Raw genomic sequence first — 144,179 nt, 5'->3', positions numbered from 1 at the left:
CCCACAGAGAGCGAATTTTAAACAACTCAACACATGTCATTCTAGTCTCTTGCAAACCCAAGAAATTAATTGTGTTATTAACACACAATTCTTTCACCCCATCCTCTCTTTTTATACATAAGAATCTCGCAAATATTAAGGGTCATACAATTCATGAAACCTGTAAAACACCCATACTAATTAGTCTCTGTTTGAAATCTGCTTTTGCGTTTTCCACATCATATCCCAACACCTTACCTAATTCAATAAATTTATACACCTCATCACAAGAATTCACTTCAACATTAGGGGTAATTTTACATAACAAACAAACAAAATCTATGCTTCTAGTTCTTCTGGCATCAAATATAGAATTCTGGAAAGACCCACTACCCCCATTCAAAGATTCCAAGGTCTCGAATTTCCCCCCCAAAACTAGGGGGTTTGGACAAGTCTGATCCCTGATCATTGCAAAAGTTTTGGTTGGTTTCTAAGCCATCTCCATTACTATCAATCGCCTTAAACTTGTCCCAAAAATCTGACTGTTGATTATCTACCCCACCATGGTTATCATCAGGACCAACACTAGCCTCCGCCTCCACTGGAACCTGCTGAGGAGATGCCGAAATATCCCTCAAACCCTCTCATTCAACAATTATTCTAGGCTGATTCGGTTGTTGTATTTCCTTAGAAAAATCTGCCTCTTTTTGACCTTGTTCCGAAGAACATTTTCCACCTGATACCTCTTCTACTAACCCTTCCTGATAACCATCATACCCACCTTCAGGATCATAGTCATCATACACCGAGTTGTCTTCTAAATTTTCTCCCGATTCATCACAAGATAATCCATGCATTTGATCATCATCTTGAATAAAACTTTCTTCATCCTATACATCAGGTTCCCACGGGGCCATCTCCTTTACAAAAACCTTGTAGTCTTTACCATCTAAAGTCATTACAATAAGTTCTTGAATATTTTCTAATAAACCCGTCTGAATATAACCTTGCCCACTGACATGCAATTAGACTCATCATCATCAGTAAAACAAATTGTACCCCTAACCAACGCAATCTTCTTTAACACCACACGATTCCAAGCACACAACGAAAGCCCATGTATTTCCAGCTATACTAATCTATGAGTCACCAGAAACTCTTTACCAATTGACTTAAATTTGGGGCAAAAACATTTTGAATTCCAACATTATCAGGGAAAGACTTACATGATTTCACTGATTCAAACATCACCCATACCCATAACCTACCAACATATCGAATTTTAACATTAGCAAAGCCTTCTTCCCGACATAATTTTATCAAATTAGGAATAACAGTAGCATCTCTTACCTCAGCAAGAATCATAGCTTGAACATCAGTCAATCCAGTTAATTCTCTATTACCAATCACCACTTTCTTCTTAATTACCTCTGGCATGGGTTTAACTGCATGGATTTACTGGTTCCTTCACCTGTCACAACCTTCATGTAAGATTTCCCACGTGTTAGACTTTAGCAGCAACAATAGGGACTTTTACACCAAAATGGAAACAGGGACATGAAAGCAACCTGTACAGGGGACAAAATATAGAAGGGCAAAAATGGAATATCTATGCAGCTTTAGTAATCTGGACAAGGAACAGAGTTTTCCAAAGCTTTAGAGGCTTTTCTTATTTAACTTGATAACAGAGAAAAAAGGTGACACCAGTCACGTACATAGCTAGACTATTTAAACAAAAAACTTGCATGAAAATAGGAACTAACTGATACTAGCTAAAGACCAGGTATACAGATACCATGTGGCTTTGATTTATTCTTCCTAACATAAAAAACGTGCATATTCAATAAAGATTACTGAATTACTTTTAACATTCTCCCCTTAATTCAGAATCTTGTGATTGACTTTACTCCAATCAAGTCTCTCATTTCTTCATACTTCACCCTTGCCATTGACTTTGTAAGAATATCTGCTTTTTGCTTTGTCCCACACACATGACTGACAACTATTTCCCCATACTATACACATTCTCTTATAAAGTGATACCTTATATTGATGTGTTTGCTACGCCCATGGAAAACCGGATTTTTCATTAAGTCAATAGCTGACCTATTATCTACAAATAGGTCAATTGGAGGTACCTTTTGTCCAGTGATTTCAGTAAGGAGTCTGCGAAGCCATATGCCTTGACAAGCTGCCTGAGTTGCAGCCATAAACTCTGTTTCACAGGATGACAAGGCCACACTCCGTTGCTTTTGTGATGCCCATGTCACTAAGTTCCCATTCATGTAGAATGCTATTCCTCCTGTACTCTTCCCATCTTCCATGTCCTTTCCAAAATCACTATCAGAGTACCCAGTGAGGGTGACCTGTTTTTCACCTTTGGTAGACTTCAATCCATAGTTCAAGGTACCTTTGATGTATCTGAGAATTGCTTTCACAGCTTGGAGGTGTTTGACAGTTGGCTTTTCCATGAATCGATTAACTACACCGACTGAAAAGGAAAGATCAGGGCGTGTGTGTGTGAGGTACCTGAGTGCACCAACTATGCTTCTATACTCTGTAGGATCCACCGGTTCTCCTTCTTCATCTTTAAACAATTTTAGCTTGTGTTCCATGGGGGTTCTGGTTGCATTACACTCCATCATGCGTGTCTTGTTCAAGATGTTCTTTGCATATGCCTCTTGCTTCAAAGTGATTCCCGTCTCATCTTGGTTGACTTCAATTCCCAGATAATAATTCAGCAAACCCAGATCACTCATCTCAAATTTGGCTTTCATCTCCAATTTGAAATCACTTACATCTTTTGGACAGTTGCCTGTGACCAGCAGATCATCCACATACACCCCCACTATCAAGATGTTGCCTTCTTTCTTCCGTGTGTAAACAGAGTATTCTTGAGAGCACCTTGTAAAACCCAAGCTTTTCAGGTACTTGTCTAGATAGGCATTCCAAGCTCTGGGGCTTGTTTTAGTCCATACAAAGCTTTTGAGAGCCTGTATACCTTGCCTTCTTCTCCCTTTTTCTCGAAACCTTCAGGTTGCATCACGTACACTTCTTCATTCAACCTTCCATTCAGAAAGGCCGATTTTACATCCAAATGATGCACCCACCATCCACTTGATCCTGCGAGGGCCAAGATTACACGTACTGTTTCAATTCTGGCTACTGGAGCAAAAACCTCCTCATAGTCGATGCCCTGTTTCTGTACATATCCTTTTGCTACAATTCTTGCTTTTTACTTTGAAACTCTCCCATCTCGATCTCTCTTCACCTTGCAGACCCATTTTAGGCCAATTGCTTTTCGCCCTTTTGGAAGAGGAACCAGGGTCCAGGTTTCGTTCTTCTCAATCGATGCCAGTTCTTCCTTCATTGCCTTGACCCATTCGTTTCTTGCCTTCGCTTCTTGATACGTGTTTGGTTCTTCCTCATTGCGGATCATCAACAGTTCTTCAGGGGGTAATTGAATTTCTTCTGTAGCTTCGTATAGGTCTGTGAGTAAACGATATCGTTTTGGAGCCCCACCGCCTGTTGAGCTTGAGGCGGTGTTCAGAGACGAAGTTGGAGTCGCAATCGTTGGGGTTATTGGCGAATTGGGTGAATAGGGCATACCCGACTGGTTTGTGGACTCGCTTCGTGGGCTGCCGAGTAATGGGCTCACTTGAGGTGAGTTAATGGATTGGTCAGCTTCGATCCAATCGTCATTGTTAGTTGACTCGTTTGACCCGACACCATAATGAGGAGTATATGGGTCCGGATCGCTGTTATCTTCTTGAACGTCGTCTTCTTGCAATTCAGGCTCACCCAAATCATTAAGATCGAATCCTTCCACTGTGAAGGTCATACCTGGAATTGCTTTAATCTTGGCTTTCTCCCCCCAATTCCAGGTTTGATCTTCTTCGAACACCACATCCCTACTTACATATATTGATCCCGTATCGGGATCCAACAACCTGTGAGGTTTCGATTCTTTTTCTGTTCCCAAATATACTACCCTCTTGCTTCTGTCATCTGATTTCTTTAAGTGATTATTGGCTATCTTCATATGCGCGATACACCCAAAAACCCTTAGATGACTGACATTTGGCTTTCTTCCCGTCCACATCTCGTACGGCGTGATTTCTTTGAGGGCCTTAGAGCTTATTCGATTCAAGATGTAAATGGCATGGCTTACTGCTTCTCCCCACAATACATCAGGTACTTTCATTGTTTTTAAGAAGCGTCTAACCATCTCTAATACTGTTCGATTCCTCCTCTCTACAACCCCGTTCTGTTGTGGGGAGTAGGGTGATGTATAATGGCGGTTTACTCCAGTCTCTTCACAGTACTTGATAAATTGATTTGAGAGAAATTCTCCCCCTCGATCTGTTCTGAACATCTTTAATTTTTCTCCAGTCTCCACTTCAACTTTTGTTCTAAAATTCTTGAAAGTCTGAAACGCCTCATCTTCTGATCTTAGCAGGTACACCCACATCACTCTGCTGTAATCATCCACCAGAAGCAAGAAGTACCTGTTTCCAGCTGGTGTTGGTGGTGAGACTGGTCCACAGAGATCACCATGTACAAGTTCCAATCTTCTCTTTGCCCTGAAGTTTGTACATGAAGGGAATGGATGCCTGGTTTGCTTCCCCATGAGACATCCCTCACAAGGCTTAGATGGAATCACCATCTTGGGAATTCCCTTAATCAAACCTTTATCAGCCATAAGTTTTAATGAGGTAAAATTTACATGTCCTAACCTTGTGTGCCAGAGCCATGTTGGGTCTTTCATTTCAGCAACTAAACATCTTGAATTAACTTCTTCAAGTTGAATTTTATAGAGACGATTCTGGGATTTTTGTACCTTCATCAACAACCTTCTTGTGCTGTCATGAATCCAAAGGAATGGTTCTCTTATCTTGATCTCATCTCCACCTTCAGATACCTGGCCTAGGCTTATAATATTGCTGCATAAATCAGGTATATAATACACCTCTTCCAATCTTCTTTGTTCACCATTCTTGCATTTGAAAACTATTGACCATTTTCCCTCAATTCTGACTCTGGATTCATCTCCAAATTTAACATAACCTTGTATTTCTTTGTTCAGGTTATGGAACTTTCTTTCATCACCGGTCATGTGATTACTTGCCCCTGTATCAAGGTACCATAACCTTGATTGGTTTGACTCTCCACCTTTTGTTTTTAATTTCGGATTCACATTCTCCTCATTTAAAAACACTTCACCCATTTCTTGTCTGTTTTCCAGGGACATCAGCAGTAGCGCAGGTTCGTTGTCCTATTATATGAGGTTGTTCTCATGGACCCTCTCCTTTCTTGGGTTTGTGCATTCAGCTGCATAATGCCCAAACTCCTGGCAGTTGTAGCATTGGATGCCGCTCTTGTCTTTACTACTAGATGCCCCATTGCTGCCTTCTCGTGGGCCACCTCTTCCACGACCACCACGACCTCTGCCCCTGCCTCTGCCTCGTCCACGTGAGCCGCCAAACCCTCCTCTTTGTGATTTGGACTTGCAGTCACCATCACCCTTCTTCTTGTTCCTCTCTGACCACTCTTGGTGTGTCAAGAGAAGCTTTCGATCATCACTTTCGGTATGGCCCTTCATTCTTTCTTCATGTGCTTTTAATCTTCCAATTACTTCTTCTATTGTCATTTCATCTAGGTTTCCAAATTGTTCCAGGGTCGAGGCCAATTGCAGGAATTTGGTCGACACTGCCCTAAGCAGCTTCTTCACTACATAGGCTTCTTCTACGGTATCACCCAGAGTGCGCATGGAACTGACAATATTACTAACCTTCACGGCGAAATCATCTACTCCTTAAGACTCCTTCATGGTAAGTGATTCGAACTCTGCCTTTAAAGTTTGAATCCTCGCCCTTTTTACTCTGTCTGCCCCCACAAATCTTGTTTTTAATGCCTCCCATGCTTCCTTGGCCGATTTCTTGTCAGCCAATGACATTAAAAGATCTTCAGGTATCCCTTGGTAAATCGCTGCTAATACCATTTTGTCTTTCTTTGCATCAACAGTTGTGTTTGGAGTTCTGGGCTCTACTGCATCCCACACACCATGAGCCTGCATGAAGACCCGCATATTGATTGCCCATGGTCCATAGTTGGTTCTTGATAACATTGGATAGTGGAGAGTAATTTGACCAACTTTGTCGCCATTCCCATTCTTTCCTGCCATCTCTTCACGAGATTGATACTTGGGCATGCACCAGAATCTTTGCTCTGATACCAAGTGTTGGACTTTAGCAGCAACAATAGGGACTTTTACACCAAAATGGAAACAGGGACAGGAAAGCAACTTGTACAGGGGACAAAATATAGAAGGGCAAAAATGGAATATCTATGCAGCTTTAGTAATCTGGACAAGGAACAGAGTTTTCCAAAGCTTTAGAGGCTTTTCTTATTTAACTTGATAACAGAGAAAAATGGTGACACCAGTCACGTACATAGCTAGACTATTTAAACAAAAAACTTGCATGAAAATAGGAACTAACTGATACTAGCTAAAGACCAGGTATACAGATACCATGTGGCTTTGATTTATTCTTCCTAACATAAAAAACATGCATATTCAATAAAGATTACTGAATTACTTTTAACATTACGATCAGTACCTTGGTTTTTTGGAGCAAAATTATTGTGATACATTGATTTCTTTGTCTCGTTATACAATGGTCTTTGACCTTCCTTCCTCTTAAATCTAGCTACAGAAGCAAAGACACGATAATTGCCAAACTAAAGATCACATATTTTTCTCTCCATCTCCTGTTTATCCTTCACCTTTATAAAACGAACAAACCCAAACCTTCGACCTATATTTGATCATTTTTGTGAGATATATGCATCAACAACCATTCCTAATTTTGCATAACGATTCCACAGTTGTCTTGGTTGCAGATCATTCGGAAGATTAGTCACAAAGAACGACACGGATAATCTCTCTACTGAATCATTATTGTTATTACTATAATGCTCCCCCTTCCTTCCATCTTCCTGACTATTCCGATCACCATGCCGACAACCCACAGTCCGCCAGCCATACTCACTATTCAAAATCATCTTCAGTTGCAACACATTCGCAAAAACATAAACAATAACATGCAGTCAACGCCTTGAAACTTACCCCCCACCCCATCGAATGTAACATTATGTTTAAAATAAAATAAAATAAGTAAATAAATAAATAAATAAGCCCTAAAATCCCAAGCTGCATTTTTTTATATTTTTATTTTAGCCCTAAATCCATAATAATTTATTAGAGTATTAGCGCAAGGAATTAAATGTTATAAATTCTGGAAATCGGGCGTTAAAGTGTAACTTCCAGACTAGTTATGAATAGATTTTTGGAGGCTGGGGTTGTTTGGTAATTTTTGGACTTGTATTGAAAGGATTTTTGGAATCAGGGGGCTATAGAGTAAATTATGCACTTAATTTGAAAAAGAATGGGGGAAGGAGGGACTAAAAATGTAAAAATGAAAATTTGTTTGAATGGTGGAGGCGGGACTAAAACCCGACATCCCCTTCCCTTGCCTCCCTTTTTTCTTCCTCGAACCCTAACCCTAAACCCATTCTTTAGCCACCACCCTTATACCTCCATCCTCCAGCCGCCGCCACCTCCTAGTCGAAAACGTGGACCGCCAAGCACCACTGCCGCTACTCTCATTGCCGACGAAGACGAGGGTTGCGAGCCCGACACCGTGACTGTGGGGAGATCGGAAGAACGAGACACGTGGCCGCTGTGCCTCTCTCTCCATTAATGGCGCAACCCCCTTCCACCCTCTTTGCTTCTTCTGTCGTTTCTTCGCGTTGCCGTTTGTGACATCCCCAAATTCACAGTCGTTTTAAAAATTTTATTTATGCTTATTTGAAAATCAGAGTATTCATTTTAAAGAATAATATTGCGGAATTTGCTCACAGAAAACATGATAAATATACTATCAAAGCATTTTCGAAGAAATGTATTTTTGTTTATATTAAAACTTTGGGATGTCATCGTTAATACATAAACATAAGCATAAACAGACCTTACATTCATTTACACTAGTGATTTACATCTCCTTTAATCTCTCAGTGTAATATAACTTCGTATCGACACCTGTGATACAAATAAACTGAGTGGGTCAGGTTGGGAAACCTGATGAGTACATAGGGATTTCAATCCCACAATGTTATATCATATATACATTTTTGAACTCACAAAATATACAATTTCATCTTATATAAGCATCTCTTATCCCACCCCATTGATGCTTACAAGGACACGATCCATACTCTCGGATCTAAAATTAACCTCTTAACTTAATCCATAATCCCGGATCAAGTATGTCTAATCCATGCTCTCGGATCAATAATCGTGCCCATTCCATGCTCTCGGAATAGGGACAATTGACTATATCTCAATCCATGCTCTCGGATTAGTGACAAATAACTATGTCCTCTCCATAATCTTGGACTAAGGATAAATGACTAATTCTAATCCATGCTCTCGGATCAATGACAAGTTCTAAAGTTCTACCATCCGTGTATATTTCACTCGCACTCATAAGGAGATACTACCTAATATTTCTATTAATTAATTTAGGTTTACTCTATATCTTAAATCATAATATATTATCAGATATGCTCTTAACACGTATTTCAGGCAATATCAACTATTTCACACACAAACATATATTTAATACTTTAATCAATACTTGTATTAAAATCATGTTCATGAAAGGGACTATGCACTCACTTGTTAAAGTGATGATTCCAAACTCGAGCAGCGCTTCGCTTCTAACAATTATATTTTTCTTCGACGAAACCTAGTATCATTACCGCTAGATTTTAGTCTAATATTTATCACGACTATTTATGAGCGATATTATTTTATAAGTGTTAAACAATACTTTTCAACCACTATGTAGAGACAGGGGCCAGACATGAAACACCGGAGGGCAGGACCATTTTGGCATTATAGCACTTCTGAAATCCAACAACCCTATGCGGCCCCTCAAACCAGATTCCCCGTACCGCGAGTAGTTAAAAGATATTATAATAACACTTTGTATATTATATTTTATAATTTATTTATTGTTTATAAGTTCATAATAACGATATTGAACTTAAACATAAGCTATACTTGAAGTAAGGTAATCATAACTCACTTACCGGGAGGTTTGGCTAAGAACCAGGCTCTGCGGGGGCAGAACTTCCGAGCTGAAAGCTCTTCTTCTCGGAGTCTTGTAGCGCTCCGGGGCTTTTCCTCTAGCACCTTGAGTACTAGGGCTTTGGGAGGGTTTTGGGAGGCTTAGAGAGAAGTTAGAGAGAGAAGTGAAAGGGTTTTGGTGTGAAAAATGAAGGCACTCTCACATGGTACTTATAGGCTGGAATTGGGTCAAACTCGTCGAGTTTTGGCCTCCAACTCATCGAGTTGATGCCACATGTCACCATCTAGTGGCAAGGCGTGGGGAAAAAGCAATGTCTCAGATCACACCACGTCACCTACTTCGCAACAACACCCTTCTGACTTCTAAATTCTGTAACTTTCGCATACGAGCTCTGTTTTTGACGTTCCTTATATCCACGTGTAGGTATTGACAATATCTACAAATCTCCTTTTCACTCCATCGGCTAAGTCTCGAACGATTTTAAATTTAACAGTATGAGAAGATTACACTGCTAACGACCGTGTAAAATTCATAACTTCTACATACGGACTCCATTTTCGACTGTATTTTTATTGTTGAACTCCTATTAATGAGATCTTCAATTATCATTTAGGTTGTGTCGGCTACAATCGATCGATCTAAAATTCGAATTTCGGGTTGTGTACTGCTATGCTAAATCTTAGAAAATCATAACTTCCTCATACGATGTCAGATTTGGACGTTCTTTTTATGCACGTTCTCGGTTTAACGTATACTAAAAATTTCATTTAGATCCCTAAGGATAAAAAGTAATTTATCAAAAATTCACTTTTCACGTTACGCGGCGCCGTGCCGATTTAGCCGTAAAACTTCGACATGTCATAACTTATTCATTATAACTCAGATTTCGGCATTCTTTATATTTACGGAACCCTTGTGACATATACTATAACTTGGTTAAGATCATTTACTATAAATAATATTCTATAAAAAGTCAAAATTTGACGCTTATTGTCTCTAAATTGACTAGCCTGAATCTGCTGGCGTTACACCATTGCAGCCATGCGGCTGTTCCGTTTTGATGTTGCTCTCCAAACACTGCATGCTACCACGAGGGTGGCTGAGTTGTGTGCGTGTTTCAGTGGGTGCTCGTGTTTCATGTAGGTTTGTGTTTGTCACTGCTACAAGTCATGAGGTGTGTGTGCGTTTTGATTGGCTGGAAATCGAAAAGAACCACCATGGCAGCCATCCATAGTGGCTGACGCACTTGATGCCTTTTTCTGCCACCACCAGCCACCGTCTAAGGTGGTTGTGTACATGTAGTGGTGGGTGTGTGTGTTTTTCCGTGTGGTTGTTATAGTGGGAATTATTGGTTGGGTTTTAACCCAAAACCACCACCGCCGCCATGCGTAGGTGGCTGCCGCCACAGGCGCTGACCACCACTGCCCGAGGTGGCAGTGGGTGGTGCCCGACTTATTAAACATTAAATTACCTAAACATCTAACTTTAGTCTGAGTGGCATGAGTTTGGGGTTGGTGTGACATCCCCAAATTTCTCGGCCATAAAAGATCGATTTAATTTATGCTTTTAAAATAAAATCAGAGTAATCTTTTTAAAAGATGTTGCGGAATTTGTCCCCAAAACAAAACATGATAAAAATTTATCAAAACATTTCTTAAAGAAATATATATATTTTCATTTTATATCAAAACCTTGGGATGTTATGTTCCGATACAGATCAAAAGCACAAACAGTACATTATAAGCCTTACAATAGTTATTTACAACTACTGGCCTATAATCAAAAAATCTCTCATCATCATCCGACTATGCTCAGGGTCCACTACTTGTAATATAAAAAGCTGAGTGGGTCAGACTTGGGAGCCTGGTGAGCATATAGGGTTTTCAACCCACAAATACTAATAAATTTATTAAATTCATCAACCAAAAATAAATTTATTAATTTCAACAACCAACAATAACCCTGATTATCCATTCCCGTTATCCTCACTTTACGTCCCTAAACACCTATCACAAGGGACCTAGCCTAAGGATCATCATCGGGATAGACACTACTGCTAAGGGAACTCCTCAGCCATACATGTCCTTAAGGCAACCATGGGGGGATGGAGTACACCAATGAACATATAGTTCACCAACACCTACAGGTTGCGAACCTGCTAGCGTTCCACTGGACTGTCTAGAAAGGTCCGTGGTCGTCATCTATACTCCGCTAGATGACTACAGCAACAACAACAAGAACAACAACATCGAGGCCTCTCATCATTTTAACACACATAACTATTTCATCTACCCATGTTTTACCCAACATATTTGTAGATAAAAATACATATACAGTTTAAAACTTATATAAAACATCTATTCAACAGTCATCTCAAATAAACAATCAATATAATTACACATAGCACGTATTTTATAGAAAATATTTCATATATATGTGTAAGATGAAAGTGACTATACACTCACTTGATTTAACGATAATTGGGCAACACTTCATTTCCTAAAACGATCGTTTCCGATGAAACCGGGAGTTTTAATGAAAAACTGAGCCTTGCAAAGATTGAGCTTCAAACCGAAAAGATAAATTTCTCGGGCTCTTCAGGCACTCCGGAACGTGTTTCAGGTGTTGGGTATAATATCGGGGCTTCGGGGAAAGTTAGAATGATAAAAATACGAATTTAGGGGTGAAAGATGTGAATTTTCCAAATTATCATCGGGAGGGTTCGCACCCTTCTATTTATAGGGGCGAGTCCGAAGATCTACAGCTGAGAAGGCTCCACGCGGCAGCAGATGGGAGGCTCGGATCCGGAGGGGAGGGACGCGCGTCGGATGCGAGGCGAGGCACATGGCTCGCTTCGGATCAGCCACCGGTGCGAGGCGCGTCGAGTTCTTACTGGGCCGCACCTTCGGTCGAATCTGCAACGAGCACGTGGCGGACACGAGGCGGCCTGCAAGCGAGGGTGACGTGGCCGAAGTCTGACCATGCGGAATTCCTCAGTTTTAGTGATTTTCTCGAATTTTGTGTCCCGAACTTCTAAAATCCACAACTTTCGCATACGAGCTCCATTTTCGACATTCCTTATATGCACCCGTAGGTAAAATTATGCTCTACAACTTTCGTTTAGACTCCGTCGGCTAATTTTGACTTTATTTTTAATATTATTATTTTTAACAAACCGGGACAGGAAAATCCGTTAAAAATTCATAACTTCTTCATCCAATGTCTGTTTTCGTCTATCTTTTTACCGTTGTACTACTATTGATGAGACCTTCGATTCTCATTTAGGTTGTGTCGGCTAAAAATCACTCGATCTAAAATTCGAGTTTTTAGCTGTCTACTGCTAAGTTGAAACTTAGAAAAATCATAACTTCCTCATATGAAGTCAGATTTGGGCGTTCTTTTTATGAAAATTCTCGGTTTAACGATCACTAAAACTTTCATTTAGATCACCAAGGCTAAAAAGTAGTTTATCAAAAACTCACTTTTTACGTCATTCGGCGCCGTGCCGGTTTTGTCGCGGAACTTCGACAGGTCATAACTTCTTCGTTATAACTCGGATTTCGGCATTCTTTATATATCCAGAATCCTTGTCACGACCACTACAACTTCCTTCATAGATATTCGGTTTATCTAATATTTATTTTCGACGCTTATGTTTATCCTTAATTCATTAAATTATAATAATTAAGCATAAAACACATAATTCACATAATAATCACATTATTCCTCTTTATTTCTTCAAAATGAGTTGCAAAGGTTGACCTAGACTATTATATCATCATTAATTCCTAGCCTAGAAACACGGGCGTTACAGTTGGAAACCCTAATTAGGGTTTAGAAAACCCTAATGTCAAGAAAAAACCCTAGTTTTGGAGTTTTGTTGGGACCCACGTTAAAACTATTAATTAAACCTTAAATTATACTCGGTAATGCCCTATGGTTAACTTAATGCAGTGTTGGACTTAATGAATTAAGTCCTTAATGGGTTTAGTGTGCAACACCAACCCTAGTTATGATTTCATGTAGAAAACCCTAGAATCGGGGAGCTCTTTTTTGGACAATGATCGGGCACGTATTTGGGCTATTGATTGAATTATTATTTCACCCGAGAATGACTAAGTCAAACCTTAATCAGTCCTACCCTTATGTGATTAATTCCTTAATGGGTTAAGTGTTCTTACTTAACCCTAATCATCATTTTATGTGGAACTCTAATCGTCATTTCATGTGAAATAGTCACTGTTGCAAGTGACTATAATCTGTGATCGGGTATGGACTCTAGTATCTTCATGTAAGTGATTGGAAGTGAGTTGAAGCAGGTAGAGTTCTTCGTTGCTACGGTGGTCACCTAGGAGCATATTGAGGTGAGTTTCGCCTCATTGTACCGTGGGTCGAAGGAACCAATGGCGACCCACTAGTTTTGGTTATTTGTTAGTAGAGGGATGCCTTAGGGACTGTATTGTTGGATTAGGTGTCGAAGCCCATAACTATTTTGGTATGTACTTGACCCGATTATGAGCATGATCCTTTTGGGTTGCCTTCACCATAGCAATTGATAGGATGAACTAAGGAGAAAGAGGATTAATTATGATTTATTAATATATTATATGAATAATATATTGAAAGAGAAATCATATTGTTTAATTAATATTAGTCAAGAATTAATTAAGAATTAATTTTTTTTTAAAAGAGATTAATTAAATAAAAGGGACTGATATTGCAATTATATGATAGTTGCAAATTGGGCTATAGATTCCTAATGGAAAGGGCATTGGACGAAATCTATGGGAAGCCCATATGATTTTTGTCCAAGGGCTTTCTAGAGGGACTTCATGGGTTGCTTAAGGCCTAAGCAGAGAATTAGGGTTTCACCTGAAACCCTAGCAGCCCTCACAACTATATAAGGACCCCTAAGGCTCCCAAACACGTGTCCAACCTTCTAAGAGAAACCCTAGGACGATTTTGGTGCCTCCTCCCTCTCTCCTTGTTCATCTTGTTGCTTATGGTGTTTGTGACTCCGTTAGAGGTGCAACACTTAAGGCACTAAGCTTTCAGAAGTCAAGATCTAGAAGGTTTGTGATTGTTATTGCTACATCACAATCAAGGTAATGATTCTAACCCTAATCATATGTCAATTTCAGATTTGTATGCTAGTCAATTAGGGTTTATTGCTTTGGTATTCAATGTTGTATGTTTACTTAGAAAACCTAGATCAAAGCAATTAGGGTTACATGAACACCATAGGAATGATGTTATGCTCATAACCCAACAGTAGTATCAGAGCCTAAGTCATTTTCTAGTGAATAGATGCAAAAGTGAACCACCAAAGATCTTGAAAAACGAATTTTTTGGTTTCTGTCTGGTAGACTCGCTGAGTCCCTGTATGGACTCGACGAGTAGGTCCTACTCGACGAGTTCCAAAGTGGACTTGATGAGTCCAAGGATCTGGTGCTGGGAATTTCGATTTTCTAGCCAGATTTTGTTGAGGATAATTGCCAAAACTTGTTTTTCTTGCCAAAATCCGATTTTTTAAGTTTGGAATGGTTATCCTCATCAAAATTGATATATTTGGTTAAATATGGATAATATATGATTATTATTAGTCAAATATTTAACCTAGTAATTTGTAAAATGTTTCAAATTGCACCCTATAGATTTACAGTTTAAATTTGAACTTAAAAGTTTTAGTTTTTTGAAATTTAAATGGTTAAACCCTAATGTTTTGAAAGGTTTCAAAACTTGCCCTCAAGTTTTGGAATTTAATTTTAATTAAAAGGTATTAATTTTGAAATATTAAATTCTAAAACCCTAAAGTTTTGAAAAGTTCAATTTACACCCTTATGGTTTGTTGATTTAATTAAGAGTTTAATTAAAAGAGATAATTAATAAATCATAATTATATGGTTTAAGATTAATCAAATTAAAGGTATAATTTATTAATAAGTTTAACCCACTTAGTATTTTAAAATTATAAAATACGCCTTATACTATATAACATTTAAAGGTTTAACATATTATATATGTATAAGTAAAGAGTCAGTCTTGCGGTTAGTAGGCCTCATTCACGAAGCTGGTCTCTAAGGGGTGTTTAAGGAAATTTCCTATAAAATGGCGATTGAATGGGTATCCACTCTTACCCACCGCACTCTTGACTAGTGGAGGGTCGTTAGTCGGACATGTAGGATAGGACACAACCTTCCATTATAAGTATAATGTAATACAAGTAACTAAACCTTTTATAAATTCCCAAATCTTAGTTACTTTAGGAAAAATGTGGAATTGATGCTATTCCATGAAATTACACTTTGCACCCTTGCCAAGACGTTAGTGGAGCGTGTGTGGTTAACCGGCACACTAATTTGAGTCTAGCGAAGAGGGCAAAGGGTGACTCGATGTTTGTCATAGATCAATAGAGCGTGTGTGGCTAACTGTCACATTGATTTGTTGACTGTAACATTGGGGGTACCAAGTATATTTGCATGGTTATCCACACCTTGTTTGTGATCCTCGGCATCCCAGTCACAAACTTAAAGGGCATAATCGAGATTTAAACATGCCATTGAAAAGTTCAATGAATCTCAAAAGATCTAGGAGTTTCAATTCATTGAAAACCTAATTTTCAATTTTCGTTTTTCATGGTGGAAATTGGCAAAATCGTCATTTACCTACCTTCAAATATTCTGCGATTTGGATTACGTCATCCCTCTTCCAAATTGTAGAATATTGTGTTGGATCCTAGCCTCAATATTTCATTTGGGTGCTATATTGAGGATTTTATCAATCAACTTGAATTTCTCCCATTTTTAGATGTCAAAATCTAACAACTATGGTCTTCCTGAATCCTTTGGAAAAAGTTTTCCACATGAAAATGATGTTCCACGATTGGATTATGGAAATGGAAATCATGCTTCACTTCCTCCACCTCCTCCAATAATTCTCCCTGACCCACGTGTTCGAAGACTTGAAAAGTTCAAGGTCACTCAATCCCTATTGGCAAAAAGACACGAAGGTGGAAAGTCTATATGTTCTCATGTCTTGGCTATGAAGTTGCATATTGACAGATTGGGAATGTTGGGTGTCGAAGTCTCTAGGAAGCTGGATGTTGACTTAGTTCTTCAATCACTTCTTGAATCATATAGTGAGTTCATTAGAGAGTACTATATGATAGACCACGACGTGACCCTCATTGATTTAAATTATTTGCTTATTGCTGCTGAATCAGAAATGATTTGGCGGACTGGTCAACCAAAATTGTGTGGTAAATCAATGTCCCAACCTTCTATGGACAATGGCAACATTGGAAGTCCAGAAAAGTTTTCTCTACGCAAGAGAAAGGCTAAGTCTGAGATAGTTCCTTGTGCCATTCCCAAAGAGTCTGTGTGTTTCTACTACCAAAAGATGAGGCATTCATCACGAAGCTGTCCTAACTACCTGTGAGATCTAAGAGATGGGAGAGTCAAGATGTATGACTCTGCTTCAGGTAAAATCCACTATCTAACTCTATTAAGTTCCTATTTGTAGATTGTTAATACATGATGTGATGTGATTACATTTTTATGTTTTGTAGGATCGAAGAAAAGAAAGGAAGCTTAAAGGAAGAGTGAGCTGAGTCTGATCGCGAAGAAATGGATTTCGATCGCATGATTCGATGATCAGATTTTTGAGCTTCTGCATAGAGTTATGATAGATTGCTTAGGAATATATAATATCATAGTTTTCATTCGAATTTGCGTTGTAAGGACAAGTTTTCCGCACCTTTTATAAATAAAATAAAATTTGAGTTTTGTCTTATTTATATCTCCTTGCAATGTCATTTGTGAAAATTGATGCCTGTGTGTTTCTATTATAAGCAATATGAAGTGGATGTGATTCTTAGTTGTGGTAGTGTCGTAATTTTATAAGTAAGGAAAGATTCCCATCGCCCAAGTTTCAACTGGACAGAAGCTTGGAATCATATGATTTGAGTCATGTGATGTATGGAAATCTTGGTACTTAGAAAATTAAGATTAATTCCTTGTTCACATAAGTATGTGAGTCAAGTGAAAGACTAGGAGATCTGGTATGCAATTTTGTGCACTGGTCGAGTCCACCACAAATAACAATAAGATTATTCGTCATGATTTACTAAAAGTATAGTAAATGTGGTTATGCTTACAAGATTAAGTGTAATTCTGAATCATTGAAAATTTTCAATGAATGGCAGAACGGATAAGAAGAATCAATTAGGCAGAAAGATAAAAGTTTCTCCAATCTGAAAATATGGGAGAGTACTTTAGTATCATGTTTTATGACCGTCTTATTGATTATGAAACCATATCACAATTGATCCTCTAAGGAAACCTTAGTGCACTAGTAAGGTTAAGAAGAGGAATCAGAAATTGTTGAAATGGTTAAATCAAAAGGCGAATCATACTTTGTTCCAAAATCAAGTCTTAGAGTCGTACTCCAAGATTGTGACTTGAGTGACATCATCTTAAGAAAAGGTTGAACAAACTCATCAAATGTGGAGTAGAAAAATGGTTTTCTTACTCTTGCACGTTTGAAATTGGTAAGTTGTGATGTCTTGGATAAGACAAAGACCAACCAATACCAATTGTGTGTAGGTTTTGTCTTGATAAGAATCTGCACTAACTCTTGAGTATTTGTTTGTCAAGAAATGTTTCTTGAAAAGAGAATCTTATATGTCAAGAGGTTAGTGGGAGTCTAAATGGTCTTGAAGAGTTTCAAGAACTAATCAAGAGTAGAACTATTGTTAATCACTAGCACACGACTTGAGGTTTGCAACCTATCGTGTTGACACATTCTTGTTTCTGTGCCCATTCCATTTAAGGTTGACTATGCATATGAGTTCTATGAGTTCTCATTTGATTTCATAAGGCAGAGCACCTTGATCCGTGAAAGCTCATTGACCAGTAAGGGTGAGCTGGTCAACGACTTGGAAGACATGGTAGGCCCTTGTGCTGCCAAGTGGCAAGAAATTAAGAAGGAACAAGTTCTATCCATAAGAGTTTGGATTTGTCACAAACATTATCTTATGATTATGGTTATGACAAATTCACATGGATAGGAGCACATACACCATAAAGTCTAAGTGTCATAAGGTTTCTCTCCTTCATGAAAATGATTGTTAGGAAACGCTTTCACTAGGAAGATTTTAAGGAGATAGCAATTGTAAGAATTGCATTCTTAAATCCGATCATGATTACGTCATCTGTATTCATGGTTCGAATTGTGAGATTTGGCAATTAGTCTAAACATTTAAGACTTATTGCTATAAGTTCTGAATTAGTTTAGACATACATATGAGCTATCTAAGGAAAGGTGTATGAGTTTGAGAAGCTTAGATAAAGGCTTATCGAAGCATATCGTATTAGAAATATGAACTTTGGAAGTCAATAAGTATTGATTTCTAGAAGTCCAACTGTTTTCTGAATACGTGTCAAAGCTAGTGGGAGCATAAATGTTATGCTAGTATGGATATAATTATCATGTTAGCGGGAGCATGATTATTATTTTACATGTTACATGTTAGCAATATTAATTATAGAAAAACAAAAGTTTCAATTCGCAAAGGTTCAAGGGTTGAAAAGTTGTTTTGCTATAATTAAGGGAGAGAATATTATACTTCATTTCAAAGTCTAAAAGCTTGGATCGAGAAATTTTAATCAAATTTAGTCAAAAGAGATATATTGATATTATGTCGAAAAAATTCAACATAAAGGAATTCTATATATGGCAATATTATAGCAAGAAACTGGTAAAGTATCACGTTTTTCATTATGAATCGTCTCCCATATGCTTCACGTATAGGATCGATTGCATGTGCTGTAATATTCGACCGTTCTAAATTTTCTGAATGCCTAGGGCATTAAGAGGGAAAAAAGACTAGAACCGGATATGATTAAAATAATTAAACAATTGTCAAGGAAAATCTAAGGTTCAACAAGGATTGGTCACTTGTGGGCAGTTGGATGTATAGTAATGAATGGACCATAATGACATTATTACGATTAGTTATGATTCTATTAGAATGAGTTGTCATATGGAAAATATGGAAACGTTTCCATAAATGGGAGTTGGATATTAAGAATCTATGTCTAGATAAGAAACTTTTATGCAAGAAGGATGTTCAAATGAATGTACTTTGAATGTGAGACTTCATATCTATGGAATTGCCTTGTAACAATCTCTAATAGAGTACTTTGTAATATCATTGGCATAGTCTTGGTGGCTTTGGTGCTGTGACATTACAAAAGGATCGTTTCATAAAATGTTAGAATCTAACATATTCTAATAGTGGCAAGAATTTGGTATTCTTACACTTATAAGGATTAGGAGTTGTGAAATGAGTATCGTTGGAAATGTGTTCAACTGATCTATTTCACAAAGTAAGGACCATAGGTAAACATAGTGTACATGCTTGGAGCATGGGACAAATGTTGTTATAATTCAAGTAATAAGTTGATTATCCGAAACATTATACAATGAATAATGTGTAATCAATATGGTGACTAAATAAAAGGTGTTTTATTTATACTCACAAGTTTGAGGCCATATTGGATTCGATTATTCTTGTGTTTCACATTGCATGTTTTGACTTCCCGAATAATAAGATTATTCAAACACCCACAGTCGATAAATACTTTAGAAGTAGGTATTGAAGCTAAACTGTCATGAATTGGGTTGTAGACTGTCTAAAGTGTATTAGACATAGCAAAAGTTTGCTACAACATTCATGAGTGCTTATGAATTAAGATTTGAGCATTGGATTAAACCCATGCTCACTTGAATCACTTCATGGATTTTATCACGAGTGATTAGTGAGACGATAATATCTTATATTCTTGAAACCGAGACATGTGAGTTGTAATTTAAAAGTCGGTTGCACATTGATAATATGTAAACGCACTAGTAACTTGGTATTATAAAACATATTGTTGTGTGTGATTTGATGAGTATGTACAAGCGAGCATTTGAGTCGAAGTTTATCCGTTCCTTTTACCTAATGTGGGATAAAAGCGATATATGTGGGCCCCTCGATGATTTAGTGATGACACCCCTAAGCGCTTGGCTAAGTCGGGACTCAATTGATGTGTTCAATTGTAGTCTATTGCCAGTCGTCATAAATCGGAAATCGGGAAACAACACATGAACAGAGAGTATGATTAAATCCATGTCTCAGTTCATACGATATCTAGAATGGAGGAATATATGATCCCTTATCTAAAGGACGCGTTACCGATAAGATTAGAGTTGACAACGACTTTTGAAAGCTACGATTGCTGATCAGGTTCTGAAGTCATATGCAAAATTGTTATTAGACTTATCCAAGTGGGAGACTGTTGGATTAGGTGTCTAAGCCCATAACTATTTTGGTATGTACTTGACCCGATTATGAGCATGGTCCTTTTGGGTTGCCTTCACCATAACAACTGATAAGATGAACTAAGGAGAAAGAGGATTAATTATGATTTATTAATATATTATATGAATAATATATTAAAAGAGAAATCATATTGTTTAATTAATGTTAGTCAAGAATTAATTAAGAATTAATTTTGTGGTTAAAAGAGATTAATTAAATAAAGGGGACTGATGTTGCAATTATATGATAGTTGTAAATTAGGCTATGGATTCCTAATGGAAAGGGCATTGGACGAAATCTATGGGAAGCCCATATGATTTTCGTCCAAGGGCTTTCTAGAGGGACTCCATGGGTTGCTTAAGGCCTAAGCAGAGAATTAGGGTTTCACCTGAAACCCTAGCAGCCCTCACAACTATATAAGGACCCCTAAGGCTCCCAAAAACGTGTCCAACCTTCTAAGAGAAACCCTAGGACGTTTTTTGGTGCCTCCTCCCTCTCTCCTTGTTCATCTTGTTGCTTATGGTGTTTTGTGACTCCATTAGAGGTGCAACACTTGAGGCACTAAGCTTTCAGAAGTCGAGATCTAGAAGGTTTGTGATTGTTATTGCTACATAAAAATCAAGGTAATGATTCTAACCCTAATCATATGTCAATTTCAGATTTGTATGCTAGTCAATTAGGGTTTATTGCTTTGGTATTCAATGTTGTATGTTTACTTAGAAAACCTAGATCAAAGCAATTAGGGTTACATGAACACCATAGGAATGATGTTATGCTCATAACCCAACATGTATATGGTCATGTAGGATATACTGAGGACTCTTGATCTAAGCTCTCTTACATGTTCATTGTTTGGTTGTGGATCTATAGTCGGATCACCTGTTCGGGTGACTATCTCACCTCTGAGTATATATGGCCATGCATTCCTTGGATTGTGGATATTTAGTATGATGCTATGATGTAGTGATTTGTTAGTTCTGTGTTCTGGTATCAAGTATGTTGCTATGCTATAGTGATATGTTAGATCTGTCTCTTGGTATTGAGTATGTTGCTTTGCTGTAATAATCTCTAGAACTGTATGTTATATGTGCTTGTTGGTTATCATCTATGGAGTACCTTTAGGGACTGTCAGTGGTCAAGTAGGATAGCCTGAGAACTCTTGGTCTAGGCTTTCTTGCTTGTTCCTTGTTTGTTTGTGTCTCAAGAGTAGGATCATCTATTCGGGTGGCTATCTCACCAATGGTTACTTATGGTTACACATTCTATGGAGGTTAGTTGGTAGCGGGACTATATGCTGTGAGAGGAATAGTAGGCGGTAGTGAGCTGTATGATTGTTGTTTGCATGTATTATGTGCTTACTTAATCCTGATTATTTATATGTCGACATGTTGTGTTTGGTTTGGGTTGAGGCTGGTCCTGCTTTGTGTTGTAGGCCAAGATACCCAGTGCGGGCTGCCTGTAAGCCGTAGGCACAGAGGCTTGTGAGGAGCGGTTAGGTTGAGGCGGTAGGCCAATAAACCCTGGTATTCTGGCCCAGATAGACTGGAGGTCTGCGAGGTGGTCCAGTCAGGCCGAAGGCCCGAAGAGTTGCCGTTATGCACGCTTGTATATTATTTGGATGGGGTATTTTGGGGAAAACTCACTAAGCTTGTGCTTACCCAGTTGTTTATTGTTTTAGGTATCATCGGTGGTCATGGGAAGGTGAAAGCGAGACTGTACACACTCATTATCAGCATTGAAGATTTCACGTTTTCTATGATACTCTGATTTTTAATGAATGTAATTTGGAATAAACGTTTTTTCTTAATAATGGATCTATAAATTGAGAAGTTTTACCTTAATAAAAATGCAAAATTTGGTTGTGAAAAAATGAGATGTTACACAGAACACCTGGGTAAGATCCCGCCAAAGAAACCAGCCGACAATTCCACCGGAATTGAGAAAGTCAACGCCGCCGATAGAAAAGTCAACGATCGCAATTAAAAAATATAAGAGTTTTAACATTCTAAAAAAATATATAGTGGTTTTTTACAGGTTTGCTCTATATGTTCACAAAAATCTAAGAATTTTAATGTACTAATAAAATAATATGGTAATTTTTTTAAAGTTATATGAAAATATATTGAATTTTTACGTGGTAGCATGTGAATTTATCTTTAAATATTTTCCTCATTTCGAGCTATGCAAGTGATAGTGGTATCACTTTCCAACGAATAACATTTAAAATGATGTATATTTATATGCTTAAATACACACTACAAAAATAAATGACAGGCTATTTTGTATATTTTGTATTATTATTGTTTTTGTTGATGCCTATAATTTACTAAAAACATTGCTGACGCAATCCAGAATTCAGTCTCTGTGGAGGCTTCAATGGTGATCGAAGCATTGGTCAAACAAACTTAAAACATCGTGGAAACTTTAAAAGTTTATTATATATCTATATAACCGGCAAAGCATGAGACTTTCTAATTAAAACAGGCTCAGCCACCTTTTCAAAAACGGCAAAAACATAGCCACTTGATGAGAACTTTGAATGTTGAAAATTCGGTCAAGTATGAATGTATGATAAAATATATATTCAAATATGGGATTAAGCATATATTTATGGGATAACATCTATAATCTATAATATGAAATATATAATGATATGAAGTTATAGAAGATGCAAAATTTTATCAGTGACATATTAATGGTAATATATAATTGTATAAATTCATAAAATGTAAACATTGATAGGGTTTTATACGGAAAAGTCTCGTTATTTTTAGAAATTTTTTGATAAAGTCCTAAAAAAAACTGAACAGAAAAGTCTTATTATTTTGGGAAAATCACATAATCTGTAATTTCCTGTTAAAATATAAAAAATGATTTTTTCGTTAATTTGGACAAAATGTTAAAAAATCAAAACTTTTCAATTCAAAATTTTTTTAGGACTTTATTAAAAAATTTCCTAAAATAATGAAATTTTTCTGCATAAATCCCAACATTGATATATAAATTAGTAAGAAAATAAAAGGTTATTGCATAGATTGATAAAAAAAATAAGAAAAAGTAAAACATTGTTTTCATAAACATTTAACCATCTTACACACATAATATCAAATATAGATGGTCATATTAGACCACCCACATCTTGCAATGCCACTAAGCTAGTTTTTAATGCCATTTGGATTTGTTCTGTCTATATCTGCAAGGCTTGCAAGTCTTGTAAGTAATTTTATATTACTATTTTAATATATCAATCACCAGTGTTGATTTTTTTTATAACTATTTTAATGCCACTAATGAATTATGCTGAGTTGACATTTTTTTTGCAAGACATTAAACATCCACCGGTGTGGATGCTCTTAGGGTTGAGGGAATAAAAACCATACTTTTTGCCCTATTACATCCGATGTTATTCTTACCACAAAAGTGGGATTTCTTTTTGCAACAGAGTAGGTGTGATGCCACACTTTTTTTTAGAATTTAATTTAATAAAAAACACCAAATTTCATTAATCCAAATAAGGAAAATACATACTAAAATTAAAATAACTTAAAAAATGAAAACAAAAAAAAACTTAAAAAAAACACAAATTAAATAATTAAAACATACTACATGAAGTCTTCATCCGAAAACTTGTTTCCAAATCATCTGGGGGATCCAAATTGATATTAATGTGTTGAATCTCGAAAATATGTTTTACCAAGTCCATGCGAAGATTGTGAAATGTTTCAATGCTACGTATCTCTGTTCTCCTATCCATGTACTCATTGCTATAAATTTATGTTGGTTGTGTCTCAAGGATGGTTTCATACTCACCATATACACATATCGCTATTCCTTCATCTTCAATAATCATAGTATTCAATATGATACATGCATACACGACTGCTTGAAATTTCCCCTTACCGATTTTTTTTTTGGTTTTTTATTATGTACAAATGTTTCTTAAGAGCTTCAAAGACTCGTTCAAAATCCTTCCTAGCTCTTTGTCTTGAATTTTTTTCGTTTAGAATTATTTGGACACGAAAATGAGTTAACAAACACAACATACTCATGATAGATCTCATCAACAAGATAATAATCATACTTACATGGCATTCCATGCACTTGAAAAGAAGAATCTGATGTAGATTCGTCATATATGTTATTAAATATAGGTGAACGATTAAAAACGTTGATGTCGTTAATCAAACCGGGAAAACAAAAAAAAACATGCCAAATTCACAGATCATGTGACGTCACCGCTTCAAGTACGACCGTTGGGTGAAAATGATCACCTCAAGTAAATTGACCATGGTGTGAGGTATAGTTGTAACAACCAAAAAAAATTCCGTCACCAACCACCGTTAGGATATAGTAGGGAAAGATAAATGTAATAGCTTAATATTCTAATGTTTGATTTTATGAGTAAATATAATGAAATATGTTGTTATGTTTAGAAATAATTTGACGTTTAGGCTCAAAAATAAGCATCCAAAAAGTTGTACAATCTTTTAAAGCAGTTAATATATTCGGAAAGTACTTGTCGACGTGATTCCAAGGATATAAAAATAGTAAAAATCGGACTTCGATTGGAGGAGCTATGATTTTTGTAAAAATAAAATCAATCGCGTAAATAATTAGTACGACGTCGAAACGGTACATAGTAATTGGTTATGTTTTGACTAAAGTTATAAAAAGGAGAATAATAGTACTCCTCGAGATAAGGACTTTAGGAAAAAGAACACCGAAAACGGGATCCGTATGAGAGAGATATGATTTTACTAAAATCATTTTACTTTTACCTCCGTTAGGCAAAAAGATGAGAGTCAAAACTAGCCAAAACAATCAAAATGAAAGTTGTAGTACTAGTTGAGAAGATCACATAGATATAAAGAGGTTAAAGATTAGAGCTCGGATGCATAAGATATAGATTTTTCAAAATCCTTTTTGTGCGCGCGAGGTACGCGCCATTGCGCGACTTGCATCTAACACCAGATTTGATCAGACTGCGAGTGACGTGGCCCATGGAGAGAATGACACGTGGTGACTCCCGGATGGAGCCATGATGATCACGCGCGATGCACACATGCCAAAACCTCAGGAATAAATAGCAGGGCCTATAATCTAATTCTACACACTAAAAAACTCTCTCTCACTCCCTTTTCTCTCGAGCTGCTGCAATCCCGAGGTGCCCCGGAGTCCTGAGCCCGAATCAACCGTACACCAGTGGTATCATGCATCGAGGATGAGTTTCATAGCCCCACTTTTACGGTTTTAAAAGATTTTCCAGGGGGGATACATGCTGTCACACCCCCAAACCAAGGATGGCGGAAACGTCCGGGGGAAGAGGACTTCATGTATAGTATCACAACAACGAGTATAATAGTGCTCAAAGTAAATAAAACCATCATAAATATAATTGAAAAAGTTATACCATAGTATGTTTTTACATGTTTCAGTTCAATTACACTATGATGACAAAAATGAAATGTTTGACGATTTAACATCCCATCCTCAAAAGCTTGTTGATTTCCTGTTTCACTGATTTCCTCAGAATACAAGTAGTTTTGGAAAGAGTGTCAACAATTAAGTTGGTAAGTTCATAAGAGTTTTATTTGAGAAAGAAATCGTTTTCCTTGTTAAAAGCGATAGAGTATGATTCCAGAAAATCCAATATTTTCTTTAGTAAATGTGACATGAATGCTCCTATGTTATGCACTAATGTACCCTAGAAAGATCTGTAGATTCCTTCTATAATCACCCAGTGTATATAAGTTATATAAAATTTTAGTTAAATAAATCGTCGAATATAGTGGGTCTGCCCTAGATCCACAACCAAACAAGGAACAGGAAGTAAGGCAGGCCCACCAATTCTAAGTCGATTGCGACTAAATTCATATATAACTCTAACATGTACACTTTGCCATTATAGCTGAAGTCTAACAATTCTAGATGAAACAAAGTTTTGATATCATGAAAGCCATTTAGTGTAAACCTGGTACTTTATAATGTATACTTCAAGAAAAATCCCTTATTTTCCTTATAAGAAGTCATGTAGTCTTAAATCCCAAGACCGAGAATATGTGAGTGTTTTATACTTATAACGTTCAAGTAGTTTTAAATAGATAAAACCCCTTTTCAAAATAGAATTTTCCCTGTAAACTGGAAAGATTGTTAACTCCCTATGTGAGTCGTTATAACCATACTATGACGAGAAATAACCTGCAACAACGTTTTTCAGACGTCAGGATCTTATGATTCTTGTCACCCGCAGACCTGCCGGTCCGGCTGTAGCTAGCAGCGAGGTGTGGGGTGTCAATCCCAATATAGATCTATACACAATTATCACGCTCTCCCTACAAGAGACTCTGGTTATAACTTACAGGATTTTGAGCCCGTACCCTAAGAGTATGATAGAGAATGTCTCACAACTTACGTTAACTAGTTTACATATAGTTTGAGTATAAAACCTCTATTTTGATGGAAGTGAAATCACCTTTTACGGGATAAATTAGTGATATGAAATCCATAAACTATTACTATTATATTTTATCATGTAGTATATGAAAACAAAAACCATTTGTTTTGAGAGTAAAACTTTTTCCATGTAGTATGCTTTTATCGAAAATTTCATAAACTATACTTATTATAGTTTATTATATGTGTTCGAAATGAATGGAAAAACCTTAACATGAATGATTAATTTCTGTTTATGATAGTAAACTAACAAGAATGCATCCAAACATTTAGAAACTTATTGTTATGCACTTTGCTCAACATACTTCAAAGTGTTGTTAATATGGTAAGCTATGTAACTAGTTTTTACTCTTTCTGCACTGTTTTGAAATCATCATAGAAAAATCATACGAAGTCGAAAACTAACTCCGTAAACTCTGAGAGTTTAGAAAATATGTCTAGTTTATTCATGATTTTTATTCATGATTTTTAGAATTCTCTAACTTATGTGAAAGTGTTCATAATCACAGACTGGTCCGAATTCGTTTCTGAAATGATAGGAAGTTTTGTAAAAATCACCATAAATCGTAGAAAAATCGTATGGAGATGTGCAAGTAGTCATTTTAAAGGTATAAACCTGAACTACTTGCGTATAAAACAGTTTGGAAAAATATTAAGTTTAAGTTGGGTAAAACAGTTCGTGAACAGGTCAAAACTTTTCTGTTATAAGCTGTCAAGTTAAGTTTTGAATATGTTTTGGTGTTTTAACTTGTATTCCCCCCTGAAAACTGAAGAAAACTAGAAAATGTAGGGGTATGAACTCACCTTATGTGATTCCTTGAAGGATGGAAGGTTGAAGATGATGAGTTTCAAGTCAAGAACACTTGATGAACACACGAAGTTTTGGATGATCCTAAGAACGATTTCGTGTTAATATGTGTGTAGATGATCCAAGAGTGTTATGAAAACATGTAATAGCACTTGAGTTAGAAGTAAATACTTACCAATAAGTGAATAAATGACTCAAGAACACATCAAAAGTGTGGCTGAAAGTTGAGAGAAAAGAGGCCCTCTTGATGGTTTGAGAAGTGTATAAGTTTGGAGATGATCAAAATAAATCAAGAAATCCTCCAGTGATTTCTTTATATAGAAGGTTGCTGGAGCAAGTTGCAAAGATGAAAGGATGTTTGCCTTGGGTTGTGTGATGTGGATAGGGTTGGGCTAATGAGGAAGTGACACATGGAGGCAAGTGGGCACACTTGACCCACTTGTGATGTAGAATACTTTCCTTAATGAGTTTTAATTAATAAATCCTTGAGAAATGAATAGAATGTGAGTTTAGGGAGTTTAAAATGATAAAAATATGAATTTGGTGAAAAATCCCCGTTAAAATAATAAAAAACGGGCTTAAAACGCTAAAAGTATTGAAAACCGGGTAAAAGTTGAAAATATCCGAAGTTCAGGGTCGGAGGTTCGGTCCTAGCCATTAGAACCGAAGGTAGGTTCGCTTTTCTGATGAGAGCCGAGAGGTTGGTTTGGTCCGAGAGGCTTACAGGCGAATGTGTCACATGGGCGGCGAAGGCGAAGCGAGCAGATGGAGCTTCGGTCCGAAGGGTCCGATGCGAACCGAAGGTGCAAGGAGCCGAACCCGAAAGTGCAAAGAGCCGAACCCGAAGGTGACTTCGGTCCCATAAGAGGCTTCGGTTCCTTATTAGGGTTTCGGTCCTATATGGCTATTTTTCAAGAAATCTTTCCGTTTTGCGTGATTTTTGACCAACTTAAGGGTCGGGATGACCCGGATGACTATAAAAAGTTTGAGAGAGATTTTGGGAGAGATTTGGGAGAGATTTCACATACTTAGAGAGATTTCACATACTTAGAGAGATTTAGGAGAGATTTCACATACTTCTAGAGATTTGGGAGAGTTTTCACAGACTTGGAGAGATTTGGGAGAGATTTCACATACTTGGAGAGATTTGGGAGAGATTTCACATTCTTGGAGAGATTTGGGAGAGATTTCACATACTTGGAGAGATTTGGGAGAGATTTAATCTTAGCTATTATTTTCGCATAATATCGTAATGTAAGGTTCGTGAACCCCGTTATACTTCGCTTATGATTGTTTTAAGTCCCCGAGAGGGTCCTTAGTCGTGTTTTGAAGCATTTAACTCCCTTTTTAGGGTTTTACATTGCTATTCACATAGAATATCTGAAACACTTGAATTCTTGGCATGCCAACATACATTTTTACAAAATATCTTTTCTTATACAAGTATTGGTTAAGCTTGACCGGTTTGACATTGTTGACTTTGACTTGAATTTGACGGTTGTCATACATGCTTATTAAACTTCTTTATCAAAATATATTTTATAAATATATTCGTAGTTTATACATATAACATGACATGATATGATAAATTGCCGGTAGAAATTCTGCCTAGTCTTAAGCAATGATATTATGCCTAATCATTATGCTACCCGATATACTAGGAAAAGATTATACCTAGATGATATGCTGACCGATTTCCTAGAATAACATAGTAGCTAGAAGTAATGCTGGCCGAATCTTAGGATAGACATTATACCTAACTGTTACTCTGCCATAATATCCTGGTATATAGAAAATCATAATTGTTGTATATCTATATATATATATACATATATATATATATATATATATATATATATATATATATATATACACACACACACAAAAATATTTATGGAATATTCGCTCATTATAATTATCTTATATATATATATATATATATATATATATATATATATATATATAGTGATAATTATGGAAGAACGTAAGGATAAGCAATGTACTTAACTATACCATAACCTATCCAAGAAAATCCATAAAAATATAATTATTATATATAAGATTAAGTATATATGAATAATTATGGTATCAAAGAAAGATTATAAGGAAAAGATAAAAACGATAATCATACTTAAGATTAAGTCAACATGTAACACTTGAATTAGGGTATGTTTCCTTTTAGCTCTTTTTATTTCAAAATATTGCAATTTGGTGCTTGGGGTAGTATGCGAGGCGTACCATTGGGTACACTTAGCGTACTGGCTGAGAAGCTAGTACACGGGGCGTACCACATGGTACACTTAGCGTACTAAGGAGGGGTGATCGTGGATCTGAGGCCTCGTACGCTAGGCGTACTAGGGGTACGCTGGGCATACAAAGGGCTTAATGAAACTCTAGTTTTTGGGGTGTTGCACCCTATTTAAGCTCCTTAAGTTCCTAGGGATGGTCTCTTTATCAGCCTCCCATGTCCTAAAACCTTAATCTCGAACCCTAATAGCATCTTTGAGTGTTTTTGAGCCTTGGTCTTGATTTTGGTGGTTTATGCTCCTTGTAGTGAAAGAAGAAGAAGTTGGTGGACTCATTTTTTGGAAGGAAGCTTAGAGATCCAGATTTAGCTCCATCTCTTGGTGACTTTTGAGGTATAAAGTCCCAACCTTGATCCTTGTATGATTAGATCTTTTCATGTCATGGTTTTTATGCTTTTGGTCCCTTTTGGGTTAGTTTGATGAGTTAAGTCGTTTGTGGTGCTTATCCTTTTAGAATTGGGCATATTAAAAGATTCTTAAGCTTAAAGGTGCAAACGTTATGGTGTTTATGGTCTCATGCAGACATTAAGCCACCTACTAAATCCTTTTGAGCTTTAAGAGTCTCATTAAGCCATGCATGCACGTAAAGTTGGCAACTTTATGTGATAAACCATCTTAAGGAAGTCATATCTGAGTTTAGATTGGGATCTTAATCAACTAAGAGCTAGAAAAGTGAAGGTTAGCCAAAATAGGGAGTACGATGGGCATACAAGCAGGTACGCTTAGCGTACAAGCCCTAAAGCGAGTACGTTGTACGTACGTGCTACGTGCTGAGTACGCCCGCGTACTCAGCCAGTTTGGGCTTCAGTGTTGAGGGCTTCTCGGTGTTGGGCTAGGTTGGGTTTGTGATGTCTTGGACCTTGTTGGGCCATCAGGATTCTCTTGTTGGGCTGTTTGAATTTTATTGGACTTCTTGGTTGTAGGCCCATGAAAGGGGTTTGGGCTCAATTTGGAAAATTAGGCCATATTGGGCTTTGAGTGATTATTATGGAATTTGGGCCTTGGTCATTTGGATTGGGTCAAGTTATGGAAAGCGTAAAAAGTTATTTTACCCTAGTTTGGACTCTCAGTCTAGGTCAGGATCCGATTATTTATTAGATGATTGTTTTGTGAATGATAGCGTGGGGATTTTTAGCGGGCCATCAGCCATAGATTCTTTTTGTGAGATTCAGCAGTGAGATGCGAGTTTCCTTACTGTTTTTAGTGGGTCGAAGGCACCAATTACGGCCCATGATTATGTTATGTTAGGGTGCTAGATGTCTGCATGACTCTTGTATGTGATATGTACTTGTATTCTTACCGGGCGGTGATTTGATGTCGGGCATATTTTGTATGCTATGTATCTTTTTCTGATTATTGCATGTGTATATGTTTATATGTATGCCGGGCGGGGCTCATTATATGTTTATTTATGTATGTATGGTATGTGGTATTTTGGAGAACTCACTAAGCTTTGTGGTTATGGCTTCCAGTTTATGTTTTAGGTACTTCTAGTTTTAAAGGGAAGAGCTCGGGATGATTGTAGAGCACACACCACTCGATTCCGCATTTTGTTATTTAGTCTGATTTTTATGATGTAGCGATAAGCTTTGATAACCTTGGTTTTATGATAAGGATATGGTTTGATGTCTTATTAATCTAAAAATGAAAAAATTTATGGTCTTATTTTTGGGACGTTACAAGTTGGTATCAGTGCCTTGGTTTGAGGGATTCAGACATACTCTCAGGTGTTTCTGAACTCAAATTGAGGATTTGGTAAAGTTTTTCAAAAAGAAATGTATTTTTAAGGAAATAGTTTTCTAAGACAAGAAAGGGTGTGCTGCATGCAATCTGCTGAGCTCAAGTACGTTTCTCCCAAATACCCATACATGTTATTTAATATAATTTGAGTTATGAATCTGTGAATCGCATGCTAGTTAGGGCTAAGGATCTGCTCAGTGTTTGCATGATAGAATGCTAGGAGATATGCCTTTTATGCCTATTGTATGAGCTTGTAGACTTGCATGCTAGTTCTGGTTAGTCAGTGATAGATTCGCCTGATATGTGTTTCTTGTAGCCTAGGAAGCATGGGATGCTAGTTTGGGTATAATTTGTATGCGTAAGGCAATCGACAACAATATTGGAAGTTCCTAGCATGAATTGTAGAATATGGGATTGGATGTTCTTTGGTTATCATATGGGTTGGAATGTTACTACACAAATGTTGCTTTTTGCTTTGTGGGACTCTTAGATGATGGGAGTTGGCTGCTAAGTGAATATGTTAAGTCACATGTGACAAAGGTTGAATAATCTCAGAGCGATGGATTTGACCCTATTGCACAACTCTCGTTTGAGTCTAAGTGTTGTAGGGATGAATCTGTTACTCGAAGGATTATATACGCTTTGTAGCATGTTATTGTATTCATGAGGTATGCAACTGACATTATGGGGCGTTCTTAAGCAGCTGATGACAGGGTGAGGTCGGGAACCTAGGAAAGCCTAGGAAGTGCTTTGGTAGGTTTCGTTGCGATTTTTATTGATCATGTGGAGTATCGGTTTGAGAAGGTGACTTAGAGGATTTGGGATGATTCCTGAGGAAAGTATGGATAGGTGTGGAAGGTAGTATTAGGCCCGTACAACTGAAAGCACATGATCCATACTCGAATCGGGGAAAGTTTCGAAGAATCTAGGGAGCCTTTGGGATGAGGATTCTTAGGCATGTTCTGATCTTTTGCATGTTGTTTTTCTGTATGGTGATGAGCACTCGGGAAGGAGGTTCAAGTTCGGGTTTAGGCTCAGGTGCAGGTACTGAGCCGATCGATGAGCACATGCGGGAGTTCATCTCATCGAAGATTACCTAAGATATTTTGGAATGGACTCCTGTGATATTTAATTCAGTCAAGGAAGGGATTTTGGAGCTTTTGGATAGTCATCTCGGGGCTTTTCAGGCCGAGATTGTAGCGGGGCATTTGGGGGCTCATCTAGACCCCAAAGCTTGTGGAGCCCTAGAATCCTTCAGGAAGGAGGATCCTATTGTTAGTTCTTGTCATTTGGGAGCGGAGGTGGGTTATGCACCATGTTTTCAGGAGGGTCGATCCCATGATTGGATTGCCGCGGATGTTTCACGAGCCTTATGCGAGGAGTTACCCAACACCGTTGGGCATGTCACTGATAGATTGGTCGTCGGGTTCAGGGGTCGGACCTTGGCTGTTCAGACGGATGATAGGATGGTCGGGGCAACCTAGGGGTAGGAGATTGATTTGGAGCACCCGGGGAAGAGGGAGCCAGAGCATGTGCAGACAGTTGGGGGTCCGGCGAAGAGATCCAAGATTCAGATCAGCGATTGAGGGGCCAACAAGGCTGGGGTCAGTGCAGCACGTATGGGATGCAACACAATGGGGTTTGTTGTTCTAGGGGAATGGGATGCTACAAGTGTGGAAGGGTTGTCCATGTCAGTCGGGATTGCCCTCCGGGGGAAAGCCCGTTATGTTTTCGCTACAATCAAGTGGGCCACAAGAAGGTCGACCGTCCGATGTTAAGGGGTGGAGCAGTGAGTGCACCTGCTTTAGTTACTTTTTGGATCTCTGATGGTCATGAAGGTAGGGCAGGAGCCATAGCTGTGAGGAGCCGATGATTGGACTATCATTTAGGAGAGGCCATGGTTCCATCAGGTGATATTGCGGGTATGTTATCTTGCCTTCTTCTTGATTATTATCAGAATTTATATTGCTCTGTAATTTTGTATTGGTTGGGTAAGCATTATCTCTGGTTTGGTTCTCTGTTTTTGTTTGGGTTATATTATCAAGAATTGTTATATGTCATTTTGCATGCCAAGAGTCATTAGTGAGTAGTATCTTGCTGAGCGGATTTCAGTTTGTTCGGTTGATGTTCTGATTCATTGGCGGGATCAATTCAGGGGAATCGTTTGGGAGGTCTATGGTCGGATTGGTTGGTCAATTCTCCAATGAAGTCAGAGTTTAATGGTATCGGATTTTTCTAGTATGATCGCCAGTTGTCTATGGAAGAACCTTTGAGTTCAATCACTACCGTTGCTAGGTAAGGAGCGGTATCAAGAAGATGGTGGTGGCAGTTGCATGAGTTGTTTGGTCATTAGAAGTGCCAGGGGAATTTTATTATCGCATGGGTTGTAGAGGGTTAGAATTCAGAGATTCTTTGAGGATGGGAAGTTGGGGTGAAGATTCGCTAGTTCAGTGCAAGGGTTATGGTTTTAGTCACCAACATAAAGGACTTAAGGATTTTGTGCGTTATTATGGGAGGTGATTGGGTTATCGGGCTTGCTGAGATTTCAGGAAGTATCCATCTGGATTTCAAGAGTTGGGTGATCATCGAGATTGGCTAGTAATGGAACGCTAGTATTGGTAAGCACATGTCATAGTCGGTTCATGTTATATGAAGAGAAGATGGATGGGAATTCATCAAATTTTGTGGGTTGGGAGAGCTTTGAAGAATCCAAGTGGGGGAGAATCGATCAGAATTTTCGAGAGTTGGATCGGGTGTGGAACTAGGGCAAGTTTCACATCCCAGTCAAGAGGAGAGACGACCCAAGTGGCCGTTTGGATTGGAGTTATGTAAGTTGGGAGTTCAGGAAACTTCCAACAGTTGGTCCGCATCTTCTTTGTGAGGTATAGCAGGCTTATGGATGGAACCAGTTTGAGGGTTGTGTTAGAACATCGCTACCTGTTCTTGTTTGATGAAGGCTTTGGGGTTCGAAGCATGACCCGAACACCTGATTGGAATTCAGTCGGATACCGGTTCGACTCAGGATAATTAGGGTTGAGATGGTTCGAATGTGGTAAGACCATAGGTGCTGACCATGGATAGTTAGAAGTTTTATAAGACTATAATGGGATCGTAGCATTCACCAGTTTGAGGTAAACTATTGTTAAAGTGGTCATGAGTATAAAGGAGGATCAGTTCGTGCCTTGAGCAAGATGGACAAGATTATCGGAGAGCATTTCTCTGTGTTAGGAGGAGAATCATTGGGGCCCAAGGCGGGGTCGGTCCTGTGTAGCTCTAGATGGGTGGGACCCGTGGGCGAGGCCCATGTATTTATGGAAATGAAGGTGGGACCTGGTGGAGACCGTTAGGTCGAGGTATTGGATCTTGATTTGCAGGGTTGAGTATGTGGTTAGTGAGTAGCGCAAAAGGATGCTTAGGTTGGGTAGCCTTGTCATTTGGACTCTTAGGAACCTAGTGGTTGGACCAGGTGCGAGACTGGTAGTTTCAGCTATGGTTTGGGAATCTTTATATCCCGATTTAGTGAGGGGTTGCCGTGAATCAGAAGGTTTAAGGTGAAATTCAAGTGTAGATCCTTGGATATCGGGTTATAAGTTATATACCGAGTTGGTTTTTGGTGGGAACTTGCATTGGGAATTGTAGGTGTTTATGTGCAAGGTCTTCATTCATTAGGATATGACTTAAGGAATATGTGTGCCAAGGGTAACAGTTGAAGGGTTCAGGGTTAATGGATGTTTTCAGTTTTGTCGATAGATCAGGCTCTTGTGATTATGTTTTGGATTGGTTCCGCTTGGGTGGGGGTAAGGCAAGTATGGGATTTCGGGATCTTTGCATCAGTGTGTTGGTTCAGCAGTTAAAGGAAGCAGTGTCTTGTTCAGCACTAGAAGGTTTATCTCCCAGTTTGTCTCGCGTTGTTCATTATATTCATGGAATTGTTATCATCAGGATGAGCCTTCTCTCGAAGGAATATCTAATTCCCTTGGTCAAGTGAAAATTTGTCGGCAGTAGGATATGGTCTGTAATTCTGTTTTCTAGTGGGAACCTCAGGTAACCACAAGTTGGTTAGTCATCTTGGGACACAAGTGGAATGGAATTAGCAATAATTCAGTATGGGAATTCTGTCAGGGAGTCAGGCCAATTCAAGACTTCAGATTACAGGTTAAGTAGAAGTTGTTACTATGCATGGGATTGTTTTAGGCTGATAAAGGATTCGTTCATCATCGGGTTTGGAGAACCCTGCTAGGGTTGGTTCGGTTTCCATTGGGTAGGTGCATTGGCAACACCGCAAGGGTTCGAAGTGGACTTAGGAGCCGGAAGATGAGATGAGGGAGTATTATCCGGAGTTATTTGGGGCAGCGGACTTCGAGGACAAAGTCTGATTCAAGTGGAGGAGAATTGTAACACTTGAATTAGGGTATGTTTCCTTTTAGCCCATTTTATTTCAAAATATTGTAATTTGGTCCTTGGGGTAGTACGCGGGGCGTACCATTGGGTACGCTTAGTGTACTGGCTGAGAAGCTAGTACGCGGGGGATACCACATGGTACGCTTAGCATACTAAGAAGGGGTGATCGCGGATCTGAGGCCTCTTACGTTGGGCGTATGAGGGGCTTAATGAAACCCTAGTTTTGGGGTGTTGCACCCTATTTAAGCTCCTTAAGTTCCTAGGGTTGGTCTCTTTATCAACCTCCATTGTCCTAAAACCCTAATCTCGAACCCTAATCGCATCTTTGGGTGTTTTTGAGTCTTGGTCTTGATTTTGGTAGTTTATGCTCTTTGTAGTGAAAGAAGAAGAAGTTGATGGACTCATTCTTTGGAAGGAAGCTTAGAGATCCAGATTTAGTTCCATCTCTTGGTGACTTTTGAGGTATAAAGTCCCAACTTTGATCCTTATATTATTAGATCTCTTCATGTCATGGTTTTTATGCTTTTGGTCCCTTTTGGGTTAGTTTGATGAGTTAAGTCGTTTGTGGGACTTATCCTTTTAGATCTGGGCATATTATGAGTTTATTAATCTTAAAGGTGCAAACTTTATGGTTTTATGGTCTCATGCATGCATTAAGTCATCTATTAAGTCCTTTTGAGCTTTAAGAGACTCATTAACCCATGCATGCACATAAAGTTGGCAACTTTACGTGATAAATCATCTTAAGGAAGTCAGATTTGAGTTTGGATTGGGATCTTAATCGATTAAGAGCTAAAAATTTGAAGGTTGGCCACAATGGGGGAGTACGTTGGACGTACAAGCAGGTACGCTTAGCGTACAAGCCCTAAAGCGAGTACGTTGCGCATACGTGCTGATTACGCCCTGTGTACTCAGCAAGTTTGGGCTTCGGTGTTGAGGGCTTCTCGGTGTTGGGCTAGGTTGGGTTTAATGTCTTGGGCCTTGTTGGACCATCAGGATTCTCTTGTTGGGATGTTGGAATTTTATTGGACTCCTTAGTTGTATGTGAAGAGTTTTGAGCATTCTAACACTCCTATGGTGTACATGCAACCCTAAATACCTTGGATCTATGTTTTCTCTATTATACAAGGAAACTTGAACTTTCCAAGGTATTACCTTAACTAGCATACAATCTTTGATACTTGGGTAATATGAACAAGTTATAAGACATACCTTTTGATGAAGCTTGAAGTCTTGATCTTTAAGAGCTTATCCCCAATAGTGTGGAGGCCTCAAGTGGAATCACAAATCACCAAGAACACCTTGGAAAAACTTGAGAGAATAGTAAGCACACTAGAAATGACCCACTCTTGTATCCTCACACACTAGTGCCATTTCATGTGCCAAGGACCTCTTTATATAGTATGGAGGATTAGGGTTTCATCCATGTAAACCCTAATACCCATGCCCTTTCATTTCCATAGGATCCATGGGTTAAAAATGATGGGTTATGAGCACTACAACATTCCTATGGTGTACATGCAAACCCTAAAGCTTTGGATTTAGTTTGTCTAATGAACATGCAATAATCATCCAAAGCCATAAACCCTAGATCTAGCATGGGATAATCAATATTAACATAAGAATAGGGTTTAGATCATACCTTGATTGTTATGTAGTAATAACAATCTATTCCTTCTAGTAATTGGCTTCTAAAAGCTTAGAGTCACAAATGTCACTCCTCTAATGGCTCACAAACACCAAGAGCAAGAGGATGAAGAAGGAGAAGAGGAGGAGAACTTCAAAAACGTCCAGAAACCCTCTTGAAAAGGTTAGCACGTTTTTGGGTCTCAAGGGGCCTTTAAATAGGTAGACAATTAGGGTTATCTAACAAGGAAACCCTAATTTGACTGCTTAAGCCCTAAGCAGCCCATGGACCCCTTCTGGAACATGCCTTGGACGAAAATCATATGGGCTTCCCATAGATTTCGTCCAACCTATACTCCAAGGTGATCCATAGCCCAATTGCAATTATCTTATAATTACAATTCCAGTCCCCTAAGTTTAATTAATCTCTTTTAGCCACAAAATTAATTCTTAATTAATTATTGACTAATATTAATTAAACAATATGATTTCTCTTTTAATATATTATTCTCATAATATATTAATAAATCATAATTAATCCTCTCTCTCCATAATTCATCCTATCAAGTTGCTTTGGTGAAGGCAACCCAAAAGGACCATGCACCATCGGGTCAAGTACATACCAAAATAGTTATGGACTTAGACACTAATCCAACAGTCTCCCACTTGGATAAGTCTAATAACTATTCTGCATATAACTTCAGATCCTGATATGCAATCGTAGCTTTCAAAAGCCGCTGTCAACTCTGATCTTATCATATACGCTTCCTTTAGATAAGGAATCATATATTCCTCCATTCTAGATATCATATAGACGTGAGACATGGATTGAAATCATTCTCTCAGTCTATGTGTTGTTTCCCGATTTCTGATTTATGATGACTGACTAATTGAACAAATCAAATTAGCCCTGGCCCGGCCGAGCACTTTCCTTTGTCATCACTAAATCATCGAGGGGCCCACAGATATCGCTTTTATCCCACATTGGGTAAAAGGAACGGATAAACTTTGACTCAATGCTCGCTTGTACTTACTCACTGAATCACACACAACAATACGTTTTATAACACCAAGTTACTAGTGCGTTTACATATTATCAATGTGCAACCGAATCGCAAGATACAACTCACACATCTCGGTTTCAAGAACATAAGATATTATCGTCTCACCAATCACTCGTGATAAAATCCATGAAGCGATCCAAGTGAGCGTGGGTTTAATCCAATGCTCAAATCATATTCGTAAGCACTCATGAACGTTGTAGCAAACCTTTGCTATGTCTAATACACTTTAGACAGTCTACACACCAATTCATGACAATCTTCTTTCATACCTACTCCCAAAGTATGAGCGACTGTGGAACATTCAAATAATTCGATTATTCTCAAACAACTCAATTATTTAGGAAGTCAAAACATGCAAATTGAAACATAAGAATAATACTAATCTTATATGGCCCCAAACTTTGAGTATAAATAAAACACCTTTTATTTAATCACCATATTGATTACTCATTATTTGTTGTTTCGGTTAATCAACTTCTTACTTGAATTATAACGACAATTGTCCCATGCTCTTAGCATGCACACTATGTTTACTTATGGTCCTTACTCTGTGAAATAGTATAATTGAATAACATTTTCAATCACACTCATTTTACAATTCCCAATCCTAACCACAAGTGTAAGAATACCAAATTCTTGCCACTTATAGAATATGTTAGATTCTAACACTTTATGCAACGGTCCTTTCGTAATGTCATGGCACAAAAGTCACCAAGACTCGGCCAATGAAATTACAAAATGCTCTATTGGAGATTGTTACATGACAATTCCAAACACATGAAGTCTCACATTCAAAGTACATTCCTTTGAATATCCTTCTTGCATAAAAGTTTTTCTAATCTAGACATACAGATTCTTAACGTCCAACTCCCAATCTGGAAACATTTCCATATTTTCCATATGACAACTCATTTCAAATAGAATCTTATCTATTCATAATAATGTCAATATGGTCCATCCATGACTATACTTCTAACTGTCCACAAGTGACCAATCCTTGGCGAACCTTAGATTATCCTTGACAGTTGTTTAACTAATTCAGTCAAATCCGATTCTAGTCCTCTTTCCCTCTTAATGCCCTAGACATTTGGAAAATTTTAGAATGGTCGAATATTACAACGACATGATACTTTACCAGTCTTTTGCTATAATATTTCTATTTGCCATGTTCTCACGATTCGAACTATGAAAAGGGATGTCGTAATCATAATCGAGTGTGAGAACGCAACAAATATTTCCATATATATAGAATTCTCTTATGTTGAATCCTTTCAACATAACATTCATATATCTTTTTGACTAAATTTGATTAAAATTTCTCGATCTAAACTTTTAGATTGGAAACGAAGTATAACATCCTCTCCCTTAATTATAGCAAAAACAACTTTTCAACCCCTGCAACTTTGCAAAGTGAAACTTTTGTTTTTCTATAATTAATATTGCCAACTTGCAATAATGATCATGCTCCCACTAACATGATGATTATATCCATACCAGTATAACATTTATACTCCCACCAGCTTTGACACGTATTCAGAAAACAGTTGGACTTCTAAAAGACAATACTTATCGACTTTCCAAAGTTCATATTTCCAATACGTTATGCTTTGATAAGCTTTTATCTAAGCATCTCAAACTCATACACCTTACTTTAGATAACTCACATGTGTGTCTAACCAATTCCAGAACTTATAGCAATAAGTCTTGATTGTTCAAACTAATTGCCAAATCTCACAATTCGAACTATGAAAAGGGATGTTGTAATCATAATCGAATTTGAGAATGCAATTTACATAATCGCTATCTCGTTAAAATATCTCTTAGTGAAAGCGTTTCCTCACAATCATTTTCATGAAGGAGAGAAACCTGATGACACTTAGATTTTATGGTGTATGTATTCCTATCCATGTGAATCTGTCACAATCATAATCGTAAGATAATATTCGTGACAAATTCAAACTCTTATGGACAGAACTTGTTCATTCTTAATTTCTTGCCATCAAGGGTCCCACCATTGCTTCCAAGTTATTTAGCAGCTCACCTATGCCAGTCAATGTACTTTCATTGATCAAGGTGTTTGCCCTTATGCATTCAATTGAGAACTCATAGAACTCATATGCATAATCACTCAACTGGATTGACACATAAATAAAAAATTTTCAACACGATAGGTTACAATCCTCAAGTCGTGTGCTAGTGTTTAATAGGTTTACTTCTTGATTTGTTCTTGAAACTTTTCAAGATCTTTTGACTCCCACTGACCTCTTGACATATAACATTCTCTTATCAAGAGACATTTCTTGACAAAACAAATATTCAAGAGTCAGTGTGTGTCTTTATGAAGACAAACCTACACACAATTTGGTTCTAGTTGGTGTTTGTCTTATTCAAGACATCACGACTTACCAAAATGTGCAAGTGTAAGAACATTTCTACTTAATATTATCTCACTCAATTCACAATCTTGGAGTATAACTCTAAGACTTGATATTGGAACGAAGTACGATACATCTTATTAACTTAACCATTTCTACAATTCACCATTCCTCTTCTTAGTCAAACTAGTGTACTAAGGTATCCTTAGAGGATGAATTGTAATATGGTTCCTACAATGACCAAGACGATCATAAAACACGATACAAAAGTACTCTCCCTTCTTCTTAGATTGGAGAACCTTTTATCTTTTTTGCCTTCATTGATTCTTCTTATTCGTTCTGCTATTCATTGAAACTTTTCAATAATTCAGAATTACACTTATTCTTGTAAGCATAATCATATTTACTAGACTTTTAGTAAATCATGACGAATAAACTTATCGTTCTTTGTGGTGGACTTGACCAGTGCACAACATTGTGTACTAGATCTCCTAGTCCTTCACTTGAATCACATACTTATGTGAACAAGGAATTAGTCTCAATTTTCCAAATACGAAGGTTCTCATTCATCACACAATGCTAGTTGCATGATTCCAAGTTTCTGTCCTATTGGAACTTGGGTGATGAGAAACTTTCCTCATTTGGTAAACTTCTGACATTACCACAAGTAACATAGCTAAGAATCAAATCCATTCACAATATTGCTAACAATAGAACTATTCAAATACCAATTTTCATAAAATCCATCGCAAGGAAATATAAATAAGATAAATCAAAATTTATTTTATTGCGGAAAAATATTGACCTTACAATGCGATTACAAATGAAAACTATTTAAATATTACTTAGCAATCTATCCTAACTCAAAAGTAGTAGCTCAAACAATCCTATCTTTGAGTCATGCGATTAAGATCCATTTCTTCATGACCAGATTTAGCTCACTTCTTTCCTTTTAAGCTTCATTTTTCTTTGATTCTACAAAACACCAAATGTAATCTTATCACATCATGTATTAAGAATATAAAAAGAACTTAATAGAGTTAGATAGTGGATTTTACCTGATGTAGAGTCATACATTTTGACTCTCCCATCTCTTAGATCTCGCAGGTAGTCAGGGCAGCTTCATAGCCAATGCCCCCTCTTTTGGTAGTTGAAACATATGGATTCTTCTTGGAATGGTACACGGGACTATCTCAGACTCAGCCTTTCTCTTGCGTAGAGAAAATTTTCTGGACTTCCAATGTTACCATTTCCCATAGAGGGTTGGGATATTGATTTACCAGACAAGTTTGACGACCAGTGCGCCAAATCATTCCTGATTTAGCAGCAAATAAGCAAATAAGTCAAATCAATAAGGGTCATGTTGTGGTCCATCATATAGTACTCTCTAACGAACTTACATATGATTCGGGAAGTGACTGAAGAACCAAGTCAACAACCAACTTCCTTGAGACATTGACACCTAACATTCCCAAACTATCAATATGTTACCTTTTATTCAAGACATGAGCACATATAAACTTTCCATTTTCATGTCTTTTACCAATAGGGTTTGAGTGACCTTGAACTTTTCAAGTCTTCGAACACGTGGGTCAGGGAGAATTATTGAATGAGGTGGAGGAAGAGAAGCATGATTTCTATTTCCACAATCCAATCGTGGAACATCATTTTCATTTGGAAACCTTTTCCAACGGATTTAGGAAGACCATAATTGTCAGACTTTGACATCTATAAAACGGGAGAAATTCAAGTTAGTTGATTGTGTCCTTAATAAAACACCCAAATGAGATATTAAGGCTAGGACCCAACACAATATCCTACAAATTGGAAGAGGTATGCCGTAATCCAACTCGCAGAACATTTGAAGGTAGGTAAATGACGATTTACCAATTTCCACCATGAAAAACGAAAAAGAATTTAAGTTTTAAATGTATTGAAACTCCTAGATCTTTTGAGATTCATTGAACTTTTCAATGTCATGTTTAATCTCGATTATGCCCTTCATTTGTGACTGGGATGCCGAGGATCACAAATAAGGTGTGAATAACCATGCGAATGTACGTGATGCCCTCAATGTTACAATCACCTAATCGACGTGCCGGTTAACCACACACGCTCCATCGATCTATGACAAAACATTGAGTCACCCTTCGCTACCAATGCCAAACCCAACTTAGTGTGCCGGTTAACCACACACGCTCCACTAATTGTCTCGACAAGGGTACAAATTGTAATTCCATGGAATTGCATCGATTTCACTTTTCCTAAAGTAACTAAGATTTGGGAATTTTATAAAACATTTAGTTACTTTATTCATTATACTTTTAATGATGAGAGGGTTCGCCCTATCCTACCCGTTCGTCTAACGACCCTCCACTAGTCAAGAGTGCGGTGGGTAAGAGTGGATACCCATTCAATCGCCATTTTATAGGCAATTTCCTTAAACACCCCTTATAGACCAGCTTCGTGAATGAGGCCTACTAACGGTAAGACTAGCAGTTTAAGTTATACATATATAATATTAGACTTTTAATGTTACATATAGTGTATGGTGTATTTTACACTTTTAAAATATTGGTGGTTTAATTTTATAAATTACACTTTTAATTTAAATTAAATATAAACCATATCATTATGGATTTATTAACTTTCTTTTAATTATACCTTTAATTAACTTAATAAAACCATAAGGGTGTAATTTGAACTTTTTCAAAACTAGGGTTTTAGAATTTAACATTTTAAAATCAAACTTTTAATCAAAATTTAAATTCCAAAACTTGAGGGCAAGTTTTGAAACATTTCAAAATATTAGGGTTTAACTATTTAAATTTCAAAACTAAAACTTTTAAAGTTGAAATTTAAAACTATGAAACCTAAAGGGAGAAAATTGAAACTTTTCAAATTTTATCAAGAACATTCTAGATCAACAATTCAAATAAGGCAATTAGCAATTAATTTGGGTAACTAATTTTGACCTAGTGCAATTACTTGCAAGACAATTCACCAAATAACTAAAATAATTATACATTATCATATAAGGCAACAAATATTTTATTAATCGGCAATTATCTACTATTTTGGTAAGGATATTCACCTAAAATCAATAAAAATCGGATTTTACTAATTAAAAACGTTTATGGTAATTATCCCAAGCCAAAAAGGCAAGAGAATCGCGAAATTAAGCTGACAGACCCTTGGACTCGTCGAGTCCACAATGGAACTCGTCGAGTAGGTCCTACTCGTCGAGTCCATGAATGGACTCGGCGAGTCTACCAGTCAGAACCCAAAAAATTCGATTTTTCAAGCAAGCAATGAACAATTAAGCATCAATTCATCATACAAACAGTCTAGTCGCTGATACCACTGATGGGTTATGAGCACTACAACATTCCTATGGTGTACATGCAAACCCTAAAGCTTTGGATCTAGTTTGTCTAATGAACATGCAATAATCATCCAAAGCCATAAACCCTAGATCTAGCATGTGATAATCAATATTAACATAAGAATAGGGTTTAGATCATACATTGATTGTTATGTAGTAATAACAATCTATTCCTTCTAGTAATTGGCTTCTAAAAGCTTAGAGTCACAAATATCACTCCTCTAATGGCTCACAAACACCAAGAGAAAGAGGATGAAGAAGGAGAAGAGGAGGAGAACTTCAAAAACGTCCAGAAACCCTCTTGAAAAGGTTAGCACGTTTTTTGGGTCTCAAGGGGCCTTTAAATAGGTAGGCAATTAGGGTTATCTAACAAGGAAACCCTAATTTGACTGCTTAAGCCCTAAGCAGCCCATGGACCCCTTCTGGAACATGCCTTGGACGAAAATCATATGGGCTTCCCATAGATTTCGTCCAACCTATATTCCAAGGTGATCCATAGCCCAATTGCAATTATCTTATAATTACAATTTCAGTCCCCTAAGTTTAATTAATCTCTTTTAGCCACAAAATTAATTCTTAATTAATTATTGACTAATATTAATTAAACAATATGATTTCTCTTTTAATATATTATTCTCATAATATATTAATAAATCATAATTCATCCTCTCTCTCCATAATTCATCCTATCAAGTTGCTTTGGTAAAGGCAACCCAAAAGGACCATGCACCATCGGGTCAAGTACATACCAAAATAGTTATGGACTTAGACACTAATCCAACAAAAAACTCCATGGACTATCCATGCAAGCTTAGCCCAACCTAAATGAACTTGGCCCATACTATATATATAAGAGTTCATATTTAATTAGTTCCTTTTGATCACTAAATTAATTCTAAACTAATTCTTGATCAACACTAATTAAATAATATGATTCCATATTAATATATTAGAACTTATAATATATTAATATAAATCATAAATATATTATTCTCAAAAGACTATCCATATAAATTGTTCCGGTGAGGTGCAACCCAAATGGACCATGCCAAATCGGGTCAAGTACATACCAATTATAGTTATGGGCTTAGACACTAATCCACAAGTCTCCCACTTGGATAAGTCTAAAACTATTATTGCGTATGACTTCAAAACCTAACTAGCAATCGTAGCTCTTAAAGCCGCTGTCGAACTCTGACCTTAGTCAATGACTTGTCCATTTGATAAGGGATCATATATTCCTCCATTCTAGATATCATATGGACTGAGACATGGATTATAATCATTCTCTCTGTCCATTTGTTGTTTCCCGATTTCCGATTTATGATGACCAACTAATTGAACAAATCAAATCAGTCCTGGCTTGGCTAAGCACTTCGGGGTGTCATCACTAAATCATCGAGGGGCCCACATATATCGCTTTTATCCCTTTAAGGGTAAAAGGAATGGATAAACTTCGACTCATATGCTTGTTCTACTACTTTTTGAATCATACACAAAGGCGCATTTTATAACATCGAGTTACCAATGCGTTTTTGTATAATCAATGTATAACCAACTCATAGGCAACAACTCATATCTCTAGGTTTGAAGAATATAAGATATTATCGTCTCATGATCACTCGTGATAAAATCCATGAAGTAAGTCAAATGAGTGTGGGTTTAATCCAATACTCAGAACTTATGAGCAATCATGAATGTTGCAGCAACTCTTGCTATGTCCACTACCTTAGACATCTACAAACCAGCTTCATGACTGTCTTGATTCATATCTACTTCCAACATATGACCGACTGTGGATGGTTTGAATAACTTAGTCATCCAGGAAGAACGATCTAGTTATTCGGGAAGTCAAAACATGCAAAGTGAAACACAAGAATAATCGAATCAAATATGGTCTCAGAACTTATGAATATAAATAGAACACCTTTTATTTATCACCATATTGATTACACATTATTCATTGTATACTGTTTCAAATTATCAACTTTATACTTGAATTAAAACAATAGTTGCCCCATGCTCCAAGCATGTACACTATGTTTTCTAAACACTAGTCATGCCATACACCAAGTATGCACACTATGTTTATCCAAACATTAGTTATGCCATACACCAAGTATGCACACTAAGTTTGTCTATGATCTTTACTTTGTGAAATAGATAGATTGAACACAATTCCAATGATTCTCATTTCACAGTCCTAAATCCTTACCACAAATGCAAGAATTCCAAATTCCCGCCATTTACCTAAATCTGTTAGATTCTAAACTTATATGCATTGACCCTCTCGTAATGACTATGCACACAGTCACAAAGACTTGGCAACAGACATTACAGAGTATTCCAATGGAGATCATTCCATGGAAACGAAGTCTCAAATTCAAAGTACATTCCTTTAAACATCCTTCTTGCATTAAGTTTCCTAATCTTACACAGATTTAATGAATAACTTCCACCTATGGGAATATTTCCATATTCTCATTTTGACTATCACTTCTGACCAAGAGTTGCCTCTTTTCAGAACATGTCAATATGGTCCTCTCCAAAAATTAACATTATACTTCCAACTGTCCTTGAGCAACCAATCTTTGGTAAACCTTAGATTGTCCTCGACAATTACTTAGTCAAATTAGTCATATCTAGTTCTAGTACTTTTTCCCTCTTAATACTCTAGGCATTTTGAAAAATTTAGAACAGATGAATATTATAGCACATGCAATCGATCCTATATCTGAAGCATATGGGACACGATTCATGATGTCTCACATAAAGACATGATACTAGACCAGCCTTTTGCTATAATACTTCTATTTCTATTTGACATGTTCTCATAATTCAGATTATGAAAAGGGATGCCGTAATCATAATCGAATTTTAGAACGCAAATAATGTTCCCATATATACTTGACTAAATTTGATTAAAATCTCACGATCTACGCTTTTAGAATTGAAATGAAGTATAATTTCCTCTCCCTTAATTATAGCAAAACAACTTTTCCCAATTGAAACTTTTGTTTTCTATAATTAACATTGCTAACTTGCAACACTTATTATAATTATCATACTCCCACTTGCATGATGATTATTAGTATAACACTTATGCTCCCACTAGCTTTGACATGTACTCAGAAATTAGCTGGACTTCTAGAAATCAATACTTTATTGACTTTCTTACCAAAGTTTAGATTTCTGATACGAGATGCTTTGATAAAACTTTATCAAAAACATACACCTTTCCTTAGATAGCACACATGTGTGTCTAGACAATTTTAGAACTATGAAAAGGGATGCTGTAATCAGAGTCTCAATTGTTTAGACCTTTGCCACTTCTCACAAGTCCATGTTAGTGTGTCGGTTAACCACACACGCTCCACTAACGACTTTGAGAATGCAAATATCACAATTTCTATCTACTTAAAAACTACTTAGTGAAAGCGTTTCCTCACCATCATTTTCATGAATCGGAGAGAAACCTTATGCCACTTAGATTTTATGGTGTATGTGTTCCTATCCATGTGAATTTGTCAAAACCATAATCACAAGACAAGGTTAGTGACAAATCCAAACTCATATGGATTGAACTTGTGCATTCTTAACTTTCTTACCACCTGGCAGCACAAGGGCCTGCCATTGCTTCCAAGTTGTTATGCAACCAATGCAAAGCCAACTTTAACTGGAATGGGCACAGAAATAGGAGTATGTCAATACGATAGGTTATAAACCTCACGCCATGTGCTAGTGATAAACTACATGTTTTTATTCTTGATTAGATCTTGAAGCTTTTTCAAGATCTTTTTCACACTCCCACTGTCCTCTTGATATATAAGAATCTCTTGCCAAATATTCAAGAGATGGTGCAAATTCTTTATCGAGACAAACACTTCACAAAATTGGCCTTAGTTGGTCTTTGTTTTATCCAAAACATCACAACTTACCAATTTCAAATGTACAGGAGTAGAACACATTTTACTCTTACATTTGACAAGTGTTAATAAACCTTTCTTTAAGATATGTCACTCAAGTTACAATCTTGGAGTATGACTCTAAGAATTGTTTTGGAAAGAAGTATGACTCATCTTCTTGATTTAACCATTTAACAATTCAAGATTTCTCTTCTTAGTCATAAGAATGCACTAAGATGTCCTTAGAGGACTAATTATGATATGATTTCTAAATCATTAAGATGATCACAAAACATGATACTAAAGTACTCTCCCATCTTTTCAGATTTGAGAAACTTTTTGATGGGTTTTGAGCACTTCTAACACCCCTAAGTGTACATGCAACCCTAGAAAACCTTGGATCTATGTTTGTCTAAAATACATGCAAAATACTTTTTCCAAGGTTCATAAACCTATCTAGCATGCATGGGGAACTTTAATCATAAAAGATGGCTAGAATTACATACCTTGTAGTTGTTATGATTCCTTGAAAACCTTGAGAGCCTAGCACCCCAAGTGTGATGCCTCAAATGTTTCACACAACACCAAATGCCTTGGAATAAACTTTAAGAATGTATAACACTTGTAAAAATCGGTTTTCCCTCTCTTCTCCTTGGTGTAGCCGATTTTGGTGAGTATCATGTTCATTATATAGTGTGTCACATCTAGGGTTACACCATGTAAACCCTAATGTGACATGACTCTTCATTTCCATGACCCATGGGTTTGTAACTCCCATGGAGCCTCCATGGAGCATCCATTGGGTTTAACCCAACTTGATAATCCATGGAGCCTTTTAGCCCACTATACAAGTTATGGATGATTTACATAATCAACCCATATATTTAATTAGTCTCTTTTTGATCACTTAATTAATCCTAGATTAATTCTTGATCAATACTAATTTAAATAATACTATTAATATATTAGAACTTATAATATATTAATAAACCACAAGTGTTATTTCTCTCATTTAGTCTATCCAAATGCATGATGCCATGCAACCCAAATGGACCATGCCGGGTTGGGTCAAGTACATACCAGAAATAGTTATGGACTTAGACACCTTATCCAACACTTTTATCTTTCTGCCTAATTTGATTCTTCTCATTCGTTCTGCCATACATCAAAACTTTTCCAATGTTTCAGAATTATACTTAACCTTGTAAGTATAACCATATCTACTAAACTGTAGTAAATCATGACGAATAGTCTTATCGATCTTTTGTGGTGGACTTGACCAGTGCACAAGAATGTGTACTCGATCCCTTAGTCCTTCACTTGACTCACATATACATGTGAACAAGGAACTAGTCTTAATTTTCTAAAGATGAAAATTCTCATTCACCATACAATATAACTTGCATAATTCCAAGTTCCTATCCAACTGAAACTTGGTTGATGAGAATCTTTCCTTATTTGGTAAATTATGACACCACCACAAACAAAAGAATCAAATCCATTTTCCAATGTTACTATCAATGGAATCATATAAACAACAATTTTTTCACAAATGCCACTGTAAGGATATTTAAAATAAATAAAAACGAAACTTTTCTTTTATTTAGAACTTGCGGAAAAACTTATCCTTACAATGCAAATGCGTATGAAAACTATGTTGTTATCTATTCCTAAGCAATCTATCACAACTCTTAAGTAACAACTCAAAAATTCTGATCACTGAACCATGCGATCGAAATCCACCTTCGCGATCAGAATCAACATACTCTTCTTTAAGCTTCCTCTATTTTCTTTGATTCTTAAAACTTCAATATGTAACCCAGTCACATCAAGTAATAAGAATCTCCAAATAGGAACTTAATAGAGTTAGATAGTGGACTTATGTGAAATAGAGTTAAACTTTTTGACTTGACCAACCTTATGATCTTTCAGGTAAATAGGGCAGCTTTGCAACCAATGCCCCTTCCTTTGGCAATATAAGCATATGGACTCTTTGGGAATGGTACATGGAAGTTTGGGAAGTTGATCTTCTAATCAAATTTGCTTTACCAGTGCTCCAAATCATTGCTGATTCAGCAACACCTTGCAAATAGAGAAGATCATTAAGGATCATGTCATAGTCTGTTTCATAGTAGTCCCAAAGGAAACTCACTATGTGACTTAGAAAGTGATTGAACAACCAACTTTCTCAAGACTTTGACACCCAACTCTCCAGGCTTGTCAATATGTGACTTCATCTCCAAGATGTGAGCACACATAGACCTTGCTTGCCAATAGGGCTTGAGTGACCTTGAACTATTCAAGAACTTGTGGGTTAGGGAGAATAATTGGAGGAGGTGAAGGAAGAGAAGTATGATTTCCATGAACCAACCATGGGACATCATCTTCATTAGGAAAGCTTGTTCCTAGGGATTTGGGAAGATCATAGTTATCTGAACCAGACATCTACAATGGGAGATATTCAAGATAGTTGATTTAAAGTCCTTAATATAACACCCAATATGAAATATTAAGGCTAGGACCCAACACAATATTTTATAACTTGGAAGAGGGATGCCGTAGTCCAAGCTATAGAATATTTGAAGGTAGGCGAATGACGATTCACCAATTTCCACCATGAAAAACGAAATAATTTATAAGGTTTTAATTGGAATTGAAACTCCTAGATCTTTTGAGACTCATTGAACTTTTCAATGGCATGTTTCAATCTCGATTGTGCCCTCTCAAATTTTATGACTGGGATGCCGAGGATCACAAAACAAGGTGTGAATAACCATGCAAATATACTTGGTACCCTTAATATTTACCACTCAATCGATGTGCCGACTAACCATACGCGCTCCATCGATACTATGATAAACATTAAGTTACCCTTTGCCTACCTTGTTAAATCCAGGTTAGTGTGCCGGTTAACCACACGCGCTTCACTAACGACTTAGGCAAGGTGCAAAGTGTAATTTCATGGGTTAGCACCAAATTCACATTTTCCTAAGTAACTAAGATTGGGAATTTATAAAAGTTTAGTTACTTAGTATTTATCATTAATACTTTTAATGAAGGGAGAATTATAGTCCTTGTCCTACCCGTTCGGCTAACGACCCTCCACCAGTCAAGGAAGCGGTGGGTGAGAGTGGACACCCATTAAACTGCCATTTTATAGGCAGTAACCTTATACCCCCCTTATAGACCGGCTTCGTGAATGAGGCCTACTAGCGGTAAGACTGACTTGATCTTATACATATATATATATATATATATATATATATATATATATATATATATAATTAACTTATAATACTATAAAGTTAAGGGTTGAATTTTAACTTTTAAAACTCTAGGGTTTGGAATTAAAGTGTGTGTGAAACTTTACAAATTCCAAAACTTGAGGGCAAGTTTTGAACTATTCAAAAACTTTTCAATTCCATAACTTATGTGTTTAAAGTAGCTTTAATGAAAAACTCTTCAAGTTCCATAACTTGAGGACAAGTTATGGAAGACTTTAAAACATTTAAAAATGAGACTCTCCATTTTTCATAACTTATGGAAATCTTATGAGTTTTAATAATCATAAATGTGACTTTTCATATAACTTGAGGACAAGTTACAAAAACACATATTATGAACAACTTTCAGATTAATTTGGATTGAAAACATATTATCACATAACTTTTCTATTAATCTAAATCAACTCATAAGAACAAGATAATTGAAATCAAACAATTTTCATGTAATTAGCCTAACCATTAAACTAATACAAAACATGAATATATTGACAATTATCTATGAAATTTGGATTAGCATGAACATTACCACATCAAAACAGGTTTCCAAGTTCAAAAACAGCTTAGGGTAATGTTCCTAGTCGACTTCCAGCCAAAAACCTCGAATATATGCTGTCAGGGGGTCCAACTCGTCGAGTGCATGAACCAACTCGACGAGTTGGATGATTTTACACATGGACTCGTCGAGTCCCCTGTCCACACAACAAAAAATTCGATTTTTTCAGATTTTTTCAGAAAATTGCATCTAGTATAAAAGAAAACAAGCCTAGGCTCTGATACCACTGAAGGGTTTTGAGCATTCTAACACTCCTATGGTATACATGCAACCCTAAATACCCTAGGTCTATGTTTTCTCTATTATACATGCAAACATGAACTTTCCAAGGTATTACCCTAACTAGCATACAATCTTTGATACTTGGGTAATATGAACAAGTTATAAGACATACCTTTTGATGAAGCTTGAAGTCTTGATCTTTAAGAGCTTAGCCTAATAGTGTGGAAGCCTCAAGTGGAATCACAAATCACCAAGAACACCTTGGAAAAACTTGAGAGAATAGTAAGCACACTAGAAATGACCCACTTTTGTATCCTCACACACTAGTGCCATTTCATGTGCCAAGGACCTCTTTATATAGTATGGAGGATTAGGGTTTCATCCATGTAAACCCTAATACCCATGCCCTTTCATTTCCATAAGATCCATGGGTTAAAAACTCCATGGACTATCCATACAAGCTTAGCCCAACCTAAATGAACTTGGCCCATACAATATATATAAGAGTTCATATTTAATTAGTTCCTTTTGATCACTAAATTAATTCTAAACTAATTCTTGATCAATACTAATTAAATAATATGATTCCATTTTAATATATTAGAACTTATAATATATTAATATAAATCATAAATATACTATTCTCAAAAGACTATCCATATAAATTGTTCCGGTGAAGTGCAACCCAAATGGACCATGCCAAATCGGGTCAAGTACATACCAATTATAGTTATGGGCTTAGACATTAATCCAATAATATGCCCATGAAAGGGATTTGGGCCAAATTTGGAAAATTGGGCCATATTGCATTTTGATTGATTATTATGGAATTTGGGCCTTGGTCATTTAGATTGGGCCAAGTTATGGAAAGGTTAAAAAGGTCTTTTACCCTAGTTTGGACTCTCAGTGTAGGTCAGGATCCGATTATTGATTGGATGATTATTTTGTGATTGATAGCGCATGGATTTTTAGCGGGCCAGCAGCCAAAGATTCTTTCCGTGAGATTCGACAGTGCGAGGTGAGTTTTATTACTGTGTTTAACAGGTTGAAGGCACCAATGCCGGCCCATGATTATGTTATGTTAGAGTGCTATATATTTGCGGGACTCTTGCATGTGATATGTACTTGTAAGCTTACTGAGTGGGGCCCAATGACCATTTTGTATCCTCTGTACCTTTGTGATTATTACATATGTATGTGTTTATATGATATATGTTTATACGTATGCCGGACGAGGCCCGATCTGTATACTGAGCGGGGCTCGATGCCAGGCGGGGCCCGATCTGTATACCGAGTGGGGCTCGATGCCAGGCGGGGACCATATGCGTTTATTTATGTACGTATGGTATGTGGTATTTTGGGTAATTCATTAAGATTTGTGCTTATGGTTTTGAGTTTATATTTCAGGTACTTCTGGTTTCAAAGGAAAGAGCTCGGGATGATTGCAGAGCACACACCACTCGATTCCGCATTTTGTGATTTACTCTGATTTTCATGATGTATCGTTACGTTTTGATAACCTTGGTTTTATGATAAGGATATGGTTTGATGTCTTATTAATCTAGAAATGAAAAATTTTATGGTCTTATTTTTGGGATGTTACAAAACACGTGTTAGTGAGCTATTATTATTCATCCAATAGCCTGATTAAATTCGGCTAACCTGGAATCTATAAGCGTTAATGTTACGAGAGCCAGAAATATATGTATAGATATATATATATATATATATAAGACTGACACCCCCACCTGCGATTGCTAGCTACTATTCGGCTAGGATAACTTTCTTAAGTATAAAAGTAATATTATTCGAAGTCCGATGAAGCGTCCTCTTAGAGTATTATCGGTTCACAACGTCGATTATAGGGGATCATGGTAATGTTGTTCGGAAAATCTTAAATTAAACTGTCTAGAGGGACGCCTTCAAGTAGTAGTATGATTCGAATTAAAAGGATTCAATAAAATTTATAAACGTTTAGGACATGTATTATATGTCCTAAAAAGAAAGTTTTTTAATAGAGAAAGGAATCCAAATTTAATAAAAAGGATAAAGCAGGAAACTATACAAACCTGTGAATTCACCAATTTTATGTTGACATTTTCAAAATACATGTATTATCAGGAAGATGAGGGTGGATAGTAGTTGTAGAAGGTAGAAACTCATCAAGGAAGTTGCTGGAAGCCGTTTCTGTTTGTTTTATGTTTAGTTATGAATAAGGTGTGTGCTTGAACCCCAAACAATGTAACCCAGAAATAATTTATAATAAATATTTGTGTTTGTAACGATCGAGTTTCAAGTACTCCTTAGCTTTGGAATTGATTTAAAGAAAATCTCATTTTTAGCCCTTGAGTATGCTGGGTGTACTCCCTTAAATGAGTCGTGTGTGGTTATGGCGTACGTTGGGCATACACGAGCTTACCACAAACCCTAATTTTTAGATTTTTGCCCTATTTAAGCATCATTATGGACCTTGAGGCTGCCCCTCATCAGCCTCCTTACCCTATTAACTTATACCACGAAACCCTAGCCATCTTTGGTGTGTTATTGAGCTTTTGTTGAAAGTTTTGGTGTTCTTTTGTGCATTTGAAGAAGAAGAGACTTGGTGGTGGTGCATTGTTGGAGTTGGAGCTTCAAGATCCAAAGCTATCTTCTTTATTACAGGCTTTTGGAGGTAAAAAGTTCTTACCTTGATGGTTCCTTTGTTAAGATCTCATTTGTGGGTAGATTTAGGAGCTTTTGGTCCTATGACCTTGGTTCTTGGTTGTATAGACTACTCCAGAGCTTTATGGTGGCATTTCTTGTTAAATATCAGGTCCTTGAAGTATAAAAATTGAATCTTCGTGGTTATGGTTCAACCATGCATTGGCCTTTTTAAGTAGTTTTGGACCTAGGGTTTGGTATTGGGTCCTTTTGAGCCATGAAAGTTAGTAAAGTTACCAACTTTATGGATTAAGACCATATTTAGAAGTAGATTTGACGTTTGGACGTCAAGGTCTTAAGGGATTAAGCCGTTAGATTGAGAAAAGGATCTCTGGCCCGTACGCTAGGCGTACTTTTGAGTATGTTGCGCGTACTGGGTTTGAGTCCCGTAATTTAGTCGTCATAAAGTATGCGTGGCATACTCAACAGTTGGGCTTTTGGGCCTTTGGACTAGTTTTGGTCATTTTGGGGTTTTGGGCTGTCATTGTTTAGGCCCAGTAAGGAAAGGGTAAAATGGTATTTTACCCTAGGAGTCGGGATTAAGGATTTAGACTCTCGGATATGGTATATGTCCTAATTATTAATTAGGGTATTATTTGATCATATTTAGTGCGGAGATTTCCCGGATCAGAAGTCCGAGCATCTAGCTAATTTTTCAGCAGATTGAGGTGAGTCTTCTCACAGTACTTGCGGGTCGAAGGAACCAATGTCTGGCCATTGGATTATGTTATAGTATGTTAGTTGTCTTTGTGACTCTTGCATGTATTGTATGTGTTTGTATGTATACCGGGCAAGGCCCGATGCTAGGCGGGGCCTGATAAGTGTGTTGGGTGGGGCCCATCGCATGTTACTGACAGATCTGTTCCAGGCGGGGCTCGATGTTTGTTGGGGCAAGGCTCATTGTATGTATGGTATGAGGTATTTTGGGGAACTCTCCAAGCTTTGTGCATATGGTGTTCAGTTTATGTTTCAGGTACCTCCGGTTCGAAGGGGAAGAGCTCGGGATGATCACATTGCATACAACATGACCTTCCGCTCTATTGACTCTATTGTAACTTGGATGATTATTGATACACTATAATGGGATTCCGGGTTTTGGGACGTTATAATGTTATACTTTTGTGTATTGTTCAATGTACCTGCCACCGTGATCCATTGTCCCTACATTGCACAGCCTGACGTTTCTGCCGCCGGCCGGGGATGTAACAATAACAATTTTCCCATTCCCAATGGAGACAATCTAAACTTCCTATCACTCTAGGAAAGCCATGTACGCTAGCATGATGAGCTTGCGATTGTAAGATGACATTGCGTGTATGCTTACGTAAATATTTTGGACCATAAATCTTAATCACCTGTTTGCAAAAAAAGTAGAGACTATCTCGTACGGTCCTCGCAGACATCCTAAAACTCTCGTCTAACGTATCAGAAGGGACGCCATACGCTAATTGACGAAGTGTGGATGTGCATTTTTTAAAAGGGTAAAACCCGATGTACCTCTAGCATCACAACATTCTTGGAAAAAACTACACTCCCTCGTTTGATCTTTGATTATACGTTCATATAAAGGTTTGAACATTCTGAAGCGCCTGCGAAAGTAGTACTATTGAAAAGTGACATTTTCGTCAAAGTAGTCTTGCATCAAGCTTTGTTGGGCTGCTTCACGGTTTCTGTGAATATATCTTTGTGTTCTCCGTTCCAAACTTTCAGATTTGTCATTACATAAAGTGTTATATGTTTGCTCCGCTATTTGAGCAGCATCGGCAACGACATCAACCATAAATTGAAATTCTTCATAAGACGAAGATGACAGTATTTTCTAGTGATTTTGAGAGAAAACAGAAATAGAAAGATATAAGAACTAGATTTAAGTTTAGAAAAATAAGGATTGCGAGGTTTTATTTATAAGTAAAAAAGAATATATATATATATATATATATATATATATATATATATATATATATATATATATATATATATATATATATATATATCGAATATTTGCCCGTTCAAGCCTAGGGTGAAAAGAGAGAGAGAGAGAGAGAGAGAGAGAGAGAGAGAGAGAGAGAGAGAGAGAGAGAGAATGTTACCGTGTGCGGCAAACCACACCCCAAACCGTACGATGGTGTTGGTGTTCCTCAACGCCACCGTGACAAAAGTGCGGTATAACCACACCCACTTCATTGGGTCTTATTGTTAGCATGTTTAAGTTTTAACCGGTTGAAAAACGTTAGAAATATAATACATAATTGTTTAAATTAAGAAAGATAAAACATTAATAAATAAATGAGTTTAGGTCATTTTTGGTCACTTAACTTTTGGTTTTGTGCTCATTTGGACTTAATTATTTTGAAGTTTTAAAATGTCATCAAACTTTTGACTTTATGTTCATTTAGTCACTTAACTTTTGGTTTGGTTACTTAATTTTTAGATTTGTGCTAATTTAGTCATCTAACTTTTAAAATTATACTAATTTAGTCACTAAACTTTTAAAAAATTTTAAAAGTTTAGTGACTAAATGAGAACAATTTTAAAAGTTAGGTGACTAAATATGACCAAACCAAAAGTTAAGTGACTAAATGAGTAAAAAACCAAAAATTTGATAATCTTTTAAAACTTAAAAAGAGTTAAGTGTTCAAATAAGCACAAAACCAAAAGTTAAATGTCCAAAAATAACCTAAACCCAAAATAAATTTATAAAAACAAGAAATATTATTATAAAAATGATTCTATTATTTAGTGACCAGTAATGAAAGTTTGACATTGAAAAAACCATAACTTTATTGTCTGAACAAAGAGCGACAAAGAATCGAAGAATATTTTTATGTATTTTAGATTTTATCCGGTTAAAATCTATCGTCTAGTTGTAAGGGTTTACTTAAAAATAAAAGGGCTTTTAATGGTTTTTTTATGAAATAAAATGTTTTTTTTAGCAAATAAAGAGATAATAAAGTAAGATAATACTCGTTTGTTCTTTATCAGACATATACAATATACAATGTAACAATCTTATTTTGCTCAGATAAATATTATAGTTGAATAATATTTTAAGTGTGATCGAGATTCCCTAGATCAAATAGAAAATGTAATTTATTGCAATACGAATACAATAACATTTCAGTAAAAATATACATACAGGAGAAATACAATAAAATAAATATTCTCTTATTTTTTCTTCCTATTATCCTCCTACCCATATGAAATCATGACAAATGTATTAAATTATTTTTAATTTCATTAAATGTGTCATTAAATATGACACGTGTCAACATTTGATATGATAGGAGGATGAGTATGAGGAAAAAGTAGGAGGATATTCAATTTCTCTACTCTATATATATGTATCATCCAAATTATGAAATTATTTGGAACAAACATAAAAATCCGATGATATCTCTAATCTAATAAATGAATTTTTTTTGCCACATGTCACTCTCATTAATTTGGTCACTTGTCATTTTGTGGTTATTTTCAATTAAATTTTTTCCAATGACATTTTGTGGTTTTTTCAATTTTATTAAATTTCACATAATATTTAAATGTAATAATTGTAATAAATGTAATAATAAATGCATATCTATTTTAATAATTGACTTTCCCTTTAATTTCAACATATCTAAATTAAAACTTCATTAGTTTCATTTGTTTATTTATCTAAATTACTTGTTTAAATTTAAAAGAGAAAAAAACATTTTAATTTTCATAATTCAATATTTTTCTAATTTTTCTTATAAATTCAAACATTTTCAAATGTTTAGAATTTTCATATTTTTTTTAAAATGAAATCATGTAATACATGAGTCTTACACCTAATCTACTCTAATAAATAAAGATTTTTTTGCCACTTGTCACACTCTCATTCAATTTGCCAAATGTCATTTTGTGATTATTTTGAATTAATTTTTATTCCACATGTTATGGTTTTTCTATTTTATTAATTCCACATAGTATTTAAATGCAATAATAAATGCATATTAATTTCTTTAATGAACTTTCCTTTTAATTTCAAATTTATTAAATTAAAACTTTATTAATTTTCTTTATTTATTTATCTAAATTATTTGTTTAAATTTAGAGAAAAAAACACTTTATATTTTATAATTCAATATTTTCTCATTTTTCTTATAAATTCAAACTTCTCAAATGTTTAGAATTTTATATTTAGTTTTTTTTACATAAAATCATGTAATACATGAGTCTCATACCTAGTTATAATAACATTGCAATAAAACTACCATAATATTATAGTAAGATCATATCTTTGTCAGGTCTCGATTATAGATAAAGAATGACATGAGAATAAAGAGAATTTCTATTCTAATATTTGTGAGGGAAATCATCAAAACTTTACCATACATAACAGTCATTATTTATACTAGACAAAGAAGAAGAAATGTGATGTGTGTTATGAATTTTCATTATAATGGTGCATAACTATACTCATAAAACTCATAATAATGTTTGTTATAATGCTCACTAATTATGGAGAGTGATGGGGGAATATGGGGAATCCAGTAGTCATTCACTAAATAATAATTCATAACTCTCCCCCTTGAATGACGATTATATCATGCATTGTTAAAACCTTAATAGGTAAAACCTCATGGGGGAAAATCATTTATTAAGGAAAAAGAGTACATGATTAATACTAGATATTTGGAACAATTGCCTGGTTAAAAACCTTGCTAAGAAAACCTAGTGGGAAAAACATAGCTAAGGAAAAAAGTAGAATATGTTTCCAACTCCCCCAAATCACCACATCAATTGATTTCCTTAAAGTGTAGCATGCCAATGTTTCGTACCATCTTTTCAAATTTGGATGTAGGAAGTGCTTTAGTGAACAAATCGGCCAAGTTATTACTTGATTGAATTTTCTGGATGTTGATGTCATGCTCCTTTTGAAGATCATGAGTGAAAAAGAACTTTAGTTATATATGCTTGGTTCTGTCTTCTTTAATAAAATCTTCATTGAATTGGGGTATAGAAGTCGTATCTTCATATAGTATGTTTGGAACATCCCTGTTAGAAGTTAGACCACAATTCTTGCGAATGTGTTGAGTTAAATTTCTTAACCAAATACATTCACGACTTGTCTCATGAATTGTTATAATCTCTACATGGTTAGAAGAAGCAGTATCTAAAGTTTGTTTAACAGAAGGTCAATAAATTTTCTTACCTCCATAAGTGAATAAATAACCTGTTTGAGATCGAGCTTTGTGTGAATCAGATAAATATTCAGCATCTGCATAACCAATTAACTTCGCATTTAATGAATTTGATTAGTATAAGCCCATATCCATTGTACCTCGAAGATACCAAAGAATATGTTTGAATCCATTTTGATGTCTTCTTATTGGCCAAGAACTATAGCTTTCTAATAAGTTTATGGAAAAATATATATCATGTATTGTATTATTAGCAAGATACATTAGTGCACCAATAGCACTAAGATATGGTGCTTCGGGACCAAGAAGTTTTTCATGTTTTTCACAAGGCCGAAATTGGTCCTTTTTGGCATATAAGTGCCTTACCACCATCGAGTTACTCAATGGATGTAAGTTATCCATATAAAACCTTTTAAGCACCTTTTCTAGATAGTAATGTACAAAAACTCCATTTTTGTGTGCTCAATTCGAAGACCCAAACAGAATTTCATTTTACCAAGATCATTCATTTCAAAATTTTCTTTCAAACAAGAAGTGGCCTTTTCCAATTCTCTAGGAGTTCCAATTATGTTCAAAGCATCTACAATAACATCAATTATGACAAATTCTGATCCGGATCTTTTTATGAATACACATGGGCTTAGTGGATCATTTTTATAGCCCTCTTTCTACAAAAATGTACTTAAACAATTGAACCACATATGGTCAGATTGTTTCAATCCATACAAAGATTTATTTAATTTTACTGAATATACTTCTTGAGAATTAGAAGTTTGTGCATCTGTCACCTTAAACCCTTCTAGATTTTCATATAAATATCATTCTCAAGTGAACCATATAAATAGGCGCTAATACATCCATTAGACACATCTCCAATTTTGCATGTGTTGATAGACTTATTAGATAACATAATGTAATTGCATGAACCAAAGGAGTGTAAGTTTTTCATAATCAATTTTTGGGCCGTTGCATAAAACTTTGTGTAACGAGTCTTACTTTATATCTCACAACTTCATTTTTATCGTTTCTTTTAAACACATATACTTATTTATGTTCCACTAGTTTTACTCCATTTGGTGTATGGACTGCAGGTCCAAAAACTTTTCATTGAGTAAGAGAATTAAGATCTTTAATGATTGCATTTTTCCATTTTGGCAAATATTTTCTATTTTTACATTCCTTTATAGATTCAAGTTCAAGATCCTCATTTTCTTCCATAATCTCGCGCGCAACATGATATGAAAAATTATCGTCGGCGTCTATCTTATTTCGGTTTCTTCTTATTCCTGTCATGACACAATTTATTGAGACCTCTTCTGTAACGACGTAAAATTTAAAACAATTTTTCCTCTTTTTTTTTCAACACAATAAAACTCATATAATATTCCCAAAAATCTCATGTGTATCAAATGTCATCACAATAAAACATATCCCAGAATCTCAAAACAAAATCCTCTGCCAGTGTGTACAGATCATGCCGACGCCTTCCTGCGATCCTCGGTAGTACCTGAAACACATATAACATAACACGGTAAGAATAAATGCTTAGTGAGTTCCCTAAAATACCACATTCAGCATATAAGCCACCTGTAGCTCGTTGGACCCTCCGGCCTGGTCTAGCTCGTTGGACCCTCTGGTCCGGTCTAAATCGTTGGACCCTCCGGTCCGGTCTAGATGAGGACCCTCTGGCCTCGTAAGTCGTTGGATCCTCCGGTCCAGTCTAAATATCACATAGCATACATAAATCACAATGCACATAATCTCAAGTAAACACATAACACATAAGACCCTCTGGTCTGCACATAGATACCACTTTAGGTAATGTATAGTGAGAAGACTCACCTCGGGTAACTCGAATGATCTCGAACTCGAAACACTGATCTAGCCTCCGCCTAATCACATACAAAAAATATCTCTACTTAATAAAAGCTCTCAAAGGCTAGACTAATCCCTTCCTATACTCTCTCAGAAGGGTAAAAGACCATTCTACCCCTCCAATGGTCCAAAAGTCCATTTGTTGACCAAACCCTAAAAGTCAACATAAGTCAACACTAAGGAGTACGCGGTGCGTACCAGACTCCTACGCTGGGTGTACTCGACCGCTATGCTGATATCGGGCTGATTGAGCCCTACGCCCCGCGTACTAGGATTTACGCTCAACGTACCTCCCAGTTTCACTATTATCTCACTTATGGTCTTAATCAGTTAAGACCTTGGTTCAAAATACAGATATGGACCCTCTACAGCCTCCTAATCCTTAAATTCGAAGACTTTACGCCTGTGCATGGCTCTAATGGTCATCAACATCCAAAACATACCACTTCCTTCACTAAAGAGCTCATATCTCATGCATGGCTCACTCCTAACGTCCAAGATTGGATTTCTATGGATCTTTAACTCTTTATACACTGAATATGGATAGATCAAGGTCTTATGGAGCTCCTTTACTCATAAAGTCTCCACCTTTAGGACAAAAACCCTAGAAATGGTCCATAAAACTCAAATAAAAAAGGTTGAGAAAGCTTTGAGCTTTTTACCTCCAAATGATGCTCCAACCTCAGAAAGTTCAGATCCAAAGCTTGCCCTCCAACTCTAGCTCTTTCAATGGCACCTCCTTCTCTTCAAAAGCACACAAGAACACTTTCAAGCTCAACCACACACACACACACTAGCTCTAGAACGAGGGTTAGGGCCACCTAGGGTTTTGCTCTCTGGAAATGGTGGCTAAAAGTGAGGCCATAATGTTCCTTATATAGGGCTCACCCCCACAATTAGGGTTTCAATCTGAACCTAGTACGCCCAGCGTACTAGGTAGGCTCCGTGTCAAGAATACGCTCATGAGTACGCACAACGTACTTTCCCTTACGCCCAACGTACTCGAAAGCCAAATATTCTATTCAGGGACTAATTTTGGCAACTTGAGGAAAGAAAAGGATCAAAAAGATATACCTGAATTCCGGGATGTTACATCTTCATTTTCATAATTTTCAGGTACCTTAGTTTTTTTATGTCATTGGGCTCTTCTAGAGATTCATTAATCTTTTTAAGGGATTTTGTTTTCTCTTTTGGGCCATCAATTATATTTGCTCCGTTTCATTTTCGAGGATTTTTATCTTTGGAACCGGCTGATCTTCCATGCTTCAGGCATGCCTAAGATTCATTTGCAGCTGTATCTTTTTTTTCCTTCTGGGATATCAATTCTAATTGGAGCATTTGCAGCTGGTACATGAGACTTTGTTACTCACTTAGGGTCAGTAAATGCATCTTGTAACTGATATGCTACCTTTTGTAAATGAATTATCTTTTTCAAGAACACATTGACTTGAACGAGGAGCTAAAAATGAGAGTGATAATTCATTGCAAGAGATCTTTATTTTCCAGCTTCATTATTTCTCCCTCTAATGTTGGAAAACCCGATTCTCAAAATGACAATCGTCAAATCTAGCTGTAAATAAATCTCCAATTAATGGTTCTAAATAATTTAATATATATGGAGATTCATGTCCAACATAAATTCTCATTCTTCATTGAGGACCCATTTTTATGCGGTGAGGTGGAGAAATGGATACATAAATCGCACATCCAAACGTCCTTAGATGGAAATATTTGGTTCCTGACCGCAAACCAGTTGAATAGGGGAGAACTTATGATAACTAGTTGGCATGATGTGTGTAAGTGATTTTGCATGTAAAATTGCATGCACGTATGTCGATTAGGAATTTTATAATGCATTATTAATGGTTTTGCAATTTATTGGAGGCGTTTGGTTAACGACTCAACTAGACCATTTTGTATATCAACATGTGCACCAAGATGTTCAATAGTTATCCTAATTTACATGCAATATTCATTAAAAGCTTGTTATGTAAATTCTCCAACATTGTCAAGTGAATTCTCTTTATTAGGTAATCGGGAAAATGTGCCCTTAGGCGGTTTATTTGTGTGAGTAATCTTGAAAGCGAGATTACAACTAGATAACAAGCACACGTGTGACCATCTAGTTGACGCGTCAATTAATATCATAAAATATCTAAATGGTCCACATATATCTCCTTGAATTCTTTCTAAGAAACTAGGACTTTCATACCCAACTTTATTCAATGATGGACGAGAAATTAATTTTCCTTGAGAACATGCAACACAAGACAATTCATTAGCTTGAAAAATCTTATGGGTTTTCAAGGAATGCCCACTTGAAGTTTCAATTATTCTACACATCATAATTGATCCGGGATGGCCCAACCGGTCAGGCCAAACTTTGAAGTTGTCATCATACCTTTTATTTTCAATAACATAAGATTCAATCATTCTAATATTTGTATAATACAATCCGGAGGACAATATGGGTAATTTTTCGAAAAGACTTTTCTTTCATGATATCAATTTTGTAATATTGAGATACTCTTTATCACCATCATTAGTTGTTTCAAAATGATATCCGTTGTACCAAATATCCTTAAAACTTAATAAATTTCTTGGTGATTTTGATGAAAATAATGCATCACCAATTGTAATTATTATCCCTTGTAGTAATATGATATTCGCTCTTCCGGAGCCTTCAATCATTTTTGCACTACCCATTATTGTATTAACATTTTTTTCTCCAATTGATAAGTAAGAAAAATATTTTTCATTATTAAAAATGCTATGTATTGTTTCACTGTCTGCAAGACATATATCTTCCTCATTTTCTTTTGTGAATATCCTTATTTCTCTTCAATAAATAAATAAAACATAAGAAACATTCGAATTAGAGAAATAAATTCATATTTTATTTCTTTGAGAAGATTGTGATGGCATCATTTCTCCTGATATGAATATGACATAAAAACATAATAAATGACATGAAACAAAACTACATATTATTCTTCCATCACCATCCATAACACCACTTGTCCCTTCTGGGTAGACAAGAAAATCGACAACATCCAAATGTGTCATTTATGGTCGATCTTCGTGAAAGTCATTTTGAATAAAATTTGTTTTGATATTTTATTTTTCTTTAGATTTTAGAGAATCTTGATAAAGATCAACAAAATGCTTTGGTAAGCGGCATGTACAAGACCAATGACCGGTCATTCCACATCGGTGACAAACATTTTCAACTTTCTTTTCGCTTTGACCACTTTTATCATTAGGATCTGAATTTTTGCTATTTTCCAACTTTTGGTGGTTACTTGTAATCTTGTTATTTTTATGATAATTATGATAACATCCACGACCTCGGTTAGACCCATGACTATTATGATTATATGATGTTACATTCACTTCAGGGAATGCACTAGAACCGGTCGGGATTGATTGGTGATTTTTCATCAACAACTCATTGTTTTTTAGCCACAAGAAGACATGAGATTAATTAAGATTCTTTTTTAAACCTTTCTCACGATATTGCTGCTGCAGGAGCATGTTGGTGACATGGAAAGTAGAGAAAGTTTTCTCTAGCATAACATAGTTTTCCATAGTGAAAATACTAATCAAAATAAAGACTTGTATGTTAAGGAATTGTTAGTTTAAGAAATTTCATAAAATAATTTGCAATCATTGTACATACGGACTTATAAAAAAATACATACCTGAAAATAATAAGAGCGATAAAGAGTTAGAGCTCTATGGTAGAGTCGTGTTGATAACGTGTTATAAAGTATGATCAAATAACAAGATAATTTATAGATAAAGAAATACATGAGAATAAAAAGAACTTTTATTCCAATACTTGTGATGAAATCATCAAAACTTTACAATACATAACACTCACTATTTATACTAGACAAAGAAGAAGAAAGGTGATGTGTGTTACGAATGCTTATTATAATGGTGCATAACTACACTCATAAAACTCATAATAATGTTTGTTATAATGTTCACTAATTATGGAGAGTGATGGGGGAATATGGGGAATCCAATAGTCATTCACTAAATAATAATTCATAACATAATTTTAGTTTTTCAAATACATTAACAAATTTAATACGCAAAGTAAAAATTTAGCAAATTATGAAAAATAAAACTTACCTTAGCGCGGGAGGTCTCGAGTGCCAAACCAAGCCAAGTCTCTCTACATATTATTTTACATTGAGAGCCAAAAACCACGATAGCAGTCACATGGCATGCCACATCGGATTGTAACTGAGAAGAAACCTCATAACCAGCGTATATGAACATTTTTGTGCAAATTCTGAACATAGTTGCTAAAAATTTGATGTTCATAAAAATTAACAAATTCCTGTAGACTTTATGGTTTTTATGATATTTTTTATTAAATATTCACCATAATCAAGACAAAATAGTTAAATAGGTAAATTTTAAATTAATTAATTATATCAATAGTTAAAAGGTAAAAATAATTCGAGAATTATATTTAGTTGATTTACATGCAAGTCGTGGGTAGAGGTCATTAAGTGATATGGTTTTCATAATAATGTTCAATAATTTTAATATACGACATCCTGATCGTTGGATAAAAGCATTATAGTATGTTTATTATAAAATTTACTTTCTTAGGGCACCCAAAACAAAGTGTGGATGCTCCTAGACCATCCAATATATACCCCATTCAACTCTATAAAGAAAATTTAATGGAATTATTATGTGCCTTTTGATGTCACACGATCCATAGTTTTTCCAAGCACTTTAGTATCACATGATCAAACAATCACCTGAATGAGCTTGGTGTGTTGCTGATATTCAACGACAATCTACAGGGTAAAGCACATGAGTTTCCATTTGTTTGTGAATTGAAATGAATACAAGCATGATGATTACCTTGGTGGTGAGATTGTTGGAATAAGTGTTCAAGGTCATAACTAAATTGGTCAAATTCAAAAATAAATTGATATAACATTATGGAATAAAAGTAAAGTCCTTTTTGGGCTGCCTTCATAACCAGAAATAACTAGGAATGTTATTAAGAGAGAGAGAGAGAGAGGAAACTGTTTATTAATTTATTAGATAATTAATAAATTAGTTAGAAATTGATTAGAATTGATTTAGAATTAATCAGAATTAATTGGAAATTAACTTTGGATTAATTAGAGCTAATTAATGGTGCAAGGGATGAATTATAATTGTTCATAGTTGAGCAAGGAAAGACATTTGTAGAATCATTCATGGTATGGAGGGTTTTAGGGTTTCTGGAAGCCTACTAGAGCTGATAAGGATAGTTACCTTGAATAGATAAAATATGATTATTTTATTATTTAAATCAGGGTTTATCCTAAAGATTCCCTAACTATAAATAAGAGCGCTTGGGAATCAAATTTTCAATGTTACTCCCCCCACACCCACAAGGCATATGCCGAAATTCTCCCACCCCTCTCGCTCTTCTTCATTCTTGGGTTTCTAGGGTATTAGGTGTGAGCCATTAGAGGCAGCCATAATTTTGGTGCTAGGTTTCTGAAACATATATGAGGATTCTAAAGTGTTATATAAAATTATAAAACAAAGTTATGTATATCATTCTATGAATTTCGACTTTACCTAGGACTTATGTAACTCCCGGTTCCCAGTACGTATTTTAAATTTAAAGATTTTATGTTTTTACACTGAGACTCGGTGAGTTGGAGGCCCAACTCGTCGAGTAGACAAGACTTTGGACGCGGGTTTTAAGTAACCTACTCGATGAGTCGGGAGCCCGACTCGGCGAGTAGGATTGTCTGGATGAAACCGTAATATTTAGGGTTTGCACCATATTTAAACAACTTATCTTGCCTCAATCTAGCCTCCATCGTCCCTCCCAACTCAGAGAAACCCTAACTCGAAACCCTAACCTTGTTTGAGTTTTCTTGAGCCATTTTTCTGTACTTGTTGTGATTGTGAAGCTTGAGAAGGAAGAAGGAGCTTGGGAGATCAAGAGAGAGCAAGTAGATCCAGAAGTTTTGGCACTTTTCCTGCTTATTTGAGGTATAAAGCTGATACCTTGGCTATTCATTAATTAGATCTTGATTTGGGGCTATTTTCTACCTTTTTCTAAGCTTTAGTGAAGCTATGCTCAGATTTGGGTGTATATTTGGAGTTGCACTTCAGATCTGGAACCATTGAGGGTTCCCATGGAATAAAGGTGCCAACTTTAAGGCCATGGGAGACCCATGCAACACATAAACCCCTTTTTATGGCTTTTTGAGCCAAAAACCTCATGCATGGACGTCAAGATTGGAAATTTACGTATAATATGGACCCTAAGAGGTCAGATATATGGTTTGGATACATTAAGACCGATTAAAATCGACTGTATAGTTTTGGAAAAAGAGGGACTCAGCGAGTCGCTTAGGTGACTCGGCGAGACGGGTCGCAGTTTCCCCCAAACATCTTCTAGAAATGGTCTTTGGTTGAGTTGAAGGAAAACTCAGCCTGTTGGGGTTTATTATGGGCTTGAAGATCGAAGGACTCGACGAGTTCAAGGAGGAACTCGGCGAGTTCAAGGCAATGCCCCAACCACATGAAGACGGACTCGAAGAGTTCAAGGAGAACTCGGCGAGTCATAGACTAAACACCTTCATATGGATGAAGATGAACTCAACGAGTTCAAGGAGGAACTCAACGAGTCAGTTGAAGAAGGTCCCGATGTTTTGTTGAAGGTAAACTCGTTGAGCTCTTGCTAGACTTGACGAGTGGGGTCGGGGTTGTAGCATTTCGTGGACGTGGGGACTCGACGAGTTGGTGGACCAACTCGGCGAGTCTAGTCAACCAGATGTTGAGTTTGACCAAAGTTGACTTTGACCAGGGTTTTGACCTTGACTTTGACTTGGACTGGAATTGACCCTTGTAAGGGCTATGAGTATGAAATGGTAACCTAGAAAGGTTGTTGTGTAGGGATTGAGGAGTTGAGAAGAGTTGATTTCCATACCGAGGCTAGTTCAGACACTACACGACATCGAGGTGAGTTACCTTCCAGTAGAAGTGGGTCTAAGGCCACAATGCCTGCCCACTGGTAGGAGTTGTTGTTAGATAATTTTCTGTCTGATAGTTATCTATGTTTGCTATTGTCTGATATGTTTTACATGTTAGTATAGTATGATCTTATGTGATAGTAGTAGTAAGGGGAATAGTCCCCAATTTTCTGTCGATAGGGCCGAAGGGGTAGTATAATACCCAGCCATGCTAGACAGTATGATTATGTTTTGATATCATGTGGTAGGAGTAGGGGTGAAATAGTCCCCGTAACCGGTTGAGATAAACCAGAGGGTTAGGTCGGACACCCCGGTATGTCTGACATGGGTAGATTAGGCACCCCGGTATGCCTAGCAGGGTAGGTCGGGCACCCAGATATGCCTGAAAACATATTTATCGTATGGTATGTGGTATGATGGGGGAAATCACTAAGCTTCGTGCTTACAGTTTACCGTTTTGTTTCAGGTACCTCTTCATCGAAGGGGAACGAGCCGGCACGGTAGCAGCGCATCGCACACACTCGATTTCCGCACTATGATGTTCTTGGGATTGTACTCTGACATATTTATTATTTCATGACATGTTTTTATGACATTTGTCTCACGGGTTATGAGTTGATATGATATTGATGTTGCTTTTCAGTAAACAGTTTTAATAAACTACTTAATCAAAAACTAAAATTTTGGTCTAGAAAATTGAGATGTTACAAGTTGGTATCAGAGCCTTGGTTTGAGGGATTCAGACACACCTTCGGGGGTGTCTGGATTCAAATCAAGGGTTTGAATGATTTTTATAACGAAATAATTTTTCCAAGATTTAAAATAAGGAGTTTTGAGAAATAACAAGGTGTGTGATGCGTGCGACCGAGCGAGCTCAATTAAGTTTTCCCCAAGATACCCATACATGTTATGTTATGATGTGATATGATTATGAGAATCGCATGCTAGATTAGGGCTAAGGATCTAGAAATGATGCCTTATATGCTTGTTTCCCTTGTATGAGAACTGCATGCCAGATTAGGGCTAAGGATCTAGGAAGATGCCTTATGTGCCTGCTATATGGGCCTATTGAATTATATGCTAGAGCTGATTAATCAGTAATATGATGGCCTGAATAGGAGATGCATAGTATGGTTACTCAATGTTCGAATGCTGCTTGCTTTGTGCTTTTAGGAGTTCTATTTTTCTTTAGCTAACTAGTAAACGAATACGTTAAGTTACCTATTGCAAGGACAAAATAATTTTTCTGAAGGTTAGGTCTAGCCCTATTGCGCAACTCTTGTTTGAGTCCAACCGTTGTAGGGTAGGACCTCTCATTCGAAGAATTATCTGGTCTTAGTAATGTGTAATGGTATTCTCAGTCTAGCTAGGTAAAGGTTGCATGGATTCCTTATGCAGCTGATAGCGGAGAGTAGGTCGGAGAGTTACCCTAAGGTAAGCCTAGGATGAGATTAGTACAGAGAGAAGTAGTAGTGGAAGGGACTTGAAAGTACAGATAGATGTGGAAGGCAGTATGTGCTCATACTACTTAAAGCAGAGGATCCGTACTCGAGTCAAGGAGGGTCGAGATAGAACCAGGGAACTTGTAGTATGTGAAACCTTCTCAGGTTATGTCTGACCCTGACAATTATGTGTTTTGTTTCAGAATGGTGATGAATACATGACATGGAGGAGGAGGAGGTACAGGGTCAGGATCAGGCTCAGGATCAAACTCGGGATCAGGTGCCGAGCCAGTTGCTGAGGGGCTACGTGAGTTTATTGCTTTTGAGATCACTAGAGGCATCCTTGATTCGACCCCAGTGAGTTTTGGGTCGATCAATGAGGGGATTATTGAGCTGATGGAGGATCGCCTCAGGGCTTTTACGAGTGACTGGGCGGCTAGCCAGTCAGGGGCGCGCACACTGTCCTTTACGGACTTCAGGGGATGCGGTGCGCCGGACTTCCACGGGGTGAAGGACCCCATTGTTGCCAGGAGATGGATTGCGGACATGCAGTTTGCTCAGTTGAACAGCTTTTTCCCCGAGGGGCCGAAGGTTCGGTATGTTGCTGGATGTTTGAGGGACATGTCTAGAGATTGGTGGGAGTCAGTTGGTGAATCTTTGGGAGCCCCAACCATTGAGGCTATGACCTGGTCGGACTTTGTGACTAGATTTAGGGCTGAGTTTGCACCGGCCGTGGAGCTTTAGCATCTGGCCAGGGAGTTTCTTGATATGAGGCAGACGACAGAGACAATGGCGGAGATTACCGGCAAGTTCAGAGAGAGGGCTTTACTGGTGCCCCAGCATGCAGGAGAGGAGGATATGCGGAGGACCCGCTATCATGATATGTTGAGGGATGATATCCGGGAGCATGTCAGTTACTCGGCATGCCCGACCCTGGATTCTATGATTGCCAGGGCATGGGAGAGGGAGATCGACTTGGAGCACATCAGGAAGAGGAAAAGAGAGGAGGGACAGGTGACTGGGGTTTTCGGGGAAGAAACCCAAGGGATTCGACTCTACGTCGAAAGGCCATCAGGGCCGGAGCAGCTGCGGGAAGTGCGACAAGCCAGATGAGGTTGTAGACTAGGGACATCGGGCTGCTATAAGTGCGGCAAGACGGGGCACTTCAGCAAGGATTGTACGGCCCCAACCCCATCATTCCGACATCAGAGTTGTTGTGTTTTCACTGCAACCAACGAGGCCATAAAAAGGCCAACTGCCCGAGATTGACAGCTGCAGCAGCGCCAGTGGTGGCGCCAGCTCTAGCGACCCTGCGGATCACTGAAGGCCGGCAGGGCAAATTAGAGGCTCTAGTGCTGAGGAGCTGAGCCTTCCAGTTGAGTACTGAGGAGGCATGAGCCGCACCCGATGTGGTGACGGGTATGATTTCTTCTCCCTAGCTTTTATTATATGTTGTTTATGATATTTATGTGCTATGTTATGTCTCTTGTTTAGGATCGTTACACGTAAACGGTATTCCAGTTCAGGTATTGTTCGATTCGGGTGCTACCCGATCATTTATCTCTCTTGCAATTAGCAAGAAGTTCCCTGAGTCTTCGGGCATGTTGGATTGCCTGCTAGAGGTCGAGATTGCTGACGACCGATCAGTTCGAGCATCCGAGGTTTTCATAGATTGTGTGTTGAGATTGTTCGAGGAGCGCTATTTGGTAGACTTGGTTCCCATACCATAGCGTGGGAGATGTGTCGTTGGTATGAGAATACCCAGATGTGTTCCCAGAGGAGTTGCATGGGATACCTCCAGAGAGACAGGTGGAGTTTAGGATCGTCCTGGTTCCTGGTGCGGCCCCGATAGCCAAGGCACGGTATCGGTTGGCTCCTCCCGAGATGCAGGAGTTGTCTACACAGCTGCAGGAGCTGTTAGACAAGGGATTCATCAGACCGAGTAGTTCACCCTTGGGAGCCCCGATTCTGTTCATGAAGAAGAAGGACGGGTCGCATCAGATGTGTATAGATTACCGGGAGCTGAACAAGGTAACGGTGAAGAATCGTTACCCACTTCCGAGTATTGATGATCTCTTTGACCAGCTACAGGGGGCATCTTGGTTTTCCAAGATAGATTTACGTTCAGGCTACCATCAGATGGGGGTCAGAGATGAGGATGTACAGAAGACTACGTTCCGAACACGCTATGGCCACTATGAGTTCGTGGTGATGCCCTTCGGGCTCACCAATGCTCCTGCCGCGTTCATGGACCTCATGAACCGCGTATGCGGACCGATGATGGATCATTCTATGATAGTTTTCATCGATGGCATCTTGGTTTACTCCAAGACTCAAGAACAACACGAGGAGCACTAGCGAGAGGTGCTGGATACCTTGAGGAGGGAGAGCTTGTATGCCAAGTTCTCCAAGTGTGAGTTCTGGTTGCGCGAGGTGCAGTTTCTGGGGCATCTTATGAACCAGAACGGTATTTTGGTTGACCCGACCAAAGTAGAGGTTGTGATGAGATGGGAGGTTCCGAAGTCTCCATCTGAGATTCGGAATTTCCTGGGATTGGCGGGCTATTACCGGAGATTCATTCAGGATTTCTCCAAGATAGTCGTACCCCTGACCTGACTGACGAAGAAAGCCGTTCTTTTTCGCTGGGGGCCTGAGCAGCAGACAATGTTTGAGACATTGAGACGAAGATTATGTGAGGCGCCGATCCTCGCCCTGCCAGAGGGCGTGGAGGATTTTGTGGTATATTGCGATGCGTCCATCTCAGGGTTGGGAGCGGCATTGATGCAGAGAGGGCATGTTATCGCTTACGCTTCGAGGCAGCTGAAGCCTCACGAGGCGAATTACCCGACACACGATTTGGAGTTGGGGGCGGTTGTCTTCTCCCCCAAGATTTGGCGACACTACCTCTATGGGGTCCGTTGTACCATCTACACGGATCACAAGAGTCTGAGGTACGTCATGGATTAGCCGAATCTAAACATGAGGAAGCGTCGGTGGATAGATGTGGTGAATGATTACGATTGTGAGATCCTATACCACCCAGGGAAGGCCAATATGGTGGCCGATGCTATTAGCCACAAGGCTGCCCCGATCAGAGACGTTTTCTTACGGATGACAGTGGTGACTCCTCTTCCGAAACAGATCCGGGAGGCTCAACAGGAGGCTATGAACGAGGAACATCGAAAGAGCGAGCGTATTGTGGGACAGGTTTCCTCCTTCGACTACGATAGCCGTGGGTTGCTGACACTACATGGTAGGGTGTGGGTTCCCTATCATGGGGGTGTGCGCCAGGTTCTGATGGAGGAGGCGCACTAATCTAGATTTTCTATTCATCCCGGGGCGATGAAGATGTATAGAGATCTTTGCCCTGATTACTGGTGGCCATGCATGAAGCGCGATGTAGCATGGTATGTAGAGCGGTGCTTGACCTGCAGGAAGGTCAAGGCCGAGCACCAGAGGCCACACGACAGGATACAACCGCTAGATATTCCCATGGATTTCATCACCAAACTTCCCAGGACCGTGCGGGGAGTGGATTCCATATGGGTCATCATGGATCGGTTGACCAAGAGTCCTATTTCATACCGATCCAGGAGAGCATCTCGGCCGAGAAGATGGCTGATATTTATATTCAAGAGGTTGTAGCCTGACACGGAGTGCCAGTCTCTGTGATTTCTGACAGAGATGTGCGGTTCACTTCCAGATTCTGGAAGAAATTCCACGACGAGTTGGGTACTCGTCTGCACTTTAGCACCGCTTTTCACCCGCAGACGGATGGCCAGTGCGAGCGGACCATCCATACTTTGGAGGATATGTTGCGGGCATGTGTCTTAGACTTTGGTGGTAGCTGGGATACCTATCTTCCATTAGCTGAGTTCTCCTACAACAACAACTACCACGCGAGTATCGATCGTCCTCCCTTCGTGATGTTATACGGAAGGAATTCAGAACCCCGATTTGCTGGGGTGAGGTTGAGCAGAGAGTCATGGGGAGTACCAAACTGCTACTCAAGACTACGGAGAGGATCCAGTAGGTCAGGAGTAGGCTTCAGACTGCTCAGAGTCGGCATAAAAGTTATGCTGACAAGCGTCGTTTGGACCTGGAGTTCCAGGTTGGGGATATGGTCCTCCTGAAGGTGTCACCTTGGAAAGGTGTCATCCGGTTCAAGAAGTGGGGCAAGTTGGGCCCCAGGTACATCGGTCCTTTCAGGGTTGTAGCCCGGGTGGGCAAGGTGGCGTATAGGCTGGATCTGCCAGCCGAGCTTAGCCAGATTCATAGTACCTTTCACGTCTCCCAGCTGCGGAAGTGTCTGGTGGACGACTCTGCAGTGATACCTTTGGAGGATATTCAGGTGGATGACCGCCTGAACTACATTGAGCGACCAATAGCTATCCTCGACAGGAAGTCGAAGGATATGAGGAAGAAGAGGGTCGAGCTGGTGAAGGTGCAATGGCAGCACCGTAAGGGCTCAAAATGGACGTGGGAGTCGGAGGACGAGATGCGGGAGCACTACCCCGAGTTTTTCCGGATACAACAGCAGACTTCGAGGAGGATGTCTAAAATACGTGGGAGAGATTGTAACGTCCGGTTCCCGGTACGTATTTTAAATTTAAAGATTTTATGTTTTTACACTGAGACTTGGCGAGTTAGAGGCCCAACTCGTCGAGTAGACAAGACTTTGGACGCGGGTTTTAAGTAACCTACTCGACGAGTCGGGAGCTCGACTCGGCGAGTAGGACTGTCTGGATGAAACCCTAATATTTAGGGTTTGCACGCTATTAAAACAACTTATCTTACCTCAATCCAGCCTCCATCGTCCCTCCCAACTCAGAGAAACCCTAACTCGGAAACCTAACCTTGTTTGAGTGTTCTTGAGCCATTTTTGTGTACTTGTGGTGATTGTGAAGCTTGAGAAGGAAGAAGGACCTTGGGAGATCAAGAGAGAGCAAGTAGATCCAGAAGTTTTGGCACTTTTCCTGCTGATTTGAGGTATAAAGCTGATACCTTAGCTATTCATTACTTAGATCTTGATTTGGGGCTATTTTCTACCTTTTTCTAAGCTTTAGTGAAGCTATACTCGGATTTGGGTTTATATTTGGAGTTGTACTTCAGTTCTGGAACCATTGAGGGTTCCCATGGCATAAAGGTGCTAACTTTATGGCCATGGGAGACCCATGCAACATATAAACCCCTTTTTATGGCTTTTTGAGCCATAAACCTCATGCATGGACGTCAAGATTGGAACTTTACGTATAATATGGACCCTAGGAAGTCAGATCTATGCTTTGGATGCATTAAGACCAATTAAAATCGACTGTATAGTTTTGGACAAAGAGGGACTCGTTGAGTCGCTTAGGTGACTTGGCGAGTCGGGTCGCAGTTTCCCCCAAACATCTTCTCGAAATGGTCTTTGGTTGAGTTGAAGTTCGAAGGACTCAACGAATTCAAGGAGGAACTCGACGAGTTCAAGGCAATGTCCTAACCACATGAAGACGGACTCGACGAGTTCAAGGAGAACTCGGCGAGTCATAGACTAAACACCTTCATGCGGATGAAGATGAACTCGACGAGTTGAAGGATGAACTCAACGAGTCAGTTGAAGAAGGTTCTGATGTTTTGTTGAAAGTGAACTCATGGAGCTCTTTCTAGACTCGATGAGTGGGGTCGGGGTTGTAGCATTTCGTGGACGTGGGGACTCGACGAGTTGGTGGACCAACTCGGCGAGTCTAGTCAACCAGGTGTTGACTTTGATCAGGGTTTTGAACTTGCCTTTGACTTCGACTGGAATTGACCCTTGTAAGGGCTATGAGTATGAAATGGTAACCTAGAAAGGTTGTTGTGTAGGGATTGAGGAGTTGAGAAGAGTTAATTTCCATAACGAGGATAGTTCGGACACTACACGACATCGAGGTGAGTTACCTTCCAGTAGAAGTGGGTCTAAGGCCACAATGTCTGCTCATTGTTAGGAGTTGTTGTTAGATAATTGTCTGTGTGATAGTTATCTATGTTATCTACTGTCCGATATGTTTTACATGTTAGTATAGTATGATGTTATGTGATAGTAGTAGTAAGGGAGATAGTCCCCGATTTTCGGTCGATAGGGCCGAAGGGGTAGTATAGTACCCAACCATGCTAGACAGTATGATTATGTTTGATATCAAATGGTAGTAGTAGGGGGTGAAATAGTCCACGTAACAGGTTGAGATAAACCGGAGGGGTAGGTCGGACACCCAGGTATGTCTGACAGGGGTAGGTTCGGCACCCCGGTATGCCTAGCAGGGTAGGTCGGGCACCCAAATATGTCTGACAACATTTTTATCGTATGGTATGTGGTATGATGGGGGAACTCACTTAGCTTTGTGCTTACAGTTTACCGTTTTGTTTCAGGTACGTCTTCATCGAAGGGGAAGGAGCCGACACGGTAGCAGCGCATCGCATACACTCGATTTCCACACTATGATGTTCTTGGGATTGTACTCTGACATATTTTTTATTTCATGACATGTTTTTATGACATTTGTCTCATGGGTTATGAGTTGATATGATATTGATGTTGCTTTTTAGTAAACAGTTTTCATAAATTACTTAATCAAAAACAAAATTTTTGGTGTAGAAAATTGGGATGTTACAGCTTATAGTAGTTTCAATCGTATGTTGCTATAATGTGTAATGACATAGATTCATAGGTTGCACGTGCCCATAATTAGATTATGTGTTAATTATGTTGTGAAAATGTGTTTAATGTAACCTATAAAAAGCATCAATTGTATCAAATTCTAGCGTGCTTTCCATTATAGGTGTATGATTGAAATTGAAAAAAAATCGAAAAACCCTGTTGTTCTTCGGGCGCGATGCGCCTTCCAGTTTGGAAGATCCGAGATTCTTGCCTATTTTTGTCTTGGAGGACAATTACTTAATATGTAATAGTTATCATAATCGTATTAATATCTGAACTTTTAATTAAGTAATATGACAAATCCGAAATTGGAAAAACTAAGAAAATAATTATGGAATTTATATTATTTAATTAATCGATTAATTAAGATAATCATAATCCATAAAATATTATTAATCTTAAAATATTTGAATATTAATAATTTAAAAGTTCAATTAATTAATTAGATTTAAACCTTTTAATTTTAAAATGTTTAAAATACACCCTTATATATTGTAAAAGTTTATAATACTATACGTGTGAGATTAATAATTGTCAGTCAAACCAAGACTAGGCCTCATTCATGAAGTTATTCTATAAGAGAGGTATAAGGAGAGGACCTATAAAAATGACTGTCAAATGGATTTCCTTTTCACCCACCGCTTTTTTGTGTAGTGGATTGTCGTTAGCCAAAAGAGATTTGATAGGACACTAATCACATTAAAAGCATAACATATAAGTACTAGAACATACATTAAAATCCACTGTAGTTACTTAGGAGAATTGTGTAGTGGATTGTCGTTAGCCAAAAGAGATTTGATAGGACACTAATCACGTTAAAAGCATAACATATAAGTACTAGAACATACATTAAAATCCACTTTAGTTACTTAGGAGAATTGTGAAATTATATGCTAACCCATGAAAACGCACATCGTTTCTTTGTGAGCCGTTAGTGGAGCGTGCGAGGTTAACTAACACACTAATTTGGGACTACAAAGTTGAAATGATGGTACATACTCGAAATTTATGATTGTTGATGGAGCGTGTGTGGTTAACCGACACATCAATATGAGATCATAAATGACATCGAGGGTGTCACACAGGTTTGCTTGGTTATTCACATATTGTTTGTGATTCTCGGCATCCCAATCACAATATTGAGAGCATAATTCGAGATTAAACATGTCATTGAAAAGATTCAGTGAATCTCAAAAGATATAGGAATTTCATATAGATTGAATTTGGTAAAAAGTCTTACCTAAATAAAACAAATTCACCATTTGATTATGACATCCCTCTTCAAAGTTCGAATAGAAAATATGGATCCTAGCCTTAATTTAAAATAGGGTTAATATTTAAGGATTGAATCGACTTCTATAAACAAGCTCTTTTACGTTAGATGGAAATCCTCTCCCACCTCCTCGCATATTTTCAAATTCTAGCTTCTCTATGTTCTCCATCGGGAATAGCTCGTTCGTTATGGAATCTTCCACGAAAGGAAAGATGTCCTCAATGATCATATCCCTCAAATCAATAATGCATCGACTTGAATAATTTATTATTCCCATAAACATGTAGATTTGTCAAATAAGGTCTCTTGCATCATTATATCTATGTCCTCGATATTCCAAAGGATCTTTTGTGAACATGTGAACATATGAAATGAATTTGCAATTAAGTGAAATGTTTCACCAAAGGCAAGGAAAAAGTGAATTGAAAGTTGTCAAAATTTCCTAATTGCATTCGAGCTTAAGGAAAGGTTTTGTGTGTAACACCCCGTTTATTTATTTAATAAATAAATAAATTAATGAACGAATAGTGGCCCTAAAATAAATAATTACATGTAAAAGGATGGTCTCCCAGAGCTAATTGTCACAATTTTAGAAGTCGGGGATTAAAATTATAAGTTATGGACCCCGTTTATAAATATTTATGAAGACAGGGGCTCCATGGTAATTATAGGAACTTAGTTGAAAAGAATTTGTCAAGCAAGGGGCTGTTTTGTAAAATTCGGACTTATTTAGTAAAGGTTTTTAGGGGCAGGGTTTAAATGGTAAGTTTCAGACCTTGGTTGAAAAGTTCCGCATGGGGAGGGACCAAACTTGTAAAATGGGCAAAGGTTTGATTTGAAGCAGTATTTAAACCCGACGCCTTCTTTCTTCCTGTTACATTACCTTACCCTAAACCTAATTGAACAAGAGCAGCCGCCACTCCCTTCTTCTATTGTCGGCGTCGCACAATCGGTTTCACCCACCTCTACCATCTCCGATGTCGCTAACCCATGTTACCGCCACCGCCGAATGTCACAGCTATTTCCTTCCGGTGAGAATAGGTAGACGTCGGGACTGTCGGGTGCAACTGTTACCCCCCCTCCGTTCTCCGTTCTCCTTCTCTTTCTCCCGTCGCCACCCTAGAGCTCCAACTGTTGCCTTTCCGATTGCTGCCTTGCACCAAAGCACCAACGTCACCCTAACTGCCAGTGATGTCGTGAATGGACGGAAGAATATCTACGGGCAAAGCCAAGCTGTTGAAGACGACGTCAAGCTGCATGCCGCCATCCCCGGATGCACCTGCTCCGACTGTCGTACGCCGCCACATGAGGGTTGTGCAGGTGTGTTGCTATTCTCATGGACATTTTGTTTGGCCTGAAAACCGAGAACAACCACCATGGTAGCCGGCCATGGTGGCTGCCACAGATGTGCAACCATTCTGCCACCACCCGCCGCCATGTGGTGGTGGCTGTGTGCGATATTTAGCGATTGTGTGTGTGTTCTCTAATAAGGAAGGGGTTGTTTGACCGGAATTCGTGAGAAAAGCCACCGCCACCACCGTGAGGTGGTGGCTGCCGCCAGGAACCACCGCGTGTGTGTGTTTGTTTTAGTGTAGTGTGTGTGTTTATTTTGGGAGTTCATTGTAAAAATTGTAAGAGCTAAAAGAATAATGAAAGAAACTCGAAACCACCACCGTGAGGTGGTGGCTGCCGCCACCGGCCGCCGTGTCGGGTGGCGGTGTGCTTTGCCTTGTGGTGTTGATTCGTGGGGATGCATGAAACCCTAATGGGCCCAATAAGGCCATAATGGGCCCAAGGAAACCCTAATTGACCAAATAAAATCCTAATGGGCCCAATGAGGCCCAAGGTGACCTAAAAGCCCAACAAATTGATTAGTGAACTAGTATTAGGTTGGAAACCCCAATTAGGGTTTGGAAAACCCTAATGGCATAAAACCCTAATTTTGGGAATTTATCGGGACACACACGAGAATTATTTAAGAAACTTGAAATATTAAATAATAATCATTGGCAAACTAGCTTAAAGCAATATTGGGCTTAATGGATTAAGTCCTTAATGGGTTAAGTAAGAAACACTTAACCCTAATCATCATTTCATGTGAAAGCCCTAATTTCACTTGGGCCTTGAGTCGGGCCTTCCTATTGGGCTTTGGTGATTGGACTATTAATGGGCTTCCAAGAATAAGCAAATGGACTAAATAATTATATGGGTTTTAGGATAAGGCCCATGTGAGAGTCTTGGGCCCAATTTGAAAAATTCGGCCATTGATGGGCCATAATTGGGCCTTTATGATTATGTGATATTGGGCCATGGGAATGCCAAGAGTTCGGACTAGAATTAATGGACGAGCCTTAAGGTAAGACCAGGTACAGGTCTGGGCCCAATTTGGAAAATTGGGCCATATGTTGGACTTTGGCCCATTACTTGAGATTTTGGGTCTTTAGAGTGTGAGTTGGACCTTGGACTTGGAACCAATTATTAATTGGGTATTGTTTGATGTTGACAGTTCGGGAAGCTGTCAACCAGCAGCTGGAGTTTTATCTGCGGGACTTCAGCAGTGCCAGGTGAGTTATCCTCACTATATCAACAGGGTCTACGGCACCAAGGCCGACCCTTTATGATTTACATCCTGGTTTAGGATGGTTGCTATGTTATTGATATGCTAGATTACATCCTGGTTTAGGATGGTTGCTACGTTATTGATATGCTAGGTTTCATCCTGGTTTAGGATGGTTGCTATGTTAGATTTCGGTTAGATCGATATCCTGGTTATAAGATGTTGTTATGCTATTTTATCTGTTAGATCGGATTGACTGTTATGAATGCTAGCGTATGATATTTATGTGCACATGTTTGTTTGATTGGGGGTTGGGTTGAGGCGGTCCTGCTGTGTGCTGTAGGCTATAATACCCAGGGCGGTCCGGATAGACTACAGACCCGGGAGGGTATGTCAGTCAGACCGAAGGCCCAGCGAGCGGTCCGGACAGGCTGTAGGCCCTACGAGGCGGTCCAGACATGCCGAAGGCGCGGGAGCGGTCCAGATAGGCTGTAGGCCCTGGTGAGGGCGGACCAGTCAGGGTGAAGGCTCACTATGCATGCTGTTTCGTTATATGATATGATTATGATTGTGTGGCGTTGGTATTTTGGGGGTAACTCACTAAGCGTTCGAGCTTACATTTATCGATTATTGTTTCAGGTATTTCGATGATTGCGGGAAGGCGAAGGGGTGATCATGCACCTCCTTACATTTTCATGATTGATTCTGGGGATACTCTGATGTTTAAATTATTTTGAGAGTAAACTGTAATAACTTAATGGTTTTAAATGTTTTAAAAAGTTTTAAATGGGCTTGAATTTTATGGATGTTACAAGTTGGTATCAGAGCCTTGGTTTGAGTGAATTGGAGGAAACACTCATGTGTCTCCAGTCTCAAACTGAGGACAAGGTTATAAAACGATTTTCTTAAAATGTTTTCAAATTAATAAAAGGAGGATGCAAGTGTACGATCAGCCGAAGCTCGCGGATAGACCCCAAAGTACCTTACGGATTATTTGAGTTATGAGATATGATTAGAACAACATGCTAGTACAAGGATAGGGATCTTCAGGAATTGCATGATAGAATTGCCTGATTATATGATGCCTGATAGCCTAGAGTTTTTCCTTATATGAAATTGAGATCATTACTTTAGTTACTTAGTGTATGCATCACGGCTGTACATAATTAAGATCTTATAGTCTGAGAATGTTTGGTTTGACCTTATTTCCTGTTCTTGTTTGATGAAGGGCTTAGGGTAGGATCAGGTATTCGAAAGTCTATAGGGTCCAACGTTATGTATGGCTAGCATACACTAGTGCTACAGGGTTGGTGGAAGTTTCATGGATGGGTGGGTTGTGTGAGGTCGGGAGGCCAGTATGAGATATTTAGCATTCCTCTAGGAGTGAGGATTGAGCTCACCATGATATATATATATATATATATATATATATATATATATATATATATATATATATATATATATATATATATATATATATATATTGTTAGGGTGTTGTGGTGATACTTGAGGCAAATATGGGTAGGTGTGGAAGGTAGTATGTGTTGGATTAGATGTCTAAGCCCATAACTATTATTGGTATGTACTTGACCCGAGAGTAGCATGGTCCATTTGGGTTGCATATCATCAGGACAATTTGTTAGGATGGACTTTTGAGAGAAGGTTATTTATGGTTTATTAATATATTATAAGTTATAATATATTAATATGAAATCATATGTTTTAATTAGTATCGATCAAGAATTAATTTGGAATTAATTTAGAGATCAAAAGAGACTAATTAAATCTACGGGGACTAATTATGATAATTAGTTATATTTATATGTGTTGGGCTTATGATCCATGTTGGACCAAGTTTATGTATGGATACATAAAGAGTTGGGCCACATGAACCATGGATCATAAAACCCATGGGTATGGATTATGGGTTATACCCATGACCCTTGGAATCCTACATATAAATAGGTTACTCCATAGCCAAAATCACCACTTCTTTTCTTAGAGAAATATGGAGGTGTTTTGGTGCATGAAATTCTCTCTCAAGAGCCACCTTTGTCCTAGGTGTGTTGTGATTCCATTTGAGGCATTTCATACTACTGGTGCTAAGCTCTTAAGGCCAAATACATCAAGACTTCAAGCCACATAAAAGATATGTTTCCCTAACTAGTATATTATATGGTTTATGTCAAATGCATGCTAGTTATAGGTTTAATGCCTTGGAAACCATTTGCATGTATAATAGAGAAAACATAGATCCAAGGTATTTAGGGTTGTATGTGCACCATAGGATGTTGTAGTATACTAAAACCCAACAGTGGTATCAGAGCCTGGTTGTTTTCTGTTATATTGATGCAAATGTTTTATTTTCAAAGTTGAAAAAAAAAGGAAAAAAAAACATGACGTTTGTCAAATTTTAAGATAATTACTTGTTTTTGTGAAAAACTAATTATTTGTAAAATTTGAATCATTTGATATATGAGTTGAATTAGGTCAAATTTAGTAAAAGATAAAATGATATGATTATTTTATTAGTTTTAAAAGTTTGATCTAAAGAGTTTTTTGAAACCTCCATAAGTTATGGATATGAAAAGGTTTTAAAAAAAATTGATTCAAAGTTTTTTATGGAGTTACAAAACTTGGTCTTAATGTTTTAAAGAATTCCATAACTTGTTCTTAAGTTATGGAACATGAAAAGTTTCATCATAAAACAAGTATTTAACTCCATAAGTTATGGAATCCAAAAGTTTTCAAGAGTTACAAAACTTGCCCTCAAGTTTTGGAAATTGGAAAAAGTTTTTTTATGATAAAAAAAAAGAAAGAATTGAATTCTAAAACTCTTGGGTTCATATTAAACAATTAATTAAATGGTTTTAATTTTGAATTTAATAATTGGAATTATGATGTTTTTATTGAATAATTCAATTAACTCTTATGGACTTTATTAATAGATAATTAAAGTGTTTAATTAAAAGAGAATTAATAATTCCATAATGACATGGTTTAAATTTAATTAAATGAAGAGTATAGTTTAATTAATAGATTAAACCACCAAGTATTTTAAATGTCTAAAATACACCCTTATACTATTATAATATTAAAAGTTTAATATATTATATGTATCAGAGCAAGTCGTCTTACCATTAGTAGGCCTCATTCACGAAGCCGGTCTATAAAGGGGGTATAAGGTTACTGCCTATAAAATGGCAGTTTAATGGGTGTCCACTCTCACCCACCGCTTCCTTGACTGGTGGAGGGTCGTTAGCCAAACAGGTAGGACAAGGACTATAACTCTCCCTTCATTAAAAGTATTAATGATAAATACTAAGTAACTAAACTTTTTATAAATTCCCAATCTTAGTTACTTAGGAAAATGTGAATAAGGTGCTACTCCATGAAATTACACTTTGCACTTTGTTTAAGCTGTTAGTGGAGCGTGTGTGGTTAACCGGCACACTAACCTGGACTTAACAAGGTAGGCAAAGGGTAACTTAATGTTTATCATAGTATCGTTGGAGCGTGTGTGGTTAACCGGCACATCGATTGAGGGGTAAATATTAAGGGTACCAAGTATATTTGCATGGTTACTTCACACCTTGTTTTGTGATCCTCGGCATCCCAGTCACAAAACCTGAAGGGCACACTCGAGATTGAAACATGCCATTGAAAAGTTCAATGAATCTCAAAAGAATCTAGGAGTTTCAAAACCAATTAAAACCTAATAATACATTTCGTTTATCTTGGTGGAAATTGGTGAATCGTCATTCACCTACCTTCAAATATTTATAGCTTGGATTACGGCATCCCTCTTCCAAGTTATAAAATAGTTTGTTGGGTCCTAGCCTTAATATATCATATTGGGTGTTATATTAAGGACTTAAATCAACTTTACGTGAATTTCTCCCATTGTTGATGTCTGGTTTAGACAACAATGATCTTCCCAAACCAAGCTTTCCTAATGAATATGACTTCCCGAGTTTGGCTCATGGAAGTCATACTTCTCTTCCTCCACCTCCTCCAATTATTCTCCCTAACCCACAAGTTCAAGGTCACTCAAGCCCTAATGGCAAGCAAGGTCTATGTGTGATCACATCTTAGAGATGAAGTCACATATTGACAAGCCGGGAGAGTTGGGTGTCAAAGTCTTGAGAAAGTTGGATGTTCAATCACTTTCTAAGTCACATGGTGAGTTCCTTTGGGACTACTATGAAACAGACTATGACATGAACCTTAATGATCATATCTATTTGCTTGGTGCTGCTGAATCAGCAATGATTTGGAACGATAATAAAGCAAATTTGATTAGAAGATCAACTTCCCAAAAACTTTATGGACAGTGACAATGGTGACACTGGAAATCCAGAAAAAGCATTCTCTTCCCAATGGAAAGGGATTGACCATAGTCAACCCGGTTGACCAAATGGTAAAGAGAAAGGCTAAGTCTGAGATAGTCCCATTACCAAAGGGTCCATATGTTTATTTTGCCAAAGGAAGGGGCGTTGATTGCAAAGTTGCCAAATTTACCTAAGGATGTTAAAGTCAATAAGTTTGACTCTAGATCAGGTAGAGCCCATTATCTAACTCTGTTAAGTTCTATTCTGAGATCCTCATTACATGATGTGACTGGGTCACATGTTGATGTTTTAAGAATCAAAGAATAGAGATAAATCTTAAAGGAAGTATATGTTGATTCTGATCGCGAAGGTGGATTTCGATCGCATCAGAATTTTGAGCAGTTGCTTAAGAAGTTATGATATATTGCTAAGGAATAGATAACAACAATTTTCCATGTGGATTGTAAGGATAAGTTTTTCTGTAAAGTTTTAAAATAAAAGAAAATTGTTTAATTTTATTTATTTGAAGTATCCTTACAATGACATTTGTGGAAAATTGTTGCTTATATGATTCCACTGACAACAATATTGGAAAATGGATTTGATTCTTTCATTTGTGGTAGTGTCTAAATTTACCAAATCAGGAAAGTTCCTCATCACCCAAGTTTCAATTGGACCGAAACTTGGAATCATGCAAGTTGAATAGTATGATGAATGAGAACTTTCAAGCATTGGAAAATCAAGACTAATTACTTGTTCACATGGATGTGTGAGTCAAGTGAAGGACTAAAGGGATCGAGTACACATTCTTGTGCACTGGTCATGTCCACCACAAAGCTCGTTAAGACTATTTGATTTACTAAAGTTTAGTAAATATGGTTATACTTACAAGTTTAAGTATAATTCTGAAACATTGGAAAAGTCTCAATGTATGCCAGAACGAATGGGAAGAATCAAATTAGGCAGAAAGATAAAAGTTTCTCAAATCTGAAAAGATGGGAGAGTACTTTAGTATCATGTTTGTGATCATCTTAATGATTTAGAAATCATATCACAATTAGTCCTCTAAAGGTCATCTTAGTGCATTCTTATGACTAAGAAGAGGAGTCATGAATTGTTGAAATGGTTAGATTAGGAAGATGAGTCATACTTCGTTCCAAAACAATTCTTAGAGTCATACTCCAAGATTGTAACTTGAGTGACATATCTTAAAGAAAGGTTTGAAACACTTGTCAAATGTAAGAGTAAAAGTGTCCTACTCTTGTACATTTGAAATTGGTAAGTTGTGATGTTTTGGATAAAACAAAGACCAACTAAGGCCAATTGTGTGAAGTGTTTGTCTTGATAAAGAATCCGCACTATCTCTTGAATACTTGGCAAGATAGTCTTATATGTCAAGAGGATAGTGGGAGTCTTAAAGATCCTAAAAAGAATTTCAAGAACTAATCAAGAATAAAACCTGAGGTTCTTCACTAGCACACGACTTGAGGTTTATAACCTATCGTGTTGACATATTCTGTGCCCATTCCAGTTAAAGTTGGCTTTGCATAGGAGTTCTGAAAGTTCTCAATTGGTTGCATAACAACTTGGAAGCAATGACAGGCCCTGTACTGCCAGGTGGCAAGAAGTTAATATTGCATAAGTTCAGTCCATATGAGTTTGGATTTGTCATTATCCTTGTCTTGTGACTATGGTTTTGACGATTCACATGGATAAGAACACATACACCATAAAATCTAAGGGTCATAAGGTTTCTCTCCGATTCATCAAAATGATGGTGAGGAAACACTTCCACCAAGTAGATTTGAAGCAGATGGCAAAAGGTCTAAACAATTGAGACTATGATTACGGCATCCCTTTTCATAGCTCTGAAATTGTTTAGACACACATGCATGCTATCTAAGGAAAGGTGTATGATTTTGATAAAGTTTTATCAAAGCATCTCGTATCAGAAATCTGAACTTTGGTAAGAAAGTCAATAAAGTATTGATTTCTAGAAGTCCAGCTGATTTCTGAGTACATGTCAAAGCTAGTGGGAGCATAAGTGTTATGCTAATAATCATCATGTTAGTGGGAGCATGATAATTATTGTTAGTGTTGCAAGTTAGCAATGTTAATTATAGAAAACAAAAGTTTCAATTCGTGAGGCTGCAGGGATTGAAAAAGTTGTTTTGCTATAATTAAGGGAGAGGATATACTTCATTTCAGTTCTAAAGGCTTAGATTGAGACCTTAATCATCTTTAGTCAAGAATATATATATGAATTTCATGTTGGATTGGTTCAAATTAAGGAAATTCTATATATTGCGTTCTCAAAATTCGATTATGATTACGACATCCCTCTTCATAGTCAAATTTTGAAAAACATGGCAAATAAAAATATTGTAGCAAAAGACTGGTCTAGAATCATGTCTTTATGTGAGACATCATGAATCGTGTACCATCTGCTTTGGGTACAGGATCGATTGCATGTGCTATAATATTTGTCATTTCTAAATTTTTCCAAATGCCCAGAGGCATTAAGAAGGGAAAAGGTCTAGAATTGGATATGACTAAAATGATTAAGCAATTGTCGAGGACAATCTGAGGTTTACCAAAGATTGGTTGCTCAGGGACAGTTGGAAGTATAGTACTAATTTTGGAAGGACCATATTGACATATTCTGAAAAGAGGCATCTCTTATTCAGAAGTGATAGTCAAAATGAGAATATGGAGTTGTCTCCATAGGTGGAAGTTATCTGTGTAAGATTAGAAAACTTAATGCAAGAAGCATGTCCAAAGCAATGTACTTTGAATATGAAACTTAGTTTCCATGGAGTTGATCTCCATTGGAATACCTTATAATGACTGTTGACAAGTCTTTGTGACTTTGTACATATTCATTACAGGAGGGTCAGTGCATATAAGTTTAAAATCTAAACATATTTCGATAAATGATAGGAATTTGAAATTCTCACATTTTTCGATAAGGATTTGGGAGTGTGAAATTAGAATCATTGAAATTATGTTCAATTGGTTTATTTCACAAAGTAAGGATCATAGACAAACATAAAGTGCATACTTGGTGTATGGCAAAGCTATTGTTTAAGAAAAACATAGTGTACATGCTTGGAGCATGGGACAACTAGTGTTTTTAATTCAAGTATAAAGTTGATAAAACCGAAACAATGAATAATGAGTAATCAGTATGGTGATAAATAAAAGTGTTTATTTATATTCATAGGGTTGATACCATATTTGATTCATTTATTCTTGTGTTTCACTTTGCATGTTTTGACTTCCAGAATAACTAAGTCGCTCTTCCTGAATGATTAAGTTATTCAAACCATCCACAGTCGGTCATATGTTGGAAGTAGATATGAATCAAGACTGTCATGGGTTGGTTTGTAGAGGTCCAAGTTGGTGGACAAAGTGGTGCTACAACACTCATGAGTGCTCATAAGTTCTGAGTATTGGATTCAACCCGCGCTCATTTGAATCACTTCATGGATTTTATCACGAGTGATCATGAGACGATAATATCTTATATTCTTCAAACCTAGAGATATGAGTTGTTACTATGAGTTGGTTATACATTGATTGCACGAAAAGACATTTGGTAACTCGATGTTATAAAATGTGCCTTTGTGTATGATTCAACAAGTAGTAGAACAAGCCATATGAGTCGAAATTTATCCATTCCTTTTACCTTCGGGATAAAAGCGATATCTGTGGGCCCCTCGATGATTTAGCGATGACACATGTGAGTGCTTGGCCAAGCCAGGACTGATTTGATTTGTTCAATCAGTCAGTCATCATAAATCAAAAATCGGGAAACAACAAATGGACAGAGAGAATGATTATAATCCATGTCTCAGTCCATATGATATCTAGAATGGAGGAATATATGATCCCTTATCTAATGGATGCGTCATTGATTTGTTCAGAGTTCGACAGCGGCTTTAAGAGCTACGATTGCTAGTCGGGTTATGAAGTCGTACTTGCAATAATAGTTTTAGACTTATCCAAGTGGGAGACTGTTGGATTAGATGTCTAAGCCCATAACTATTATTGGTATGTACTTGACCCGAGAGTAGCATGGTCCATTTGGGTTGCATATCATCAGGACAATTTGTTAGGATGGACTTTTGAGAGAAGGTTATTTATGGTTTATTAATATATTATAAGTTATAATATATTAATATGAAATCATATGCTTTAATTAGTATCGATCAAGAATTAATTTGGAATTAATTTAATGATCAAAAGAGACTAATTAAATCTATGGGGACTAATTATGATAATTAGTTATATTTATATGTGTTGGGCTTATGATCCATGTTGGACCAAGTTTATGTATGGATACATAAAGAGTTGGGCCACATGAACCATGGATCATAAAACCCATGGGTATGGATTATGGGTTATACCCATGACCCTTGGAATCCTACATATAAATAGGTTACTTACTCCATAGCCAAAATCACCACTTCTTTTCTTAGAGAAATATGGAGGTGTTTTGGTGCATGGAATTCTCTCTCAAGAGCCACCTTTGTCCTAGGTGTGTTGTGATTCCATTTGAGGAATTTCATACTACTGGTGCTAAGCTCTTAAGGCCAAATACATCAAGACTTCAAGCCACATAAAAGGTATGTTTCCCTAACTAGTATATTATATGGTTTATGTCAAATGCATGCTAGTTATAGGTTTAATGCCTTGGAAACCATTTGCATGTATAATAGAGAAAACATAGATCCAAGGTATTTAGGGTTGTATGTGCACCATAGGATGTTGTAGTATACTAAAACCCAACAGTATGGGCCCGTACTACTGAAAGCACAGGACCCATACGCGTAGCAAGGAAGTCACAACCCCTAGGGTTGGGTTGGGAGTTGGTACCCTGTCATTATATTGGTTATCAAAGATCTTTCTGGTATCTTACCATAATGGTGGTTACGAGACGTCTTGAGATCGGATCCGGGTTAGGATCGGGAGCTGGCAGCCAGGATAGGCCAGCATCGACAGAGGATGTTCCAGTTGTTGCAGCTTAGCCATTGGCAAGTGAGCTAGTGAGCGTACAGGGTGTCTGACCTTGAAGGATGTGACTTGCAAGAGTTTGTAGATGCGAGACTGGTTTGGAGCACCTTGGGAAGAGAGGGTCATGCCAGGTGTGTATGGTAGAGGGTCCCGGGAAGAGACCCACGACTTCTGATCATCGGGTGAAAGGCCAGCGAGGCCAGAGTCAGTGCAACATGTACGGAAAAGTGCACAAGGGAGTTTGTCGCTCCAAGGGTTTAGGCTGCTACAAGGTAGAAGGGTTGGTCATGTCAAAAAAGGGTGATAATGATTCTTGGGTACATTCAGATCTTTGGAATGTCAGTTCAGTATGGTGTTAAGCACCCAAGAATGGGGCTCAGATTCTGGTTTCAACTCAGGAGCAGGTCCTGGGCCAGTCGATGCACGATCACAGAACTTCATCTCATCGGAGATTACTCGCGAAGCTTTGGGAAAGGACCTCGGTGGTCTTTCGTTCAGCCAGGGAAAGGACCTTGGGACCCTCGGTAGTCGTCTCGGGGCCTTTCGGGCCCGATTTCTCACGGGAAAGTTAGGGGTTCGTTTGAAACCCAAGGTCTGTGAACACTGAGAATCCTTAGGGAAGGAAGCTCCTATAGTTGGTTCCTGTCTAGATCAGGATTTCGTCAGATGTTAGCGGGTATGTCATCTTTAGCTACTTCGAAGTAGATATTGGGGAATCTGTATTTCTTCAGAATTATGAGAGTGTTGGATAATTCAGATCTTGGGTCGGTTCTATGCTATTGCTTGGGTTATCAAGGATTGTTATATGCCATTCTGCATGCCGAGAAGTCCTTGATGTACCTACGAAGGAATGTATCTTGCGGAGTGGGTTCCGCGTGTAACGTTATCATTCTGGATCTTTGTCAGGATCTGTGCAGGGTACTATTTAGAGGATTTTCGGTTAGGTTTAGGGTGATAGTTCTCCAGTGAAGTCAGCATTCAGTGGTTCTATCATGGTTCAGATATGGTCGACAATTGTCTATGGATGAACTTTGGGAGTTCGAGGCACTACCGTTGCTAGGGAAGGAGTGGTAGCATGAAGATAGTGGAGTTAGTTGCGGGTGTTAGATGCATAAGTGTTCGGTCATGGGATGTTCGAAAGAATTGTATTTTCGCATGGGTTGTCTTTGGTTAGAGTTCGGTGGTGCTGCAAGATTAGGAGTGGGATTAGGGATTCGTCAGCTAGGATGAAGATTGAGGCCTCCAGTTGTCAGCATTGGAGGTGGATTGAGGTGGCAGACTGGACCAGATTTCAAAATTACTCTTCAAGATTTCAGAGAATGGGCGATCTTGAGGTTTGACTAGTAATTGATCGTCAGCACTGGTAAGCTCAGATTGTTGACAGTGGACTATTAGAAAGTACGAAGGATTGGGGAACCCTTCAACTCTCACGTGACGGGAAGACGTAGCTGAAGCTAAGTGGGGGAGAACTGATCAGGTATTCAGGAGTAGCATTAGGTGTGAAACTAGGATGAGTTTTGCATCCCCGTCAGAGAAGAAGATGGTTGAGGGGCCATCTAAGTTGAGTATTCGGTGATTCGGGAGCTTAGAAAATGTTCCAACATTTAGTTCACGATTTTCCTTGGCATCAGATGGCAGGTTTTGGGAACTAGGTTAGAGCTTCAGTTATGACTCAAGTTCGGTTGAGTGTTAGGTCGAGTGCGTGTTCGACCCGGTTTGGGAAGTGTTGTAAGACTGCAGGGGTAGCCATAACATTCACTAGCGGTCAGATAGTGATAGAGTGTTGTAAGACTACGGGGGTGGCCGTAGCATTCACTAGCGGTCAGTTAGTATGGAAAGTGTTGTAAGACTACTAGGGTAGCCATAGCATTCACTATTGGTCAATTAGCATGGGAAGTGTTGTATGACTGTGGGGGTAGCCGTAGCATTCACTATCGGTCAGATAGTGTTAGAGTGTTGTATGTCTGCGGATGTAACCGTAGCATTCACGAGGTTAGCAGATAGTGCTTGATTGATGTAAGTCTATGGGCGTAGCTGCAGCCTTCACTAGGTTGGTAGAGGGCATGAGCGTGTTGTTAGAACGCGGAAGGAAAAGTAGTACCCACCAGTTCGGGTGCAGCAGTGAGGATATGGAAATCCACGGATTAGATTTTAGAATTCCCTTGACGAATTAGATCTGGTTGAGCCATTGATAAGACTGTAGGAACGCCACTGCAGTTTTGAGACCGAGGAAACAATGGACTGCTTAAGGTAACTTGTTATACAAGGCTACAATTGGTCATGTAGCAATCGTGTTTAGCCTCAGATTTGGTGACGTCAGGATTTGACGCATGGACTCGATCAGTTGGATATGGAGTTTGTTAGAGCCTCAGTGACATGGTAACTAGTGGCAACTAGTCCAGAGAAGGATTTTGTTAAGAAGTCGTGTGAAACGACTAGGTGGGAGCCCTTTTAGTTCAACGACCGGGCTAGAATCCGGTATTTCAGATGATTGACGAATGAATTGAGTCTAGGCAGGTCTCGGTAGATTTTGGGAAACAGCTATGTAGCAACATATTGCTTCAGACAGTTCAGTGTTCGGGCAGTTCCAACATTTTGGGCAGTATTGGTATTTATGTTTTGGGTTGCAAGTATGGTCGGAACAATGGATTGCTTGGGTTATGCTAAGTCAATTGCAACGGGATTACCTGAGCCTTAGCCGAGTATAAGTGATCTGTAGAGGTAATTGGGCTCGTGATCTAGGTTTATAGTGGGAAACTCGAGTTATCAGAAGCTGAGTAAGCCTGTTGAGGGATGAACGGACTGGGTTCAATGATAATGATTCAGTATGAGTGGTCTGTTAGGGATTCAGACCATCCCGAGGCAGCAGATTCCAGACGGAGTAGATGTGATCTTGTTGCAAGGAGTTCGTTCGTTTTCGGGTTTTAGAATCCTGCGAGGGATGATCTAGAATGCCACGGGGAGGCTGGGGCTATGCTCGTAGTTGTGGCCGTATTACTTGAGTGGTTAGCGTGTAAGGAAAGATAAGGAATGATTTCGAGGACGAAATCTAATTTAAGTGGGGCTATGCTCGTAGTCGGGACACACACGAGAATTATTTAATAAACTTGAAATAGTAAATAATATTCATTGGCAAACTAGCTTAAGGCAATAATGGGCTTAATGGATTAAGTCCTTAATGGGTTAAGTAAGAAACACTTAACCCAAATCATCATTTCATGTGAAAGCCCTAATTTCACTTGGTCCTTGAGTCGGGCCTTCCTATTGGGCTTTGGTGATTGGACTATTAATGGGCTTCCAAGAATAAGCAAACGGACTAAATAATTATATGGGTTTTAGGATAAGGCCCATGTGAGAGTCTTGGGCCCAATTTGGAAAATTCGGCCATTGATGGGCCATAATTGGGCCTTTATGATTATGTGATATTAGGCCATGGGAATGCCAAGAGTTCGGACTAGAATTAATGGATGGGCCTTAAGGTAAGACCAGGTACAGGTTTGGGCCCAATTTGGAAACTTAGGCCATATGTTGGACTTTAGCCCATTACTTGACTTTTTGGGTCTTTGGGGTGTGAGTTGGAACTTGGACTTGGAACCAATTATTAATTGGGTATTGTTTGATGTTGACAGTTCGGGAAGCTGTCAACCAGCAGCTGGAGTTTTATCTGCGGGACTTCAGCAGTGCCATGTAAGTTATCCTCACTATATCAACAGGGTCTACGACACCAAGGCCGACCCTTTATGATTTACATCCTGGTTTAGGATGGTTGCTATATTATTGATATGCTAGATTACATCCTGGTTTAGGATGGTTGCTATGGTATTGATATGCTAGGTTTCATCCTGGTTTAGGATGGTTGCTATGTTGGATTTCGGTTAGATCGGTATCCTGGTTATAGGATGTTGTTATGCTATTTGATCTGTTAGATCGGATTGACTGTTATGAATGCTAGCGTATGATATTTATGTGCATATGTTTGTTTGATTGGGGGTTGGGTTGAGTCGGTCCTGCTGTGTGCTGTAGGCTAACATACCCAGGGCGGTCCGGATAGACTATAGACCCGGGAGGGTATGTCAGTCAGACCGAAGGCCCATCGAGCGGTCCGGACAGGCTGTAGGCCCTGCGAGGCGGTCCAGACATGCCGAAGGCTCGGCAGCGGTCCAGATAGGCTGTAGTTTCACACCCTAAAACCAAGAACAGCAGAAACGTTCTGGGGCGGAGGACGTCATGTAAAGTATCACAACAATGCAAAGTAGTAAACAAGCAACAACATCATCCATTGCATTAATAGTATAATTTTAAATACAAGTGTGTTCTTTCATAGAATAAAACAATATAACGAATATTCAAAATAAAAGACGAGTCTTGACTGCTCCGTCTTCACAAAACCTGATCGTCGTACCTGTCTATTGGTGACCTGAGAATACAAGTTATTTTGAAAGCATAGATCAGCATAAAGCTGGTGAATTCATAAGTATTTAATGTCATTATTTATATAAGTACCAATGAAAAGGTTTGTAAGTAATTGTAAACGTTTGACTTCCTAGAAAATCACATATTTCCTACTAGTATAAAAAGGAGTCATCTATTGAGACCCGAATGAAAGTACGTAAGTAGTCTTCTAACGAGACCCGCTGTAAGTAGGTAGTCTTCTCACGAGACTCGCTGTAAGTAAGTAGTCTTCTCACGAGACTCGCTGTAAGTAAGTAGTCTTCTCACGAGACCCACTGTAAGTAAGTAGTCTTCTCACGAGACCCGCTGTAAGTAAGTAATGATGTGGTTGATAGTCCCCATTCGAAAAGTTCTCCATATAAGAGATTCTGGAAACTAAAGGTGACTTCCACAACGAATTGCTAGGTCTAATAATCCACATTAATGTTACGAAATCCTATATATACCCAACACTATACCTATAATAGCTTACTAGGAATTATATATATATATATATATATATATATATATATATATATATATATATATATATATATATATATATATATATATATGAACGTATACCTTTGCTACCCAAAGGTACTGAACTTACTGATTAGAACCATTATATCTACATATGTATAGTATAATATATAAGTAATATTTAGACGACTTTCAGACAACTAACCGATACCTTAAGTACACATCCAAACAAGGAAAAGGAAATAAAGCGAGTTAGCAGTTCTAAGTCCTTTAAACATTATTTATATAGCTATACATATCTAGACATGCTTTTAACAATTGTACTAAGAATAGTAAATAGTATCTCCTAACTATACCTATTACAGTTACTAGTAATGTATGTGAATAACCGAAAGTGTGCCTTTGCTACCCAAAGGTACTGAATTGACTGATAGAACTTTTATGTCTATATATGTATACATAATATATATAACTAATATTTAAACATTACTTATATAACTATATATATATATAGGCATGCAATTGACAATTTAAAAGTATAAAAGAAGTATTGGTAAAACCTTTGAAAAGTTTAAAAAATAAGAATCGATGACTTGATGTTAGATTATAAAATGATTTGAAAGCAGTTTGTTTGATAAGAACATTTTAAAGTATAAGAAATCATTTTGAAGTAGTATACTGAGTAAAACAGCTAAAAGCGTAGTAAATCTATAGTTTGATAGTTATTAATCACATGTGATTGATGTAATAACTATCATGATTCAACTTGTATCCCCCCCATAAAAGTATTTAAAAACATTCAAAAACATTTAAAAGGTTAATTAAGGGGGTATGAACTCACCTGTAGTGGGTGGTTGTGGATGAACTGAATGATGTAGGATTCTAAGTGTCAAGTGAAGACTTGTACACACACAATGATCCTAGTTAACATATAATCCCATATATGTAACCAATTAGTCATAAAACAACTAATTAACCAAGTTTAAGACATCCTAAGACATGTAAAACACTTGATTTAAGTGCTATAAGTCATAAGGATTGCATCTAAGGGTGGTAGGACCTTGCTATTGAGTTTGGGGTTAAAGGGTAAACTCCCTTGGAGTTTACGGTTTTGTGACCATAACTCCTTGAGTTTATGGTCGTAAACCCATGAGTTTACGACCGTAAACTCATGTTTCTTGACCAATTTGTGTTCTGAAGCCTTAAAGATCACAAGAAGCATTCCTACTTCATGTTTAAGCCTTAGGAAGAGGTTAGGGCACCATTTCACTCCTTTTTAGGAGTTTACGGTCCTTAGACCATTTCCCTTTGGGTTTACGGCCGTAAACCCAAATGATTATGGTCTTTTGGTTGTTTTGAGTCCTAAGCACAGTAAGGAAGGGGTATAGACTAGTTTTCCAAGGCTTAGAAGGGACTAGGGCACACTTTGGCACCCTTAATAGGGTTTACGGTCCAAGGTGTTCTTGGATCGTAAACACCTTTGATCCTTTGCTTCTTGGGTGTTTTCTTGATGTTTAGAAGTGTAACAAGCCTTATAACACACTAGGGTAGGAGTACTTACTAGGTAGAAGCTTGAAAAGGTGCTAAAAGTCCAAGAACACTAGTGTGTGTTCTTGGTGAAACTTGAAGATCTACACTTTTGGAATGATTTCACGGATGGAATCATGTTAGATCACTAGATTAGGGTAGATATCAACTTATTAGGGCTAGAAACACTTACAAGTTGAAGATCTTGAAGAAATGTTGGATGATTCTTGAGAGAGAATTTGGTTTTGGATCTTGAAAATGTGAAAAGTGGTAAAATATGACTAAGTGTCATATTTATACCCCCTTTTTAGGGTTTACGGCCGTAAACACATTTGTTTAGGCCGTAAACTCCAAACTCTTGGAGTTTTGGGACATTATTGTTGCACAATAAACCCTAGGGCATCCTCTCTCCTGTCATCTCCTGAATTACTATCTTTAAAACACTAGAACTTAATCCAAAAACCCTGAAAGTTAGCAGAAACTGTTCTGACTCTTATTGAAGTGAGAGGTTGTACAGAAAAGAAATTTCGGGTTGTCACATGTAGTCCCTGGTAAGGGCGGACCAGTCAGGCTGAAGGCTCACTATGCATGCTATTTCGTTATATGATATGATTATGATTGTGTGGCATTGGTATTTTGGGGGTAACTCACTAAGCCTTCGAGCTTACATTTATCGATTATTGTTTCAGGTATTCCGATGATCGCGGGAAGGCGAAGGCGTGATCGTGCACCTCATTACATTTCCATGATTGATTCTGGGGATACTCTGATGTGTAAATTATTTTGAGAGTAAACTGTAATAACTTAATGGTGTATTTTCATCGGCTACCCACAGAAATCCTTTGGTTACCTCTTCTACAGACCTAGTGAGAATGTGGTCTTTGTAGCTAGGAGGGCTTTCTTTCGAGAGAGAGAGAGAGAGAGAGAGAGAGAGAGTTCATAAGCCAAGGAGACAGTGGGAGGCAAGTTGACCTTGAAGAAATTCAAGAGTCAAGTGGTGAAGGAACTTCAAACCCTAGCACTCAACTTGAGGAGGAAACTCCTGTTGAGCCAATTGACAAGTCTGTACCTCTGAGGCGTTCCACAAGGGTTAGGAATGCACCTGAGCATTACTATGGATTCCATATTACTGCGGAAGGTGATACACTTATCAGTGATGAGACACTGATAGGTCTGGATGAACCTAACAGTTACGCGGAAGCCATGGCAGGCCCTGAGTCAGCCAAGTGGAAAGAGGCAATGGACAGCGAGATACCGTCCATGTATGACAATCAAGTTTGGAACTTGGTTGAGAATGTACCAGGTCGTAAGACTATAGGGTGCAAATGGATCTTCAAGAAGAAGACCGACATGGATGGTAATGTACACACTTATAAGGCACGACTGGTTGCAAAGGGTTTCTCACAAACTCCGGGAGTTGATTATGATGAGACCTTTTCTCCAGTGGCCAAGATTAAGTCTATTAGGGTTCTGTTAGCCATAGCTGCATTTCATGACTATGAAATATGGCAAATGGATGTCAAAACCGCTTTCCTTAATGGAAAGTTGGCTGAGGATGTTTACATGAGTCAGCCAGAGGGTTTTGTCAATATAGAGTACCCTAATAAAGTGTGTAAGCTTGAGAAATCCATTTATGGGTTAAAGCAAGCACCTCGCAGATGGAATCTTTGCTTTGATGAGAAAGTCAAAGAATTTGGCTTTTCTAGGAGTGAAGATGAATCTTGTGTATATGTCAAGGCTAGTGGGAGTATAGTTAGCTTTTTGGTATTGTATGTGGATGACATACTACTCATAGGAAATGACATCCCAACTCTGCAGGAAGTTAAGTCCTGGCTTGGGAAGTGTTTCTCTATGAAGGACCTAGGAGAAGCTGCCTGTATTCTAGGGATAAGGATCTTGAGAGACCGGAGTAAAAGACTAATTGGACTTAGTCAGAGTACTTACTTGGATAAGGTGGTGAAGAGATTCGGCATGCATGACTCCAAGAAAGGAGAGTTACCCATCCAGAGTAATGCCAGATTGAGTAAGACACAAACCCTAGTACTGAGGCTGAGATAGCAGAAATGAGTCGAATACCTTATGCTTCGGCTGTAGGATCGATCATGTATGCTATGACGTGTACTCGACCTGATATAGCCTTTGCTTTGAGCATAGCAGGTATCAGGGGAACCCTGGCAAGGTACACTGGACTGCGGTAAAGAATATCCTCAAGTACCTACGGAGGATTAAGGACTGGGTCCTTACCCTCGGTGGGAGTGAAGAGTTGAGAGTTGTAGGGTATAGTGATGCTAGCTTTCAGACTGATAGGGATAATTTCCGCTCTCAGTCAGGCTGGGTCTTTACCTTAAATGGAGGAGCAATTTCTTGGAAGAGTTCCAAGCAAGAGACAGTGGCTGATTCAACTTGCAAATCAGGGTACATAGCAGCTAGCGAGGTAGCAAAGGAGGCGATATAGCTGAAGAACTTCATTGGAGACCTTGGAGTTGTACCAGCTATTAAAGAGCCAATGGAAATTTTCTGTGATAGTGAAAGTGCAGTTGCCTTAGCCAAGGAACCAAGGGATCACGGGAGATCCAGACACATCGACAGAAAATACCATTTCATCAGACATCGAATAAAAGAAGGACTCCTCGTGGCAAAGAGGGTATCATCGGATGAGAATCCAGCAGATCCCCTCACGAAGGGACTGACTCGGGTTAAGCATCTCCAGCATGCTCGGAGCATAGGGCTGAAGGATGATATTAGATTTAGTAGTTAGATAACCTTGAAATTTGTAAAGTGTAATTGACATTAGATGATGAATAAAAGGTGTTTTATATATGAGTAAAGTGTTGCTATCTCTTGTCGACCGTTTACTATATTTCTTTTGCATGTTTTGACTTCCAGAATAATTATGTTTGGTATATCATATTATTCGAACCTCCACAGTCGGTCATATGTCGGAAGTAGGTATGAATCAAGACTGTCATGATTGGTTGCAGAGGTCTAAGTTGTTGGACATGGCTACAACACTCATGAGTGCTCATAAGTTCTGAGCATTGGACTCAACCCACGCTCACTGGAATCACTTCATGGAATTTATCTCGAGTGATCGTGAGACGGTAATATCATATAAGTCTTCAAACCTAGATATATGATTTGTTACTTATGAGTTGGTTATGCATTGATTGTACGAAAACGCATTGGTAACTCGATGTTATAAAACGTGCTCTTGTGTATAATTCAATGAGGAGTAGAACAAACATATGAGTCGAAGTTTATCTGTTCCTTCTTGGATTAGAAGCTGATATCTGGGCCCCTCGATGATTTTGTTTTGACCTATGTACCGGGCCCGGTCAGAACTAAGTTGATGTGTTCAATTGAGTTCTATGTCAAACAAATCGGAAATCGGGAAACAAACTGCTAGACACAAAGTAAGACACTGTTCCATGTATTTGTCCGGCTGATATCTAGAACAGAGGATTATATGATCACTTATCTTAAATGGCGTATCATCATCTTCTCAGTTCCGAGAGACCTTGAAAGAGCTACGATTGCCGATCGGTTCCTGAAGTATTGCAGTTATAGTTATTAGACTTATCCAAGTGGGAGACTGTTGGATAAGGTGTCTAAGTCCATAACTATTTCTGGTATGTACTTGACCCGACCCGGCATGGTCCATTTGGGTTGCATGGCACCATGCAATTGGATAAACTAAAATGAGAGAAATAACACTTATGGTTTATTAATATATTATAAGTTATAATATATTAATAATATTATTTAATTAGTTTGATCAAGAATTAATTTAGAATTAATTAAGTGATCAAAAGATAACTAATTAAATATATGGGTAGATTATGTAAATCTTCCATATCTTATATAGTGGGCTAAGAGGCTCCATGGATTATCAAGTTGGGTTCCACCCATAGGATGCTCCATGGATGCTCCATGGGAGTTACAAACCCACGGGTCATGGAAATGAAGAGTCGTGACACATTAGGGTTTACATGGTGTAACCCTAGATGTGTCAACACTATATAAGAAACCCATTCTCCATTAAAATTGGCTACACATAAGAAACAAGAGGGCTAGAGCCGATTTTGCAAGTGTAAGATTCTCTCAAAGTTTACTACTTTGCATTTGGTGTTGTGTGAAGCATTTGAGGCATCACACTTGGGGTGCTAGGCTCACAAGGTTTCAAGGATCATAATCAACAACAAGTTAAGTTATTCTATCTTTCATTCAAGTTAAAAATGTTCCCCATGTATGCTAGATAGGAATATAACCTTGGAATTCAACTTTGCATGATTATTAGACAAACATAGATCCAAGGTTATTAGGGTTGCATGTACACTTAGGAAGTGTTAGAATGCTCAAAACCCATCAGTCCCATCGTCTGGAATTTCCATCACCAACCAAGTTGAAGTAGAATTGATGATTGAAGATACGCATGGAAGAATTCCTAGTAGAGTCTAGGAAAATTTTATGATTAATCGGACACATTCGTATGTGTTAAATTGTTTTGTGATTTTAGGACTTGGGGACTGCAAGACAATACTTGGGACGAGTATGAGTAGGTGTGAATAGTAGTAGAGATCTATACTACTGGAAGCACAGGACTCACACTTGGATCAGGGAAAGTCACAAGGTTACAAAGAAGCTAGTAATTGATTTCGTTTTTGTTCAAGTATGTCATTACCATCATTTCGGTAATGACTAAGAAGATGATTGTTATTCCGACCCTAGAGGTCATATCGAATCGAGTCCGACTACGATGAGTTTATTACGTGGTTCAGATAACCAAGTTCGATGTAGCATTTGACTTAAGCCAAATTGAAGTAAAGGATTATCAAAGCGATCAATAGAAGTATCATGTTTGTTCTTAAAGAAGTTGGGTTAGGTTGTGTTTTGACCCAAAGGGATAAAGTGATAGCGTATGCATCGAGGCAATTGAAAGAGCATGAAAACAACTACCCCAATCATGATATGGAGTTGGCAGCGGTAGTATTCGCCTTAAAGATATGGAGGCATTATCTTTATGGCACAAAGTGCAAACTTTTCACTGATCATAACAATCTTCAATATCTCTTTAATCAGAAGGAATTAAACATGAGGCAACGACGCTGGCTAGAGTTAGTCAAGGACTACGACTGTGAGATACTTTACCACCCTGGTAAAGCAAATGTTGTTTCTGATGCTCTCAGTCGGAAGGTAAACCTTGAAAAGAAAAGGCCATGAGCATTGAGAATTGAAGTTGTCTCGACATCTGTGGAAAGTATAAAGAAAGCTCAAGAGGAAGCTTTAGAGAAAAATGACCGAAAGGAAGAACGTTTGGTAAAAACGTTAGTGTTTGATACAAACGGTCAAGGACTGAAGGTATTCAAAGATAGGATTTGGGTACCTAAGACGGGAGGAATAAGAGATCTTCTGATGGAAGAAGCTCACAAGACCATGTACCCAAATTCATCCCAGCAGTACAAAAATGTATAGGGATCTAAAACCCTATTACTGGTGGCCGACGATGAAGCTCGATGTTGCTAAGTATGTGGCCGAGTGTGTAACATGTGCTAGGGTTAAGGCACAACATCAGAAATCGTATGGGAGTTTAGAACCTTTACCTATACCCATGGGTAAATGGGAAGACATCACCATGGATTTTGTGACTAAACTGCCCAGAACAAGGAACGGTCACGACATGATTTGGGTGGTCGTTGATCGCTTCACTAAGAGTGCGCATTTCATAGCAGCCAACGAGAAATGGTCTATGGATAAACTTGCGAATTCTTACGTGAAGGAAATTGTAAGGCTTCACGGTGTTCCGTTAACGATTGTATCAGATCGTGACAGCCGTTTTACCTCAAGGTTTTGATGGAATTCACAAGAGGAATTAGGTACCAAGTTATGTTTGAGTACTGCTTATCATCTGCAGTCAGATGGTCAGAGTGAACGACCAATTCAAACGTTAGAGGATATACTGAGATCATATACCCTGGAATTCCAAGGTAACTGGGATGAACACTTACCTCTAGTAGAATTTTCCTATAATAATAGTTTCCACTCGAGAATCAAGATGACACCTTATCACGCTTTGTATGGAGAAAAGTGTCGAACACTGTCATGTTGGCTGGAAGCTGGGGAAAAGCAGTTTGTGGGACCTGAAATAGTCCATCAGACTGCTGAAAAGTTGAAAGTGATTAGGGAAAGGATGTTAGCTGCTCAAGATCGTCGAAAGAGCTATCCTGCAAGAAAAGACAACCGATATCATTCGAAGTTGGAGATTCGGTTTTACTTAAAGTCTCGCCGTGGAAGGGACTTATAAGATTTGGTAAAATGGGAAAATTGAGTCCAAGGTTTATTGGACCGTTTAAAGTTCTTCAGAGGATCGGGAATCAAGCTTATAAGCTAGAATTACCGGAAGAACTAGAGGGTATTCATAACACCTTTCATGTGTGTTATTTGAGGAAGTTCACAGGAGATATGCCCGACATAATTCCAATTTCTGAATTAAGGTTGGATGAAAACAAGATGTTAATTGAAGAACCAGAAACAATCGTTGACCGTAAGACTAAAAAGTTGTGACGCAAGATGGTCGATTTAGTGCTTGTGCGTTGGAAACATACGAATGGGCCAAATCTCACCTGGGAAACGGAGAGTGACATGATGAGTCGCTACCCGCATTTGCTTCCTGATGTGTGATTCCGGGGACGGAATCATCCTAAGGGGAGAGAATTATAACGCCCGTGTTTCTAGGCTAGGCATTAATATTGACATAATAGTCTAGGTTAATGTGACAACCGTCAAAATTCGAGTCAGTTCTAGATTTGACTAAACTTAGTTGCATATATAGGCACTACACATACTAGACATAGTAACTAGAAGCTAAGTTATAACCTACTAGAAACTTGGAAAAAATTAGAATCAATGGATAGTGTACTTAGATTTCACATTGATATGTGAATTCTACATCTACTGAGCTGTAGTGATCGGACGAGCTTCATGAGTCAGCGTTTCCGTTCACGATGCCGGATAGGGCGAGTCTGGGGGTAAAATACCTCACGATATTCAGATCACTGCTAGGAAATGTTCGATGCTGGATAGGGTGAGTCTGGGGGTAACATACCTCACGATATTCAGATCACTGCTAGACAAAGTTCGATGCTGGATAGGGTGAGTCTGGGGGTAAAATACATCACGATATTCAGATCACTGCTAGGAAAAGCTCGATGTTGGATAGGGTGAGTCTGGGGGTAACATACGTCACGATATTCAGATCACTGCTAGGCAAAGTTCGATGCTGGATAGGGTGAGTCTGGGGGTAAAATACCTCACAATATTCGGACCAGGGCTAGGCATTGATAACTACCCCTGACTTAATTGTCTTGTGGTTCTTTCTTTTACGAACAAAGGTTCGTGGTGAAACTTATTCCATTCCTCTCATTTGATGTCTTTATCGATCCTCGTTTGCTGCTAGGGAATTTCCGAAGCAGTTTCGTCAGTTGGTTGTTCATATCGATCCTTTAGGCTAGATCTAGTAAGATCACTGTATAGGATCAGTATGTGGGGATCGACGTTTGTTAATGCTTGTAGTATAAACCTTGGGCAGCGATGGACTTCGTGCCTATTCCTTAGGAAAATTCCTTAGGAATGAGTGATAGATGATTCTTAGGGTGACTCCTTAAGAAATAAAGAAGATAATGGGGTTGGGTAATTGGGTTGATTGTTTGATGTTTAAACATAATAAATTTATTTATTGTGGGTTGAAAACCCTATATGCTCACCAGGCTCCCAAGCCTGACCCACTCAGTTTATTTGTATCACAGGTATCGATACGATGTTGCTTTACACTGAGAGATTAAAAAGAGAAGTAGATCACTAGTGTAAATGAATGTAAGTTTTGTTTATGCTTATGTTTTTGTATTGAAAATGACATTCCAGTGGTTTAAATGAATAAAATACATTTCTTCAGAAATGATTTGATAACATATTTATCATGTTTTTCTGGGAACAAATTCCGCAACACTTTCAATCAAATGATTACTCTGGTTTTATTTTAAAAAGCATCAACGAAATCGGTCTTTTCTGGCCGTGAAATTGGGGATGTCACAGTTGGTATCAGAGCATTAGTTTAAGCGAACTAGGAATTTGTAGGATTTCTAGATTTAAACTTAGAATGCTAAGCGATGATTGTGGGATGAGTGTCTACTATATTTTAGACACGAGCACTAGTTTATTTTAGGAAAGATGCCTAAAATGTTTTATGTGTTAAATGTTTTATGTTATAGCTATAAATATGCCTTATATGCTATTATTTGTTCGGATCTATGGTCTGTTGCCGACCGGATCTGGAAACCTTATGTGTTTAGGATTCTAAACGTATGACTACGATATTAGAACTAGCATGTAAACGTTTTGAAGTGATAAAGAGATTTATACGTCTATCGCAAAAAAAGCTTTCCTATCTTAAATTCTTGCCTAATTACACCGAGCGTCTGCTTGAGTGTACCAAACGTTATGGTGATGACTCGTAGAGAATTAAGTAATGCAGGGATTAAGATAGTGAATGACACATATCAGAAGATATCGTAAGAGTGGTATCTTGCCTTTAGAATGTGTCTGATAAAATAACGGAACGTTTAGAGGGGTACGGTACGTCTGAAGTACACCTTCGATTGGCAGGATGATGGAACGATTGGTGTAATTCTTGAAGTTGTCCCTGTTGGATAAGGTGTCTAAGTCCATAACTATTTCTGGTATGTACTTGACCCGACCCGACATGGTCCATTTGGGTTGCATGGCACCATGCAATTGGTTAAACTAAAATGAGAGAAATAACACTTATGGTTTATAAATATATTATAAGTTCTAATATATTAATAATAATATTTAATTAGTTTGATCAAGAATTAATTTAGAATTAATTAAGTGATCAAAAGATAACTAATTAAATATATGGGTAGATTATGTAAATCTTCCATGTCTTATATAGTGGGCTAAGAGGCTCCATGGATTATCAAGTTGGGTTCCACCCATAGGATGCTCCATGGATGCTCCATGGGAGTTACAAACCCATGGGTCATGGAAATGAAGAGCCATGACACATTAGGGTTTACATGGTGTAACCCTAGATGTGTCAACACTATATAAGAAACTCATTCTCCATTAAAATTGGCTACACATAAGAAACAAGAGGGCTAGAGCCGATTTTGCAAGTGTAAGATTCTCTCAAAGTTTACTCCTTTGCATTTGGTGTTGTGTGAAGCATTTGAGGCATCACACTTGGGGTGCTAGGCTCACAAGGTTTCAAGGATCATAATCAACAACAAGGTAAGTTATTCTATCTTTCATTCAAGTTAAAAATGTTCCCCATGTATGCTAGATAGGAATATAACCTTGGAATTCAACTTTGCATGATTATTAGACAAACATAGATCCAAGGTTATTAGGGTTGCATGTACACTTAGGAAGTGTTAGAATGCTCAAAACCCATCAGTGGTATCAGAGCCTAGGTTTGTTTGTTGTTTTTTTTTGTGTACAAACAGCTTGAAAAAAAAATCGTTAAATTACAAGTTTTTTTTAAGTGTAATTTTTGATTCTTGAAAGTGTTCATATTCATGTTCTTGAACTTATGAAGATTAGATGATCATAGGAATTGTTTGTAACCTTCATGGTAGTTTAATTCATGATCATAATGTATTTTAATGGAGTCCATAACTTGTCCTCAAGTTATGGAAAACCAAAAGTCTCACTTTTATTAAAGCCATTAAAAGAACACAAGAGTTATAAAAATGAAGAGTCTTCATTTTTATTACTCAATTAATTCATAAGTTATAAGAAATGAAAAGTTTTGGAAGTTTACAAAACTTGCCCTCAAGTTTTGGAACATGTAAAGTCTTGATTAAAACTTTAGTTCCAACCCTTAGAATTTTAAAAGTTAATAAGTCACAAGGTTACCAAGAAGCTAGTAATTGATTTCGTTTTTGTTCAAGTATGTCATTACCATCATTTCGGTAATGACTAAGAAGATGATTGTTATTCCGACCCTAGAGGTCATATCGAATCGAGTCCGACTACGATGAGTTTATTACGTGGTTCAGATAACCAAGTTCGATGTAGCATTTGACTTAAGCCAAATTGAAGTAAAGGATTATCAAAGCGATCAATAGAAGTATCATGTTTGTTCTTAAAGAAGTTGGGTTAGGTTGTGTTTTGACCCAAAGGGATAAAGTGATAGCGTATGCATCGAGGCAATTGAAAGAGCATGAAAAGGACTACCCCAATCATGATCTGGAGTTGGCAGCGGTAGTATTCGCCTTAAAGATATGGAGGCATTATCTTTATGGCACAAAGTGCAAACTTTTCACTGATCATAACAATCTTCAATATCTCTTTAATCAGAAGGAATTAAACATGAGGCAACGACGCTGGCTAGAGTTAGTCAAGGACTACGACTGTGATATACTTTACCACCCTGGTAAAGCAAATGTTGTTTCTGATGCTCTCAGTCGGAAGGTAAACCTTGAAAAGAAAAGGCCATGAGCATTGAGAATTGAAGTTGTCTCGACATCTGTGGAAAGTATAAAGAAAGCTCAAGAGGAAGCTTTAGAGAAAAATGACCGAAAGGAAGAACGTTTGGTAAAAACGTTAGTGTTTGATACAAACGGTCAAGGACTGAAGGTATTCAAAGATAGGATTTGGGTACCTAAGACGGGAGGAATAAGAGATCTTCTGATGGAAGAAGCTCACAAGACCATGTACCCAAATTCATCCCAGCAGTACAAAAATGTATAGGGATCTAAAACCCTATTACTGGTGGCCGACGATGAAGCTCGATGTTGCTAAGTATGTGGCCGAGTGTGTAACATGTGCTAGGGTTAAGGCACAACATCAGAAATCGTATGGGAGTTTAGAACCTTTACCTATACCCATGGGTAAATGGGAAGACATCACCATGGATTTTGTGACTAAACTGCCCAGAACAAGGAACGGTCACGACATGATTTGGGTGGTCGTTGATCGCTTCACTAAGAGTGCGCATTTCATAGCAGCCAACGAGAAATGGTCTATGGATAAACTTGCGAATTCTTACGTGAAGGAAATTGTGAGGCTTCACGGTGTTCCGTTAACGATTGTATCAGATCGTGACAGCCGTTTTACCTCAAGGTTTTAATGGAATTCACAAGAGGAATTAGGTACCAAGTTATGTTTGAGTACTGCTTATCATCTGCAGTCAGATGGTCAGAGTGAACGACCAATTCAAACGTTGGAGGATATACTGAGATCATATACCCTGGAATTCCAAGGTAACTGGGATGAACACTTACCTCTAGTAGAATTTTCCTATAATAATAGTTTCCACTCGAGAATCAAGATGACACCTTATCACGCTTTGTATGGAGAAAAGTGTCGAACACTGTCATGTTGGCTGGAAGCTGGGGAAAAGCAGTTTGTGGGACCTGAAATAGTCCATCAGACTGCTGAAAAGTTGAAAGTGATTAGGGAAAGGATGTTAGCTGCTCAAGATCGTCGAAAGAGCTATCCTGCAAGAAAAGACAACCGATATCATTCGAAGTTGGAGATTCGGTTTTACTTAAAGTCTCGCCGTGGAAGGGACTTATAAGATTTGGTAAAATGGGAAAATTGAGTCCAAGGTTTATTGGACCGTTTAAAGTTCTTCAGAGGATCGGGAATCAAGCTTATAAGCTAGAATTACCGGAAGAACTAGAGGGTATTCATAACACCTTTCATGTGTGTTATTTGAGGAAGTTCACAGGAGATGTGCCCGACATAATTCCAATTTCTGAATTAAGGTTGGATGAAAACAAGATGTTAATTGAAGAACCAGAAACAATCGTTGACCGTAAGACTAAAAAGTTGTGACGCAAGATGGTCGATTTAGTGCTTGTGCGTTGGAAACATACGAATGGGCCAAATCTCACCTGGGAAACGGAGAGTGACATGATGAGTCGCTACCCGCATTTGCTTGCTGATGTGTGATTCCGGGGACGGAATCATCCTAAGGGGAGAGAATTATAACGCCCGTGTTTCTAGGCTAGGCATTAATATTGACATAATAGTCTAGGTTAATGTGACAACCGTCAAAATTCGAGTCAGTTCTAGATTTGACTAAACTTAGTTGCATATATAGGCACTACACATACTAGACTTAGTAACTAGAAACTAAGTTATAACCTACTAGAAACTTGGAAACAATTAGAATCAATGGATAGTGTACTTAGATTTCACATTGATATGTGAATTCTACATCTACTGAGCTGTAGTGACTATCCATATTTGGGTCACTCTTTGACTCGAACAACATTTCATGAATCATATACACAGATCATGCACTTCACCTAGAAGTAGAAGTTAGTTCAAAGTCTCATAGAAACTTAAGTCAAAGTTGAAGAGTAGGACTAGTATACTTGATTCCTCAATTTCGCTTGAATCTCGGAATCACTACATAGAGTGCCAATAAACCGGTAAAAATAAATTAGAAGCATTATTTCTAACTTGAATAAGAGTTAGAAAACCCAAAAATAATTTGAAGTCTCAAAAATTTAATTAATTTTGATATCCAAAGACTTACATACTCTCAAAAATCCTAAATGCCCTAAAAACTCACATTTATAAACTTTAACCTTAAAAATTCTATAAAAATAATTATGAAACTTATAATATGATCTTATAATAATTGAAATTATGAAAATGCATTTAAGTAAAATAAAATTTAAGTCATTAACAATTGCCCTAAATTTATAAGTCAAAAATCAAGGTTTCATGAGCAAAAACTTGGTTAGGGTGTATATTTTATAAAAAGTTTGATATTTTTATAAAAGAATTGAATTTTTTTATAAAATTAAAAGAGAGGGAGGGCATTTTACACTCAAAACCGTCCACCCTCTTCCCAAGATGCTTCCCCTCTTCCCAAAACACATAATCACTCCTCTCTCACACTCCATCTCCTTCACTTCTCTCTCTCTCTCTCTCTACACTCTCTCTCACACTCCACCATTTACCACACTCAAACTCTCTCTTTCCCTCTCTAATACCACGAAATTCTCCAGCCAAGAACATCTCTTAACCTTCAAATCTTCATCTTCTAGGGTTGTTCTTCATGGTAATCACGAAAATCCTTCAATCTCCTTCACTTTTCTTTCTAGTTTTAAAGGTTTTTCTTGCATTTCCTTGTTCTTCTACACCATTCTCTTAGAAAATTTGTGTGAATGTTCATTCACTTCAGTTTTGATGATGATGGTGGTAGATTTTCACCAAAAACATCTTGCATGTTACAAAATGGTGAAGATCCATGACCTAAACCTAAGTCAAAACCATGGAAATGCACTTTTCTACACGTTTTGGTGGAAAATCACCACATGCATCCAAAGTTTTCTTTCAAAAACGATTTTTGAATATTTCAAACTCATGAATGGTCTTCAAACAAACATGCATTTGATGATCTTCAAGCTTAGATGCTAGATCATCAAAGTATGTTGTTAAAAGCTTTCAAAGATGTTCATGAAGGATTTATTTCCAAATAAATATCTAAAACTCCTTTTCTCACCAAATCCGATTTTTCCCAGATTCCCATCAACAAAATAAGATGCTCTGTAAATTTCCAGAAGATAATTCATTTATCTCGAATTACTATAATTAATGCAAGAAAATAGGGCAATAAATCATATAAAACACTTTCTGGGGTCTATAAATCCTATTTAAATTCGTGGATGACCCCTATGCTAAATAATGATCCCTCATTAAGTTTTATCGATTTTTGCAACTGTTTAATATGGTTTTGAATTTTCTTTTTGTTTGGCTCCAATAAATCATAAAAGCACTTTAGAAAATCTTAAAATGATATATAACAATTTTCGCAGTTGCTACCAGAGTTACAAGACTCAGAAAACTATTTTCAGAATTTTTCATAATGCATTCCTATTTTTCCCCGATTTTTGTATTTATAATGGCCTAAAAATAGAAAAAAATAGTTCTGCTCACCCAAAATTCATGAAAATTTACCAGAACACTTTGTAGTACATTAGGACGCTACATAAAAATTTTGATGATTTTTCTCTTCTGTATACTATTTTTCTCCTATTTTCTAAGATTAAATACACTTAAATACATAAAATTGGATTTCAGTATATAAAAACCACATTTGGTATTTTTCCCAGATTATTTACTCTGTAAATGAAGTGTACAAAAATTTTGGTAATTTACTTTAACTGTTTAATAATTATTCTCCAATTAATGATTATTTAAGAGGATAAAACAAAGAAAAATAGAAAGACTAATTGAAAAATATATTTTATATTTTTCACAGCTTCTACATGTACAATAAAAGTGTTACAAAAATTTTGGGCAATTTTGAAAACTGTTTTCTATTTATTTCAATTTTTATTAGAATAAATGCTCAAAAATCATAAAATTGGGCTAAACAGTTTAGAAATCAATTTTTATATTTTTCCCAACTTAAGAATGTTTAATCACAATATCGAAAAAAGTTTGGGTAATTTTGGAAACTGTTTTCTATTTATCCCCATTTTTATTAGAATAAATGCATAAAAATCATAAAATTGGGTTAAACAGTTTAGAAACCTCTTTTTATATTTTTCCCAGCTTAAGTATGTGTAATGACATTGTTATAAAAAGTTTGGGGTATTTTCATAACTGATTTCTAGTTTTCATGAATTTGTATCTATTTAGAGAATTAAATATGTGAAAAATGGTTATACATATTCATAATCCATGAAAATTTATCTAGAAGTCTTTTAGTACATTTAGAACCAAAATCTGAAGTTTGGTAATTTTTATTAAATGTTTAGTATTTTTCATGATTTTATGCTTATTCAAGAAACTAAAATCGTGAAAAATAGTCAGACAAATCAAAAATTCAAGAAAATTTATCTTAAGGTCTTTGACTTCAATTAAAACTTAAATGCAAAGTTTGGGAAAGTTTAGAACTAAATTGATTTAGTTTTGAATATTTAATCATTGGAACACCTCTAAAATGTTAAATATTAACATTTCAATAATGGAAATTTTCCACTTAAATTGTTATATAACAATTGATTCTTTGAAACTTAATTTCCACAGTAAAATGTTTGTAACTTATCAATATTAAATTTTGACACATTATTGGCATAATTCTATTGTAGTAGTAAGTATACTCGTGTTAGATTTCGATTAGAGACTCACTAGCGAATACCATTATTGTAGGAATCGGTAGTGGTACACGTGGAACGTAGTTCAAGGCACCATTTGCATCATCTAAATGCATTGTGAGTATTCACCACTTCCCTATTTTCGGTTTTTAAATGTTTTGGGGTGGAAAAGCATGTCCTAAACTATTTATGTTTGTTACATTTATTTTACTCGTATAAACTTGGTTGCTATATTTTGCATATTGTGAGTATTCACGCACTCCCCTATTTTCAGTTTTTATGTTTTGGGGTAGAAAAGCATGTCCCGAAAAACTATTATTTGAATTTTGTATTTAAATTGATTTGTATCAAACATGATTGCTATTTTATTGCTATGTCTCTCTATGTATGTCTATGCAACACGGAACATGAGAACTTATCGTACTAAGGCCCTTCCCTTATCTCTAACCATTAACTCTTTGAGCCAATGGTCATTATGGATAGCGCTATTAGGAATTGACAACTCCTCACTCGCCCTATTGTTGGAGTGCATGATACCATATTCATCTATGGAACGATAAGCATAGATCTTGATAGGGCTTCAATCATAGGTTTGGTTGAGACTCATTGTTTGCTCATACACATACAAACTCGTTTCTCGTTATAGCAATAAACTTGTTATTAATTATAGCAATGAACTTTGTTTCTCATTACAACAACAAACTTTTATTACTGAAAACTTATATACATGTTTTAGCAATGAAATTGTTTGCTCCTTGTAGCAACGAAATTGATTGCTCATTTTAGCAATGAAACTTGTTTACTCGTTTGAGTAACGAACTTTATCTTCCATGAGAATATGAATGTTGCATCTTATTTGGGCAACATACTTTATCTCTCATGATGACAAAGAACTTTGTTTTTGCAAACTTATTTACTCATTTTAACAATATACTTTTATTATTGGAAACTTTTATCAAAACTTTGATTTCAGTTCATGGAACCAATATTATTTTGTTTATCTGTGAGTACTCACCAACTATTTTTATAGTTGACGCTCGTTTTACATGCTTTTTCAGGAATCATCGAGTAAGTAGCACTTAGGGACACTTCACTTTTAGGAGCATGCGCATGTGTTGTATTTCAATTTACATTGTAATTTCTTTTAAAAGTTGTTCAAACCCATTGTAAAATTTTAATGATTTTTAATACTATGGTTGGTGTTGTCTTTTAACTTTTGCTATGAAACCCTTTATACTGCCACGCCTCGTGTTTCCGCTTTAGCGGGGTGTGACAGTTAACCTTTGTAACTCCTTTTGAAGAAATGAAAAGGAATTATGTGAATATTATGTGAATTATGTGTTTTATGCTTAATTATTAGGACTTAATTAATTAAGAATAAAAATAAGCGTCGAAAATAAATATTAGATAAAGCCGATATCTATAGAAAGTTGTAGTGGTCGTGACAAGGATTCCAGATATATAAAGAATACCGAAATCCAAGTTATAACGAAGAAGTTATGACCTGTCGAAGTTTCGCGACAAAACCGACACTGTGCCGAATGATGTAAAAAGTAAGTTTTTGATAAACTACTTTTTAGCCTTGGTGATCTAAACGAAAGTCGTAGTGTTCGTTAAACCGAAAGTATGTATAAAAAGAACGCCCAAATCTGACTTCGTATGAGGAAGTTATGATTTTTCTAAGTTTCAGCTTAGCAGTAGATAGCTAAAAACTCGAATTTTAGATCGAGTGATGTTTAGCCTGACACAACCTAGACGAGAATCGAAGGTCTCATCAATAGTAGTACAACGGTAAAAAACAGACGAAAACGGACGTCGGATGAAGAAGTTATGAATTTTTAACGGATTTCTTGTCCCGGGCTGTTAAAAATAATAATATTAAAATTAAATTCAAAATTAGCCGACGAATTCTAAACGAAAGTTGTAGAGCGTAATCTTACCTACGCGTGCATATAAAGAACGTCAAAAACGGAGCCCATATGCGAAAGTTATGGATTTTAGAAGTTTTGGGCACAAAATCCGAGAAATTTCGCATGCATGGCTTGGAATTGGCGACGTCACCTCGCCCAAGAACCCGCCTCATGTCCGACACGCGTCGCTGTCTCATTGGACTGAAGCCGAAGCCTATCCCCATCCGACACGCAGCTGCTTCCGACGTCGCGCTATAGGCTCCGAACTCGGACGCGTGGCCTCGCGTGTGAGACGTGTCCGACGCATGCCTTCCTCCGGATCCGACCACCTGGCCTTCGCTGCTGCTGACGCGTGGCTCCCTTCTCGTCCGACCCTCGCATCTTCGCACCCTATAAATAGAAGGCTGCGAGCCTTCCCGAGTAATTTTGGAAAATTGCCAATTTTGACCCCTAAACCAATTTTTAAGCTATTTCCACTTCCCCCGAAGCCCCAGTATTATTTTTAACACACGGAACACGCCCCGAAGTGCCCGAAGACCCGGAAAATTTTATCTTTTCGGTTTTGAAGCCCAACCCTCGCAGAGCCCGGTTTTCAATAAAACATCCCGGTTTTATCGAAAACGATTGTTTTAGGAAACGAAGTGCTGCCCGATTATCGTTAAATCAAGTGAGTGTATAGTCACTTTCATCTTACACATAGATTTGAAGTATTTTATATAAAATATGTGCTATGTGAATATATATATTGCTTAGTTATTTGAGATGGATGATGAATGAATGATTTATACAGGTTTTTAAACTGTATATGTATTTTTATCTACAAATATGTTGGGTAAAACATGGTTAGATGAATTAGATGATGTGTGATGAAATAAAAATTGATGAGAGGTATTGATGTTTAAGATGATCTAGTCATCTAGCAGAGTATAGACAACGACCACAGACTACTCTAGATAGTCTAGTGGAACGTTAGCAGACTCGTAATCGATAGGTATGTTTGAACTATATGTACATAAGGTGTTCTCGAACTATATGTTCATTAGGTGTTTTTGAACTATGTGTTCATCCGATAGTTCTTCTTTTTGACACTATTACGTGTCGGGGTACGGGAGCGTACGGGAGTACTTTATTAGTATTTTCCCTATACTTTTTATTTTGAAGAGCTTTAGAGTCTTCGTTTCTTTTATGAAGTGATCGGACGAGCTTCATGAGTCAGCGTTTCCGTTCACGATGCCGGATAGGGCGAGTCTGGGGGTAAAATACCTCACGATATTCAGATCACTGCTAGGAAAAGTTTGATGCTGGATAGGGTGAGTCTGGGGGTAACATACCTCACGATATTCATATCACTGCTAGGCAAAGTTCGATGCTGGATAGGGTGAGTCTGGGGGTAAAATACCTCACGATATTCAGATCACTGCTAGGAAAAGCTCGATGCTGGATAGGGTGAGTCTGGGGGTAACATACCTCACGATATTCAGATCACTGCTAGGCAAAGTTCGATGCTGGATAGGGTGAGTCTGGGGGTAAAATACCTCACAATATTCGGACCAGGGCTAGGCATTGATAACTACCCTGACTTAATTGTCTTGTGGTTCTTTCTTTTACGAACAAAGGTTCGTGGTGAAACTTATTCCATTCATCTCATTTGATGTCTTTATCGATCCTCGTTTTCTGCTAGGGAATTTCCGAAGCAGTTTCGTCAGTTGGTTGTTCATATCGATCCTTTAGGCTAGATCTAGTAAGATCACTGTATAGGATCAGTATGTGGGGATCGACGTTTGTTAGTGCTTGTAGTATAAACCTCGGGCAGCGATGGACTTCGTGCCTATTCCTTAGGAATGAGTGATAGATGATTCTTAGGGTAACTCCTTAAGAAATAAAGAAAATAATGGGGTTGGGTAATTGGGTTGATTGTTTGATATTTAAACATAATAAATTTATTTATTGTGGGTTGAAAACCCTATATGCTCACCAGACTCCCAAGCCTGACCCACTCGGTTTATTTGTATCACAGGTATCGATACGATATTGCTTTACACTAATAGATTAAAAAGAGAAGTAGATCACTAGTGTAAATGAATGTAAGTTTTGTTTATGCTTATGCTTTTGTATTGACAATGACATTCCGGTGGTTTAAATGAATAAAATATATTTCTTCAGAAATGATTTGATAACATATTTATCATGTTTTTCTGGGAACAAATTCCGCAACACTTTCAATCAAATAATTACTCTGGTTTTATTTTAAAAAGCATAAATGAAATCTGTTCCGAAGCAAACTAGGGCATTCCGGAATTCATCAGAAGCTCCGAAGTAAAGAGGGGTTCCGGACCAAGAGGGTCCTTTTGGGTTTTCTCCTTCGGTTTTGGGCTGTTTTCGACTGAGGAAGGTATATAGAGAGATTTAGGAGAGATTTCACATACTTGGAGAGATTTGGGAGAGATTTCTCATACTTGGAGAGATTTGGGAGAGATTTCACATACTTGGAGAGATTTGGGAGAGATTTCTCATACTTGGAGAGATTTGGGAGAGATTTCACATATTTGGAGAGATTTAGGAGAGATTTCATATTCTTGGAGATATTTGGGAGAGATTTCATGTTTTTGGAGAGATTTGGGAGAGATTTGAGATATATGGAGAGATTTGCATTCTATCTTTTCATGGTCCATTAGGAACCATAAAGTATACTTCTAATGTGTTAGCACAAGTCTCATAATAGTTATTGCTTACATGAGGACGAAATTTCCTAGCCAAAATGCTAGTTGTGACATCATCCCCCCGTTAGAGGGAATTTCGTCCCGAAATTCTTTCGATAGATAGGGTCCTGAATATTGGAATAGGTGAAGGTACTTTTGATTTATCTGGTCTTTGTGTTCCCAAATGAATTCCGGCTCACGTTTAGCGTTCTCTCGAACCTTCACAATCGGGACGCGGCTTTGTTTTGCGTACTTAACCTTTCCGCTCATTGACTTGATAGGCTGATCAATGATTAGTAGGTTCTAGTTCACTTCAATTTTGTCTAGTGGAACCGGGAGCGTTTGTCCAATAGACACTTTCTAGGTTCGAAACATGGAATACAGGGTGTACGTTACTAAACTCGGAGGGTAGTTGGAGTTTGTAGGCTACCGGACCGATCCGTGCAAGGATCTCGAATGGTCTGATGCACCAAGGATTTAGTTTACCTTCTCTTTCAATTCGTGTCATCCTTCCCCGAGGGAAGATCTTTAATAATACCCTGATTCCCTACTTGGGATGCCAAGGATTTAATCTGCTATCTACATAGCTCTTTTATTGGCTTTACGATCTTTGGAGGCGTGCTTGGGTTTGGTCCCTCCTTTCCGTTGTTTCTCGAATAATCTCGGGTCTAGTGAGTGTGCTATTGGGCGTTTGTCGTCTTGCTGGCTGGGTATCTCCCACCTCAGCCCTACAAAGGATAATCTACACCTCTGGCCTCACAGGGCCTCGAGGGGTGCAACTCCTATGCTCGAGTGGTAGTTGTTGTTATATGAATACTCGATTAGAGGCAGGTGGGTATCCCAAACTTTGTCAATGTCCATTACACATGCTTCTCTTTGGGATGTGGGTTCTTGTTTACCTTGACCTCGACATGTGGGATTTCTAGAGTTTCGGTGGTCTGACACTTATTAGTGCTGAACACATGGAAGGTAAAATGTCCGAGACTAGGTTCTTAGGTTAATCGGAGGCTATGAGTTATCGGTCCTAGCTTGGTGAGGCCTTTTGAATTGTCTCCTAGGGATCGGGATCCTGGTCTCCTAGAAATAGGGTTTTCTGAGCCCTAAGAGTTGGTACTATGGTCACCAAGGTTGAGTTTGCGTGATTTAGTTGACCTTATAAGTCTTAGATTATCTTGTGAGTTTTCTTTCTGATGGTTTTCCGAGCTATTGGTAGGTCGACCTCTTCCAGTTCCTTGTTGTTGGTTGAACATGTCTCCGATTCGGGGTAGGGAGTATCGATCCTTGAGGATGGTTTTGTTTGGCTTATTCGTAGTCGGTAGTGCCTATGGTAGTTTCGTCTTTCTTCCTTATGAGTTAGGTAGGTGCTTCCTGTGGTTAGGGGTTGGTTCTGTTGTTTCCTTTATTTATTAGGTCGATCCTCTGATTAGACACTATCTGTTCTTGTGACCGTGCTAAGTAGTCTCAGGTGTTTAGTTATTGGGATAGTTCCTGGAGTCGGGGTGATTCCATTTTTGCTTAGCACTTGGTTGAGGGTTCCAAAGGGATTCTTGGGAATCTCTGGAGAAAGGTTGGAAGCCTTTCGGATTCCCTTGATGCTTTTTGCTTCTTGATTTTCCATCTTTATTGGGGATAGGGAAGGGTGTGATATTTCTTACACCAGGACTTAGGTGTCTGGTTGCTAGGGTTTCGTCGTTACCAGCTGAAAGAGTTTAGCTATCTGATTGAGTAAGACGAAAGTCTATTTGCAGAGCTCGAAGTTTGTAAGGTGAGGATCAAGGCTGTCCGTGCCAATTTGATGACAATGGACTCCTTGTTGTTACGTCAATTTGAGGAGTATTGGTTGCTAGGAACGACAGGGCGTTCTATGTTCATGTTCTTATTGTTGCTAGTTTTGTTTTCGTTGTTACCATTGGGTCTATCTTGTTTCTGCTTGTTAGGTGTTCAAATGTTCGTGTTCTTATCGTTGCTAGTTTCTTTTTCGTTGTTACCATTGGGTCTATCATGTTTATGCTTCTTAGGTGTTCTAATCTTCGTGTTCTTATCGTTGCTAGTTTTGTTTTCGTTGTTACCGTTGGGTCTATCTTGTTTCTGCTTGTTAGGTGTTCTAATGTTCATGTTCTTATCGTTGCTAGTTTCGTTTTCGTTGTTACCATTGGGTCTATCTCATTTCTGCTTGCTAGGTGTTCTTGCGACACGAAGGTGTTGTTATAAGGCAAGGGAATTCGTAATCCGAATTCTGCCAGGTCCTTCCACTATAGATGGATGTGACCTAACCGTACATACTTAAGATTTTTAGAGATGGTTGACTGCGGGGTTCTGTCCTAATTGCTATTCAGCCCAGGGACAGAAAATAAGGCGGAATCGCACGCTCTTAGTTTGTGGAATCCTAACGATATATAATACTAACGTTCATATGGAACCATAATGGTCCATTTATAAAGATCCCTAGCTTCCCGCGATTTACGGAATTTGCTATAACGAGAAAATAGTTTTTGGATTATATTTTTAATTGACAAAAACTTTTGTGATAATTCGATGCTTAAAGTTTATCGTGGAACATACCAAAAACTGCGATAGGGTTCCTTGTCGCCTCTTCATGTCTATTTGTCGACTCCTTCGTTAGCCATCTCTATTGGACAATCTTTCTTGAAGTGTCCTGTTGCACCGCACTTGCGACAAGCTGGACTTACTTCTGGGTTGATAGGGTGGAGCAACGCATGGGGCCGGGGTCCCACAGTAGCGGGAGGTGTGTCCCATCTTGTTGCATCTTCTGCAATGAAATTTCCGGCAGGCTCTCCAATGAGGGTATTTGCACTTGTTGCAGGGTCGATTGTTCCCAAGGTATGATTGTCTTGATGTGGAATGAGTAGGGTTAGTAGGGGTAGGGACTGATCCCACTTGTTGTCTTTTAGTAAGCCTCTGAGCCGAACAGCATCCTTTTTCATTTCCGAACTTCCATTTCTTGAGCTTAGGTTTAGGTTTTAGGGTGCATTGGCGAGTTGTTTTTCGTTGGTTTCCCTGGTTGTTGTTACGGTTGAATTTATCGATACTGCTTCCATTTTCGTTCGTGTAGTTGACATTGAAGTATGTCATGGCGGCTGCTACGACAGATGTTATGGTGGCTTGGAAAGTGGCGGAGTCTATTCGTAGGACCGATGCACCGTCAGGGTACTCGTTATCTTCATGGGAAGACATGACTCTGTTGCACATGAAAGGTGAGCTCGTAAGTACTCGTAGTTAATTTCAACTGGATTTACTCGTATAATCTTAACATACTGGTGCTAATTGTGTCATCCTACATCCCCATGATACAGTTATGATATAGAGTGGAATCATATATTGTATGAACGTTAAGTCCGTCAAAATAGCACATAGTTAGCAATATAGTTAGCGGATTTGGTTGTACGGATTCTTGGAGGGTGTACTCCTCTTGGTTTACTACTACTGGTTGCGATTAAAGGCATTATGAACCTAAGGCGAGTATCGCGGTGATTCTCTTTTATAGACATGGCACACAAGGTGCTTGGCCTTTTTACTCCTATCATGAGTGCTCTTTTTGTGTTCTTTACACTGCTAAGGCTTCCCTAGACTTGATTACAATGAGTTGTGGTCACTAAATGACCACCTCCTCTTTTAAGGAGTGTAGATGGTCTGCATAGTTTTCTGGTTCTACTTGTGGGTTTCGTAAGGCATTTGGAATGGTGTTCTTGTTACTTTTGGGGTATCGGATTTTACATTGTCATATACCGGGCCTTGTCTACGGTTTCCATTACTCCAAGACATAGATTTGGAAAACGGGAGTCAATTCGGGTTACTTATGGCCCAAACGGAGGTGATGCTTGATTCGTGAGGGTGTTGGCTATCAGAGTTCGGTGCACGTCGATTGTGGATTGGGGTGTCTTTCGTAAAGGTGCTCCCTGAATTGGATAGGAGTCAATTACTCAACTTGTTTTTGCGTGGGTATCATTTTGTTTCTAGGTATGTCTATTCCAAGAGTACCTATATGGGGCGTTTATGTATCTGGGAAGAGAAAGGTGAAAAGGTCTTCTACCAATAGGAATAAGCTTGCTATGAGTTCCCTCGGCACTTTCATCCTTGTTTGGCCCTTAGTCGAAATCCTCCCTTCACAATTCATTTCTTGGTATTCCTTAGGATCCACTTCTGGATTTTCCTCTTGGACTTCTTTTGGTCTCTCCTTGTCCTATCCACAAATCATCGTGATAGGGTAGTAGAAGTTTTGGCAATGAATTTCAACTACGTTGTTTGTGCGAGAATCGAGGTACGAGATATACAGGGAAGGTTTTAGGTGTGGGAGGGGTTTATAGTATCCTAAAATACTCTTATAGTATTTTAAACTTGATATTCGATTCTAATATTCTCTGGTACTCATAGTTGGTAGGTTTTAGGTTTGTTGCAACACCACGATCACTCCCAAGAACATGTTGGTCGTATCTAAAATAAATATAGTTGATCAGGCTATATTTATGCCATATATGATTACATAACTACCTAGGTTTGACTATAGTGTTCAACCTTTAGTTACTTTTGTTTTCTTCTCGTTATGATACTGTGTTAGTAGGTATGTATACTTTTATAGAATACTTGTCTTTTTAAAGTATACTTTCAGGCAGAGTGTGTTTTAGTCCCATTTTATTTATAGTTGTATATCTTGTATGGATAGATATACCAGTTCACTAAAAACAATGCTCTGATACCAATCTGTCACACCCCCGGACCAGACGGCGGAAACGTCCGGAGGCGGGTGACTACATTGTGCAGTATCATAACAATTGAATATAAATGAAACAGAGCAATCCAAACATCATACATTGAGATAACAAACTTACATTGTTTACATATTGTATTTGTCCTTCGAATTACACAAAAGAGACATAAGCAAAAAAATTCCAAACTACAGCTAAATAGTCCTGCATCCGCATCCCTTATTACCTGCTTACTAGATCCCTGAGAATACAAGTCGTTTTGAAAAGCGTCAACTAAAAAGTTGGTGAGTTCATAAGCATTTTTGTATAAAATCGTTTTACAGTTGTTTAGAATCGTTCTCATTATACTTTCAGAAAATCCGATATTTTCTATGAAATCGTTTGAAGCCTTGCTTTGAAAATCATGGATATATGTGTGCATGTCAATACTTTTGTTCATCCTTATAAGGAGTGGTTATGAAAAGTAGTGTAATTTGTAAAGGCGAACTGTGTTCGAGAATACTTCTTTTGTGTAGAAATAGTCAACCGTTTCCCGAAGATCCCCTGTTTTCAAAAAGAGAATATAATTGAAAATCTTGTTTTTCTTATCGAGTAAATTGAGTGTGCGTTCTAGTCTATCGTTATCGAAATCGTATAAAATCGTTTTCTCCAGAAAATCCTATATTTTCTGCAATAAAATATTCGTAAGTTCTGTTTCCAACTGTGTATACTTGCATATGTGTGCGTTAGTTTATCGTTTTCCAGAAAATCCTTTACAAACGTTTTCCGTAAAGTCCTACGCTTTCTGATTTGTAAAATAACAGTATTGGGACTCTATACTTGGTCGGTGAAAGGATCAACATGGCGATTGTGGACATTCTACGCAATGAAAAAGGACAGTCAACGCAACAAATGCGGACCATCGCCTATCATGTGTAGGACAGTCAACACAACGTGCCAAAATTTATTTATGAGGTTTTCCTTGCATAAATTTCTAGTTATCATAACATATTCTAGTGAGTCGTTATAACCATACTAATATGACGGAAACCTGTTTTGGCGTTTCTTAGGCGCCCTCGTTTGGGAATAGACATTTCTCACCCTAGACTGGCCTGTCTAGCTGTAGCGAACAACAAAGGTGCGGGGTGTCAACCCCGTATAGATCTATACACAAATTCCCGCTCTCCCTCCAGGAGACTCTGGCTATAACTCCTTACAGGACTTTAGACGTACACTAATATTTTTTATATTTAGGTACTTTTGAGATTTGTCTGACTAGAATATTAACAACCTTTTGAGCAATCGATTGAGATCCATTATTTGTTAGATAAATAATGAAGTTCGTACTCATTGATTAGAAATATCGTTCTCATTCCATATTGTTTATTGTGCTTGTTAACTGGGTGCCCGTGTTCGTTTCGTTTCGTTTATTGAGAAATAAGCCACTTTGAACGTTTATCAAAATGACCCAACATTATCGGAATTGGAAAAAACGGTCTTTCCTTTCTATAAATTGTCGGCTCAGACCCAATTAGTCAAGAGAAAAAGTGTCAAGTTATAATTTGTGTAAATTTATAACTGCAGGTTATGACACACATTTTCTGTTTTATGTCATGTAGAACATTACTTATGTTCCTGAAGGTTTTACAACAGCAGTTTATGACATGCAAATTATTTTGTCATGAAAACTCTATTGTCGTATACTCTTCTTGATAAAATTATTTATATAAAATATTTATGAATAATCACAAACAGTTTGGTTGATCTGGTAAAAAGTCATGAGTATGACGTATTGTTCCAAGATGACCCTTGTATTTATGCTTAGCTAAAAGTGATCCAAAATATTATTATTGTCATAATTTAATCATTTTCAAAATATTTTGTCCCATAAGTTGTTTAAGCAAATCTTGAAGCAAATCCTTATAGTTGTTGTTATAAAAATTTGTGACTTATACTTAGTAACGTACTAGTTCTTGATTCTAAATGTGATTTGTGAGATATAATCCAAACTCTTGAGACTTAACCAAAATCTCGAGTTTTTGGACTATTTATAAGGGTTTTCATACTTAAGCACATGTAAGATCGCATGCATATACAAAAAACAAATAGATCATGATTTACACAAGACTTTGACTTGTATTCTCCCCCAAAAACAATAGAAATCTCGAAAAAGTAGGGGTATGAAGCTCACCTTGAGTTGGTTGATGAGTTGTTTGGAGTGATGGAGTGAAGATTTCAAGCTTAAACTTTTGGCTAAGATGAGGAACTCCTCTGGGAAGAATGTTGTCCTAAGGTTGATTATCACATATTATTATGAGTAAAATAATATGGATTCATCTTGAAAATTATATAAAATCTTAGATGAGTGGAGAACTTACTTTAAAAAAAAAACTCCAGGGAAGATTTGAGAAATTTTGCTTTCAACAGGATCCTTAACTTTGCTCTTGGGAGGAGTATTTGAGAGAATGTGAGAAAAGTGAAAGAAGTGGAACTTAAAACTCTTTCACTGACGTTGCTTTAAGAGAATAGGAGAAAGGGGGAGAAAACTTAGATGCATGGAAATCTGATGGTCCAAGCATTGATATTTGGTGGGTAAAGAATTGGATACCGTGATTTGCATGGGAAATGGAAGATTACATCAAATCACAAGGTCAAACCTCTTTGTCTTTATCTTGATTTTAGGATAGGATATTTATAAATCCTAAATTTTATTTTATGTAAATATGATTTAAATAATCAAATTTGGCATAAAATAGAGGTTTTAGGGGTCTAAGCTACGAAAAATACGAGTTTGGTGGGATTCCCGACGTCAAAATACCCCAAAATGGAGAAAAGGTCCGAAATAGTCCAAAATCCAGAGCTAAAAGGTGAATTCCGGAGTCATATGGTGAATTCTGAGGCTACTTCTCAAGTTCCGGGGTGGAGGGTCAGGTCTGCGAGGTTCCGAAGTGGTTGACAATGAAGTTCCGGAGTCAACATGCGAGTTCCGAAGCTGCAAGCAAAATCCGGAGGTCCGGACTGGAGACTTATAGTTGGGTCATCCACCATCACCTCGTGTATACAAGTCGTATATAATTTAGATTGACAAAACGTTCGGATGGGTGGCTCTGCCCCAAGTCCACAACCAGACAAGGAAATGGAGATAGGGCGGAATCACACATCTTAAATCTTGTTGAGTCTAAATTATACATCACTCTTGCGTATACCCTTAGCAGCGATTGATTAACCTAATGAGTTCTTAGTCTTTATTCTTGAACTTGGCCGGTGGTACGTGTGGTCTTCCTTGGAGATCTATTGAGTATACTTCGGGTTTTTACTGACTTCTGAGACTTCTTCGGTGTTTTTCTCTTTAAGGCTATTAACTACTGGGTAGGCTAGAAAGGCGCGGTACTCCACACATGGGTACTTATAAAGTGAGAGGTGATATAAGGGTTTTGCGTTATGGATCGGAAGAATTTCATCTGACAATTGATTAAGGGAAAACTTCTTTTACTCCGCACAAAAATTTCGCATGGTAAGGACCAAGCCAAACCATGTCGGATGATGATGTCGGGACTTCTTGACGAATCAGATATTATGTTAATTGGAAGCTGAAATGATGACTAGGACGATGACTAACCTTGGTATGATTACTACGAACCCTATTTTATCAAAAATTAACAATTACAACTAAACGAGGGTTCTGATAAATTTGAAACAATGAACTTTCAAGAAATGACTCCTACTAGGTCTCTCTATAACCGTTCGGTGTACACCAGTCATGTATAATTAATTAATGGGATCTGGAAGCGTACCAAAATTATAGCAGGGTTCTTTGATGCTTCCCCACATTATGGGGTCAAACTCCTCCTGATCCCCCGCTATTCTTGTCTGTTGGACAGTCCCTTTTGAAATGTCCTATTTCACCACAAATGTGGCATATTGGACTGATTCCAACATTGGTGGTCGAAGTAATGTGCCGGATCGGGACTCTGCAGAAACGGGTAGTGTGCCCGTTCCTGTTGCATTTCTTGCAATGAATCACTCGGCAGACTCCCAGGTGATGGAAGCAGCACTTTGTTCACTTGGGTAGCTTTCTAGCATACTGCCCTGTTGGGGTAGGGGTAACCGGGATACTAGTAGAAATGACAGTAGGAGTAACAGATGTCGTGGCCGCAGAGGCTGCCACTGATTGTTGTCTCTTGGCTAACATTTGAGGTGATTTGCCCTTCTTCTTATCCCAGAACATCCGTTTCTTGTTCTTCCTTTGGAGGTTCGAAGTGTAGTTGCGAGTAGGCACTCATTGTTGTACTTGGTTATCACATGGATTGGGATTGCCGATAACAATTTCACTACCATTCGCGTTGATAGCGTTTAGGTGAGTCATGACAGATATAACATCAGCTGTGACCGCGGCTTGAAAAGTAGCCATATCTATCTTAAGGATTGGTGTTTTACCAACGGTTTGGTTACGTTTCTTCGGAGGCATGATTCTGTTACATGATAAGGAAATGAGTTCTTGGTGTTTATGGCTTGCTCTAGATGTATCCTAATCATTTATATGAATGTAACTTTTTCGTTTTGTTATATTGTCCTCGGTGATTCGACCTACATCCGTATGATGCAGTCCTGGTAAGGTGTAGAAGGAAGTTCCTAAAATGGTCACAAGGCAGGTGTCATTCGAACTAAGTTATCTTTGGTTGGAGGATATCATGTTCCAACTTTCGAAAAGATTTGAAAGTAGTTCATAATAGAGTCTACATAAAAATAAACTTATGAATTTTGAGAAATAATCACTCTCGATTGAGATTTCGTGATCCGATTTATTGATATTAGTTAATATTACTGTTATTAGAGATGTAACAAGTTCAGGAAAATGACCTAGGAGTAGGCCTTACATCAAACCAGAATAAGAAAATTTTGACAGTGCTAAGACCTAACAGACTGAAAGTTCAAGGTCTTAAGATAAACAGGAATTTACTTAAACCCAAAAGAAAAGGATGAGTAGAGCACCTCCTGCTGGTGACGGGAACCCCTCGGATGAACCCTTAATTCGGTCAGTTGACGCTCCACGTCAAGAAGGTGTCGTTGTACCTCATAGCTCGGAGCTCTATGACTTTAGCTCGGGTTACAACTAGCTCTTGCTGCAGAGCCTCATTGTACCTCATAGCTCTCCCATGAGAAACTTCAAGGTTGTCAATACGATCCGTATTGGAGTTTATGTCTGCATCAAGATCCACAGTTTGTTGAATGGATGCCGTTCCTAGCTCAACATTTCGAGCCACTCGGCGAACCAAGATGGGAAGAATCCTATCTGCTCAGCCACCCTCGCTCAGATTGTAGAAGCTTCGGTCTCCGTTGTAGGATAAGGATTTGATGGGTTTCGAGCAATACATCAATCCTATGGTGTACATGCAAACCCTAATAGCTTTGGATCTAGTTTGTCTAATGAACATGCAATTGATAATCCAAAGCCATAAACCCTAGATCTAATAAACTATAACTGAAATTAGGGTTTAGATCTTACCTTTGATTGTTATATAGCAATAACAATCAATCCTTGCTTTGATTGGCTTCAGAAAACTTAGTGACTCAAGTGTTGCACCTCCAATGGAGTCACAAACACCACTAAGCAACTTGGATGAAGAGGGAGGAGAGAGGAGGCACCAAAAACGGCTGGAAACCCTAAAGGAATAGTTGTCCACGTTTTTGGGGCTTAAGGGTCCTTTATATACATGTAGGCTATTAGGGTTTAGAACTAGGAAACCCTAATCTGGCTGCTTAAGCCCTAAGCAGCCCATGGAATCCTTTAAGATATCTCTTGGACGAATTCCTTATGGGCTTCCCATAGAATTCGTCCAACCTATATTATTTAGGTGATCCATAGCCCAATTGCAATTATCTTATAATTACAAATCCAGTCCCCTAAGTTTAATTAATCTCTTTTAGTCACTAAATTAATTCTTAATTAATTCTTGACTAATATTAATTAAACAATATGATTTCTCCTTTAATATATTATTCTCATAATATATTAATAAATCATATTTAAACCTTTCTCTCCTTAATTCATCCTACATATTGCTATGGTGAAGGCAACCCAAAAGGACCATGCTCATAATCGGGTCAAGTACATACCAAAATAGTTATGGACTTAGACACTAATCCAACAGTCTCCCACTTGGATAAGTCTAATAACTATTTTGCATAACTTCAGAACCTGATCAGTAATCGTAGCTTTCAAAAGCCACTGTCAACTCTGATCTTATCAGATACGCGTGTCCTTTAGATAAGGGATTATATATTCCTCCATTCTCAAGATATCGTATAGACACAAGACATGAAATTCGATCATTCTCTCAATATTGTTTCCTGACTTCCGATTTATGACGACTGACAACAGACTACAATTGAACACATCAACTTAATCCCGGCTTGGCCAAGCGCTTAGGGTGTCATCACTAAATCATCGAGAGGCCCACAGATATCGCTTTTATCCCACTTTGGGTAAAAGGAATGGATAAACTTCGACTCAAATGCTTGCTTGCACCTACTAATCGAATCACATACAACAATAAGTTTTATAACACCAAGTTACTGGTGCGTTTACTTATCATCAATGTGCAACCGACCAGCAAATAACAACTCACACGTCTTGGTTTCAAGAATATACAATGTTATCGTCTCACTAATCACCCGTGATAAATCCATGAAGTGATTTAAGTGAGCGTGGGTTTAATCCAATACTTTAATCTTATCAAAGCAATCATGAACTCTGCAGCAAACTTGTGCTATGTCTAAACACTTTAGACAATCTACAGACAAATTCATGACAGTCTTCCTTCACACCTACTTCCAACGTATGACCGACTGTGGAGGTTCGAATAACCCAGTTATTCTGGAAGTCAAAACATGCAAAGTGAAACACAATAATAATATTAATCCTTTATGGGCCCAAAACTTTTGAGCGTAAATAAAAACACTTTTATTTAAACACCATATTGATTACTCATTATTCATTGCTTACTGTTTCAGAAAATCAACTTATTACTCGAATTATAACCACAATTGTCCCATGCTCCAAGCATGCACACTTTGGTTTCCTATGGTCCATACTTTGTGAAATAGATCAATTGAAAAACTTTTCCAATGAAACTCATTTCACAATCCCCAATCCTTATTATTAGTATAAGAATACCAAATTCTTGCCACTTTTAGAATATATCAGATTCTAACATTTTATGCAATGATTCTTTCGTAATGTCATAGCACAAAAGTCACCAAGACCCGGCTAATGAAATTACAAGGTATTCTATCGGAAATTGTTACAAGACAATTCCATAGACGTGAAGTCTCACATTCAAAGTACATTCCTTTGAACATCCTTCTCTCATAAAAGTTTCTAATCTAGACATATTTCTTAATATCCAACTCCCATTAATGGAAACATTTCCATCTTTGCCATATGACAACTCATTCTTAATAGAATCTTATCTATTCATAATAATGTCAATATAGTCCATCCAGTACTATACTTCCAATTACTTACAAGCAACAAATCCTCAGTGAACCTCAGATCGTCCTTTGATAGTTGTTTAATTATTTTAGTCAAAACCAGTTCTAGTCCCTTTTCCCTCTTAATGCCCTAGGCATTTGGAAAATTTTAGAATGGTCAAATATTATAGCATATGTAATCGATCCTATACCCGAAGCGTATTGGACACGATACATAATGTCTCACATAAAGACATGATACTTTATCATCCTTCTGCCATAATATTTTATGTGCTCTGTTCCCACAATTCAAACTATGAAGAGGGATGCCGTAATCATAATCAAATTTTGAGAATGCACTATGTATCCTTGACTAAATTTATTAACATTTCTTGATCTAAGCTTTAGAATTTTGAAACGAAGTATAATATTCTCTCCCTTAATTATAGCAAAACAACTTTTCAACCATTGCAACTTTGCTAAGTGAATCTTTGTTTTCTATAATTAATATTGCTAACTTGCAATACTTACCATGATAATCATGCTCCCACTAACATGATGATTATTTTCTTACCAGCATAACACTTATGCTCCCACTAGCTTTGACATGTATTTAGAAAACAATTGAACTTCCAGAAAACAATGCTTATTGAATTTCTTAAGTTCATATTTCTAATACCTAATGCTTTGATAAGCCTTTATCTAAGCTTTGTAAGCTCATACACCTTTGCCTTAGATAGCTCACATGTGTGTCTAAACAATTCAGAATTTATGTTACTAAGTCCCAAATGTTCAGACCAATTGCCAAATCTCATAATTCGAACTATGAAAAGGGATGCCGTAATCATAATCGAATTTGAGAATACAATCTTCACAATGACAATCTTCTTAAAATCTCTCTTAGTGAAAGCATTTCCTCACAATCATTTTCATGAAGGAGGGAAACCTTATGACACTTAGATTTTAAAGTGTATGTGTTCCTATCCATGTGAATTTCTCAAAACCAAAGTTTGCGACAAATCCAAACTCATATGGACCGAACGTGCTCAATCTCGATTTCTTGCCTCATGGTAACATGAATGCCCACCATGTCTTCCAAGCAACTCACCCTTTCATATCAATGTACTTTCCATTAATCAAGGTGCTTTGTCTTTTTGTATTCAAATGAGAACTCATAGAACTCACATGCATATTAACTCAATTGGAATGGCACAGAAAAAGAGTATGTCATCCACGATAGGCTTTAAACCTCAAGTTGTGTGCTAGTGATGATCAACTAGGTTTAACTCTTGATTTGTTCTTGAAACCTTTCAAGACCATTAAGACTCCCACTGACTCCTTGACATATAAGATTCTCTTGTCAAGAAACATTCCTTGACAAAACAAATATTCAAGAGTTAGTGTAGTTTTTTTTATCAAGACTATCACTTCACATAATTGGTTCTAGTTGATCTTTGTCTTATCCAAGACATCACAACTTACTAATCTCAAGTGTGCAAGAATAAGAAAACTTTTCCAAATTCCACATTTGACGAGTGTTATAAACCTACTTAAGACTTGTCACTCATGTCAGAATCTTGACTTTAAGACTTGATGTTGGAACGAAGTATGATTGACTTCTTGATTTAACCATTTCTACAATTCTCGATTCCTCTTCTTAGACATGCAATTGCACTAAGACTCACTTAGAGGATCAATTGAGAAATATTTCTTAATCATTAAGACTTATCATAAAACACAATAAAAGGTACTCTCCCTTCTTCTTAGAATAGAGAAACTTTTATCTTTCTGCCTACTAGATTCTTCTTATTCGTTCTGCTATTTGATTGAAACTCTTTAGATCAACTCAGAATTATACTTAATCTTATAAGTATAACCATATTTACTAAACTTTAGTAAATCATGACGAATATCCTTATCACTCTTGTGATGGACTTGATCAACGCACAACCTAGTGTACCTGATCTCCTAGTCCTTCTCTTGACACTTTGCCAAAGAATTAGTCTAATTTCCAAATATGAAGTTTCTCATTCATCATGCAACCAAGTTGTATGATTCCAAGTTTCTGTCCAATTGAAACTTGGGCGATGAGAATCTTCCCTTATTTGGCAAATTCTCGACATTTCCACAACTAACATAATTAAGAATCAAATCCATTATTGCTAATAATAGAAACAATTAAACATCAATTTTTCATACACACCATTGCAAGGATAAATAAATAAGACAAAATCAAAATTTATTTTATTGCGGAAAAATTTGTCCTTACAATGCAATTCAACTGAAAAACTATGCTATTACATATTTCTTATCAATCTATCCTAACTCTAGAGTAGCAGCTCAAAAATCTGATCCTCGATTCCATGCGATCGAAATCCATTTCTTCAGGATTAGATTCAGCATGCTTCTTCCTTAAGCTTCCTCTCTTTTCTTCGATCCTGCAAAACATCAAAATGTAATCTTATCACATCATGTACCAAGAATCAAAAATAGGAACTTACAGAGTTAGTTAGTGGATTTTACCTGAAGTAGAGCCATACGTCTTGACTCTCCCATCTCTTAGATCTCTCAGGTAAATAGGGCAGCTTCGTCTCTAATGCCCCTTCTCTTGGCAATAGAAGCAAATGGACTCTTTTGGAATGGCACAAGGAACTATCTCAGAATTTACCTTTTCTGGATTTCCAATGTCACCATTTTCAATGTCCATTGAAGTTTGGGAGTTTGATTTGCCAGACAAATTTTCTTGATCAGCACACCAAATCATTTCTGATTCAGCAGCTATAAGCAAATAGGTCAAATTAATGAGGGTCACGTCATGGTCCATCATATAGTACTCTCTAACGAACTCACTATATGATTCAGGAAGTGACTGAAGAACCCAGTCAACAGCCAACATTTCTGAAATATTGACACCCATCATCCTTAACCTATCAATGTGTGACTTCATCTCTATGATGTGTGCACACACAGGTTTCCCATCTTCGTGTTTACTTGCCAAAAGGGCTTGAGTGAGCTTGAACTTTTCAAGCCTTTGAACTTGTGGGTTAGAGAGAATAATTGGAGGAGGTGGAGGAAGTGAAGCATGACTCTCATTTCCTTGATCGTATCGTGGAACGTCATATTCATTTGGAAAGCTTGTTCCAAGGGACTTGGGAAGACCATTGTAAGATTTAGACATCTACAAAACGGGAGAAAATTCAAGTTAGCTGATAAGAATCCTTGATGTAACACCCAAATGAAACATCAAGGCTAGGATCCAACACAATACTCTACAACCTAGAAGAGGGATGCCGTAATCTAGTTGCAGAATATTTGAAGGTAGGTAAATGACGATTTACCAATTCCACCATGAAAAACAAAAAAAAAAAAATTTAAGTTTTAAAATGAATTGAAACTCCTAGATCTTTTGAGATTCATTGAACTTTTCAATGGCATGTTTAATCTCGATTATGCCCTTCTATTTGTGACTGGGATGCCGAGGATCACAAATAAGGTGTGAATAACCATACGAATCTACGTGATGCACTCAATGATACTATCACCCAATCAATGTGCCGGTTAACCACACACGCTCCATTGATCTATGATAAACATCGAGCCACCCTTCACAACCAATGTCAACCCCAAATTAGTGTGTCGGTTAACCACGCACGCTCCACTAACGTTTGGTAAGGGTGTGAAGTGTAATTCCATGGATTAGCATACAATTTCACATTTTTCCTAAAGTAACTATGATTTGGGAATTTATAAAAGCATTTAGTTACTTTGTACTTCATTATACTTATAATGGAAGGTTTCGTCCTATCCTACCCGTTCGGCTAACGACCCTCCACTAGTCAAGAGTACGGTGGGTAAGAGTGGATACCCATTCAATCGCCATTTTATAGGCAACTTCCTTAAACACCCCTTATAGACCAGCTTCATGAATGAGGCCTACTAACGGTAAGACTGACTGTTTACTCATACATATATATAATATAGACTTTTAATTTGATATATAGTATAAGGTGTATTTTACACTTTTAAAATACTAGGTGGTTTTATTAACTTTCTCTTTTAATTAAACTTTTAATTAACTTTACAAAACCATGAGGTGTAATTTGAACTTTTTCAAAATACTAGAAGTTTAGAATTTAAATATTACATAATTAAACTATTAATCAAAATTTTTAAATTCCAAAACTTGAGGGCAAGTTTTGAAACATTTCAAAACATTAGGGTTTAGAATTTAAATATTTCAAAATTAAACTTTTAATAAAAAATTTAAATTCCAAAACTTGAGGGCAAGTTTTGAAACTTTTCAAAACATTAGGGTTTAACTATTTAAATTTCAAAAACAAAACTTTTAAGTTCAAATTTAAACTATAAAACCTAAAGGGGAAAATTAAAACTTTTTCACGGGATAATTCAAATCTAAATTACAAATAATCAATCTTTATCTAATAAAACAAAAGATTATCTAAGTTTTGAAAATTATCTTCTATTTTGGCAAGGATAATCACCATATATACATAAAATTCTGATTTTATTGATAAAAACTGTTTTGGTAATTATCTCACAGCAAAATAGGCAAGAAAATCGCAAAAACAAGCTGCCAGATCCATGGACTCGCCGAGTTAGGGACTGGACTCGCCGAGTCGGCCTGACTCGCCGAGTTCATCCACTGACTCGCCGAGTCGGAAGGCAGAGGGCAAAAAAACTTCGTTTTTCATGCAATTTTCGATCAATCAAGCATCAAATTCACTAACAAACAGCCCTAGTCTCTGATACCACTGATGGGTTTCGAGCAATACATCAATCCTATGGTGTACATGCAAACCCTAATAGCTTTGGATCTAGTTTGTCTAATGAACATGCAATTGATAATCCAAAGCCATAAACCCTAGATCTAATAAACTATAACTGAAATTAGGGTTTAGATCTTACCTTTGATTGTTATATAGCAATAACAATCAATCCTTGCTTTGATTGGCTTCAGAAAGCTTAGTGACTCAAGTGTTGCACCTCCAATGGAGTCACAAACACCACTAAGCAACTTGGATGAAGAGGGAGGAGAGAGGAGGCACCAAAAACGGCTGGAAACCCTAACGGAATAGTTGTCCATGTTTTTGAGGCTTAAGGGTCCTTTATATACATGTAGGCTATTAGGGTTTACAACTAGGAAACCCTAATCTGGCTGCTTAAGCCCTAAGCAGCCCATTGACTCCTTTAACATATCTCTTGGACGAATTCCTTATGGGCTTCCCATAGAATTTGTCCAACCTATATTATTTAGGTGATCCATAGCCCAATTGCAATTATCTTATAATTACAAATCCAGTCCCCTAAGTTTAATTAATCTCTTTTAGTCACTAAATTAATTCTTAATTAATTCTTGACTAATATTAATTAAACAATATGATTTCTCCTTTAATATATTATTCTCATAATATATTAATAAATCATATTTAAACCTTTCTCTCCTTAATTCATCCTACAAATTGCTATGGTGAAGGCAACCCAAAAGGACCATGCTCATAATCGGGTCAAGTACATACAAAAATAGTTATGGACTTAGACACTAATCCAATAGGATTGACCCTGCTCACGGATCCACCTACCCAAGTTCTCAGCCCATGAAGGCGTCGGGCCTTGAAAAGCCGGAAGAGGGTTAGGATTTGGGATTAGAGCCACTAGAGGTAGATCATTGAGTTATGGCTCGGAGTCAGAATCCTCTAGGAAGTTTTCTTCGAAGTCATCATCTAAAGGAATTGCATGATTCTCTTCTGGCTCTACATCGAGCCATCCACCATTACCTTGGTCGGGTCGTCGGGGAGATGGAATCCAACCATGTTATCTACGCGAGAATAGGGATAAAAGAGATAGTTAATAGACGTACTACTTAAGATAATTATAGGACGATCCTTACGAGTTACTTCACTACTTGCGTAGTGCATACCAGTCATATGTAACCAAAACAGGATAGACCTTCGAATAAGTGACCCTAACTCTAAGTCCACAACCAAACAAGGAACAGGAAATAAAGCAAAGATCACAGATGTTAAGTCTATTACACCCTAGTCACAACCCGAAACTTTTTCCGTTTCTGTTAAACGATTTCCGTTAATAAAATTTGGATTTTATTAATTCTCTGTCAACTTTTCGATTTTGAAAATCATCTGGTTATATATATATATATATATATATATATATATATATATATATATATATATATATATATATATATATATATATATAATATTAAATCATTATATGCGAGTCAAAACCAAAAACCGTGCGAAGCTCGAATTATTCTCGAAAAGCAACCTGTTCACAGCCTGACTGGAGTTCACGGCCGTAAACCTGTTTACGGCCGTAAAATCGTTTGCGGACAGCGTCGGGTGGACCCCACCCACCGACCACAAAACCCCTATAAATATGAGACCCCCACCCTCATTTGAAGACTTTTGACCGGAAACTCTCTCTTTCTCTCTCTAAAACTCTTGACCGTAAACACCTAGAACGCCTTCAAACTTCGAGAAAACATCGAGAAACACTGTTTAGAGTCATTTCGGGGCATCTGGAACACATTTCTCTTCGAAATCAACACCCTTGTTCTTGAGTTTACGGCCCATCTTCAAAGGCCGTAAACCAGTTTACGGCCCATCTTCAAAGACCAAAAACCCAGTTCACGGCTGTAAACTCTTCATGACCGTAAACCCCTGTTCACGACCATACACGCCTCTTGAGCAGTGAAAAAATCGTTTTTCCTATTCAACTAAGTTCCGGTAACATTCCTTAACTGAAAGCAAGTGTTTTCCTAACACCTTATATGTCGAAATCGCTAATTTAAATGAATATATGCATTTATTAATATTAGGATTCTGTTAAGTGTCGCACACTACAACTCGAGGGTCTTCATTCAGTCCGTTGATTCTACGCTTGAACACAGCTATCAGTGAGTTCATACCCCTACATTTTCATTATTTTAATGTTTTAGGGAAGGGGGGATACAAGCCATACACAAACGATTTTGTGAATCTAAAACAAAAGCATTTCAACGAAATTAAAACTTATGCAATTGATACAGATAAATGATTTCCCACGTTTTATGAAACACTTAGACATTTTACCCTTTTATTCTATGTTGAGCATAAGGGACACTTTCAACTTGGGAATATAATTGCATAGTTTTCAGAACATCTTACAAAACAAGTACATAACTTTTCAATCAAACTATAATAGGTATAGTTTGGGGAATTCAAAACATAGTTTCGTATACAATACCGGTTACATGCATGGGTAATCATATAAACTATGACGGATTTAGTTTATGACATACTTTACTACAAGAGAACAACATATAATGATTATTTAAGTATAATTATTATCCTATACATTATACATACAAAGTTCAATACAATAGATCACTAGAGAACCACACGTAAACTAGTTAATACAGGATTGTGAGACCACTCTTCATTTGTATCCTTCTAGGTACTGGTAAAACCCTCAACGTATAGTGTAACCAGAGTCTCGTAGAGGGAGAGTGTGAGATTTGTGAATAGATCTATTTGGGACTGACAATCCCACACCTAAACTGCTAGTTACAGTTAGGCAAGCATGCCTGGGGTGACAAATATCATACCGTACGACGCCTGAAGAACGTCCCTGAGGTCATCAGTTATATAAAGCATGGTTATACGAACTCACAATACTAAAAACTACCCTTTGTTTGCGGGATTCTATTCTTCATTAGTTTTATTTTATATAATAAAACTACTATACTTACTGGTGTTAGCCAGGGTTTTCATACTATACTTACTGGTGTTAGCCATGGTTTTCATACTATACTTACTGGTGTTAGCTAGGGATTTTATGCAAGAAATTTTATACAAAACAATACAACACAGCTGGTGGTACCAGGCATACATATAAGTACTTTCAGATATAAGAACAGTATTCAATAATGAACATACAATTGGTCTTAGGGTTTAAGACTACTTTTTCATTACTTAAGAAAATATGGGATTTTCTTGGAAACATACAAACATTTTTACGGATTCATCAACAGATTTTCATTACAAAAACATGTTTATGAACTCACCACCTTTATGCTGATACTCTTTCAAAACTACTTGTATTCTCAGGAAATCAATAGGCAGGTACCTCCTGGAGTTTTGAGAAGACGGAGCGTATAAAGTCTCGTCTTTTTCTTTTTATTATACGTCTGATGTATACAAACAAGAATTTAAACAGATGTAAACCTTTTTCATATATGTATTCAATGTTTGGTTGTGTTTACTATGATTTCTATGATACAATTGTTGTGATACTATACATAACGTCACCCACCCCCGAACGTTTCCGCCGTTCCGGTTTGGGGGTGTGACAGATTGGTATCAGAGCTCTTCTTTATAGTGAACTAAGTATACCGAACCTTACATGGTATACAACTATAAACACTAAGGGGCTGAAGTTCTCTGAACTAAAAGTATACTTTCAAAATATAAGTATTTTATAAGAAGTATACAAGTATACATACATAACAGAAACAGAGTCATAGGTAGAACAAAACAAAAGTATTTGGATGTTGGACATTGTGGTCAAAACCGGGCAGTTATGTAATCATGTCTAGGGTCAATATAGCCTGATCAACTATATTTATTCGAGACTCGACCAACATGTGCTTGGGAGTGACTGTGGTGTTACAACAAGTCTAAAACTTACCAAGTATACATATACATCAGGTATCGATAGAATAAAACTTACAACTTAAAATACTATAGGAGTATTTTAGCTAGAGCCGAATACAGTATAGAGATTCATTCCACGTGTTGCTACATATTTCTTCATAGCGATAGTTTACTTGCATTAGTAACCCTTCTCTATTTATCGCTTCGTAGAACACTTTATCTATCAAGCTGAGATATATTTCTGTGTTATATCGCTTGGTTCTAAGAATTCTAGAGGACTTATTATCCTCTTTTTCTTCATTATTTTTAGAACAAGATGCCTCCCAAAAAGAGACCCAACAGGAAGAACAACGATCCCCCAACTGATCCAACGCCACCACCTCCACAGTTTGATCCTGCCATGTTCCAGGCAGCAGTTACAGCCGCCGTGACTGCAGCAATGGCGCAAATAAATTAGGGCATCTATGGTGCATCAGGAGGTGGACCAGATCCCCAAAATCTTGGTGGAGGCCAGGGACACCAAAAGGAGTGTTCCTACAAGGACTTCATGAATGCAAAACCCAAGTCCTTCGACGGCAATGGTGGAGTCATTGCCTTAACTCGATGGATTGAGAAGATCGAATCGGTCTTTGAGATCTGTGCGTGCTCCGAAACAAACAAGGTGAAGTTCGCCGCCTGCACCTTCACCGACAGAGCATTGACCTGGTGGAATGGTCGCGTCAAATCCCTAACCCTGCCGGTAGCAAATGCCATGGGCTGGGATAACTTAAAGGAGCAAATGCCATGGGCTGGGATAACTTAAAGGAGCTTGATGAATACTGCCCACGGGGCGAGATGCAGAAGTTGGAGCATGAACTCTGGAATCTGAAGATGAAGGGTTCCGACATTGCTGCCTACACAGTTAGATTCTACAATGTGGCTCTTCTCTGTCCGGGAATGGTCACCCCGGAAAGCAAGAAGATCGAAAGGTACATTTGGGGATTAACACCCCCAACACAAGGAAATGTTTTGGCCGCTAAGCCTGCCACATTTGACAGTGCCAAGTGTCTGGCACAGACCCTGATAGATCACGGGGTCGACCTTGATAAGGTGACAGCCGCTCCCGAACCACCAAAGGATAGCGGTGGAAAGAAGAAATTCTGGAACAAACGAAATGGCCAGTCTTCGCAGGAGCCCTCCAAGAAACAGTAGACAGTGGCATTCCACGCTGCTACTACTCATGCTGCTGTTCCAACCACCCAAGCACCTACCAGTGGATATGCTGGTACTCTTCAAAAAGTGCAACAAGTGTAACTTCCATCGTCACGGACCCTGTCGTGATATGCAATGCAACAGCTATGGAAAGAAGGGGCACACGGCTCGATACTGCAAGTCACCAGTCCAACCAACCAACCAGGCTCCTGGAGCGGGCGCTGGTCAAGCCTGTTATGGATGTGGAGAGGTTGGGCACTTCAAAAGAAATTGCCCTAAAGCAGCAACAGATGGCAACATAGGAGGGTACTAGCTATGGGCCAGGAGGAAGCAGTCGCTGATCCTACCATTGTTACGGGTACGTTCCTCCTTGACCACTCTTATGCATGCATTCTTTTCGATTCCGGTGTGGAGACGAGTTTTGTTAGTCATACATTCAAACATCTACTCAAATGTAAATCCCAACCCTTAACTGAAACATTTACTGTCGAGATGGCTAACGGAAAGAAAGAGTGCACCAACGACATATTCATAGGCTGTACCCTTACCCTAAACGGTCATTCCTTCCCTGTCGATCTTATGCCAGTGTCCATAAACAACTTCGATGTCATAATCGGCATGGATTGGTTGAGCCCCAATCGTGCTGATATCCTTTGTTTCGAGAAAGCTATCTGTCTGAATCTTCCCTCTGGCAAAGCCCTCACTATTTACGGTGATAAACTTAGTTCGAACCTTCATAGCATTTCATGCATCAAAGCCCAGAAGCATCTGTGCATGCATTCCTAACTCACGTTGTTAACGAAAAGCAAAAAGTTAAAGACCTCGAAAGCATCCCCGAAGTCTGTAACTTTCCTGATGTCTTTCACGAAGATCTTCCAGGAATTCCTCCCTAGCGCCAAGTCGAGTTTCGTATCGACTTAATCCCCGGAGCTACCCCTGTAGCTAAATGTCCATATCGTCTAGCGCCGACAGAAATGCAAGAGTTGTCCAGCCAGCCCAATGAGCTGATCAACAAAGGATTCATAAAACCGAGTTCCTCACCCTGAGGGGCCCCGATCTTATTCGTGAAAAAGAAAGATGGATCCTTTCGGATGTGCATTGACTACCGAGAACTGAGCAAGCTTACCGTCAAGAACCGTTATCCCTTACCCAGAATCGACGATCTCTTCGACCAACTTCAGGGAGCCAGTTATTTCTCGAAGATAGACCTTAGATCAGGGTACCATCAGTTGCGAGTTCACGAGAATGATGTTTCCAAAACAACATTCCGAACTCGTTACGGACACTACGAGTTTGTAGTAATGCCCTTTGGTCTAACCAATGCACCGACAGTATTCATGGATCTGATGAATCGGGTGTGCCGCCCTTTCCTAGACAAGTTCGTGATCGTGTTCATTGACGATATACTTGTCTACTCCCGGAGCGAGGAGGATCATAAACAACACTTGAGACTAGTGCTAGAAACATTAAGGGCGGAGAAACTTTATGCAAAGTTCTCAAAGTGTGAATTCTAGATCCGAAAAGTAACATTTCTGGGTCACGTACTTAGCGAGGAAGGCATACATGTGGACCCCTCCAAGATCAAAGCAATTGAGAATTGGTCAGCACCAAAGACGCCCACAAAAATCCATCAGTTCTTGGGTCTCGCTGGCTATTATCGCAGATTTATCCAAAATTTCTCCAAAATCGCTAAGCCCTTAACCACCCTGACACAGAAAGGTGTAACCTTTAGTTGGGGAGAAAAGCAAGACACTGCGTTTCAAACGTTGAAGCAGGCCTTATGCAGCGCACCTATCTTGTCCCTACCCGAAGGGGCGGGAGACTTCGTTGTCTACTGTGATGCATCCGATCAGGGCCTAGGCCGTGTGCTCATGCATCGAGGAAAGGTTATCGCCTATGCATCGAGACAACTGAAAACACACGAATTCAATTACACAACTAACTATCTAGATTTGGGAGCAGTGGTCTTTGCGTTAAAGATTTGGAGACATTATCTCTACGGAACCAAGTGCACTATCTTCACCGACCATAAGAGCCTACAACATATCTTTGATCAGAAAGAGTTGAACATGAGACAGCGGTGATGGGTAAAGCTACTCAGTGATTACGAGTGCGAAATACGCTACCATCCCGGCAAGGCCAATGTGGTAGCAGATGCCCTTAGTCGGAAGGAGTATTCAGGTCGTAGAGTGAAGGCAGTGACAATGACCATCCATTCCCAATTATCCAGTCAAATCAGAGAGGCTCAGCTGGAAGCCTTAAAACCCGAGAACATGTCGGATGAAGCCTTGAGAGGAATGGAAAAGAACTTGGAGGTCTAGGGAGACGGAGTTTACTATTTCATGAACCGGATCTAGACCCCAAAGTACGGCGGGTACAGGGAGGTTGTCATGAACGAGGCTCACAAAACTAGGTACTTCGTTCACCCAGGTTCAGATAAAATGTATCTGGATCTCAAACAACTCTATTGTTGGCCGAACATGAAAGTAGAGATCGCTACCGTCGTGGGCAAGTGCCTGACTTGCGCCAGGGTGAAGGTAGAATATCAAAAGCCCCCAGGTCTACTTCAACAGCCAGAAATACCTGAATGGAAGTGGGAAAGGATCACAATGGATTTCATTACTAAATTACCCAGGTCTCCGAGTGGGCACGACGACATCTGGGTAATTTTCGATCACTGACTAAATCCGCCCACTTCCTGCCAATCAAGGAAAACTTCAAAATGGAGAGACTCAGACGAATCTACATTCGCGAAATAGTCCGCCTTCATGGTGTACCTGCGTCCATTATCTCCGATCGAGATAGCAGGTTTACCTCTAGATTCTGGCAGTCACTACAGAAGGCTCTTGGAACTAAGCTGGATATGAGCACGACTTATCATCCACAGACAGATGGGCAGAGTGAAAGAACAATTCAGACATTGGAAGATATGTTGAGAGCCTGCGTTATCCACTTTGGCATGTCGTGGGACACTCATTTGCCCTTAGTCGAATTTTCCTACAACAACATCTACCATACCAGCATCAAGGTTGCACCGTTTGAAGCCTTGTATAGCCGTAAGTGCAGATCCCCTCTGTGCTGGGCTGAAGTGGGCGACACGCAGCTAGCCAAAAGGCAAGTCCCCTACAGCACTCTCACAGGCGCAGAAATCATCCGTGAAACTACAGAAAAGATCGTACAAATCTGGGAACTACTAAAAGCTTCAAGAGATAGACAAAAGAGCTACGCCGATAAGAGACGAAAACCTTTGGAGTTCCAAGTTGGTGACCGAGTTCTTTTGAAGGTCTCACCCTGTAAAGGCATGATACGCTTCGGAAAGCGTGGAAAGTTGAATCCAAGATACATCGGACCATTCGATATCCTCGCTAGGATCGTGCCTGTAGCATACAAACTCCAGTTACCTCGAGAACTTAGCAACGTACATCCTGTCTTTCACGTCTCGAACCTAAAGAAGTGTCTGTCCGATGAGACACTTGTCATTCCCCTCGATGAGATCAAACTAGACGAAAGTCTATACTTCATGGAAGAACCTATAGAAACCATGGACCGAGAAATTAAACGAACTAAACAAAGTCGCATCCCGATAGTGAAGGTTCGCTGGAATGCCAAGCGGGGACCTGAATTCACTTGGGAGCGTGAGATTTGTGTAACCAGAGTCTCCTAAAGGGAGAGTGTGAGATTTGTGAATAGATCTATTTGGGACTGACAATCCCACACCTAAACTGCTAGTTACAGTTAGGCAAGCATGCCTGGGGTGACAAATATCATACCGTACGACGCCTGAAGAACGTCGCTGAGGTCATCAGTCATATACAGCATGGTTATACGATCTTACAATACTACAAACTACCATTTGTTTGCGGGATTCTATTCTTCATTAGTTTTATTTTATATAATAAAACTACTATACTTACTGGTGTTAGCCAGGGTTTTCATACTATACTTACTGGTGTTAGCCATGGTTTTCATACTATACTTACTGGTGTTAGCTAGGGATTTCATACAAGAAATTTTATACAAAACAATACAATACAGCTGGTGGTACCATGCATACATATAAGTACTTTCAGATACAAGAACAGAATTCAATAATGAACATACAATTGGTCTTAGGGTTTAAGACTACTTTTTCATTACTTAAGAAAATATGGGATTTTCTTGGAAACATACAAACATTTTTACGGATTCATCAACAGATTTTCATTACAAAAACATGCTTATGAACTCACCAGCTTTATGCTGATACTCTTTCAAAACTGCTTGTATTCTCAGGAAATCAATAGGCAGATACCTACTGGAGTTTTGAGAAGACGGAGCGTATAGAGTCTCGTCTTTTTCTTTTGATTATACGTCTGATGTATACAAACAAGAATTTAAACAGATGTAAACCTTTTTCATATATGTATTCAATGTTTGGTTGTGTTTACTATGATTGCTATGATACAGTTGTTGTGATACTATACATAACGTCACCCACCCCCGAACGTTTCCGCCGTTCCGGTTTGGGGGAGTGAGAGTAAGTTTTTAGATTTGCTGCAACACCACAACCATTCCTAGGCGCATGCTAATCACTCCTCGGAAAGATATAGTTGATTTGTCTATATCACTCTCAGATCTGATTATATGTCTCCACGCCTACTTGTGTTGTCCCACAACCGCAATACTTTTGTTCTGTTCTAGTATGACACTGATTTTAGTATGAATGCATGTATGTATACTTTAGTTAAATATTTTTATTATTTAAAAAGTATAAACTCTTGGTCAGAGTATTTTAATCCCAAAGTGTATGTTCCGAAAAAGGAGAGTGGTCCGGAATCCGTCCGGACAAAGTATGAAGATGTGAAGACTGAAGTCGTTCCGGAAGTGACCCTCACGTCCGAAATGATGCTGATCCGGAATGAAGCTATTTTGTTTTTTATGCATTTATTGTATTTGTACTTTATTGATGTAACGTTTCATAGGACAAAGTCTATAGTTGTATTTGGATATTCAGAATGTCATAATCATGTCTTTTGTCTGGTCCTATGTAATCTCTATGGTTAATTCGGTGTAATATTCTCTCCTATATATAGGAGCATTCAATACAAGTCAACTACGGATCTTTCACTCACTTTTGTTATTCTCTTGAGTTTACTTCAAACATTCTTCTTGTTCTTCATTTATTAGCTTTACTTTGATCAGTTATTCTCGTTGCTTACTAAATGTCTTGATCATTTGTTGAAAACATTATCTAAGACTTGACTGGTCTTTCCAGACTTGACTTGAACATTTATTA

The sequence above is a fragment of the Lactuca virosa genome, chromosome 4 (genome assembly GCF_052849685.1).
Source record: "Lactuca virosa cultivar CGN04683 chromosome 4, Lactuca_virosa_CGN04683_v6, whole genome shotgun sequence".
In the NCBI taxonomy this organism is placed as follows: Eukaryota; Viridiplantae; Streptophyta; class Magnoliopsida; order Asterales; family Asteraceae; genus Lactuca; species Lactuca virosa.
The sequence above is the reverse complement of the archived record's forward strand: the minus strand, read 5'-3'. Positions refer to the sequence as shown.